General features: G+C 37.2%; 41 protein-coding genes across 41 annotated transcripts; 20 read left to right on the forward strand and 21 right to left on the reverse strand.

The window, feature by feature from the left end:
* Positions 1-2,449: 2,449 nt before the first annotated feature.
* Positions 2,450-3,188, reverse strand: EV154DRAFT_559855 (uncharacterized protein; the record flags this gene model as incomplete). Its single annotated transcript, XM_051605575.1, has 5 exons — positions 2,450-2,541; positions 2,597-2,669; positions 2,735-2,862; positions 2,913-2,996; positions 3,053-3,188. 5 exons carry the CDS (start codon positions 3,186-3,188, stop codon positions 2,450-2,452), a joined length of 513 nt encoding a protein of 170 aa, XP_051461192.1.
* Positions 3,037-5,755, reverse strand: EV154DRAFT_57292 (armadillo-type protein). The gene is made up of 9 exons (XM_051606372.1): positions 5,598-5,755; positions 5,403-5,521; positions 5,237-5,324; positions 5,084-5,181; positions 4,977-5,009; positions 4,550-4,915; positions 4,407-4,477; positions 3,819-4,334; positions 3,037-3,752 (listed from the first exon to the last, which is right to left on the reverse strand). The coding sequence occupies exons 2-9, from the start codon at positions 5,511-5,513 to the stop codon at positions 3,287-3,289; spliced, it is 1,749 nt and encodes a 582-aa protein (XP_051461193.1). The 5' UTR covers positions 5,514-5,521; positions 5,598-5,755; the 3' UTR covers positions 3,037-3,286.
* A 1,159-nt stretch (positions 5,756-6,914) lies between these two features.
* Positions 6,915-9,638, reverse strand: EV154DRAFT_414458 (SNF2 family N-terminal domain-containing protein; the record flags this gene model as incomplete). Its single annotated transcript, XM_051595614.1, has 6 exons — positions 6,915-7,249; positions 7,320-7,463; positions 7,569-7,908; positions 7,980-8,660; positions 8,733-8,828; positions 8,889-9,638. 6 exons carry the CDS (start codon positions 9,636-9,638, stop codon positions 6,915-6,917), a joined length of 2,346 nt encoding a protein of 781 aa, XP_051461194.1.
* Positions 9,639-10,584: 946 nt separating this feature from the next.
* EV154DRAFT_497007 (adenylate kinase-domain-containing protein) lies at positions 10,585-11,773 on the reverse strand. Its single transcript, XM_051600216.1, has 3 exons — positions 11,390-11,773; positions 11,078-11,263; positions 10,585-11,020 (listed from the first exon to the last, which is right to left on the reverse strand). The coding sequence occupies exons 1-3, from the start codon at positions 11,743-11,745 to the stop codon at positions 10,795-10,797; spliced, it is 768 nt and encodes a 255-aa protein (XP_051461195.1). The 5' UTR covers positions 11,746-11,773; the 3' UTR covers positions 10,585-10,794.
* A 1,811-nt stretch (positions 11,774-13,584) lies between these two features.
* EV154DRAFT_477881 (uncharacterized protein) lies at positions 13,585-14,340 on the forward strand (the record flags this gene model as incomplete). Its single annotated transcript, XM_051598141.1, has 2 exons — positions 13,585-13,891; positions 13,946-14,340. The coding sequence occupies 2 exons, from the start codon at positions 13,585-13,587 to the stop codon at positions 14,338-14,340; spliced, it is 702 nt and encodes a 233-aa protein (XP_051461196.1).
* Positions 14,341-14,342: 2 nt separating this feature from the next.
* On the reverse strand, positions 14,343-14,866 carry EV154DRAFT_57470 (uncharacterized protein). The gene has a single exon (XM_051606433.1). It carries the CDS (start codon positions 14,823-14,825, stop codon positions 14,427-14,429), a length of 399 nt encoding a protein of 132 aa, XP_051461197.1. The 5' UTR covers positions 14,826-14,866; the 3' UTR covers positions 14,343-14,426.
* Positions 14,867-15,125: 259 nt separating this feature from the next.
* On the forward strand, positions 15,126-18,815 carry EV154DRAFT_548670 (ATP-dependent protease La). Its single transcript, XM_051604819.1, has 5 exons — positions 15,126-16,155; positions 16,211-16,812; positions 16,877-17,996; positions 18,055-18,279; positions 18,334-18,815. The coding sequence occupies exons 1-5, from the start codon at positions 15,228-15,230 to the stop codon at positions 18,696-18,698; spliced, it is 3,240 nt and encodes a 1,079-aa protein (XP_051461198.1). The 5' UTR covers positions 15,126-15,227; the 3' UTR covers positions 18,699-18,815.
* A 123-nt stretch (positions 18,816-18,938) lies between these two features.
* EV154DRAFT_548671 (uncharacterized protein) lies at positions 18,939-20,200 on the forward strand (the record flags this gene model as incomplete). Its single annotated transcript, XM_051604820.1, has 6 exons — positions 18,939-19,194; positions 19,359-19,384; positions 19,436-19,481; positions 19,655-19,755; positions 19,835-19,919; positions 20,157-20,200. Exons 1-6 carry the CDS (start codon positions 19,131-19,133, stop codon positions 20,198-20,200), a joined length of 366 nt encoding a protein of 121 aa, XP_051461199.1. The 5' UTR covers positions 18,939-19,130.
* Positions 20,201-21,271: 1,071 nt separating this feature from the next.
* EV154DRAFT_497012 (amino acid permease-domain-containing protein) lies at positions 21,272-23,575 on the forward strand. Its single transcript, XM_051600217.1, has 5 exons — positions 21,272-21,511; positions 21,581-21,661; positions 21,719-21,937; positions 21,968-21,970; positions 22,082-23,575. The coding sequence occupies exons 1-5, from the start codon at positions 21,401-21,403 to the stop codon at positions 23,339-23,341; spliced, it is 1,674 nt and encodes a 557-aa protein (XP_051461200.1). The 5' UTR covers positions 21,272-21,400; the 3' UTR covers positions 23,342-23,575.
* Positions 23,502-24,577, reverse strand: EV154DRAFT_559861 (uncharacterized protein; the record flags this gene model as incomplete). The annotated part of the gene is made up of 5 exons (XM_051605576.1): positions 23,502-23,888; positions 23,952-24,008; positions 24,073-24,182; positions 24,241-24,301; positions 24,362-24,577. The coding sequence occupies 5 exons, from the start codon at positions 24,575-24,577 to the stop codon at positions 23,502-23,504; spliced, it is 831 nt and encodes a 276-aa protein (XP_051461201.1).
* Positions 24,578-26,313: 1,736 nt separating this feature from the next.
* EV154DRAFT_497015 (chitin synthase 1) lies at positions 26,314-29,566 on the forward strand (the record flags this gene model as incomplete). Its single annotated transcript, XM_051600218.1, has 4 exons — positions 26,314-26,713; positions 26,810-27,030; positions 27,094-27,342; positions 27,406-29,566. The coding sequence occupies 4 exons, from the start codon at positions 26,314-26,316 to the stop codon at positions 29,173-29,175; spliced, it is 2,640 nt and encodes an 879-aa protein (XP_051461202.1). The 3' UTR covers positions 29,176-29,566.
* Positions 29,567-30,240: 674 nt separating this feature from the next.
* On the forward strand, positions 30,241-32,399 carry EV154DRAFT_559863 (uncharacterized protein; the record flags this gene model as incomplete). The annotated part of the gene is made up of 9 exons (XM_051605577.1): positions 30,241-30,498; positions 30,558-30,695; positions 30,755-30,883; positions 30,978-31,045; positions 31,105-31,261; positions 31,324-31,445; positions 31,501-31,931; positions 31,990-32,135; positions 32,199-32,399. 9 exons carry the CDS (start codon positions 30,241-30,243, stop codon positions 32,397-32,399), a joined length of 1,650 nt encoding a protein of 549 aa, XP_051461203.1.
* A 4,904-nt stretch (positions 32,400-37,303) lies between these two features.
* Positions 37,304-38,367, forward strand: EV154DRAFT_414214 (thiamine diphosphate-binding protein; the record flags this gene model as incomplete). The annotated part of the gene is made up of 2 exons (XM_051595600.1): positions 37,304-37,429; positions 37,498-38,367. The coding sequence occupies 2 exons, from the start codon at positions 37,304-37,306 to the stop codon at positions 38,365-38,367; spliced, it is 996 nt and encodes a 331-aa protein (XP_051461204.1).
* Positions 38,368-39,610: 1,243 nt separating this feature from the next.
* EV154DRAFT_414354 (uncharacterized protein) lies at positions 39,611-41,469 on the forward strand (the record flags this gene model as incomplete). The annotated part of the gene is made up of 8 exons (XM_051595606.1): positions 39,611-39,631; positions 39,837-40,010; positions 40,070-40,182; positions 40,274-40,406; positions 40,479-40,644; positions 40,732-40,828; positions 40,893-40,980; positions 41,038-41,469. Coding segments are annotated over 8 exons (1,224 nt in total), but the record flags the coding sequence as incomplete, so codon positions are not given.
* A 141-nt stretch (positions 41,470-41,610) lies between these two features.
* Positions 41,611-41,982, reverse strand: EV154DRAFT_497032 (uncharacterized protein). Its single transcript, XM_051600219.1, has 2 exons — positions 41,727-41,982; positions 41,611-41,673 (listed from the first exon to the last, which is right to left on the reverse strand). Exons 1-2 carry the CDS (start codon positions 41,904-41,906, stop codon positions 41,644-41,646), a joined length of 210 nt encoding a protein of 69 aa, XP_051461206.1. The 5' UTR covers positions 41,907-41,982; the 3' UTR covers positions 41,611-41,643.
* Positions 41,983-43,221: 1,239 nt separating this feature from the next.
* EV154DRAFT_458635 (thiamine diphosphate-binding protein) lies at positions 43,222-45,066 on the forward strand (the record flags this gene model as incomplete). Its single annotated transcript, XM_051597452.1, has 2 exons — positions 43,222-43,419; positions 43,480-45,066. The coding sequence occupies exons 1-2, from the start codon at positions 43,327-43,329 to the stop codon at positions 45,064-45,066; spliced, it is 1,680 nt and encodes a 559-aa protein (XP_051461207.1). The 5' UTR covers positions 43,222-43,326.
* Positions 45,067-45,555: 489 nt separating this feature from the next.
* On the reverse strand, positions 45,556-46,500 carry EV154DRAFT_497036 (ADP-ribosylation factor-like protein). Its single transcript, XM_051600220.1, has 6 exons — positions 46,468-46,500; positions 46,300-46,409; positions 46,219-46,246; positions 46,077-46,158; positions 45,720-46,010; positions 45,556-45,648 (listed from the first exon to the last, which is right to left on the reverse strand). The coding sequence occupies exons 1-6, from the start codon at positions 46,469-46,471 to the stop codon at positions 45,615-45,617; spliced, it is 549 nt and encodes a 182-aa protein (XP_051461208.1). The 5' UTR covers positions 46,472-46,500; the 3' UTR covers positions 45,556-45,614.
* A 3,037-nt stretch (positions 46,501-49,537) lies between these two features.
* Positions 49,538-50,625, reverse strand: EV154DRAFT_576611 (4-dihydromethyltrisporate dehydrogenase). Its single transcript, XM_051606496.1, has 3 exons — positions 50,555-50,625; positions 50,341-50,499; positions 49,538-50,282 (listed from the first exon to the last, which is right to left on the reverse strand). Exons 1-3 carry the CDS (start codon positions 50,619-50,621, stop codon positions 49,546-49,548), a joined length of 963 nt encoding a protein of 320 aa, XP_051461209.1. The 5' UTR covers positions 50,622-50,625; the 3' UTR covers positions 49,538-49,545.
* Positions 50,626-53,333: 2,708 nt separating this feature from the next.
* EV154DRAFT_497039 (uncharacterized protein) lies at positions 53,334-53,986 on the forward strand. Its single transcript, XM_051600221.1, has one exon. The coding sequence runs from the start codon at positions 53,362-53,364 to the stop codon at positions 53,911-53,913; it is 552 nt and encodes a 183-aa protein (XP_051461210.1). The 5' UTR covers positions 53,334-53,361; the 3' UTR covers positions 53,914-53,986.
* A 510-nt stretch (positions 53,987-54,496) lies between these two features.
* EV154DRAFT_497043 (uncharacterized protein) lies at positions 54,497-55,990 on the forward strand. The gene is made up of 7 exons (XM_051600222.1): positions 54,497-54,957; positions 55,020-55,064; positions 55,131-55,310; positions 55,366-55,494; positions 55,554-55,643; positions 55,698-55,811; positions 55,868-55,990. Exons 1-7 carry the CDS (start codon positions 54,525-54,527, stop codon positions 55,924-55,926), a joined length of 1,050 nt encoding a protein of 349 aa, XP_051461211.1. The 5' UTR covers positions 54,497-54,524; the 3' UTR covers positions 55,927-55,990.
* A 28-nt stretch (positions 55,991-56,018) lies between these two features.
* EV154DRAFT_497048 (uncharacterized protein) lies at positions 56,019-57,117 on the forward strand. The gene is made up of 5 exons (XM_051600223.1): positions 56,019-56,056; positions 56,106-56,190; positions 56,253-56,544; positions 56,606-56,684; positions 56,743-57,117. Exons 1-5 carry the CDS (start codon positions 56,041-56,043, stop codon positions 57,093-57,095), a joined length of 825 nt encoding a protein of 274 aa, XP_051461212.1. The 5' UTR covers positions 56,019-56,040; the 3' UTR covers positions 57,096-57,117.
* A 195-nt stretch (positions 57,118-57,312) lies between these two features.
* Positions 57,313-60,177, reverse strand: EV154DRAFT_536384 (P-loop containing nucleoside triphosphate hydrolase protein; the record flags this gene model as incomplete). Its single annotated transcript, XM_051604128.1, has 10 exons — positions 57,313-57,383; positions 57,445-57,702; positions 57,758-57,927; positions 57,983-58,084; positions 58,147-58,426; positions 58,481-58,703; positions 58,762-59,057; positions 59,125-59,248; positions 59,313-59,349; positions 59,414-60,177. 10 exons carry the CDS (start codon positions 60,175-60,177, stop codon positions 57,313-57,315), a joined length of 2,325 nt encoding a protein of 774 aa, XP_051461213.1.
* A 3,843-nt stretch (positions 60,178-64,020) lies between these two features.
* Positions 64,021-65,378, forward strand: EV154DRAFT_57984 (uncharacterized protein). The gene is made up of 4 exons (XM_051606598.1): positions 64,021-64,036; positions 64,104-64,524; positions 64,584-64,707; positions 64,761-65,378. Exons 2-4 carry the CDS (start codon positions 64,210-64,212, stop codon positions 65,081-65,083), a joined length of 762 nt encoding a protein of 253 aa, XP_051461214.1. The 5' UTR covers positions 64,021-64,036; positions 64,104-64,209; the 3' UTR covers positions 65,084-65,378.
* Positions 65,021-66,948, reverse strand: EV154DRAFT_57869 (SBF-like CPA transporter family-domain-containing protein). The gene is made up of 5 exons (XM_051606567.1): positions 66,303-66,948; positions 66,213-66,233; positions 65,673-66,001; positions 65,495-65,616; positions 65,021-65,423 (listed from the first exon to the last, which is right to left on the reverse strand). The coding sequence occupies exons 1-5, from the start codon at positions 66,814-66,816 to the stop codon at positions 65,297-65,299; spliced, it is 1,113 nt and encodes a 370-aa protein (XP_051461215.1). The 5' UTR covers positions 66,817-66,948; the 3' UTR covers positions 65,021-65,296.
* A 75-nt stretch (positions 66,949-67,023) lies between these two features.
* EV154DRAFT_458652 (P-loop containing nucleoside triphosphate hydrolase protein) lies at positions 67,024-69,824 on the forward strand (the record flags this gene model as incomplete). Its single annotated transcript, XM_051597453.1, has 8 exons — positions 67,024-67,392; positions 67,451-67,747; positions 67,806-68,062; positions 68,122-68,623; positions 68,697-69,121; positions 69,176-69,331; positions 69,401-69,531; positions 69,601-69,824. Exons 1-8 carry the CDS (start codon positions 67,081-67,083, stop codon positions 69,822-69,824), a joined length of 2,304 nt encoding a protein of 767 aa, XP_051461216.1. The 5' UTR covers positions 67,024-67,080.
* On the reverse strand, positions 69,815-71,995 carry EV154DRAFT_497064 (uncharacterized protein). Its single transcript, XM_051600224.1, has 3 exons — positions 71,851-71,995; positions 70,788-71,761; positions 69,815-70,734 (listed from the first exon to the last, which is right to left on the reverse strand). Exons 1-3 carry the CDS (start codon positions 71,889-71,891, stop codon positions 69,875-69,877), a joined length of 1,875 nt encoding a protein of 624 aa, XP_051461217.1. The 5' UTR covers positions 71,892-71,995; the 3' UTR covers positions 69,815-69,874.
* Positions 71,996-72,398: 403 nt separating this feature from the next.
* EV154DRAFT_497066 (phenylalanyl-tRNA synthetase) lies at positions 72,399-74,073 on the reverse strand. Its single transcript, XM_051600225.1, has 4 exons — positions 73,928-74,073; positions 72,796-73,856; positions 72,669-72,742; positions 72,399-72,602 (listed from the first exon to the last, which is right to left on the reverse strand). The coding sequence occupies exons 1-4, from the start codon at positions 74,037-74,039 to the stop codon at positions 72,518-72,520; spliced, it is 1,332 nt and encodes a 443-aa protein (XP_051461218.1). The 5' UTR covers positions 74,040-74,073; the 3' UTR covers positions 72,399-72,517.
* A 319-nt stretch (positions 74,074-74,392) lies between these two features.
* On the reverse strand, positions 74,393-75,139 carry EV154DRAFT_576621 (uncharacterized protein; the record flags this gene model as incomplete). The annotated part of the gene is made up of 2 exons (XM_051606497.1): positions 74,393-75,048; positions 75,109-75,139. 2 exons carry the CDS (start codon positions 75,137-75,139, stop codon positions 74,393-74,395), a joined length of 687 nt encoding a protein of 228 aa, XP_051461219.1.
* Positions 75,140-75,885: 746 nt separating this feature from the next.
* Positions 75,886-80,798, reverse strand: EV154DRAFT_477907 (uncharacterized protein; the record flags this gene model as incomplete). Its single annotated transcript, XM_051598142.1, has 4 exons — positions 75,886-77,111; positions 77,165-77,236; positions 77,291-78,617; positions 78,837-80,798. 4 exons carry the CDS (start codon positions 80,796-80,798, stop codon positions 75,886-75,888), a joined length of 4,587 nt encoding a protein of 1,528 aa, XP_051461220.1.
* A 2,596-nt stretch (positions 80,799-83,394) lies between these two features.
* Positions 83,395-85,104, reverse strand: EV154DRAFT_559884 (glycyl-tRNA synthetase; the record flags this gene model as incomplete). The annotated part of the gene is made up of 1 exon (XM_051605578.1): positions 83,395-85,104. One exon carries the CDS (start codon positions 85,102-85,104, stop codon positions 83,395-83,397), a length of 1,710 nt encoding a protein of 569 aa, XP_051461221.1.
* A 121-nt stretch (positions 85,105-85,225) lies between these two features.
* On the forward strand, positions 85,226-85,577 carry EV154DRAFT_559885 (uncharacterized protein; the record flags this gene model as incomplete). The annotated part of the gene is made up of 3 exons (XM_051605579.1): positions 85,226-85,350; positions 85,402-85,467; positions 85,529-85,577. The coding sequence occupies 3 exons, from the start codon at positions 85,226-85,228 to the stop codon at positions 85,575-85,577; spliced, it is 240 nt and encodes a 79-aa protein (XP_051461222.1).
* On the forward strand, positions 85,421-87,296 carry EV154DRAFT_58009 (uncharacterized protein). Its single transcript, XM_051606605.1, has 3 exons — positions 85,421-85,467; positions 85,529-85,867; positions 85,924-87,296. The coding sequence occupies exons 2-3, from the start codon at positions 85,798-85,800 to the stop codon at positions 87,162-87,164; spliced, it is 1,311 nt and encodes a 436-aa protein (XP_051461223.1). The 5' UTR covers positions 85,421-85,467; positions 85,529-85,797; the 3' UTR covers positions 87,165-87,296.
* A 175-nt stretch (positions 87,297-87,471) lies between these two features.
* EV154DRAFT_536390 (uncharacterized protein) lies at positions 87,472-88,008 on the reverse strand (the record flags this gene model as incomplete). Its single annotated transcript, XM_051604129.1, has 3 exons — positions 87,472-87,623; positions 87,677-87,833; positions 87,910-88,008. 3 exons carry the CDS (start codon positions 88,006-88,008, stop codon positions 87,472-87,474), a joined length of 408 nt encoding a protein of 135 aa, XP_051461224.1.
* A 789-nt stretch (positions 88,009-88,797) lies between these two features.
* Positions 88,798-90,141, forward strand: EV154DRAFT_559888 (Gtr1/RagA G protein conserved region-domain-containing protein; the record flags this gene model as incomplete). The annotated part of the gene is made up of 8 exons (XM_051605580.1): positions 88,798-88,824; positions 88,882-88,981; positions 89,060-89,129; positions 89,187-89,409; positions 89,464-89,559; positions 89,613-89,827; positions 89,889-90,001; positions 90,065-90,141. The coding sequence occupies 8 exons, from the start codon at positions 88,798-88,800 to the stop codon at positions 90,139-90,141; spliced, it is 921 nt and encodes a 306-aa protein (XP_051461225.1).
* A 589-nt stretch (positions 90,142-90,730) lies between these two features.
* EV154DRAFT_497097 (uncharacterized protein) lies at positions 90,731-94,984 on the forward strand. Its single transcript, XM_051600226.1, has 6 exons — positions 90,731-90,888; positions 90,969-91,643; positions 91,736-91,859; positions 91,923-92,098; positions 92,159-92,819; positions 92,919-94,984. Exons 2-6 carry the CDS (start codon positions 91,198-91,200, stop codon positions 94,755-94,757), a joined length of 3,246 nt encoding a protein of 1,081 aa, XP_051461226.1. The 5' UTR covers positions 90,731-90,888; positions 90,969-91,197; the 3' UTR covers positions 94,758-94,984.
* Positions 94,985-98,533, reverse strand: EV154DRAFT_497102 (uncharacterized protein). Its single transcript, XM_051600227.1, has 9 exons — positions 98,030-98,533; positions 97,459-97,916; positions 96,730-97,392; positions 96,510-96,657; positions 96,344-96,449; positions 95,942-96,254; positions 95,804-95,883; positions 95,640-95,750; positions 94,985-95,587 (listed from the first exon to the last, which is right to left on the reverse strand). Exons 1-9 carry the CDS (start codon positions 98,496-98,498, stop codon positions 95,047-95,049), a joined length of 2,889 nt encoding a protein of 962 aa, XP_051461227.1. The 5' UTR covers positions 98,499-98,533; the 3' UTR covers positions 94,985-95,046.
* EV154DRAFT_497103 (uncharacterized protein) lies at positions 98,534-99,331 on the reverse strand. The gene has a single exon (XM_051600228.1). The coding sequence runs from the start codon at positions 99,261-99,263 to the stop codon at positions 98,625-98,627; it is 639 nt and encodes a 212-aa protein (XP_051461228.1). The 5' UTR covers positions 99,264-99,331; the 3' UTR covers positions 98,534-98,624.
* On the forward strand, positions 99,332-101,519 carry EV154DRAFT_437491 (WD40-repeat-containing domain protein). The gene is made up of 7 exons (XM_051596855.1): positions 99,332-99,545; positions 99,599-99,704; positions 99,760-99,935; positions 100,006-100,182; positions 100,257-100,440; positions 100,917-100,987; positions 101,044-101,519. Exons 1-7 carry the CDS (start codon positions 99,349-99,351, stop codon positions 101,447-101,449), a joined length of 1,317 nt encoding a protein of 438 aa, XP_051461229.1. The 5' UTR covers positions 99,332-99,348; the 3' UTR covers positions 101,450-101,519.
* Positions 101,520-107,697: 6,178 nt separating this feature from the next.
* EV154DRAFT_414448 (uncharacterized protein) lies at positions 107,698-109,060 on the forward strand (the record flags this gene model as incomplete). Its single annotated transcript, XM_051595613.1, has 2 exons — positions 107,698-107,993; positions 108,136-109,060. 2 exons carry the CDS (start codon positions 107,698-107,700, stop codon positions 109,058-109,060), a joined length of 1,221 nt encoding a protein of 406 aa, XP_051461230.1.
* Positions 109,061-109,141: 81 nt separating this feature from the next.
* EV154DRAFT_58324 (uncharacterized protein) lies at positions 109,142-110,474 on the reverse strand. The gene is made up of 5 exons (XM_051606701.1): positions 109,787-110,474; positions 109,638-109,717; positions 109,461-109,580; positions 109,304-109,395; positions 109,142-109,244 (listed from the first exon to the last, which is right to left on the reverse strand). Exons 1-5 carry the CDS (start codon positions 110,242-110,244, stop codon positions 109,191-109,193), a joined length of 804 nt encoding a protein of 267 aa, XP_051461231.1. The 5' UTR covers positions 110,245-110,474; the 3' UTR covers positions 109,142-109,190.
* Positions 110,475-112,760: 2,286 nt separating this feature from the next.
* EV154DRAFT_548701 (uncharacterized protein) lies at positions 112,761-115,633 on the reverse strand (the record flags this gene model as incomplete). Its single annotated transcript, XM_051604821.1, has 10 exons — positions 112,761-113,596; positions 113,705-113,864; positions 114,113-114,128; positions 114,403-114,543; positions 114,607-114,716; positions 114,774-114,945; positions 115,010-115,134; positions 115,190-115,333; positions 115,439-115,528; positions 115,592-115,633. The coding sequence occupies 10 exons, from the start codon at positions 115,631-115,633 to the stop codon at positions 113,004-113,006; spliced, it is 1,593 nt and encodes a 530-aa protein (XP_051461232.1). The 3' UTR covers positions 112,761-113,003.
* Between the last annotated feature and the right edge of the window lie 1,290 nt (positions 115,634-116,923).

Below are 116,923 nucleotides of genomic sequence, written 5' to 3' on the forward strand. Positions count from 1 at the left end.
AGAAGAGAGAGGATTCCCCGGCATGCTTGGATCAATTGACTGTATGCACTGGGAGTGGAAGAATTGCCCGACAGCTTTACATGGCCAGTATACCGGCAAGAGCAAGAGGCCCTCTGTAATTCTGGAGGCCGTAGCCTCACATGACCTCTGGATCTGGCATGCGTTCTTCGGACTCCCTGGGTCACTTAATGACATTAATGTCATCAATCGGTCTCCTGTGTTTGCAGACCTGGCAAAAGGTGTAACCCCCGATGTCAGGTTTGAGGTGAATGGCAATACCTACACGAAGGGGTATTACCTGGCGGATGGTATTTACCCAAAGTACGCAACTTTGGTAAAAACCATCCCTAACCCGCAAACAGCCAAATCGAAGGTACACATATATTATCTGAAGCTAAACTTGGTTATTTTGATATTAACACAAGACTTTAACGTAGTATTTTGCAACAGGGCAAGAGGCAACACGAAAAGATGTAGAGCGTGCGTTTGGTGTTCTCCAAGCAAGATTCGCCATGGTTCAAAGACCAGCTCGGATGTTTAAAAAGAGGGATATAGAAACTGTGATGAACTCTTGCATCATTCTGCACAACAAAATAGTGGAAAATGAACGCGGGCAAGGTCTTGAATTGATTTATACTCCTCATTCTGCCACACCTTCATCATCTCGGGAGGAGTTAACATTTGATGAATTCGTTGAACAGTACTTCTCGATTAGAGATCCCCATACCCACAGCCAATTACAAAAAGATTTAATTGAACATTTATGGCAAAGGAAAGGTAACATGTAGTTACATATGCCGTAAATTAATAAAAACTTAATACATACATACAAACATATATGAAAGAAAATAAACAAAGAACAAAGTTGAAACTTTTATCTAATTTTGAAAACACTGGTAAAAGTATTAAGTATTTATACCAATCAATAATCAGCGAAGCGATGGATGAACAATCATTCCTTCGATCTTGGACAATAGTTGTAGCTATTTCCAAAGTTCAATCGATTTTTTAATCCACTTCAAAATGTATTTTCTTTCTTTAAATATAAACTAATTTTTATTTTATAGATCTTATACCGAATTTTGTAACTCTTAATCTACCTCTTCGTCTACCTCTTCTTCTTCCCCAACTTCTTCTCCCCCTACTTCTACTTCTTCTCTTACTTCTTCGCTTACTTCTTCTGGTACCTCCACGTTACTCCCATCTTCGTCTTTTTCGGCTTCTCTCAGCAAAGATGATTCACTTTCCTTTTGAAGACGACGTTCTTCTTCCCACATCCGAGCCAAAATTCTCTTCTTCTGTACGATCAGTAATTCACGATAGTCAAGATCATCTACGCTGTATATGTCCTTTTTCATAATTTCGTCTTCTCTTGTCATCTGTAACAATCTTATCCTTTCCCTGTTGCATTCAAGCAAAAGCTCGATGTTCTTGGCACTTCTACTTTCACTTGCGGCTTTTGAGCCTTCGCCGCTTGCCAAACGTTTCTCTTTCTTGCGACCAATAGGTCGGACCTCGTCAACGTCATCTTCCACAGCTGAAGAATTTGTTGCCTTTCGCTTTCCTTTGGCTTTGATGGCAGAAACCTCAAGCATCGACTTGAACTTTGGTTCTGCCCGAAGAATTTTCCAGCAGTGCCGCAAATTAAATCGCTTACCAACGTCTTTTTCGAAGAGCACGTCTGCTCTGTCAATCTATTTTGATTGATTGGTTGGTAAGTAATCGATAAATTTACATTATAAACAATCATAATAAATATTACTTACCATTTCGTTGGGCCCAGAGCCACTGGGAGAAGGACCGTTTTGAACCTGGTCAAAGAAAGAAGTGTACTTTAAAACCAGTTTTTGGATGGTTTTCCATCTGGTATAAAAGCTATCGTCGTCACGATCTACCAATACAGCGGCTTGATTCGTTGCAAAGTTCTCACGAAAGTTGTTCCTGATACCAGCCCAAAGGGTGGCCATTTTTTGTCCATTTCCAACGATTCCATCTTTAGATATGGCAATCCATGATAGACACAGCTGCATATCTTCTTTGGTAGTCCAGTTTGGTGATGACTTGCGCTTGAGAGGATCAGTTGGCATTTTTACTTGTAAAATTTGAAAAATTTATGTGTGGAAAGAAAAATAATGATTTTTTTTTTTTGGATTATTTATTGTTCAGATTTAAGCAATATGTAATGAAAAGTAGAAAAATAATTAAATCTAATAAAAAATTAATGCACGGTTGGGAATGCTTTTAATTAAAAATTGTATTAGATCTGATATAATCCATTAATCTAATCCACGGTTGGGAATGCTCTAAGGGTTAAAGAGGGAAGAAATAGACTTTTTTTTTTGAACAGGTGGCCTTTTATAAGAAACAACTAATCAGTTCATGCAACACTTGCGATTATATATTTCTCACGATTTATTACACAATAAAGATATACACTTGTTGGGCTTTATCATCTCTTTGATCTACTGGGAGCCCATTCACCCGGTGTAAATGTTTCGCCGTGACCCTTAGGCTGTGTTGATTGAGCCTTTTGTTCCTCAGCTATGTATATAAATCAGTACACCAAAACTCACTCTTCTCTAACTTTATATCTTACCACTCTCGATAGAGGCCAATCGATTGACTTCCATTTGCTCTGCTTCTTGAGCCTCTTGTAATTCCAATTTACGCTGATGACAAAGCAAAATCAATTCCCAAAATTCTTTAAAATATGCGTGCTCTTCAATTTTATTACCTTTGCCCAATTTTCGTCTAATGCCTTGGCTCTACCTTGAACAATGGCAATTCTTCTTTCATCTTGCAGCAGATCTTGAATGGTTGGCGCCACGTTTCTATTATGTCGTAACCAAGCTTGCCATTGAACTGGTCTCCATGCGTAAGAGAGAGGACTTTTACGGGGGTTTAATTCTTACCTGGCACTGAGTCTTGTGAAAATCGAGTTAAATCGTTATTATCGTCTTTATCGTGCATTTGAACCCAACGCTTCATTCTTCCACCTATTCATTTTTAGTGTCAATGTACAAGTCGTAAAGATAAAGCGCGTTGTGTTTACCTAAAGGGTTGGGGCAGTCCCAATATTCGTTGCCGTTTAAATCGTAACCGATGAGAGCATGTTTCTTCCAAGGGAATCTTCTTGTTTTGTAGGTTGAAGACAGACGTTGCAATAGAGAAGAGACAGGTTTTGACATGCCAAATGAATGTAAGGGAAATAAGGGAGTAGAAGGGGGTGTAAAAAAAAAAGAAAACCTTCAATGAATGCTGTGGCTTAAAAAACTTAATTTATTTCTCAAATACACAAATTGCCGACTGCATTTTCGATTAGTCTAATATCACCATCTTCACGACCACGAATGACTCTTCTTTTGTTGCTTTTGGATTTAATTTCAACAATGGTAGGTAAACCAAAAGCACTAGCCATACCAGCAATATCGGATATGTTGACAGTTTTGATTACATCTTCTTCCGATGCAAGTAACAGTTTGTCTAATTTAAGACACATATCATGCAAATTCGTGTTTCTGGGATGCATTTCTTCGATATGGGGAAGTGCCTCATGAACATCCTGGTCAATGATGATTCGAACAAATGGGTTCTTTCCATTGGGAAAGCGTACATCGATCCACTTATTAGACCTTTGAATTAAACTGATAAGTGATTCAACTGTCTTTTCGCATATCTCCAGCGGCAGTTCCGGGTAAGCCAATACAGCTGATAATGTGCGTGGTAAACTTGAATTCTCATGGAGTAAATCCCTACATTTATAAAATTAAAATAAATCAATAGTTATATTACCATTGAGAGAAACATCTCGTTATTACCAGACCGCAGAATCGCTACCAAGAGAAATGATATTACAAATAATCCATAAGGCTTCTTTTGTAACTTTCCATTCATCTTCTCTATAATAATAGGCATTGCACAAATTGGGCGTCCATTCATTAGAATCTGAGTTGTAGGTATGTCCAGGCACAGTGATATGGGCCACAACATTTCCCATCACGACCTTATGATCCACAACATATTTAATCATCTCATCGTTTCCAGCTGCCAAATTAGACACAACCAAGTATGCATCTTTACGGATTTCATTAGGAGCAATGGGGTCTAAGAGTCGAGTAATACTTTCCAACAATTGTGTACGTAATAGTCCAGCAACACTGCTGTTGGGACCGGAAGTGATGTTCACAATAGATCGAATAGCTGGAACAACTACTTTGGGAGTACCGATACGTAAAAGTTCAGTTAGTCTCTCGCATAAATCATCGGTCAAAACCATGGCGTTATGGAATTCCAACACATCATGCATATTATACAAGATACGCGACAAACCCCAGCTAGAAAATAAATAAATAAACAAAGATCAATGAAGTCCCCTTTGGTAAAATCATTATCAAAAAATCACTTACCATACTTCAATTTCTATTTTGGGAAAGTTAAACACAATATATTTTGAGAACACATCGAACATTGGTAAATACTGCAAAAAGAAGCAAAGTTAAAAAGTCGGGCGTAATTAACGTTGGATATATATATATATAAAAAAACTTACGCTTGGGTAGAATTCAGCAACGCGGAAACCACCACGACACATATTGGACAAGGCCCATAACAGTGCTTCGATATTTGAATAAAATTCTTCACCAGAAAAGACCATTTTACCATTGTATTGTTGATTGTCAACTGCCTCATCATAAATCTCATCATAGACAGAGTTAAGCACATTGACTATGGAATGTGTGAACCCTTTAGACATCAGTTCTTCGCGATAAGAAGCAGATTCTCCAGCAACGTTTCCGAGAGCCCAAGCAGCTTGTGCCTTTAAATCTAACTTAGATTTCTTGTCGCTCATGCATTGAAGTAATAGATCGACAAAGCCTTCCTTAATTATAGCTTGTGTCTGTTCTGTAGTACCAGCCTATCCACAAGAGTTAATTTTTTTTTCTGGATCTTGTACCTTTTTTTTTTTATTTACTTACAGCAACATTGGTGACAATCCAAGCAGCTTCAAACTACAGCCGCATATATAAAAAGGTTAAATTAAAGGAGTCTTTTTTTTAATAGAATCAGGGGAAAAATAGTTCACCTTTATCACGTTCCCAAAATCAGCTTCCATCAGTTCCTTTATACGTGGTAGAATACCTAGCTCTAATAAATCACTGACGCTATTTTCATCACTATGTCCTTTTTCTTGCTTGTTTTAGTCTCTTGCTACTGATTAAATAAATTCAAATGTTACCTTGTGTCAAGTATCTACGCAACAATCGGATACTTTGCTTGATTTGATCTCTGTCTGAGGAAAAGAGCAGATACTTGATTGTAGGTAACTGATTTATATAAAAAAACATTATTCAAGCAGTCGGTTCTTGAACATCCCAAAAACTCCGTTATTTTAATACTCTTACCGCTTCTTTCTCAACACTGCCATTGGTAGGTAGCTTGTGAATGCTGACATTAGATAGTTTGCGACTAATATCCAGCAAAGCGTCTTCAGGGTCGAACGTATCAATTGTCATTCGTTTCTCTGCGAAAAAAGGAAAGAAAAGAGGAGTGCTTCTGAGTAAACATGTACTTTTTCTTTAAATGTATAAACTACTTACTGTTGTGTAGTAGTGGTAGTGGTAATCTAGCTGCTTGTATAAGTTGGACTAACGATCAGGATATTTGAAAAAAGTATTGAGAAAAAATAATAATAGACAAATAGGGTCTTTCACAAAAAAATAATTTTTATACTACGCGATAAAACAGGTATATTTTTCTTTTGATGGGAAAAGAGAGGAAATCTAAATAAATAAAACTCTGCAAATCAAAATAAGGCGTATCTGAGTGAAGTCACGATTATAAAATAAATAAAAAGTGCTCTTATTACAAAAGTCTACCTTTGAGAAAGCAAAAATAAATGGGACTAAGTGTGTATTCGGAAGTTTAAACGCATGGCATAAACTACAAAAGAAAAAGCCTTCTTCTGCAAGAATCCAAACTCCTTTATCGGATCTGAGACTTTTCAAATTATAGCTATGGCATGCAACAGTGTTACTGATTTCGAGTGAATCATATCTTTTGATGTGTTACGTCCGTTATGCATTAATAAGAGGTATTTTACTGTTACTATTGTACCTTCGTTAAATATATGATTTGCTTTATTTGATAGTACATCTGCTGTACCTTTTTAAAAAGATGTCATTAAAACGAGTTGCGAGCTCACAACTTTACTTGGCAACTGCCAGATGAAAGTTTTGTGGTACCTGGCAGCACATGAATTAAAGCTCAGCCAAATCGATTTGCAAATAAAAATAGATGGTTACCTACTTAATAGTGGCCACTTTAAAAGTAGAGTCGTATGTATAAGAACTGTCAACAGAGTTTCGATAGATGTATTTGATTATTTATAATCAATTATAAAGCCAAAGAATTTATTTAAAGTATACACATACATCATATCATACAAATATTCAGTTCCATAATATTGAAAATTAATACTGAGTTAGTTATTTAAACAAAAGGTACAGCATATTGGATGTATTACAGAAGATCTAATACACGGTCATTCTCTGTTTAATTTATTAAAAAAAAAATACCATATTTGTTTCACTTATCTATGACACTCTACCTTTCAGGAAGAAAAATAAAGGGGGGTATTTAGGAAAGCGTCAAAAACGCATGAAAAAGAAAAACTTAAAAGAAGTCTTCTTTAAGAATCCAGACCCCTTTACCGGTTTGGTCCTTTTCAAATTTAGCAATGGCTTGCAACATTTTCCGGAAAACCACCACTTGTTCCTGATTGATATTGAGTTGTAGATTATTCATGATTTCTTGTGATGTACCACGTCCATTGTGCGTCGATAAAAAGTCTCGTATCTTCACAATCATGCCCTCTTGAGACGTATCATCAAGCACTGTCAGTGATGGTATGTCTGTTATATGTCATAAATATAAGCTCTTATAGAATAAACGCATCGTGTTTTACCTGGTGCTGGACTGTTATCGTTTGCTTCCATGGCTCTGCGTGCTCTCATTTTTGCCAATAGACTGCCAGACGAGGGTTTGGCGGTAGCATCACGGCTTTTGAAACCTGATACACTACCAGAACCAAATTTAGGTACAGGAGATGCTTTATAGGTATTTTTACTTGGCCTTGGGGCTCCCACTGCTCCGGAACGTCCTGTCCAAGTAGGAACACCTATATCCTGCTGTCTTCTTTGGCGCCTTGATTCCTTCAGTGCAGCAGCCGCTCGTTCCGCAATGATAGTGGCTACATAATGTAAAAAGATGTATTTTTTTTCTAATGTCAAGTGATGTTTAATTTACATGATTTTTTCTACCTTCGCGTTCAACAAACATAGAATCGTGTGAGGCCGAATCCATGATTTGATCGTGCTGTAAAGCACTTTGTATCCCTGTCATTTCAAACAAACTTTTTAATACATGGTCTTCGTTATCCTGTTCTCTCTCTTTTCTTCTTTCGTCTGCTTCTAATTGATCTCCCGCGCTATATACGTAAATAAGTTACAGTGCTAACCATTCAACGCCACAATGAGATTCAACTTACTATTGCTCCAAGCAGTTTACACCTTCAATAGATGTCAACTGTTTCAGATCATCACCGTTCTTTGTCTTCTTTCTCTTGTTTTTGCTGTAATTGATTTCGGTGCCTTTAAAGAGTTCACCTGTTTCCGTACCTACCGCATCTTCTGACGCCAACGTAAATAACGACTGTAAGTTACTTGCATCAAAGAATCTACGTTGTTTCGGATCCTTTAAAATTTTGTTCGTCAAAAACTGCTTGTAGATTTGTCGATGATAGATTTTTTCTTCAATGGTGCCACTTGTCATCAGACGATATACAGTGACTTCTTTCTTTTGTCCAAGACGCCAAGCTCTTTCTCTTGCCTGCATGTCTGTAGAAGGATTCTATGTACATACACACAAAATGAATTAAAAAAAAAAAGTTATAATAATAATAAACGACTATTTTTTCTTACCCAGTCAGGATCATACAAGATCACTCGATCAGCACCTGTTAAATTCAGACCAAGACCCCCCACCTTTGTAGTTAAAAGAAATACAAAGATATCCGGACTAGCATTGAAATCGTTTACCAAGGCCATTCTTTGACTGACAGGTGTTGTACCATCCATTCGCAAATATTTATACGGTGCACGCCTCATCATGATTTCCAGAATATCCAACATCTGTTTTGTCTGACAGAACAACAGGACACGATGATGCTGCTGTTTCCACATCTTTAACAGGGCACGAACCACAACCATTTTCCCGCTTCTTTCGGGGTTACCATAGTCTGGATCCGTATGCGGCAAAGTCAAGTTGATGATATCAGGGTGATTACAAATCTTTCGCACAATGTCAATACCATAGAGCACTTGTCGACGATGTTCCAAGATAGCATCCATATCCTTGGAATGAATGAAACCCAGATATGCCTGACGCTGAAAGGGCGTGAGTTTACAAAACAGGACTTGTTCGTTTTTCTTGGGTAAGTCGGATGCAACATCGATTTTCATACGGCGAAGTAGATAGGGGTTGATGAGGTCACGTAACATACATGCACATTTATATGCAGTTTGAACTTGTACATTGGTCGCATTAGCGTATCCACCAATACCAATAGGTACCGAGAATTGGGTTTGAAACACGGGCAACGTCTACAGATAACGAAATATAAATATTAGCATTCAAATCCCAAGCTTAAGCTTATATACACAATTGTTACTTACGCCAAGTCGACCTGGAAAGACAAAATCAAACAAGGACCACAATTCTTTCAAATTGTTTTGGATAGGTGTACCGGACAGAATAATTCGATGTGGTGTCTATCAGCAAGCCCAATGATTAGATGTCATCCAAATAAATCAGATATACCAATTTACTACCTTAAATTGCTTGATAGCCAATGTTGTACCTGAATCAGGGTTTCTTATCTTGTGACCTTCATCTAGAACCACATATCCCCAGCGATGCTTGAGCAAAATTTCACGATAGGTTTGAACACCACTATAAGTTGTGATCAGAATACCACCTTTCTTTACGTACTCCTCTACCAACGCTTCAGCATTTCTTCCTGCCTTGGTGGTCAAAATGCTCTTGACAGAGGATCTCCCTTTACCCTTTTTAGCACTTTTTCCTCTACGATCCTGTTCATACGTATCATCGTCTGCATTGTAAGTATACTCTTCGTCACTATCCAGAACGGCGACCTTATTGTTTGTGATTGAAGTTTTGACACCTGTACCACTTGAATGCAAGATGGCTACCCTTAAAGGAGGCCACCATTTATGAAATTCTTGGACCCATTGCTTCATAACAGTTGCAGGACAGACAATGATGGAAGGCTGACCGGGACCTAGTATTTTGGAGTAGTATAAGCTGGATAGAAAGGCAATGATCTGGATGGTCTTTCCCAAACCCATTTCATCACCCAATATACCACCCACATGCTGACGATGTAGTTCCCATAACCATTGTACGCACGTCTTTTGATAATCAAACAAACAATCCCAGAGTTCACCCGGTACTCTTAAACCACCAGCATCCCCAGCATCGAATTGTATATCTTCAAAGTTTGGATGCGGTGTGAATTGTTCGTCAATATCATCCTCAGCCATTTCATCCCCGTATCGCATCAACTTTCGATTCTGAACCCATTCGCTAAGTCTTTTTTGGTAATGCACTTCGGATCCATCATCGTCGTATATTTCATCCAACTTTTTCGGTACATGTCTCTTATTCAGGACTTCATCGTCGGAATCCAGCACAAATTCATCCCCCGAATCCACTGCATAATCATCATCTTCGTCCTGTCCTAATTCGAAATCGTCATCCTCATCCGCTGATAATTTTCGTTTTAGTGAGGCGGTATGTACGGGAGCATGTAAGTTTTGATGTGACATGGATCCAGAAAAGACAGTATTTGCAGTAGCATCAGTGTCATACTGTTTGGACCTATGTGTTGCTTCTTCTGAGGGCACATTTGAAAAGGGAGTGATTTTACCTGTTCGAACCAAAAACTCGCGTTGTGTCTCATCTTCTTGTCGACTGTTTTTGTCTAGAGGTGTCACCACTTGTTGTCGTTCCTTGATACGGTTCAAAATATCCTGTTTATCCTGTGTTGCGTCCCTTAATTTCTTGACTTGCTGCGTGACTTTGGGTAATAGTTTTTCTTGGTCGGGTTCCTTTTTGAGTTTAAGCTTTAGACTGTCAAGTTGTTTTTGCGCAAGCGCGATTTCTTTTTGGGCTTTCTCTAGTCTTTTCTGGTCCAACTCGTTATCTCTTTCGGTCATTAATTGGTCGGCCTATGGAACAGGTATTCATGAATATAAAGAAAGGCAAAGTGCTTTTCTTTTTCTTTTTTTACCTTGGCCATGAGCGACTTTTCCAGGTCGTTTTGGTCTACCAAATCAACACCAAGTTGTTCCAGTTCATGGTTAATTTCTGTGCCGTCCACGTCACTTTCTGAAAGTGAGTCATGAACAGATAAAGGAGAACTTGAGTTACTCATTATTAAAAAAAAAAACCGCAGTAATACAAAAGGAAAGAGAGAGAGAGACAAGAAAAAAAAAAAAGATAATATATTTGTGACTTTTAAAGTGGACATGTTTTTATTTTGCATACAAAAAAAAATCATCATAGACAACCATCCCAAAGAAGGTTTTTCATTGGGATGGTCTTTGATGATATTTTTTTTTTTTTTAATAGGGGGAGTAAATTTTTATATAGAAACGAAAGTTGGTTGTGAGGGGAAGAGAAAAAAAAAAGAAAAGAAAACTAAATACAATTAATCTAAAGGGTCTTGTCAAAGATGGCAGAGAGAGAAGCCCAGACAGCCTTGGGAGATTGAGCAGCATCAACACCGTACCAGATGTTCTTCTTCTTATAATACTCAACAACAGGGACAGTTTGCTTGTGGAAAGCATCTAAACGCTTCTTTAAGGCTTCGGCGTTATCGTCGGAACGTTGGATAAGAGGTTCACCAGTAACATCATCCTTCATAGGGGCCTTGGGAGGGCTATAAGGTAGGGTTAGTATTGTTTCTCGGCTCAAGTATGGTAAATGTGTAACTTACTTGAATTCCTTGTGGTAACTTCTACCGGAAGCAGGGTGGACCAAACGACCAGTGATACGAGAGACAAGGAGGTTGTCATCAATAACTAATTCGATAACAGAGTTCAAGGGCTTGTGTCTAGACTCAAGCATCTCATCCAACTTTTCAGCTTGACCAACAGTACGAGGGAAACCATCGAGAATGAAACTATTGTATAATCACATGCAATATTAGATAACATATTCGTGTGTGACAACCCTCCCCTAATTTAACCCTTTTTTTTCCCCACACATGTGTCTAATAGACATAGAACCACACAACAAAATACTTTACCCATTCTTACAATCGGGGTTGGTGTCCAAGTTCTCTTGGATCATACCAACAACAATATCGTCAGAAACAAGTCCACCATCGTCCATAATCTTCTTGGCAGCAACACCGAGAGGAGACTTTGATGCAACGGCAGCTCTAAGCATATCACCAGTAGCTAAATGACAAGCACAGAACTTTTCCTTGATAGCAGGAGCTTGGGTTCCCTTACCAGCACCAGGAGGACCCATAATCACCATACGTAATTGTTGCTTGGGAACACCTCCTTGTACCTTCTTTTCAAGGGCGTCAAACTTCTCATGGAGAGATTGAATGTTCTTCTTGATTTCCTCAAGAACTGCTGAATGCTTTTCGGCCATCTTTAACTAATTTTTTTTTTGTTGTTTTGAAAGAGAGAGAAAAAAAAAGAGAAATTTATATTTTTTTGCAGGGGCTTTTTAATTTAATTTTTCCCAATCTTTGGCTCTTGTTCCATCTTTTTTTTTCCCCCGATGCAATGAGAGAGAGCATCTTGACTCTATTTAAAAAAGTCACGCGTGACGTAGCTACTGGCTGCCCTATTCATGCTGATGTAATCTGCATCTCCTTCATAATCACAATATCCTTGGCTTATGATAATTATACTACTTTTATTGATTACTTTTGTATTCGGGCCAATCAGCATTCATTTCCTTACCTACCCTTTTTACAATCTCTGGGAAATCAATTCATGTTACACAGTGCTTACTGCTTAAGATCATCGGATAAATGTGTAATCAACATATCTCCCTCCACCCCAAAAAAAAACAAACAACAATTTTTTTATTTTTTAATGGCTCTAATTTCCTGTTTACTGTTGTTATAAATAAAATACAGTGAGAACGGTAAATTTTTGTCACTTTGAGAAAATTAAATGTCCGTAACCAAATAATAAATGTCACTTTCTGCACTAACCCTAAAATTGATTGTCCCTTTATGTCTGACCTGAAAATGATTTGTATTTTTTGACTTCAAAATGATTAGAATGGAGTTTTATTACAACATTGAATGGTTTGTCGTTTAAAATGACTGGCAAAGTTGTATACAATTTCAACAGGTATGGCATTACATACCTCAGCAATTCTATCAGATAATTTATCTTCCGTTAACAGTTTGTGGCATTTCAGTTTCCCTTTTAAGATTGCCCAAAACTGTTAAATCGCAACCGGTCCATTTCACTGCTTAGAGAATCTTTTTTTCAGCTGGTCTATTTCATGGCAATGTCTAGAACTCCGTATTTTTTTCAAACGTATTTTTTAGAATCACGCGATGGTCTACACGTCGATTGACATGCCATATCATCTAAACTTTATAGGATGATCGATTTCTGTTTTCCATAAAATCTGCTTCACTACTGGAACGCAGATAGACAATTACCAAGCTCTGACTTGCTTGGGAGGTTTTTGCAAGTGTTTCTATTTTAAGTAAAGGCTCATACATTATGGATGATAAAATAGACAAATGAAATCATCCTGACATAAGCTTGTTTATCTATAAATAAAGCTGGTTCCCACACTTTATTCTTCTTTTCTTTTCTCTTAACATACTTCTTTTATCGTATGGAAGGAACCAACCAAGTAAAAAGGTTTGTTTAGTAGCGACTCTTGTTTCTTTGAAAAGAAGCTAAATTGAAAAAGATATATTGTGATATCCCGGCTGCGGCTAGTCTTTGCTATAGGAAGGCGACCTCCTTGGCAGGGTTCTTGAGTTTTTGGAACTCACAAACTGTAAATAGCAGGGATGCATTTTAAATAGGTGCAAACATACTGGCCTGCTGGTCTTCTGGCCAGAATTTCTGTAAGTAGTATAAAAAAAAATACGTTTGAAAAAAATACGGAGGTCTAGACATTTCCCTATTTCATTACTAAAAATGATTTCTAAAGAAGAAGCCAGTTGCATTTTTTACTGTAAACAATACAATGAGGAAAATGTTAAAGTTTGTCTTCTCAATGTGGAGACATCACCCGATGTTACTCTCTGCTACGTTAACAATCCATATGAACCCATGCTCGTTTGCAACCATCGTGTATTTGGCGCGCCAGCTTTTTACAAATTGTACAAAACTTAAGAAGAATTAACTGAAGTTATACCCAGCAAAAATACAAATAATAAGAAAGATATCATACTTGGTAAATGTGAGGCTAGAAAGCAATTTCAAAAATTCATTGACTTCTAATTAAATGTACAATGTAGAAAATGAAAGTCAAGTCGTTGATTTTATCAATTATATTTTTAGACCAAAAGAGGAATGCTTCTCTGACCCTCGCTACCAACTGCTTTCTGTATATGATAAGGATATCTTATCAATCATTTGGAAATATAGTCATATATTCGACAAAAAGACTCCTCTGGGGTTTAGCCAATGGTTGAATTCGCAGAAAGTTGATTTAATCTCAACTGAGCCTGAACGAAAAAGCATAAAGGTTAAAGAAAAAGAGATAAAACTTCGAAGCAGACAATTGTATGTCTTAGACAACAAATATTACGGTAAGTTTGAAGTTGGCGATTAAGAACACAGCAACTTACTGGCTGTTGTTATAGATTCTGTGATAAAAGATATTGTCGAAGTATTGCCAAAACACCAACAGATAATAAATGAAATGAAGAAAGAAGGATATCAAGTAATTGGTTATTGTAAAAAATCCTTTGGAAATACAGAAAACAGAGTCCTTTGCTTACAAAGGATGATAGATGTATTGTACAAAAGATCATTAGTGGATAAGGTCTTTGTTTCTCCCCTTAGTACAGCGAAGCAAATATTTTTAAAGCGCGATTTGAAAGATGTAAACCATATCTTGTCACAATTGAACAACACTCATGGAAGCACAGTAGATTTTTTGAAATTTTTAAACAACAATCCAAAAATATGCGTTATATCAATTGATTATGCTGGCTTCACCACTAACTGTACAGATCTCAAGCAATTATTAAGGTAACAAAGAGCGTAAATTCTAAAATAGTAATGAACTTACAAACATTTTGTATCCAGAAACAACTCAAGCCTACAAAAAGTATTTATTGATCAATTTTTACATGAAAATAAATTCAAGTATTTCGACAGTGCCCAGTTGCTAAACAATCCTGAAGATCTTAAGCTGTTTAATTGTCGCCCAGCTTTAAAACAAAGGGGTAAATAGATACGGATAAGTAGACGTATACTATTAATTAGGACAAAAGTCTTTTGAATTTCTGTCATTGCTGGCAAGATCTTGAGGCAATCCCAAGCTTGCTTCATACTACCCGCGTTCATATTGCCTGAAGTAGCATTATTAAAAAAATTACGTTCAGCATCCATCACTAATGTTTCGGCCTTTGTAATATCCATGATCTTTTGAGATACCAAAATCAAATCTTGAGCAAGTTTGAAACCTAATTCAAAAATAAAAGAGGACATTAGTAGGTGCCTGAAATCCGTTTGCATTTATCATATGCAGAAATTGAAGCAACTTTTTTCTGAGAGTGTGCGTATAGTTTATAAAAATAGTGTATTTTTTGCCTTAATCAGGTTGATTGTAGATTTTTGTAACATATAATCGATGGTTCTGAAATTTTTAAATGCTTTTTTTTGGCCGTATGATTGATTGAGTGTGTAAAGCGTCGAACATAGTGAGAGAAAGAAATAACATATTCAAGGCTGGGGAAATAGGTCTAAAAAAGTAGGGATTCCATTGGCTACATAAAAAGCATAGTAATTCATGAGAGTGGATTGGCTGGAGATCGAGCCTTGTTCAAAGTTTGTCTGGCTTTAAAGTGCGGATACTTTACGCAGTTGCTTCTTCAACCTTCTTTTTATTATTAATTTTTATTTCCTCTATTTTCAAAAATGAGTCATTCCTTCTTGATTCATGTTTCGAAAACCATACCTCGTTCCAAGGTGAATCAGGCAATATGGTCCCAACTGCAATCGCCCATGACAAACACCAAACCCTTAAATTTACGTTCATTCTCTTCCAGCCGTAGTCAAGCCAACGTATCAATTTGGGGAGGGGAGGGCATTGCTCGCACTATGCAAAACAGCCCAGTGTGCATTGGCTTACAACCTATTCGTAACGCTGCAGCTTTAAGACGCGCTGCTTCATCGTATAGTGCAGTTGAAATGAAGGAACGCGATCCCAAAGACAACCCTTCAGACCAAGCACCACCACCACCAGGAAATAATGGAAGTACTTCAGGAGGCGAAAGCGGAAACGGCAACAATGGAAACGGTGGCGATGGTAAATCTAACAAAAACCCCAATTGGGAGGCTGTTGAGAATCAATTGCAAAAACCCGTTGTCCCTGACGTATATCCACAAGTTTTGGCTTTGCCTATTGCTGGAAGACCTTTGTTCCCTGGTTTCTACAAGGCAGTGGTCATTAAAGAGCCCACAGTCACTGCAGCCATTAAAGAGTTAATGAAGCGTGGCCAACCTTATGTCGGTGCATTTTTATTAAAAGATGAAACTTTAGATGTTGACACGATTACGAATATCGATCAAGTCCACCAAGTCGGTGTTTTTGCACAGATCACTAGCGTGTTCCCTGCCTCTTCTGGAAAAGAGGAAACTGGATTAACTGCCGTACTCTATCCCCATCGACGTATTAAAATTAACGAATTGTTACCTATTAAGGATAAACATCATATGGCTGCTATTGAAGAGGTTACTTCTAAAGAAGCAGTATCTGAACATAGTGGAGAAAAGGTGATCGAAAAGGCCGAAAAGAGTATTGAATCTGAATTTCAACCTGAAAAGGCAGTTGTTCAAAAGTCTGGTAAGCATTATACTCAAATGAGCAATGATCTGAAGTATTTATATATCATTTTCAGATGAATTTATGGCAGATGAAGCAGCAGAGGCTAAACCCGAGTCACAATATGCAACATCGTTTTTGGCAGATGACTATGCTGTTTCGCTTGTAAATGTTGACAACTTTGTAGAACCCGAATTTTCCAAAAAGAGTCCATACATCAGAGCTGTTACGTCTGAAATTGTTTCTGTTTTTAAAGAGATTGCGTCTTTGAACCCTCTGTTTAGAGACCAAATTGCTAGTTTCAGTATGGCACAGTCTGCTGGTAATGTATTTGACGAACCCTCTAAGCTTGCCGATTTTGCTGCGGCTGTTTCTGCTGGTGAAGCATCGGAACTTCAAGAGGTGTTGGAAACATTGCCCGTCGAAGAAAGACTTCAGAAGTCTCTTGTTGTACTCAAAAAGGAACTCATGAATGCTCAATTACAAAACAAGATCTCCAAGGATGTCGAAAGCAAAATTGCGAAACGCCAACGTGAATACTATTTGATGGAACAATTAAAAGGTATCAAAAAGGAACTTGGTTTGGAAAGTGACGGAAAGGATAAGCTTGTAGAAGGGTTTAAGGAAAAGGCTGCTAAACTCGCAATGCCTGTTGCCGTTAAGAAAGTTTTCGATGAAGTAAAAATTAAGAGTATTGGTACTGGTATATGAAAGAAAAAAAGCTAAATAGTATCTTTTATAGGAAATCACCAAACTTGCCCACCTTGAACCTGCTGCTTCTGAATTCAATGTCACTCGTAATTATCTTGACTGGATTACTCAAATTCCCTGGGGTCAGCGCTCTCGCGAAAATTACAACATCCGCCATGCAACTACCGTTTTGGATGAAGATCACTACGGTCTTAAGGATGTAAAAGATAGAATTTTGGAATTCGTCGCTGTTGGTAAATTGAGAGGAACAGTGGAAGGAAAAATCCTCTGTCTTTCCGGCCCTCCCGGTGTAGGTAAAACTTCTATTGGTAAGAGTATCGCTCGTGCCCTGGATCGCGAGTTTTTCCGTTTCTCTGTTGGTGGTTTGACCGACGTAGCTGAAATTAAGGGCCATCGTCGTACGTATGTTGGTGCTATGCCAGGAAAGGTCATTCAAGCCTTGAAGAAAGTCCAGACTGAAAATCCCTTGATTTTGATTGATGAGATCGATAAGCTTGGTAGAGGTCATCAAGGTGACCCTTCATCTGCCCTTTTGGAGTTATTAGATCCCGAGCAAAACAGTAGTTTCTTGGATCATTATATGGATGTTCCTGTTGATTTATCTAAAGTTTTGTTTGTTTGTACCGCCAATGTTTTGGATACGATACCTGGTCCTCTCTTGGATCGTATGGAAGTCATTCAACTGTCTGGTTATATTGCCGAGGAAAAGGCAGCTATTGCTGAAAAATACTTGGCCCCTACCGCAAAGAAGGCTGCTGGTCTTGAAAATGTCAATGTTAACTTAACTCCCGAAGCTATTGATTCATTGATCAAGAGTTATTGTCGCGAAAGTGGTGTTCGTAATTTGAAAAAACATATCGACAAGGTTTTTAGAAAGGCAGCTTATAAGGTAGTACAGGAAATCGGACAAGATGATAAGGAATCAGAAGAAGTCAAGGAGGTTAAGGAAGAAAAAGATGACAAAGCTCTTACTGAAGACTCTAAGCTCCAAGACGCTGATCAAAAGCCCTTGTCTGTTTCTGGTGATGTTTCCATTAATATTGATAGCTCCAACTTGAAGGATTATGTTGGTCCTCAAGTATATCAAACTGAGCGTCTTTATGAACAAACACCTCCTGGTGTCGTAATGGGTTTGGCTTGGACAAGCATGGGTAGGTTTATTAACAACAAAAATTTATGAAACGTACATTGATCCTTAAAATTTGTTAGGTGGAACATCCCTTTATATTGAATCTGTTCTTGAATCCTCTCTTGGACCTAAATCCACACCTCATCTTTCAAAGACTGGTCAACTTGGAGATGTCATGAAGGAATCTACTAGTATTGCTTATACATTTGCTAAATCTTTAATGGCAACCCATTTCCCTAAAAACAAGTTTTTCGATAAGGCTAAGGTTCATTTGCATTGTCCTGCAGGTGCCGTTCCTAAAGATGGTAAAGTATAAAAACAATGCGTGACTGTAACTATGGCTAATGACTGTCCTATAGGCCCATCTGCCGGTGTCACTATGACCACTGCTTTAGTTTCATTAGCTCTCAATAGACCAGTCAGTGCAAGCATTGCCATGACAGGTGAGTTGACTGTTACCGGTAAGGTTTTGAAGATTGGTGGTTTGAAGGAAAAGACAATTGCTGCCAAGCGATCTAAGGTTGACACCATCTTATTCCCCAAGGATAACCAAGCGGATTGGGATGATTTGCCTGAATACATCAAGGAAGGTTTAACAGGTGTTCCCTGTGACACCTATAAGGACGTCTATGATGTTGTTTTCGGAGATGTCAAGAAGGATGAAGCTGAGAACGTGTGGGGTGACCTTTTGACTGAAAAAGAAGAAGCCGCAAAGACCGCTTGAAGAAAGAAAGGATTTCTCACAGATTCAAAAAACCGTTTCAATACATGTATAAATAAATAAAAATATATATTTTACTAATAGCCACAAAGCAACGGTACATGCAGTATTGTGGATATTAATTATCTAGCAGATCTATCAAAAAATGGCGACACAACTAACGCCATCAGAGTGAAACGTCACACAATGTTTGTCTTGAGTATAGACAAACAAATTTAAGTTTTTCTGTCAAATGCTCTTCATGCTTGGAGGATCACACAAAAAACTAGATGCTCGTAGTTTTTGAGAAAGTCCGGAACTGATATAAAAAGGGTCATAGCTTAACTTTTAGACCGCGGGTCAAGTAGGAGGTCAGTGTATGCAAGATACTTAATGGGTAATTGATTTTCCCAAATTAGTATATGCGTAGGATTGGTCTAACATGGTCAATACGAAATGCTACTTCAGATAATCTTAGTTCTTTTAATAGGTTATACGGGTGGTGTTACTTCAACTAGAAGTAAGTTTAAATCGCCTTGAATAAGCTTATAAAGCTGTTTTAATCAGATTACAAATAAACAGAGACCAGATTTTTCAGAAATTATCGACTTCACGAAGTCAGCATAAACAAAAAAATAATTTGTTGAATTTTGATCCAATGTTTATCCTGGGACTGTACTATAGCTACAACTGATGTACACAGATACAGGGTACATTTCTAACATGAAATATCATTGATAGTACAAGAAATTGTTATATAGTTTTTTATTGTTAATAAATTACATTTCTTTGTGTTCATTGTGAGAGGTAAACAGATAAGATAGTCTGCAACTGATGTACTTGTACAAACGTTAATTGGGTCCACATATTTGCAACCCCGATTATCAGATATTGCGTCTTATCTGGTGCCTCAGTATTGTTGCTTTATTTCACACAATATCTTTACGAGTAGATACATTTGCGTATTTGGTGGTCATTAGAACCACGCGTGGAAAATGTGACAGTTTGGCAGGTTCTACCAATTATGTCCAAAACAAATATAAAAAAAAAAGTATGGTTAAATGACGGCAATTATGATTTTGTAAGCCATTCTATTTGGACGTAATCGTTCTCAGATATCCTATTCGGATTGACTAACTCTTAAAATGCCAATGAATTAGCCGTTAAGTTTTTCGTGTGCGCAGAATATCGAAATTATCGAAATTAGATACACTGCTATAACGTATCATCGATTTAGTGCTCGTTGTATAACCTTTCATGTTGTTACACACTTAAAAAATAGAGGCACTATTTAGATGAAGAATGCGATCAAACGTATATCACAAAGATGTAGGACAATTGATTTTTTTTTGTGATAAGTAACACTTCATTTCAATGTATATCGTTGTAACAATCGGGACATGATGATATGATATTTTACTCAAAGAAACCAATGATTCTATTTTTTTTATTTCTTTTTTTTTTTTTGTACTCCACAACTAGGTGGGAAAAAAATAGCCAAGACTTCAAAGTATCAATTGGATTAGTTTATAGAAATTTAATACGTGTTGTCATCTATTAGATCAAGGTTGAATACATACATTCTTTAGTTTCTTATGTTTTTTATTTCTTGCGAAGAACTAACCAAAAAAACACACTTAATAATAAATACTTAAGTGATTCCCACGAAATGATTAGATATCCAAATGCAGACCATACGGAATAGTTAAACTACCGGTATAATTTGTAAGATGAACGGATTTAAGCTTAAAAAAGCATATGCATTCATACGTACAACTAAAGGACTTAATTATAACAATGCATGCATAATGATACAACATGTATATATATATATAAAGAGAAGGGAAACCGAGCTCAAGGATATGATGAAACTCGGGAACCTATCAATTTAAATGTTGCATGACTCGCTTGTAATTCTAAACAAGGACATGCAGACCGTGTTTACGCATCATATACAATGGGAGGGATTTATGAATCTGGGACCACTTTGCGCCGCTTTTTAATTTTTGGACCTTGATAGGGACCAGCAAGTTATATTAATGACGGAACATAATAGGGCGAAAAACAGGCGAAAAGACCTGTCTATTAGTCATGTATGATCTCTTTTTGGAAGCTGCGTGAGAGATTATAACTGTGATTGGACACTGAATAAAGGAAGAAAAGGCTGCAGGAAAATGAATTTTGTGGGGGTAAAGGCCGTTCCTGATCAACTGATTGCTTTACATGGATTTAGTGCGACAACATATTTGTCAGCGGTCAAATATTATAGGGCCACATGTTGATAAGATAGCTTTCAAGACCTAAAATGAAGGACGTCAGGGTCCCTTTTTTGGCTCACCCATCAAGTCACGATGGTATTTCTTACCGTTTTCGTCCATCGCTTCGTTACTTGAAATTAGTGGATTACAAAAAGGCAAATCTTAAAATAGCGGAGTAGATGAAAGATGATGAACAAATGAATAAAGGTCTAAAATAAGAGATTAAAATAGCGACTTGGCTCTATAATTCACCCCCTCAATGATCTCTCTTGTATAAAAGGAGGGAGGGAGATTTATTTCATAACAATTCAGATTTTCTTTTTTTCTTTAACTTTCCGCTTTTTTTTTTTTATATCTTTTTCTTACAAACTTTGTAAACCCAAAAAAACTAATACTAGTTTTTTTTATACCAAATACACTTTTCCCCAGTTACTCGAGAATATCGCTACTCATCACTCTAATTAATATATGGTTGGCATGGACCGTACCCTGAGCATCAATGAAGTCAACGAAACCGGCGTAAAAGAATCTCAATTCCAAACTGAGGAAGAACTCATGCATTCTATGGGTTACAAACAAGTAAAGAAAACAGGGCGATCTGTCGATTTTGATTAGTTAGGAAAAAACTGACCCATTTTGCCCTTTTAGGAAATGGACAAAACCATGTCTACCATTTCAAACTTTGCGATTGCGTTTGGCTGTTGTTCTATTCTTTCAGGTCTTACACCTGTAAGTTTTTTTCTTATTTCTTTACGATATTCGCTGATATATTAACATCCTATGTAGTTATGGGGTGATGCCATGCAAGCCGGAGGATCAATTGCTGTTGTATGGGGCTGGGTCCTCGTATCTGTATTTACCTTTGGTGTTGGTCTTTCCTTAGCTGAAATTTGTTCCGCTTACCCTATTACAGGTGGTCTGTACATCTGGGTGTCCAAGCTCGCCCCTCCCGAGTGGGTTCCAATTATGTGTTGGTTAACTGGTTGGTGTAACTGGCTGGGTTTGGTAAGTCCATTTTTTTTCTTTAACGCCAAAACTTTCTAACTTTTTTTTTTTATATTTTAGACTGGTAAATGATGATTTATAAAATTTACATTGTTTTAACCGTTATCAGATTTAATTAACACATTTTTCTTTTTCTGTGCAATAGTGGCTATTACATCAGCTGATCTTGGTCTTGCACAATTCATTGCTTCTATCATCAATATCAGTGACGAAACCAACAGCCCATCTATTTACTGGCAATATGGCATTTTTGTTGTTATTGCAGTTGTTCATGGTATCATCAACTCTGTCAGTGTAAAGTACAATGGCTTTTTCAACCAGACCTCTCTTTACTGGCATTTAATTGGCACGCTTCTTTTGATTATTGTTGCTCTTGTGTTGACACCCAACAAGGCTAGTGCCAAATGGGTCTTTACCAACTTTGAAAACGAAACTGGCTTTTCCTCCAGTGGTTACGGCTTCTTGATTGGTCTTTTGCAATGTCAATATACGCTCTCTGGTTTTGACAGTGCAGCCCACATGTCTGATGAAACGCGTGATGCAGGTCGTAGTGCTCCCCGTGGTATTCTCTATGCCATTGGTGCCGCTTCCATTGTTGGTCTTGCCTTCTTGGTTGCCGTCAATTTCTGTGTTCAAGACTTCCAAACACAAATTGTCAATACTAGCATCAGTCCTGCGATGACCCAAGTATTTTTGGACGGTGTTGGGTACAAATGGACTGTTGTCTTTACGACAATCATTATGGGTGCTATGTTCTTCTCAGGTTCAGCCTTGACATTGGGTAGCTCCCGCATGGTCTATGCTTTTGCTCGTGATGGTGCTATGCCCTTTTCCAAACAATTAGCAACCATCAATCAAAAAACCATGACACCCGTCTGGGCTGTCTGGTTCAATATTATTTTTGCCATTGTGGTTGGTTTACTTTACATTATCAATGAAACTGCTTTTAATGCCATTGTGTCTGTCAATACGATTGCTTCTTCTATGGCTTACTTTATTCCTATTGCGCTTCGTGTAACTGTGGCTCGAAAGATTTTCAAGCGTGGACCTTTCCATTTGGGTCCCTTTTCAGATATCATTAACGTCACGAGTCTTTTTTGGATTTTGTTTACCTCCATCTTGTTTGTTTGCCCTACTGAATACCCAGTGACACCTCAAAACATGAACTATGCTATTGTTGTGTTTGGTGGTGTTATGGCATTATCTGTTGCCTATTATCACTTCCGTGCCCGTCAATGGTTCTCAGGTCCAGGTAAAAGTATGGAACCTGACCCACAATTGGAAGGCTTTGGCGATAATGCCATGACGGATTATAAGACTCAAGTACAGTCTGATAGCTCTGATAATGATAGTCAAGTTGATGTTGCAAAGAAATATCATGTGGACCAAGTTGAGCGAGTCTAATTACACCATATAAAAATACCCTCCTAATCCTTCATTGTGATTTCAATGCCACCCTCTTTTTGACCACTAATTACTATTACATTATATCTCTTATTATTTAATAAACTCTTGTACTTTGTATATATATATATAAAAAAAAATATAAAATATCAATATTATATTATTGTTTCTTGGAAGGACGAGAAGGAGATGAAGATCGTGAATGACGACCGATTTTATCAAACACAGACAGACGCTGTACTTTTTTCTCGACACCAGCAACCTCGTCATCATCAGAGCTGCTGTCTGACGAATCGGAGCCCTTGGAATTTAAGCTGGAGATACTGGAATGGCTACTGATACGAAACATGCCACTGAGACGTTTCGACTTTTTACTGCTCGACTTTTTGTCCTTTTGCTTTTTGACCTTGTTTTCGGGTCGGACCACGACCACAGGCACAGGTGAATGTTGTAAGCAGTATTTAGACACACTATTGATAAACATACCCTTTAACTCTGACATGCCTCTTGTACCGACAATCAGCATAGAAGGTTGATACACCGAAATCTATGGAGAATCGTCAATACTCCTTAAACTCTGAAATAACCATTTTTTCTCCCCATGACTTACCATGCTCTGGATCGTCTCTTGAACCTTGCCAATCACAAATTCAATCACGGCACTAATCTGGATCAAGAGAATCATCAGCTTACTCTAGTAGTTATGATCTATGCTTATATATTTTTTTTACCTTGATATCCGGACCACCAGAAGCCATAATCTTATTCATGACCACAGTGGCAGTTTCCTTGGATTGTAATTCCTCGTGTCTTAGCATGGCTGGCAAATTAGGTCTATTTTCTATATATATAAATCAGTAAACATTTGTATGTGTTTCCTTAATATTTATATAACAAACCACTCATATCGATCGTGAGAACTCTTAAAACAATGATTTCGTCACCGTTATCTACAATATTCTATTTAACGAGATGAATACCCACTTTCTTTTTGAAATACACTTGAATAAAAGAACTGACCTCAATGGCCCAATCCAGAGCATAATCGCTGTAATTAGCCAAGTCAGTAGCTACCATGAATGTTCGGCTACGTCTTGTGCGTTGATAACCTTGGTTCTTTCCTCTTAAAGTAAACGAGAGATCAGGTTGGTCATGGTCTGTCATGGTGTCGAAGGAAACACCACGTACGTAATCATCTGGCTGTTGAATGACAGGGATTGAAGTAGGAATACTCATTTACCGAGAAATAATAAGTAAGAATAAATGGGGTAAAAATAAAAAAAAAAGGAAGCTAAAATAAAATGATGATTTCATAATCAGGGTCGAAACACCACTTGCATTTTTTCATGTGTGCGGGGTGGGCAGGAAAGCTGGGTTATGCAGTGTGTAACTGAGTATGGATGGTGATTGGACGGGGTGCGTACAGGGATTCAAAGGAAAACAACCCGTAAAGCCGTGTAACGAATAGGTGAAAACTGAATGAAAAAAATAAATTAGCAATTAATGTGACAATGCCATTGGAATATAAACGATCACCTTGCCTCTTACAAGGTAAATTGGGCGCAAATGGATCACCCAATTTTGTTACGTTAGTTTTAATAAACAGTAAATTATGTATTCTCTGAGTGGCCCTCATCTGTGGTCTAACATACAGACGAAAAAAAAAGATCAGACATAAATGTCAAGAGACATTGTGTTGAACGAAGAAAAAAGAATCAACCGATAGAACGTTTCATCAAGCTATTGTTCCTTTTTTGAGCCTTTTTTTTTAAAAGAAAAGAAGAAAGGAAAAAAAGATGGACACAAATAGCGCGTGTGCACAACGATGAATCTATAATTAAAAATGCATCAGCCATACAGCAGAGAAGGTTGATTTCTTGGTGCGTGGGTCTTTACCTGTAATTAAAGTCTGAGTAACTATCAAGTTACACACGAGGTCTAATATTAGGGATCACGGTAAAACAAATAATAATGCTTTTTTTTTAGATGTAGGAATACATAATCATCGTATAATCAAACCCATTTACAAAATGATACAGGTTTAGCTCAATTTGCACAATCAAGTGCCCATCAAGTGATCAGAATTTCACATTGACGAAACACCGAGAAAAAAAAAATCTAAAGAAATCAAATGGCTAGACCATTATCTGTAAATGAAATCCATTTTCCAAAAACGATTATGATTTCCCTCGAGATTTTTGAGGTTGCAAGAATAACAATAAGTTAAAGTTAAATATAAAAAACGGACATAGACAGCAGTATCTATTATGTGATATTAAAGAACAATTGCAAAAATAAAGGATCCTGTATTTGGAGAAAATTAATATAAGAGCTATTTGGATGGCTTGACAACCACCTCGAGTTGCTGTATAGGAAAAAAAAAAAAACGTTATCATTCGAACGGCGTTACACGTGGGAAGCATGAGCATTGAACACATTTTGACATCTAAATTGCTTAGCTTACCCATACCTTTGTTTACGGCAAACAGAAACAAGCCTTTCCTTCAATTGCTTAATTAAAGCCAAATGGGTCTCGGCTATCAGGTAAAAAAAGTAAATATGGTTCTAAACGGCGATTATCCTAGAGTGATCTCCCACTTTACTTCTTGTTTACCAACACAGAGATTTATAGGTCGATCAAAAGTAACTCCCCAATATAGGCAAAGAAAAATAAAATAGAATAAAATGATGGGCCGAAACAAAAAGTAATAGGATGCTTGTTCGTAGTAATTTAGTTTTTGATTCCCGCAACTTGGTATACAGGAAGCAACTGTACACAAGCCCTGGCTTTTTATGATTTGTGTTACCAATTATTAATTGATGCAAGTAATAGTTTATTTAAAACCAATTCCCCACTAATTTTATTCAGCATCTACCTTCTTTTCTCTTTCTCTTTTTTTTTCTTTTTCACCTCCCTTCATTTAAAAAACAAACTATCCCATTCCCTTCATTTCTATTGTACAATCATTGCAATGTATCAATATAACAACCCCAGCAATGATAGCAACAACCCTCCTTTACCATCCGCAAGATTACCTGCAAGACCTAGGTTCAATGGACCAGGCGAGGAGTATTCAATGCAACAAACCTCATACAATAGTAAACCCGCAAATGTCGGATTCCAACAACCTGCACGTAATGATAATGATTTAGGATACTATGAGTCATCTATACCTGGTTCCAACAACATGCAAAGACCTTTAATGGCTGCCAATAATTCATCTATCTCTACTGCAACTACTTTAGGCGGCAATGGCGGCAATGGCGGCGGTGGTGGCACGCGATTTGGATCTCCTCCATCAAACATGATTGGTGGCGGACCTGGCGATTTCGGTATTGCTCCAAGAAGACAAACGAGAAGATACAAAACAGGTAAGGAAATCAAGGAGAAAAAACGTGCGTTTTTTATTTATTTGTTTACTTACTCTTTTTTGTGTGTGTGTGTGTATGTGTGTGTGTGTGTTTTAGTTCGAAGAGTTAAGTTGACAGGTGGCAATTTGGTTTTGGATAATCCTGTACCGAACAAATATCTTTCTCAAGTGCAACGTCGAGATGATAATGAATTCACTCATATGCGATACACTGCTGCTACTTGTGATCCTGCTGATTTCCTTCGAGAGAATTATCAATTAAGACAAAACTTGTTGAGAAGAGAGACCGAGCTTTTCATTGTCCTGACCATGTACAATGTAAACTTTAAATATTAACAAAAATATGGCGTTTTTTTATTTATATTTGTTTATATTTAATAGGAAGATGAGGTTTTATTTTGTAGAACCATGAATGGTGTTATGAAAAACATCGCACATCTTTGTGGTCGAGAACGATCCAAGACATGGGGACAACAAGGTTGGAAGAAGGTCGTAGTCTGCATCGTCTCTGATGGTCGAACCAAGATTCATCCTCGTACTTTGTCTGTGCTGGCTGCAATGGGTGTTTATCAAGACGGTTTAGCTAAAAATGTGGTTGAAGGAAAACCTGTAACAGCTCATATCTACGAGGTTTGCTTGTTTTAATTTATATATGTAACGTTACACTAAACTTTTTTTTATTCATTCAATTAGCATACAACTCAACTCTCTGTGGATGCTGACATGAATTTCAGAGGCTCAGAGAAGGGTGTTGTGCCTGTTCAAATCTTGTTCTGTCTCAAGGAAAAGAATCAAAAGAAGATTAACTCTCATCGTTGGTTTTTCCAAGCATTCGGTCCTCTCATTCGTCCCAATGTCTGTGTATTATTGGATGTCGGTACCAAACCAGGATCTCGTTCCATTTACAATCTCTGGAAATCCTTTGATATTAACCGTAATGTTGCTGGTGCGTGTGGTGAGATTAAAGCCATGGTGGGTAGAGGTGGTGTGCACCTTTTGAATCCTTTAGTCGCCTCTCAGAATTTTGAGTATAAAATGTCGAATATTCTGGATAAACCCCTTGAATCGGTATTTGGTCATATTTCTGTCTTACCTGGTGCTTTCTCTGCGTATCGTTATACTGCCCTTCAGAACGATATTCACGGCGTCGGGCCTCTTGAAAAGTACTTTTTAGGTGAAAAGATGCACGGTGCAGATGCAGATATCTTTACCGCTAACATGTATCTTGCCGAGGATCGTATCTTGTGTTACGAGCTGGTAGCCAAGAAAGACGCCGCTTGGGTCTTACATTATTGCTCTAACGCGTCAGGCGAAACTGATGTACCCGATAAGGTGGATGAATTCATTTCTCAGCGTCGTCGTTGGTTGAACGGTTCGTTCTTTGCTGGTCTTTATTCGATGGTACATTGGCGTAAAGTGTGGAGTTCGGATCATTTCATTTTGAGAAAGATTCTATTCATGTTTAACGATCTCTACCAACTGTACAATCTTTTCTTTTCCTGGTTCGCCATTGGTAACTTTTATCTTGTATTTTATATCATGACTACTTCTATTATCGACACACCCAATCCTCCTTACAGCGGTCACGTTGGTCAAATCATTCATACGGTTCTTAACTACATTTACGTCATGCTTCTTATTCTTCAATTTATCATTGCGCTCGGTAATCGCCCTCAAGGTCTCAAATGGGCTTACACGGGTATTATTGTGTTTTTCGCTATTCTGATGCTCTACGTCATGTTCTGTACTATTTGGATCACTGTGCGAGGTGTGCAATCCGCTTATGCTACAGCGGAGCTTGCAAAGGCATCGGAAGATGCTAGTACTATCTTTATGGCCTTGATCCAGGAGGACACTTTCCGTAACGTTGTCATCTCAGTCTGCTCTACTTATGTCATGTATCTTGTTGCTAGTTTGCTCTTCCTGGACCCATGGCATATGCTCACCAGTATGATTCCTTACATCTTTATGTCACCTAGTTATATCAATGTGCTTAATATTTATGCGTTCTGTAACACACATGATGTTTCTTGGGGTACCAAGGGTGACAACGGTGTGTCTACTGATTTAGGTGTTGTAAAGAGTTCAAAGGGTAAAGATGGTGAAAGTGAAGTTGAAGTAGCAGCGCCCACAGAACAAAAGGATTTGAACGAACAATACGATGAGGCTTGTATGGATTTGAAGGCTGTCGTGATACCTGAAGTCAGTCACCGAGATGCCAAGACGAAACAAGAGGATTATTATAAATCCTTTAGAACGAAGTTGGTTACATGTTGGGTGACTTCCAATATGATTTTAGTGACGCTGATCACAAACGGACAAGAGGTCTTTAAATGGGCTGGTACATATGAGGAAAGAGCTACTGCTTACCTTGGCTTTATTCTTTGGTCTGTCGCTGGTTTATCAGCTGTACGTTTTATTGGTGCTTGTTTATACTTGGTTTCCAAGATCTTTACTGGATAAAAAAATACATATATATTTATATCCCCCTTTCACATTATTCATTATCCCCCCACACACACAAAACCCTCCATTGTACTCACATAATATCAATCCCACACAACCCTTTTTTATTACTTTACTCAGTATTCATGAAATAAAAAACTACATACTGTATTTCACCTAACTTTTGGAAAATTGAGCTACCGTTTTTGGGTATTTTTGAGAAAAATTCAATGCACTAGGTGCTCTCAAGATCGGAAACCGAAAATAAAGAGCCCATTTTTTTTACAAAAATAGTAAAAAAAGTGTTTGAAATGTCAATCTAAATTTGGTCAAAATAATACATATACATATGTAGGTAAAAAATGAAATGTTGCTCATGTTTACAAAATTATTCACTTGAAAAGAAAATGATAAAATAACAAGCGTCTTTTGTTTTAATGAAATCGCGTTGGTCCTTTAGTAAATTCTATGGTGGAGAGCCGTCACGGCATCACTTGATCATTAATTTTTTTTTTTTTTTTTGCTCAATTTAAGAAATGTTGTTTACTCTTTGAGGGCACCTCTATTTTTGGTAAAAACATTTTATTAAATGAGAAAGTTAAAAGGCTAAAGTTTTTCTTTCAGGACCAAACAACAATCAAAAAGTGAGACAGAGTGTCTAATTTAACCTTGGCAGTCTTTGAGGGTTACTTCCGAACATGACTTTACGATTCTTGGAGTTAATGTGTCTACATTGTCGAAAGCTTCCCTCTTTACACCAGAATATGGTGGAAGGTATATACAAACACCGTAGCTTACTGCACCAAAATTACAGTTACTAAAAGCGATAACGCCATGTGTAGATGCAACAACATCTATAGGCTTTATTTAGTCTAGCCCGCTTACCTAAGATCTATTGGCGTTTGTTGTTGATCAATAAAAACAGTGACTTCAATTTCCCGTACCACAATCAGTGACGAATCAGAGTCAGCGAGGATTATCGTAGGCACGAGAGTCACAGAAAACACAGTTTCCACAATTTAACGCGAAACTGAGTTGTTTCAGTGTCAATTGGCGTTTTTTTTTCTATGTTTAGCAACAAAGATGAATCTACCAGATCGTTACAAAGATTACAAAGTTACGAATATACAGGAAGGTTCTCGTCATTTCTTTGCGTTGAACAGCGCTTATAGCTGGGATTTTCAACATTATTTTGAGGAAACGCATCAAGACTTGAATAAATCTAAAAAAATCCAAGAAATATCAAGGGACTACGACAGTGATCTGAACTGGATTACACAATTACAGGAGACCCCAATTTGTATTAAAGAATATGCTACTTCATTGCTTAAACAAAAAAAGGTATACAATTTACCTTATATCCAAAAAAATTAATAGAAAACTTACTCTTTTAAATTTAGCCAACAAAAGCTGAATTGATGTCTACAATAGCGCGAAACGCCGCCAAAAAAAGGAAAATAGCTGTGACAATCAACGGAACAATAACTGGAGGCACCTTTAACAATATTATTGGAGATAAGGTTCATTATATTAACACGGTAAGGGCCACTAACCACATACCAAATTTTATGGAATTTTAATGTAGTCTTTTTAAAAGGAGAACTCCTCTAAGCGAAAATTTGAAGCAGAGGAAAAAAAGGATGAAGCCGAAGAAAAGAAGGATGAAGCAGAAGAAAAGAAGGATGAAGCAGAAGAAAAGAAGGATGAAGACGATAATGAAAATAAAGTAGGTTGCTGTAACAATAGCCTTTTACCTGGACTAACCATCTAGTTTTTTTTTTTTTTTTTTTTTTTTTTTTTTTTTTTTTTATTTGAATCAGGAACCAAGTATTTGGAATGACTGGCTCAATTTCTTGGAGCACCACAAGTCTGCTTTCCATCCATACAGGTAATTAGGATATAGTGCAAACTTTTTTAAACCAAGAAATATTCATGTCTTTCTTTTAGCCCAGAGGCTAATAATATTATTAGAGCTGGAAATGGTATTTCTTCGAAACCTTATTTGGATCGAAGCCTCTACGATAGACACTTGGAAGGTCACAGTGTTCAGCTGTTTACAATACCAACTGTATATCAACAACACATCGATTCCGTTGTTGATTGTGTAAGTAATTATAATTATCAATTAAGATTATATTTGTAATAAACTCTTATTTCTTGATGTAGAATGCCTTGAGCCAATTCAAGAAGAAAATTAGAGAATTCTCTGTGTTCATAGGAGCATTAGTTCAAGAGAAAGAAGAAGAGATGAAGCTGTTAGAGTTTTTAGAAGGAATATTTATTGAGCTGTAAGTTACATATTTGCGGTTTAATTATCAAACACCATCTTACAGTGTTTTATAGTCATGAAACATACACTTCACCTATTGACAAGGACGAAAGTGAGGATACTTTCAACCAATTATTCATTTGGCCGTACTTAGCAGTAGTTGCAAAAAATATTACCATCCATAACTGTAAGGCTGGATTTCACTCTGCCCAACCACGCTTGGAAAGTATGACCAAGCAACTCAAAGCCAACGGAATCTTTGTCGATGAAAAAAGCTGTTATAAGACGGATGGTCTGATTAAACTATATGGTCTTAAAAAGATCGATATACTGATTGTGGAAACATCCGGTCACTTTGGCAACACTGACCGGGTGAAGCTCAAATTTGACCACCATAAGGGTATGTTTGGTATGCTGGCCATGTTAAAGTGCATAGCCGATGAATTCTACTTGGCGTCTGTTGAGAAGTTTTCCAAAGTAAAGGTTTTTTTCTTAAATGGTGCAGGTAATACAGCATCTTGATTTAATAGAATTTAAGTAAGTTTTTTAAAATTTGTAAATAGATGAACAGCTACATCTATGGAGCATCAGCTATAAAGAGGAAGGGATTTTCGACCTTTGGAGGGAGGCAACCTTAAATCTTAAGCCCGAATATGATGATGTAGATGAATACCTACCCCAGCTAGTTCAATTCTTTTGGACCATTAAGGTAACAAAAACTATTGCCTAACGTATATCAACAAAAAAATATATTGATATTTTATTCTATTAGTGCTTCATAGAACAGTCGGTGACAAGTATAACTTCCTTAAAGGAAGAACATCACTATGTTCTGAAGCAAAACAGGTACAATTTGGATAAGGTCACAAGATTGGATAACATTGTCAATCCCATCATTTTGAAGTTAACCAAAAACGAAGACAGCAATGGTATGAGTTCTCTTGGACCGATGTATTCCCCCCCACACCATTAGTTTTTTTATTTTATTTTTAATTTCTATAAATATATTGACCAGTGATATAATGAAGTCACGAATTGGTGAGTTCTGGGTGATTCTTGTCTGATTAATTAAATAGTTAGAAACTGCGGATATTACTAAAAGAGGTCTGAGGGATGCTGATGTTGTTATTATTGTGATTGAGATAAAACTGTGCTTTATTAAAAAAATATAATTCATGTAATTAAAATTGATTGAAGATTTCACAAGTCGTCACACCAGTAAGAATGAATGGCGAATTAATTTAAAAAGATTCGCGTTTCGACAAAAATAATCACTTGGTTATGCATTATACCAGTAGTAAAAATAAATATGTAGGCTTGACGGATAAAGCTACTTTTATTCCTTACAAAGTCCTACACCATGTTTTTGGAGAGTCTAACAGAGGTTTCCTTAAATTGCTACGTTAAAAAAGCGCATTAGTTTATCTAAGCTATTTTAGTTGTAACTTATATTACCTTTATGTATGGTTTATGTTGTATTTCTTCTTTTAATTGGTAAGAAGCGTGATACGGTAGAATGACTATATACATGTATAATAGTACTAATAATAAGAGTTAGAACACATTCTGTAAGCATCGAAAAAGAATGACATTAAGGCAAAACGTTCTCGATAGACGCCTTGTCTGTTTCAAACAGGCAAGTCAACTCTTTTTTCCATTTAGTTGCGTCTCAGCTAAGGATATCTGGCAAGCCTACGGAGACCGTTCACAGCGAAAGCCACTCCTATGCCTTACAAAGTCCTACAGCATAGTCTTGGCGGGAACATGAGCTATGATAGCTATGCGTCGCTGTGTCCTTAATATCATTCGATTTCTACGATTTTTCTTCATAACGGCCTCGATAGACGCCTTGTCTGTTTCAAACAGACAAGTCAACTCTGTGCTAATAGTTGCGTCTCAGCTAAGGATATCTGGCAAGCCTACGGAGACCGTTCACAGCGAAAGCCACTCCTATGCCTTACAAAGTCCTACAGCATAGTCTTGGCGGGAACATGAGCTATGATAGCTATGCGTCGCTGTGTTTGTTCATGAAGAAAAAAAGGGATGATAAAAGCCAAAAATGTTGATGATTTAAAACTAATACTTTCCTAAGCTCGTAAAGTTTCTTGAAATGCGAAGAAAAACAATTAATATAGCATGTCTAGATTTTTTAAGTTGAACCAGAATGAATTAATTATGTATGAAAGAGACTACGTCTTCAACAATGTTGACTATAAAAAAAATTCTTTCTACAAAAGTTTTTTAGTGACGTAGCCGTAGTGTGTGTTACAGCGCCCGAATTTTTGAGCGGGTTTTAAAAGTAGAGGGCTGCTTTGCTTTTGATTTTTAGGCAGAGGGAAGGGGCGCGTTTATTATTAATAGTAAAATTAGAATTGGAAGGAATGTTTGTGGAATCTATACGAGAGAGAAAACAGTGGTTGAATCTGGTCAATTCTTCGAGCTCAGTTTCGTTCAAAGTATATGAATGTTAGAAAGCAGAGTGTCAATATCTGTTGAAGAATTGCTTGGAGCGGTAAGAGGAGCTTGTTCAGTTGGAGTAAGAAGAGCTGAGGTATCAGGCGAGTTCTGGGGAATGGTTGAGAAAGTGGGATCCAAAGAAACTATTCAATTTAAGGTTGGTAAAGAAATGAAGCCGTAAAGAATTCAATAGTATTTATGTTTACCTTCAAATACAGACAACCAAGACATATCACACTTCTACAAATACATGTGTGCATGCGATATTATTAAAACAGAAGTCAGGGCAGCTGCAAGAGATTATTTAGAAATCGTCCACCACAACGTTATAATTTACACCTGAAGTCGAGAAAGAAGAGACAACATAGACACTTCTACCATCAGAATCAGTTCTCGCAGTTTCGATCATTTGTTCCAAAGCATCAGCACTGATGGCCTCTGCTTGCATTTCTCTTTTGCGATGTCTTCTTTTTTTTGGACACATTCTTCCAACTTTTAAAAAGATGCGATTGATGTTATTGTTGTGCTCAGGCAGAACATCCTTTACCAAAAAAAAAACACCAGTCGATCAACTCTGCGGTTTCTTTTTCTACCAAGATATGCTGTCTTGAACTGATTATGCCAACTCTTCACGTAGTTGTTCGTCTCCATGTCGGTGTACATGGCTGGTTGGTATGCGGCGGACCATCGTGTAAACGCATCGTTTTCCAGGTACCGACTTTAAAGTACTGCAAAAAAAAATCGCGATACACAGAGTATTCGGTGATGAATGCCGTCAGTTTTCTTGTGAAGACAGATCTGTCACGTTTCCACATCATTGCCTTTAGATCCACGATGATTTTGTTTTGGACGGTGTTGTTGTGTTGGATATCTCCAGGCTTGACCAATTGCCGGATTTTCCCTGTCCAAGCTCTTGCTACATGAAACAAACACCATTGCACACTTGCCAAAGGGTATACTTCTTGGATTGCACCCAACTCGGTAGTACTGGCATCGATGGTGATCTTCTAGATGTTCAAGATCCCAACATTATTTCTCAACAGCCCCAAGAAGCTGACCAATGGACCCATTGATTGATCGATTAAGAAGAAAAAAAAAAAACTATAGGACAACCAGTGACTGTCAAAGGATGGCGCATGACAATCGTATAGAGGATTCCGTTGGGAAAAACTGGCAGTGCTGTGGGTAGCGTCAAGACATACACTGCAAGTTTGCAGTAACCATTGATGGACTACCTGGCAAACAGACGACCTTCAGAGTGGCTGGGCATTTGATCTTCTTGCTTCTCTTCTGCCAACCGCGTACCTGGCCCGAAGCACCGCCTCGGACAACACCAGCATGTTCTTTTTTGGAGCTTGAATGATGGCATGCATAGTACTCTCTGAAGACATAGGTTGGCTGTCTTTGTCTACCATTTAAGTTTCTAGTAGGAGCATCTTGTCGTTTGTTGAAATTCCAATTTACACCATGTTTGGAAACAGATTCTTGAATCACAGTTTTGTAGGTCTCGATAGGAACTGTTACAGTAACAGGAATAGGACAATAAGGTTGGATGTCCATTGACATTTTTTTCAAATAATAAGAAAGGTAAGTTCAAAAAGGAGACTTGCAGGAAAAAGGAATTTTTTTTAAATTCTGTTATTGGGCCCGATTGGGTTTTAAATCATATACAATGCAATAAAAAATATAAATTTCAAATATCCATTATATTAATCAAAACTTTGCTTTTAAAAGTAAATAACATCAAAGGCTTATATCGTGCCAAGTTGAATTATCGATGCCATACAGTGTTCTTTACTATATTTCAAGAGTACTTACTTTGGCTTAAGATATCGGGGTTCTTTTTTTTAAAATTAATATAGAATACCTCTTTATGTATCCATAAAAATATGACATTTAAAAGAACATGGAGTTTCTGAACCGGTTTTTGAAGCTAATGGCTACATTTATTCTCGCGTTAGATCAAATGTCATCTAATTTTTAAGTCTTTTGGATGAGCCTTTGGTCCCTAATTAAACTTAAATACCCAATAAAAACTTTACATATGCCACTTAATCCTTGTAAGAGTTTTTGATTTTCAGTCAGATCCACGGTCTCATGTTTACTTTATTCTACAATTATATGATACCATTGGTAAGAACCTGGAAGCTTAAGACAGATAGTTTTCTTCTTCTTCTACAAAAAAAGCCTGAATATAGGTCTTAAAACCTGAAATCAATCCTAATAGTAATAGATCCACAAATACCTCTTTTAGAGCCGTGTAAATAACATACACATCAAAAATCTAACTTCTCTCAACACACGTATGTAAATATTTACTAATTTGTAATTGATATGGAGCTACAATCTCTCAATTCTCAATCTACTTTTACTCGTAATAAGCTTCATAAACAAATTCAAATTATCACAGGAGCTACATAAAAAAAAAAAGTGATAAATTGTAACTTGTAAAAAATCAACACTTGACTTGATATATTGCTATTTTTAAAATTATAAAAAAACCTTTTTCGAATTTTTCTTTCTACATTCCTTTGTTCACCAGAAAGAAAGAGAGAAAAAAAAGGACGGGGGTATTGTTAAAATAAATAAGTGTAAATGATAGAGTTTAGGGGACTCAGATTTTCACCAAGTGTTACACTACAGCATTCACAGTGACTTTAAAATATGTAATATTGACAGAAGCGATTGGCTTATTTTAAGTTCCGATTAGTGAAAGCGTTTACACTTACAGTGTAAAATAAAAGAATGGCGAAAAAACACATTAAAATGATTTCCAAACAGTATAATTTAGTTTTTAGTACAGTGTAAATGAATCCCCTAAAGCCTTTAATAACCAGTAAAAATACAATAGAAAAATAATCTATGATTTCATTGTAACAATTAAGCAAGTCATAAAATAAGCCATCCACAACTTATTTTTCCCACGAAAAACGTCCAGATATGGAAACAAGTTCCGATTTTCACACGCTTCAAAGGGCAAAGCATAAATAAAAACAGAAAAAAGTCTTTTTTTGTCTTTTATCTCCCTTTTTTTTCTTTTAGAAAAAAAAAATTAAAATGTTCCAACTAAGAAGAACAGCAGTACGATGTCTTGTCCAGCAAAAGCGAGCTTTTACTTCATTTCCCAAGGTTTGTCTCTACTCTATGTCACGTAGACTTATTTATTGATCTTTTTTTTTTTCATTTCAGTTGTCTAGTATTGCCATGTCTTCTGTGGCCGAAAATGACAGTAAACCCGTAACAGGATGGACATGCACTGATAAATTCGTAAATGAGATGAAGTTTATCCAAAAGCAAGAAACCGTACAAGCTTATCGTGTCATGGATCATACTGGCACAGTTTTAAACCCAGAGCATGATCCAAATCTCTCTAAAGAACAAGTTTTAAAATGCTATGAAAGTATGATTTTATTACATACAATGGATGGTATCTTGTACGATGCACAACGTCAGGGACGCATCAGTTTCTACATGACTCATTATGGAGAAGAAGCCATGATTGGTAGTGCTGCTGCATTAACGCCCCAAGATGTTATCTTTGGTCAAGTAAGTGCTCCGAAAGAATTAAAAAGAAATCAGGAATTACCTTTGCTAACTTAAACTGTCTCTCTTAGTACAGAGAAGCTTTTATGCTGGTGTATCGTGGTTTTAGTATAGATGAATTTGTGAACCAATGTTTCTCTAATGAATTGGATTATGGTAAAGGACGACAAATGCCAGTCCATTATGGGTCCAAAAAGCTCAACTTCCAAACAATTTCCTCTCCATTGGGTACTCAAATTCCTCAGGCGTCTGGAGCAGCATATGCACTTAAACTCTCGGGAGCAGATGCTTGTAGTCTTTGTTTCTTTGGTGAAGGAGCTGCATCGGAAGGAGATTTCCATGCAGGATTAAATATGGCTGCTACGTTAAAGAGTCCAGTGATCTTCTTTTGTAGAAACAATGGGTTTGCAATTTCTACACCCTCTTCAGAGCAATATAAAGGAGATGGTATTGCCAGTCGTGGTATTGGTTATGGTATTGATACAATCCGAGTAGATGGTAATGATATTTGGGCCATCTACAATGCCACAAAAGCAGCCAGAGAGATGGCCATCAAGGAACAAAAGCCTGTGTTGATTGAAGCTATGACGTATCGTATTGGACATCATAGTACATCGGATGATTCGACTAAATACCGCGACCGAAAGGAAGTGGAAGAACGAGCCCAATTTGACAATCCTGTGACTCGACTCCGACGTTACTTGGAGAACAAGAATTGGTGGAGTCAAGAACAAGAAGATGCCTATCGAAAGAAGGTTAAGAAGGAGATCCTGACTAGTTTTACAGCTGCTGAGAAGCGCAAGAAGCCAGCAATTAAACATTTATTTACAGATGTCTATGATGAATTAACACCTAATTTGATTAGACAACAGAATGAATTGCTTGAACTTGTAAAGAAATACCCAGAATATTATAACACGGATGAGTTTGCCTCTTCTTAATATAATAAAAAATATCTTCCCTTTTTTTTTTGTGACTTTAATTCAATGTAGTACCAACTTTTTTTTGGTTTTTATGGTTTGGGTTTGTTCCTCTTTCTTTTCTGCTTCTTTCATCCTTTCTTTTCATTCAATGCCAGCCTTAGACATTAGGGGCTGTTTAGATGACTCACCTACCTTTCGAAAACGTATTCAGTCACATGAAGAATCCATAAACAATTTTGAACATTCACTGAAAACCCTGATAAAATTGACTCGTTCTCAAGTGGACCTATCCTCAAGTAACAAAAAGAGCATACAACATCTAAATATAAAAACTCATCTTTTTTTTTTAAATTGGGTCATTAGCGTACAGTCAACAACAATGTGAACTTGCTCGTGAATTCATGTCGTTTGCACACGCACAAGATGACCCTATTGTTGGTAAACTTTTTGTACACCTTTCTCTTTTAACAGCAACTCACATTTTTACAAAATTATAGCACAAGCTTTAGAAAAGTTTGGGAAATCAATTACAGAAGTTGAAAAGAGTCGAAATATGCTTGTAAGATCACAGTGTATGAGGATAATGCAGATTAATTGATGTAAACCTTGATAGAATACACACGTTGTCGATACGTTTATTACACCATTGGATTTATTCGTTAAGAATACCGTAGCACCGATCAAAGTCAGTATATTTTATTGAAGGTCAACTAAATGTTTGAGTTACTGAAAAAATAGAGTTAGGAATTACGAAAGAAATTTGAAAAATCTAGTGATGAAGTGGATTCTGCATTATCACGTTACATGAGTAAAAAACCTAGAGATCCAACACTACAAGAAGTAAAAAAAAAAAAAAAAAAAAAAAAAAAAAAAAAAAAAAAAAAAAAAAAAAAAATCGTGTGTAATGCCTAATGCATTAACTTGCTATTTATAGTCTGCCAAAGAATTAGCTGATGCCCGAAAATTATTTTATAAATCTTATATGGAATATGTTTCAAAATTAAACGACATTGAGGCAAAAAAAAAGGTGGATTACATGGAAAATGTATGTTCCTAACCTTCACTCTGTATTCAAAAAAGTATGATTTATCTGACCTCCTTTTTTAAATCTATACTAGGTGCTTGCATACATGTACACAGAATCCGCTTTTCATCATCAAGGTTACGAAATTCTTAAAGACCTTGAACCTTACATGCGTGACTTGACAGGTTAACTTGAATACACATTTTTTCTTATTCATGCTAATCTCACCATTATTTTTTATTAGGCCTTTTACATGATGTATTTAAAAAACTTTACTAGTGTGACGATATATAATCTTAACACCTATATTTTTTTTTGTGTATGTATATAGTCAAGACAACGATACGAAGAGGAAGAACAAGAAGGACTTTTATACCAAAAAATTGTGGAAGAGGTAATACCTACGAAAATAATAATAATAATAATAAAAAAAAAAAATAGCAAACACTAAAAGATTGCAAAGAACGCTGCCGAAGAATACAATCCAATGCAAACCGTTAAATCAGAAAGTACAGCCAATCCTCATAAATCAGGCTACCTCTTTGAACGTAAGCATGGACGTGTGTATCAAAGCTGGTCTCGGAAATACTATAGTATCTTTGATGGCGAATTAATATGTACCACGCGTAATCCCAAGGTATAAAAATAAATATACACGATATATATTTAATTCGGAAACTTATGTACATCATGTAGACTTCATCCAAAGATGAAGATGGATCAAATACGTATAATTTAAGGGTATGCAGTGTGAAATTGACTGATGCATATGATCGTCGTTTTTGTTTTGAGTTGATCTCACCCAACAGGTAAACTATACGCTTCTCTAGCAAAAGAAAAAAAAAACTGCATATATGAATGCTTGTCATTGACATTTATTTGGAATTTTATATAAAATAGAATTTTGGTGTTACAAGCAGAAAATGAACAGGACATGAATGAATGGGTTTCTAGTATCCGTACAGCCAGTCAACAAGCCTTAAATTCAGACAACACACCACGCTATACACAACAATCACCAAACCTTCGCAAGGTAATATAAACCATCCGAAAAAAAAAATCTCCTAGTAAAATACTAAATTTTTTGTTTTTTTTTTTTTTGAAGGCAGCGATTGAAGCGTCATCCAACGCAAAGAATGAAGTGGGTGATGATAATAGAGAATCTTTAAAGAAACTTCGAATGATACCTGGTAATGATACATGTGCGGATTGTGGTGTGAGAGACCCTGAATGGGCATGTACGAATTTAGGCATCATTGTCTGCATTGAATGTTCAGGTATTCATCGTAGTCTGGGTGTGCATGTCAGTAAAGTTAGATCGGTTATATTGGATAAGTGGGAATCTGATACGGTTCAAGTGATGTTATGCTTGGGAAACAACATTGGCAATAGTATTTATGAAGAATCAGTTCCCATTGATATGGAATCCTTCCGAATCAATCCTGATTCTACCAGGTACCCGCACTATATACACAACACCTCCTTTTTATATACATATTTACTTATTTCATGCAAATAGAGGTGATCGGGATTTATGGATTATTGAAAAGTATGTAAAAAGATCATTTGTTAAGCCCAGCGAGTTGGATCAAGAGAATTTAGACAAGGTAAGCTCAAGCTGTGTATTAAATATGCCTTCGTTCCTTAAATATTTACAACTCTAGGCTTTTTGGAACGCTGTTGTGGCTCAAGATTTCGAGACATCGTTGCGTAGACTAGCACAGGGAGCACATGTAGATTACAAGAACCCAGACGACGGGTTAAAGACTGCACTTCATAAGGTAGTGCAGGAAAATCATCAAGTAGTTGTTGAATTTCTCTTGCAGAGGTTAAGTGATATCAATCAGCAGGATGAAAATGGCTGGACCGCACTTCATTATGCCGCCTCAAATAACAATGTACGACTTGTCTTGGCCTTATTAAAGCGACATGCTAAACCAGACATTCAGGACGCATCTAATCGGGTAAAGGAGAACAAAAGGGAATCCATTGGTATGTTCTATCACACTAATATGTTTCACTTAGACGGCGCTAGATATTGCTGTGGATTGTCAAAGCGTGCAGGCAGTAACAGCACTAAGACTATTTGCATTTGACAAGCAACATAATTCATCTCCGTCCAGCTCACTGGATTTTGGATTCCGGGAAGCCATGTCTTCCTTCAAACATCTTCATAGTGAGCGACCTTCATTGGGTACATCACACTCAGCGGTTGATCTAAGTCAAACCGAGTTGATGGTAGAAAAATCTGACGGTATACTTCACGACGATCAAAATTCCAAGTTATTAAGTGCAGAAAAGTAATCATAATAAAAAAAAGTTTTTATTTATTTATTTATAATCTCTTTTGAAGACGAGGTCTGCCTCTTGGTTTATGCTTTACATCTTGACAGCCTATTTTACCAGTGGCTACACAACGACGACAAGGTCGTACGTTATCACACCGTAAATGAGAACGTTTACAATGGTTACATGCTTTATCGACATTCCTCCCTTTTTTACAGATTAAGCCTGTAGAAGCGGATGTAGTCATTGTAAAGTCTTCCTCGTCGTCTGTGTCTGATAACTGCCGCTGTTTGCTGTAGTAACTATCCGATGAGGGTAATGATAATTTCTTTTTCTTGTTGCGTTTTATACTGCTACGCTCGGGTAGAAAACTCATTGAGGCGGATTTTTTCGTGGTTGGGGTGGTAGTTGTGGTGGGCATGGTTGGTTTGGGATCACACGAGGAGGAGGATGCGGATGAAAAGGAAGAGAAGGAAAAGGATGCTGAAAGCATAGGCGTTGAATTATTCCGATAGATATCATTGGACATGGCCATGGATGCTGCTGTGTCATGAATGGGTGAAGGGTATGTAGGCATAAAGGTATTGAGGGAGTCCTGTTGTTTTTTTAGAGTTAGAGAAAGAAATCTTTATGATGGGACATAATTACTCACAAATGCATTGCAGTTTAAACCTGCCAACATATCATGATCGTCAAGATAATAATCACATTCTGGTAGATTATCCAGCGGATGGCAAAATGATGATGTGTCGGTATAAAAAGGAGGATTGGATTGCATGAGCTGTAAATAGGTCATGTCTGATTCCAAAGTGGTGACAGACGAATAAAGCTCGTCAAAGCCCAATAGTGACTCATCTTCAGTTACGGCACTGTTTAGGAATTCTTGCACACGGTGTTGATTTTTTAAATCTGTTTGGACTTGTAATGTTTGTTGTAAATGATTGTACACTAATCCATCCGGTGTGTTGAATTTTTCCTCGGGAATCGTGTCAAATATTTGGCTTTGGTAATATGAGCTGTCCATCACTTGGGTTAAAAGGGAAAAAAGGGAGTAAGAAAGAAAAACAAAAAAGAAATTATTTAGCTGTTAAATATGGTTGTTTTATTAGCATTCTTGAAGGCAGACAAAAGATCAATTTTGATTTCATCTCTCTCTCTCTCTTTCTTTCTCTTTCTATTTCTCTTTCTCTCTCTCTTATTTGTCATTCACACATCATGACACTTAGTAACCAAACAAATCATCCTCATTCGCTATCATGGAAGTTTTTTTTTTATTATAACTATTAAATAGTTTTTTTTTTTTTTTTTTTTTTTTTTTTTTTTTGGTGAAATATCCCAAACATCATATCTCGTTGGATAACAAATGCATCCACACGTATTAAAATTTCTTCATTTTACAATTTCTTTAGATCAACTTACTGTCTGTAAACGATGTGATGTCCCTTTATTTTCACATTTCAAGAGACAAACAAAAATTTAAAAATCAACCACGACTTTTTTTTGACAAGACATTTTTTTTTCTAAAAGAAACCTAAGTGAAACTATCCCGAGGGATTTTTGGTATAGAAACTAGGGTTTTATTTTCTATCGCATTGTATATAAAGAGACAGAAAGTAAGTGGTAATGACAGTTTCTATCATTTTTTTTCTCAAAAACACTCACACAAGATGGTTGCTATCACGATTGGAGATTACCTTTTAAACCGTATCAAGGAAGTTGGCATAGATACCGTATTTGGTGTTCCTGGTGATTACAACATGGTAAGGCTTTATTCAGGGTGAAAGCATTAGCATTAGAATAACATCTGTACTTTTATAAAGCCCTTTTTGGATTTGATTGAAGATGACGCTGATCTCACTTGGGGTAACAATGCCAACGAATTAAACGCTTCTTATGCCGCCGACGGATATGCTCGTATCCGTGGCGTTGGTGCTCTCGTCACAACATTTGGTGTGGGTGAACTTTCTGCTGCAGCAGGTATTGCTGGTTCTTATTCCGAGATGCTTCCAGTCATCCATATTGTAGGTACTCCCAATACCAAGTCTCAAGCAGAGGGGGCTATTCTTCATCATTCACTGGGTAACGGTAATTTCCAAGTGTTTGTTGAAATGTTCTCCAAGATTACATGTGCCTCTACCCATTTAAACCACGATAACGCAATCAAGGAGATCGACCGTGTATTTGAGCAATCCATCTTACGTAAACGCCCTGGCTATATTGGTATCCCTATTGATTTGATTAATTATGAGGTACAGGTGGATATGCAAGCATTAAACTTATCGATTCCCAAGAACCCAGCTCGTACACAAGAAGTTGCTCTCAAGGTAGTTATGGAGGCTATTACAAACGCACAACATCCTATTATTATGGTGGATGCCTGTGTTCAACGTCATGCGCTTCAAGAAGAGGCTATTGCCTTTGTCAAGCGATCTGGCTTCCCCACATATGTAGCACCTATGGGTAAAGGTATTATCCCTGAAGATCTGAACAATTACCGTGGTTGCTATGCAGGTTCCATTACGATTGAAGGGATTGCCAAGGAAGTGCAACGTGCTGATTTGATTATTGAGTTGGGTTCGATCAAGTCTGATTTCAACACAGGTGGTTTTACCTACAGTTTAGATCAAGGCAAGACTATTTCACTTCATTCGTTTGCTACCAAGGTATTCTATGCTAATTATGACAAGGTTTCTATGGTGGAGTTTTTACCACTTTTGACCAAGTCACTTCCTCGAGCAGCGCGTGCATTTGAACTGGGACCTCGACATGAGCCAGCACCCATTGAAGCAGGAACTGAGATTACACACAATTACTTATGGAACAAGGTGCCTGAATATATGGACCCTAACTGTATTATTGTTTCTGAGACCGGTACTTCTGAATTTGCGTCATTTAATTTAAGAGCACCCAAGGATGCATTTTTCATTTCCCAAGTGCTCTGGGGATCTATTGGTTTCTCGGTGGGATGTGCCGTGGGAGCAGCTATCGCAGCACGTGATCGACGTTTGTATTTGTTCTGTGGTGATGGTTCTTTCCAGTTGACATGTCAAGAAGTTTCCGTATTCCTTCATCAAGGATTAACACCGGTAATTTTTATTTTAAATAACGATGGTTATCTGATTGAGAAGTTGATCCACGGTCCTCACCGGGCCTACAACAATTTCCAAATGTGGCAATACAGCAAAACTCTGGATTACTTTGGTGGTCATCTTTTGCGAAACGCACAAGATGTGACACCTGCGCCTGTTGGTGTTGAATCTCTGGTACGTACGCGTGGTGAATTCGAAGCTGCCATGAAGATTGTTCAGTCTGAGCCCAAAAAGATCCATTTTATCGAGGTCGTCATGCCTCGTTTTGATGCGCCTCGTGAACTGATTTTGCAAGTCGAGACTTCTGAAAACCGTTAATTTTAAGTCGGCGTGTCAAATAATAATAAAAAAGTTCTTTTTCCCTTTTAAAAGCAATCTTTTCTTCTTCTTTTTTTATTCCCCAGTTATTTTTTTTTCCTTTTTTTTTTTTTTTTTTTTTCTTTTTTTTTTTTTTTTCCTCCGTTTAAACATGAAGAAGAAAAGTCAATACCAAATCCCCCCTAAAGTGATGATAAGAGGTTCATATTCTACTGCCTGTGATGAGGCTGCTTATACGCTGGTGATGAAGAAAAAATCTGTTTCTAGGAGGCGGCGAGTGCCGAATCATAACTGGCCCCACAGAAGGTTACCTTGTTAAGTTGCCTTTTTAACCCAGTCCAATCAAGCGTGAAGGACATCCAGAAAATCGGGCACACATTGGGACACCAGACAAAGAAAATTATCCGGGCGATTCTTCGTTTCTAGGAAACAGAGGGAGGGGGGTTTACTAGGAACAATGTGAAACCCAACTCTTTCTTCAGGCGTGTAATTTAAAATAGTATATATATATTTCTCTTTTTTTTTTTATTCAATAAAGAAAAAAAAAGTTATTTCTTGTGCTCTTGAATAATGTTTACTAACCTATTATTAATAAGAGGAATGACCTCACCATCAGTCAAAGATGCAATATGTACTTTATTTTGTTGCCTTACCAATCTAAGCCTTCTGTCAACCCTTCACCCTTCAATGCACTTGTTCGGTAGATGGAATACTGTCTGTTTTTTAAGGTGGATAAACCAAGGGCATCAGCCACTTGTGCAGCTGATAAAGCTCCCTCCATATCTTGCTTATTAGCAAACACCAAAAGTGCTGCATCCTTTAATTCCTCTTCTTCTAACATTGCGTGTAATTCTTCCCTCGATGTCTGCATACGGTCCTTATCCACACTGTCAACCACATAAATAACCGCATCTGTATTTGAATAATAACATCTCCAATAAGGTCTAATTTTCCACCGCATCAATATCAAAGAATAACACGCGTCATACATTCTAGCCCCCCATCCTTACCTTATACTCGTTTGTCCTCCTAAATCCCAGACTTGGAACTTGATATTCTTGTAAGTGACCGTTTCCACATTAAACCCAATAGCTGGTGAAAATATGATGAGTGCTTTTGTTATTGTAATCTAGCAGCCTTTTGTTTACTTACTAGGAATGGTAGACACAACCTCTCCAATCTATACAATGTCAGCATAAAAGAAAGAAAAAACTACCTTATATTTTATTTTACCTGAAGTCTGTAAAGAATGGTGGTCTTACCAGCTCCATCGAGACCAAGAATTAATATACGCACTTCCTTTTCTCCCCAAAGTTTACTGAAAAGACTACTAAAAAGTGCACCTAACACAATACTCTCTTATAAGTCATCTCTTGCCTGTACATTTATTTCATTATTTACCCATAATGTTTACGTTTGCTTATAAAAAAAAAAGATGTATTAATTAGAAAAAAAAAAAAATCCCAACTCTTTTTTTTTAACTCACGTGTGTTGCCCCGCTCAAGCATTCAGAGCGCAGCTGAGAACCATTTTTTTTATGATTGGGTCCGTGCCATAAACCACCCATTAAAGCTCTGTAGTTTCTACTAGTTCCCATGTACCTTATATAACTACATAGAAACTGTCAAATAACATGCTAGGTAAACTGCTGCGTTCTTCCCTCAAATATGATCCGTAGATGCTTATACAAAGGCAATATATTACTTCATGAAGTCCTTACCGTAACAATGCATGTCCTAGAGAATTGACGGTTCAAGTAATAGTTTCTTACCGCCAGCGTTGTAATGTGTCTTGTAAGATATTTCACAAACAAATGCTGGCTACATGCCATTTGCTATTATGATGTTTTGGTGTTACTTAAAATGCATTGTCTCACTGATAAAGTCATTATCCAAATTTAAGCTTTTAAACAATATAAGCTTGCCATTGCTATCGATTGTATCATATAAAAAAGTTTCTTTATCCTTCTATGAAAAGAAGACCCTTTTATCAAGACATTCTTTGCATAGAAGAATGTTTGGCCATTTGTTACTCGTACAAAATGCAATCATTTATATCTGGATACGTTGAGGTTCTTCGAACTTTCATTCTCAGCGGTGAGCACATAGCGCCAAATGTTTGGGATTTAGATGTCTTTGTTTTCACCCTGTCCTAATGACGTTACATATCTGTTTTGTTTGTTGGGGTTATGTTGATCATCATATGGAACTCAGCAGAGTGTCACAGCAAGAGTAATTCGGGATGCGCTTGTTTGGTGGGTTAGAGCTTAATTCACAACATGCTAACCTTGGGTAGGTCAACTTGTAGGCATACACGTGAAGGCTTGGTACTTGATGTCAAAACTTGTCTTGTGCAAACATTTGGCTCTCACTTTTGTGTTCTCGCAACACATTTGAAAGTCATTAATCAGGGAACAACCCCAGCCATGCTCACTGATGTTCAGCTCGACATGGAAAATCACCGCAAAATCCCAGAGACGGCCAATTTTTCGCAAATAGTTACCTGTCACGGATACGGCCAATTTTTCCAATTTTTCACCGTAACCGTGACGGACGCGGATTTTAAATTCACCATATCCGTGACGGTCGCGGCCAATTTTTCTCATTTTTCACCGTGGCCGTGACGGATACGGCCAATTTTTCCCATTTTTCACCGTGGCCGTGACGGATACTGCCATTATTTCATTATTTTCACCATATCCGTGACGGATACTGCCTTTATTTTATTATTTTCACCATATCCGTGACGGATACTGCCATTATTTTATTATTTTCACCGTATTCGTGACTGAAAGGGTCAATTTATTTCCGTTATTGACCGTGCATTTGACGGATTTTATATAATTGTTCAGGATTATATCCTATATTTTCCGGAATCTTTAAACACTCATTGCTATTGCGAAAGTTAATACATACACCGTTGTACTGTTGGACAGTTATATTTAATAGTTATGTTTATAAAAAAAAGTAATTTATTTATTTGTGTGAAGACAATTTGTATTGATAATAAAAGATATTACGATGTATTTTATTAAAAGAATATATTATGAGAGCTATTAGAAAGAAATAAAGACCAAATTCTAATACGGTGTAGCCCATTGTTTGGTAGTGGAGTATCATAATAAATAGAACAGTGATAATCCTATAATCAAAATTATTAATAGGCGATTAACATATTTCATATGTATCATTTTATATACCTTATCCTATAGCCAACTTCATTGCCATTTTATCTATAACAATACTATCAGAATATATCAACACAAACAAAGAGATCAAGTTACTCACATTTCAATAAACACGAGCAGAACACTAAAAAAATAGCAATGACTCATCCTATCAGATGCCGAAATACCACACACAATAGTTTACATCGGGAAAGCTTTAGATAGTAACAGAGTATGCCACATTTTATTATTTACAGAATATTTATATGAAAAAGATTTGGGGAAAGAAGAGTAGTTTTTAAAAAAAAACTCTTTTAAATAAGAGTGGGAAACTTATGTAACGTCAAACACACAGAATGGTCAAAAAATTGACCGTATCCGTGACGGTGACGGTATGGTCAAAAATTGGCCGTGGCCGTGACGGAGACGGAATCATCAAAAATTGACCATATCCGTGACGGTGACGGTCAATCTATAAACTTGCCCCGTCCAGGATACAGAATGACAAAAAATTGACCAGATCCGTCACGGATACGGTCAATTTATAAACTTGCCCCGTCCAGGATACAGAATGATCGAAAATTGACCAGATCCGTCACGGATACGGTCATTTTTCAAAAATTCCCGTCCAGGATACAGAATAGTCAAAAATTGACCAGATCCGTCACGGATACGGCCAAAATCGTTGTTAACCTTCACCGTAATTTTGCGGTGAATAGCCAAAAGGCTCTCTGCAACTCGTGTGTCTGATAGACTTTGGGATTTTAAGTCATTGTTCGCATCTGTAACACTTTTGTAGGGCCTGCTATACTTTCCAACTCATGTTCTTGTGATTCTTTCATGAGTATAATTTTGCTTAATCTGGGTTATATAAACCCATCGAGAGTCGCTGTTGTAGTTGGACCTAGCTGTTCTTTGTTATTTTCTTTTAGTGGGTGCTTAGATCGAGGATGCTACATTGGGTGTTAGGATATTAAGAGTCCCCTACGCCGCCAAATTAGGTTTTTATCCTGTAGGGGATGAAACAAAGAGACTTTATTTTAGTGAATGAAGAATTCGGCAAATTTTTTATTTGAACTATATGATGATCAATGCTGTATTATTATTAGTGCGTACACGTTTCCTTTACTTTTATTCATGGTTACAATAAAAAGTACTATAGTTTCTAGCTTTATTACATGGCCATCCTCCTCGTAATTAATTATAAAAAAACTGCTCTAATTTACCCTTTCGAAACATTAAAGATTTTTGTAAATGGTGACGTATATTTAAGAAGAGATCACAAGAAAAAAATGATATTTATTCAATGATATTTATTCAAAGATAGGTAAATCAAAACCATAAGTGTTGGGTACAGGATCGCTAAAGCGAGCATGTACATTCAATGCTTTCAACTGCTTAATATCGTCTGCATCCAATTTAAAAGAGAACAAATCCAAGTTGGTCTTCATGCGGGATTCTTGGGCACTCTTTGGAATAACAATAATGTTTTGCTGAGCCGCAAATGATAAAAGTATCTGTCCATTGTTTCGGTTATGCTTCTGAGCAATTTCTTTTACCGTGGGTTGGGTCATGAGAATAGGCAAATGAGCAGTAGCAGGGGGAACCTCGTCAAATACCGTGTTGCCGAAGGAGGCATACGCAATAATATCTATACCCTGAGATTTTACCCAAGTAATGAGACGTTCTTGCCAAAGATAAGGATGAAGCTCAATCTCCAAGATGGCGGGCTTGATTCTTGCATAAGTCAATAAATCAAGAATGCTTTGTACATTAAAATTAGAAAGTCCAATATTACGAACAAGGCCTGCATCCACCAAATTTTCCATAGCCCCCCAAGTCTCATGAATAGGAGTACGTTGGAGAACAAACTTGTTGTCCTTGTTAAGGAAGCCGGTAATTGGCAGACTTAGGTCAACAGATTCCGTAGCAAAAGGAAAGTGAATAAGATAAAGATCGATATAATTCAAACCGAGATTTCCCAACGTAACATTAAATGAACGTCTTACGTCGTCCTTACTATGGAAGGAAGCCCAAAGCTTGCTGATTACTAAATAATAGAGTTAGAGTACTTATACATTAATAAATGCTATTATATAACGCCTTACCAAACAATTCTTCTCTTTTGACAATGCCTTCATCAATAGCTCTTTTTATGCCTTGGCCTACTTGAGTTTCGTTTCCGTATAATAATGCACCGTCAATTAAACGATACCCGGATTTGATAGCAGTGTAAACAACATCAGGAGTAGCCTCCTGTGTAATACCTATGTAATAATTATCAGTAAAAGCTATTAAGACTTGCGAACTTCATATACTTACGAGCAGTGCCAAAACCAATTAAAGGAATTTTGTCGCCTGTACGATTCAAGTTGAGAAAGTTAGTCATATTTAAATTAATATTGAAGATAATACTTTCAAAAGTTGTCCATAAACATTATATTTATATGTGCTGTCAATTGTTTGAAGCTGTCACTCAATTTGTAATCAAGTGTGTCACTGTTTTCTGTAATTTCATTATTTTGATAACTCACTGTCATGATAATGGGACGTCAAGCTTGTATTAATCAGCTATTTCGTGGGCAGCAATAGAGCATGCAATCGGTGGGGGCTTTATCCGAAGCGAGAATTTGTTTTTGGCGACGGGGATACGTAACCAAAAGTGTATATGGTAATGGTAACACGTAATTTTAAGTGATTTTGGTAATGCCAGTAATTGATCATACGTGTGTCACTATCGTATTCTCAGAATAATTTATGGATAAACAACCCCCATGCAGAAATAATTAAAAAGACATCATTGTATGTTTACAGTTTTACTCTGAAAAATATTAATACAGAAAATTGCTTTGTGGGAACATTTAATCAAAATTTCTGCTGTCTTAATAACAACAACAGTTTGATGAATGTCCAATTTTTAATGAATTGGCAATTCAAAAACGGTAGTGACCGTTACTGCGCTAGCCTGTACAACAATACTTTGGTAGATAAGGTTTAGTAGCTGGCTGGGCATTGATTAGATGAGTGACAGGATCAAATGAAGCAGTATTAATTGTCGTAAATTTGCAAAAATAGGAAATTTTGGACTCACGGGTATATTACCTCCGTAGTCAAATATACAAGTAAAATATTAGTCAATGACGTGATCAGGAGAGCGGCAGAACTGTAATTTTATTTTTCAAGTGCAAACGTATTGATAAAACTATAGGTCAATTTAAAAGTGGATAAAATAGTAATTATGTAAGCATAACTTATATGCTGTATTAATGCTAGACATTATTAAGACACGAATAATCGGCATAACTATACATGTCCAACATCGTAATTACCTAAGATATGTGATGTAATTATTTTAGACATAAAAAAGTCATCAAAAATATTGTCTTTTTACGCACGACATCTTTGAAACGGCAGAAAAATCCGGAACAAATGTGTGCGGCATGATGAAGACAGGAAAAATGCGGTATTACTATGTTGGGCGTAAATGTGCGTAAAAATTATGATTATGATGATTGTTCACACAGATATACTGTTACCTAAACATATGGATTAACATGATTTGAGACATGAAAATTATCATGGAAAAATTTAAGGACTTGGAAACATCCACAAAGGTAAATTTTACAAAAGTGTACATATGTATATTTTATTGCATAATTGAGCTAACAATAATACTTAAAAGCTAATTACCAGGTGCAATGGTAAATATGTTGTTGGTATTTCAGAAGTCTGGTATAAAGATCGCACTTAATAGTACATCATCCTCATCGATAATACAATAATATAAAGCGAGTATTATAGTTATTGAGTGATATTTACTTAAGACAAAGAAAAAATATATATCAGATGTTGAGCAGTTATCTTGCTTTCTTTTGGAGTTATGTATACCTTTAAATTTCCAAAATACATCTCACTCACCTACCGTTGATTTTTACTATAAGATAATGTCATATAAGAAAAGGAACCTTATTAAATCCATAGATTTTCTTTGAATTAACGAATACATGTGGAATAATGTGGAAAATCAAAGACTGCTGAATGTGGAACATATTCCCAGATATGCAGGTCTATGAAAATCAACTTCGGCAACGTACTTCTTTTTTTCCTTACTACAAATAATAATGTTATTAGGTATATCTATCTGAAATATTCAACTTGGAAATTGTCAAACGGAATGCCATGTCATATTGGGGGTTATTTTTTAAGAGTGTACAATTGTACAAGGCATTTAGTTAGTTTTTAGCCGCATAAATTTAAATTATCAGAAGTTGGGCACTCACTAAACTTTCGGTTCAAATAACCAGTGTATTTGATTGTTTTTTCTATGTTTTGGGATATCACCGACCCCCTTTAAACTTTTTTGTTTACTCATGCAAGGTCCAGTATTGATTATCTTGGCGTATGTAAAGGCAAAATTTGTGCAATACAAAGATCAGATTTTTGTATGGATTAATATTACATCTCATTTTCGTGTTACCTGAAAAAAAGCGACACAAGTGAATGTAGCTAACGCATACAATTATAAATTCTTTGAAAATTTTATAGAAACTGGACTTTAATGTGTTGATCAATAAAAGGGGCGGGGGTGAGCAGATGGTTGTTCTAGAAACAGAAAAACAAAGCAGTTATAAATAACTGTGTGAAAATGATCAGCATACTATGCATTCCAACAAGACGCTCCTACTTATGTTTGAAACTCATGGGATTCATGTCCCTGTATCTGATGTAAATAAGTATTGAAAATCAAGGGAATAATGTTTACTCTTCAGTTTGTATGCACGCATATCTATATTTATGTAATAACAGTATTGTATCAACAGTTATATATCGAGGAATTGTGATACACAATTGTTTATTATGTAATCCTAATAAAAGCAATATCAAACTGACTGTTATGGCTACAAACGTAAGTTGAGTTGGAGTCCTGTAAAGAAAAAACATTGTACATGTAACAAACTTCAATTCTATCCCGTTGGTTATTTATGTCTAAACCCCCTACTATTTCGATGGATAACTACTTCAACATGCATTAGGATTTTCGAATTTCAATTCTCTATAAGTACCTTTGCTTTTTCTTCAACAAAAAATAAAGTATACCTATCCTATTTTTGTCTCTTTAACAAGTTAAAATGAAGTCTTTCTTATCCATGGCTCTTATCTGCTCCCTTTTTATTGGATCTAGCTTAGCAATTGGATGCGATCACCCCCGATATATGTCTGTCGGCAATACATGTCAAGAAATTACTTGTAGCAAGAACACCGAATGCGCCCCATACAAATCTCAATGCGATGCCAAAGGTAAAGGCGCCACCATTTGTAGAACTGTGGCTCGTATCTGTGGCTGTTCTAAAGAAACCGTCAGTGGGTTTAACGAAGACGTCAACAATTGTAACAAATATAAGCAAAAGAATGGCAAAACCAATTGTAAAGCGGGTGACGTGTGTACTAGAGCAGGTTTCTGTATCAAAAATCCTCTTTGCAGCGAGCGAGCTGAAAAATGTGGTGTCAATAAAAGATGCTGTGCTGGATTATTTTGCCATTCGCGTTTGGCCACCCCCAAAACAACTGAATGTTATCGAGCAGCTTATCCTGGTGAAAAATGTGCTGTTGCACATGGCATCCCATGTGTTGCAGGATCCGAATGCCTTGCTACCACAAAGGTCTGCTCAAAGCGAAAGTAAACTTGTGCCAACCTCTCATAAGAAGAGTGTGAATTTATCCCGTTTCTATCGATCCGTCTTTGATACCAAAAATATAGCATTATAATTATAATAATAAAAAAAATAAGCAAAACGTATAATTCTGTTCTACACTGTCTTAAGTTTGGGATGTGATCCAGAGATCCTTTTATGAGATTTCCGAATATCCTCTAGAAAAAACCAAAGCTTTATTCGGTAACTAAAATATTTACAAGAATCACTTAACGTTGGCAATGATCCAGGGGTGCAGATCAATAAATTGCTTGTTTTTACAGAATGGGCAGCAATCGAATGGACCAGTTAAACTAGCGGTAAACCAGTTCAAAATGTTGCAAATTGGTATGGAGCATAGGCACGGCACAAAAACCAAGTGACATCTGTGTCTATTTGAGAGGTTACTATTAAGAGAAAGGTGTATGGAAAATTAAAAGGTGACACCAGATGGTATACAATGACGCGCATTATATTCATGACGTGCATTGCATTGTGTGTCCACAAGCCTATTTTTCGAGTTTAATTCCCGCACACACTATATGTGTGAATGTTTTTAAACAATGCTTGGCTCTCTTTATCTATTATAATTTATTAAAAATATGTCTGAACATCAAATCAAACCTCTTGTAGGAATCAAAGCAACTTCTCCTAGAGCTGAGGAAATTATGAGAGGAGGACAACAACCTCATGAAGAAGCCGAACGTGTGTCTCAAACAGCAACAACAACACCAGCACCAGTACCACCACCAAAGGAGTTATCGGGCGATATTAAGACGTTGAAGGATGCATTTCCAGACTTGGACTTGGATGTGATTGAAACCATTCTTGACAGTCAAGGAGGAAATTTAGACGGTGCTTTTGAGATTTTGCTTGGCATGTCCGATCCTACTTATAAACCTACACCAGAAGAAGCAGAAGGGCTATCTCAGTTAAGACAAGATGAGGAGTATGCAAGACGTTTAGCTCGTGAGGGGGATGCTCATTATCCTCAAAATAATCAAGAGCCTCAACAACCTCTTTTCAATTTCCAAGGTAAAGAAATAAAGGCAGCATGCAAGCTGAAAAAAATAACAATAATTCTCTTCCGTTCATAGAGGAATTACCCATTATTAAGGAAAAGGTCATTGAAGCAGGCACAGGTAATAAGGATTTTTGGAAAGTGTCAGAAGGAAATGTTTATTAAACCCCTTATCATCCCCCTTTAGCTGCCAAGAATAAGATTATGAACCTGTACAATCAGTTTATGGCTGCTGACCAACCTTCAACTTCTACCCAGAGCGGCGTTTTGGAATCCCGCATGGGTAATTTAAGTCTCTCACAGAATCAACGACCTGTCGCAACTCCCCAAAGCGTTTCCGTGGATTTATATGAATGGGATGGCAAAGGTATATGCGGCAATTATTTTAAGCGCTCTTATACTTGCTAACATTTTTTTAATAGATCAAGTGGGCCGTAATCCATTGTTATCTCCCAAGAAGGATTCAAATACGTCCACACCTAACGACCAGTTATTGTCAGATGAGGAATTTGCTAGACAATTGGCTAGACAAGATGAAGAAGCGATTAATGGTAGGTAGATTGATTCAATTGATATTGGGAGATATCCTAACTAAGTTTTTTTTTCGTAGCTGCTCGCTCACCCCCTCCTGCCAAAGCATCTACCATCACACCGCCTCCTAAGCACACAGAGGAACAGTCAGATTCAGATAACGGAGGAGGTAAAAAGACTGAAACTTGAAAGAGAAAACAAAGTACTGACATTATGTATGTAGTGACCTTTTCAGCTTTAAGTGACGATTCATCCACGGCAAAAGAAGCCAAGGTCTCGGGTTACACCGTGCATGACGACGAGGATGATTTGGACGACCTTTTTGACAAACAAGAAGGTAACATTTCTGGTGTAACTTTTAAAAATGTAACATTGTATTAATGCATTTACTAGATTCTACAGGCGACTTGAAGTTAAAGGAGGAAGAATTGAAAGCAAAAGACCTGAAATAACTTTAACCGGTTGCTTTTTTTTTTTTTTTTTTTTTTTTTTTTTGTAATAAATAATTTAACAACTCAGTTTCTCTACGTTCTTTCTTTCTGTTATAACATTTTTCTAATCCTATCATGACAACCCCCAAAAGTAAACAAACTGGTACATTTCTATTGATTACGTATTAATCCAACTTTAGGATACGATGTCAATTCTTTGTTGAAATTAAGATACGCGACAGACCCTGAAGCCAATACCCTCTTTCAATGGGAGGGTTCCATTTTGTAAGTTTTAAAATAACGATGTAAAAGACACGCAGTGTATTAAATTTGTTTTTATGAATAAGCGTGTTTATTCCGGGAGAAGCCCCCAAAAAGCTTTTCCAATGTGTTGGCATGAACGTATCCAAAGCCAAAATCGAGGAAAATAAATTAAAGGTATCTGGTAAAGAGTTGACTTACTACCTTGACCCAACCACAGGCCAAAAATTATCCACTTGGGATAACCCCTGGACAGGTGAAAAGGGTTTGCCCGTGGTGCATATTGCCAACGACCCTGTACAGATGGCTCTTCCTTCTTTTGTTCCCTTAACCGCTCGTCATAACAAGTATAGCAACACCACAAATGTCGTTGTAGAGGTAAATAGTAAAATACATTAACAATGTTTAATTCATGCTGAAAAATTGGGACTATAAATAGCTTCCCCTGTTTTACCCAAACCCTCTTGCTACAGAAGACCACAAGTTCGATGCGTATGATGCAAATGCAATGTATGAAGGTATGCCACACTTGTATATGTATATTTTTAATTTGTTTCCCAACGTATTCGAAACTAGCCGGTGAGTTCTTTACGTTCAAGTGTAATACTGCTGAATTCGATGATTCTAAAACCATTGATCATGTTGAGGTTAACTGGACCCGTATTTCTAAATTCCCACCTTTCATGAAGATGGGCAATAAAGAAGGCTATGTCCTTTTCCATTGCACAGGGTACAAACTCCCTCAAGGATCTACTGCAGATGATCTCGAGCCTCTTCTTGCAAAAGAAATCAGCGAAAGATTACCATCTTATGCTGTAGCTGATGATTATAACCCAGACAAGGAAAATGTCACCAGTTTAACTTATTTTAGAGATCATTTTGAAACCTACAAAAATGATCCTTCCACAACATGGCCTCCCGCAGAATAAGCATAATAAAAGAAATGTAGCATTTATTTTCGATAACCCATAAATCATTATTACTTCATGTGTGAAGTGTATTGGAATACATAAGATACGATATCCTTTTGTGCCTCTGTTGCGAGAATCGGGTCAGAAAGTCGAATGAGATCGTGATCGTAATGATTCCATCTAAGGAAGTCGATAAGGTTAAAGTTTGCATTTAACATAAATATAAAAAAAGGACTTACGTGCTTGTGTCACCATAGTTCATTACGTCTGCTGGTGAATGCTGTTTACCTTTGATGCAACGTTTACCTAAAGAGTAAATGTTAGTATGTTAGATGTTTAAAGAAAATTCATGATTATAGAGCTTTACATTTGAAAGTATCATGAGTTTCACATTCAGATTTAGTATGGAGCAAGAATAGTTGTCGCATATCTGCCACTGAGAAATGTCTTTCAGCTTCTGCCTCATCCACCACGCAATTTGAAAGTGATTGTTTGTGAGATTGTCTTTGGAAGATCTTTTCTTCGATCGTGCCCGATGAAATAAACCGATAAATAAAACAATCCTTCTTTTGACCATCCCGCCATACACGTGCTAGAGCTTGTTGATCTGCTGCAGGATTCCAGTCTAATTTCATCGAAAAATGAGCAAAACTTTGTAAGTTTAAATAGAAAACACATACCAGGATCGAACAAGACAAGTCGGTTGGCACCAATTAAATTGAGACCACAACCACCTGCTTTACTACTTAATAAAAACACAAATTCCTCGCGTTCAGGATCATTAAATTCATCTACTAGTTTTTGTCTCTTGTTTGTGTTCATGGTACCATCCAATCGAAGTACACCGTACCTATTCACCAATATGAATACTCTTCAAAAAAAAAAAAAAATCTGCCTGAACTTACTGGTTTTGTTTACAGAATTTCTCAAATACATCCAATGTTTGTGTATAGTTACTAATCAGAACAATCTTATCCTTGGTCTCCTTTTTAATTTTGGATAACATTCTGTAGGAATGAAAGTTGAGTGAGTTCATATCATAGAAGTTCTCTACTTTTTATTTATTTACCGTGCAAGCACCATAAACTTTCCCGAAAAAGAGGCATCCACTTTTTGATTTGTCGAGTAACCCTCAGGCAAGACCTTTTCACAGCCTTCCAAATCCGCAGGTAAATTCAACAAGTTGGGATGATTACACAGTTTTTTGAGGATCGTGATCGCTTTCAAGGGTTGACTGCCCTGACCTCGTAAAATCTTTTGGATTTCCGGTGAAGTCAGAAAGACATCGTATAAAGAGCGTTGCAAGGGTGCTAATTTACAAAACACAACATGCTCAAACTTCACAGGTACTAACGAAAAACTATTATTAATCTCTATAAGTATATATCTCATAAGTGACTTACAGTATTTAGTAAGGATATCATTAGTTCTTCGAATGGTAAATTTGGATACAATTTTCCAGAATTCCGCTACTTTTTCATCACTGATTTTTCTTTCGTTGTCCGTGGCATCGGCATCACGACCCCGTGCAATTGGCCTTTCATAATGCTTTCTAAATTCATGGATGGTGCCTAGTAAACCAGGATTTGCAAAGTCAAGTAAAGAATAGTATTCAATTAAATCGTTCTAAGAAAATGAGTATACAGGTTTTTCACTTCTCTCTTTTTTTTTTTGGGACTTTTACCTGGATGGGTGTACCGGAAAGAATAACTCGACGCGTTACGGTTAGACTATTTAGCTTTTCAAATAATAATGAGCCAGAGTTTTTTAATCGATGTCCTTCATCACATAATAAGAGACCAATGGGCGAATTCTTTAGGTAAGGGGTATATACTCTCAAGCTCTCGTATGAAATGATAAGAATTGGGTTAATCATGCGACCTTGAGCAGCTCCCCATCTTTTCACTGCACTGACTTTATCCTTGGCTTTAGCATCGCTAATCACAAGTGGTCTTACTCGGTTATCCCCCAGCCATTTCACTAAATCATTGGTCGTCATTAATTCTTTCTCTTTCTTTCTTTCTTCCTCTCCCAATTGCTCTCTTACCAATTTCATTGGCCCAATTATTTACAAGACTGGAGGGGCACGTAATGATTGCTTTATTGATAGTTGGTTTACCAAGGTGGTTTGATTGTTGTAATAAGGTCCATAAAAGAGTAAGACATTGAAGCTAATTTCCATATATTCTGTTAAAATTGCTATCCATTTGGTATTAAAAGTAGATTTTTACTTACCGTTTTTCCTAAACCCATTTCATCAGCCATGATGCAACTGGTACATACAAAAAGATAAATTAGAACTCAAACCAATATCGCATATTTCCCATATAACTTACCCCATTGCTTCAGGATGTACTTGACCTGTGGTACATTGATACAAGAACTTGACACCTTCAACCTGATGAGGTCGAAGCACTCTTGTCAAGACCGGATCCACCACCACATGTACCAACTTCTTCTCTTCCTTTTTCAAACCCAGAATTTCGGCTAAAGACTTTCCTTTGGGTTTGGGTTTATCAGTTGAAATTTTAATTTCTTCAGGTTCGACATGATCACGATCGGGATCCCAAAGTACAATGGCATCTTCTGCTGTATGGTCATATAGTGCTCGCATTGAACCTGGTCGTCTTCGAATTCCCAGAGTCTTTCTTTCTCCAAAGTTACTATCTGCTTCAGCTGCTTCCTTGATCGCATTGGCTGCAGCCTTCAAAGAAGCAGTCTTCTTCTTGCTCATGCCTTCTGTGTTCACTACTGTTGTCGGGATAGTCATGGTTGGCACCTTGAACTTTTTACTGAGGGCAGACTTGGCATCGTAGGTTGATTTTGGTCTATTTAAGGGTATGAATTTACCAATTTGAAAACTCTTGTTGGGAATTGTTTTTAAAGCTGGCCTTTTAACAGTTGTCACTATCTTCTCGTCGCTAAAATCAGAATCGTCGTCGTCGTCGTCGTCGTCGTGGTCGTCAACAACAATTTGTCGTTTCTTTGTTTTTGGTTTTGCCGGTTGAAAATCTTCTTCATCGGATTCAGACTCGGAATACACTATACGTGTTTTCTTGGGTCGTGTGGGTTTATGTGCAATCGGTCGCTTCAATGGCATTTTATGATAAAAAAAAAAAGCGCAGTTTTATCCCAAAAAATAAAATAATTCGCTTTTCGGGAATGTTTTGTCCTCGCCCGCGTTATTTTGCCCGAACCGCGTGTGTATGCGCGCGTCGCGACGATAAATATGTCGGTGAATCAATTTTATTTTGCTCAACTTGCATCATTTACTAAAACATTTGTTAGTATGGATTTTCTTAAAGTTTTCATGTAGACCGCATAAAAATGAACAGTAGACGCTACCGATTTAATGTAATAAATCAAGCTACACTTTGAGCACACACAATAATTTTATTCGCGATGGTTGTGAGGTAGATAACACACTTTATTAAAAAGATGTCAAAGCTTCTGAAAACATGTCATCGATAGATCATTTGGGAGATGGATTACCGAATGACTACAATAAAGTTATCTAAAAGGAGCCCATATCATGTCACCATTTTTCCTCCGAGATTGAGATAATATATGTATACGTACAACTTGCCCTTTCTGGATTGCCGAAATAGGTAGTCAACTCTGGGACCAATGGTAACCTAAATGGTGCAATAAAGATTGTCGGAAGAAATCTTATCGATTACGTAGGGTTCCTGACTTGGCCCATGTTGCAAGGGCTAATTGCAATCCAGGCCTTTGATTTTCTTATAAAAAAAGGATCCCCAATTTCAAGTCAATAAAACTAAAAAAACACTAATTTGGTTTCAGATACTATTTTTAATCTATTATTGTAACAGAAAAAAAACAAGTATTTTATCTGCTGATAGAAATTTAAATAAGCTTATCTGGACAAGAGGTCTTCGAATGAGAGAAGGCCACATTTATTGGATGGGCCCTGTTTTTTTTTTACTTTTTTTTTTGCCTCACGTTGGTGTCACTATAATCTGTCTGTCTGTTGTTGCCTTTGGCGTATGTTTCCATGAACCACTTGTGTTGCAATTGTTTCATGATATGTCGTTACAAGCGAATCATCGAACCACTCCATAGTGTTATTGAGAGGGATAAAAAAAAGAAAAAAAAAACAGGGCAGTGAAGAGCGGTATGATGCTGTCATTCTTCATCTGGGCGATGGGTGTCTACCCCTGATTCCTTGACGAAGATGTTTCTCCACGCGCCATCTTGATAGACCTATTTAAACTGGTCAGCGTTCGTATTATTTGCATCCGATACTTGGTCTGTTTTGCATGGAGAACAAAATTAAAATAAAACCAAAGTGATACTGTTAGAACTAGGATGCTACTTTAGTTTATACGAAAAAAACACACTTAAAAAACCTTCTCTTGGTCTATGAGAAGAAACTACAGATACTTATATGAAGAATCAAACAGTTCTAGGGATAATGCTCAGCGCATTATTGGATCATGATGTAATAACCTTGTGATTGTAAATAATAAACATGTCTTTAATTTTAGCCCTTTGTACAGACCTCAACGATAGGATGAGAACAAGCGGGGTAATGCGTGATTTATGATTAAGTTGTATACTACTATCCATCCTTAATGTCATGTGATAATTATCTTTATTATTATATCTATGATATCCTCAACATGGTCATCCTCCACAGCTTTCTCCATCAGCAGCCACATCACGAGGAGGGGAGTAATACGTTGGGCGCATCCAAACATCACGTCTCTTACCCTGCAAAAGGGTGCGTTTGCGACTAAAAGCAATACTCATTGAACTTCGCTTGTTCTCCAGCTCTTCCGCAGCAGACGTAGTATTCATGGCACACTATTCAAGCTTTGCCTAAAATAAAAATTTGGCACAAAAATTGAATGCGACACATGTGACAAATGATCTTTATTTCTAGATAGGCATCCCTTTCAAGCAATCATTGAATCTATCACAGGAGTATTTGCAAAATCCTTTAAGATCACTAATAAGCACTTAATTGAATGTATCTCTGATTCTAGATGTGAGTGTCTCTTCCATCGACAGCTTCTCTCATTTGAGCTTACTCTTACAAATAGACCAGAATTGCTCAATAGGGTTAAACTCTGGCGAGTGAGGAGGAAGATAAACGCATCTGTGGCCACGAGTTTTAATAAGAAGCCTGATATCATCATTTGTGTGGGTTAGAGCATTATCCAAGATCAAGTAGTTGTCCTTGAAAATCTCTGGGTGCTTGTCTATTTCGTCCATGGTGTCGCTTATAAAGTTAAAGTAATGACCTGTAAAAGTGCCTTTGCTCTGTGTCTGAGCTTTTCCACTCGATCCAGCGGTTTCTTTTCTTGGAAGTAGGCATTACTCGAGGACATCTTACTTTTATGTTGACAACACCAAAAGCACAGGTTGGAACCAAGGTTGTTATTGTTTTTCCCCTAGTCTTTGGTATTTTAACAATGGCGCGAGCTCCCACTTTTGACCATGTAATAGATCGCTTCATGTTGATATGAAATGTTGCTTCGTCGATGAATACGCAGTTGCTCATGTAGTCCATGTCGATGGCCATCCATTTTTCTACCCATTCCTTTCTTGCTGTGATCTTTTCCAGGCAGTCGCGCTCAACCGAATGGAAGTTAGCTCTCTTCAGACTGATTGTGCAATGCTGTGCTTGGAATGATATGAAGTTTCAGGGCTGCTTCTCTAACACCCATGCCTTTTTCATAGACCAAAGCAAACAGTTACTCCCTCTTTACTTCCTTGTAACTTTTGTAGACACAGGTTGTTGTGTCGTTCTCTAACTTGACATCTCCTCTGTCTTTTTTCTTTTCATTGTTTTTCTCGGGCTTTTCAGGTGGTTTGAGCTCCTGGTACATCACCGTTTCAATGGGATACATTTCTTCGTCTACTTCAATTTCCACGACTGCAACTTCCATGCATTTGTTGTTATAAAAGATTTCCCTGGACGTTTTCATATACAGAATCATTCATATTCAAAATTAATGTAAAAGTAAAGAAGCCCTCAAATACGACAATATTAAACCTTTTTATGTGCCAAATTTTGATTTTTTTCGATGCGCCAAGCTTTTTTCAACTAGTGCGCCAAATTTTTTCTCAAATGTGCCATTTTATTTTTCCAAATTGTGCGCCGATAATTTGTGAAAATAGTGTAAATATGACATCAAAATATAAAAAAAGCCTATAATGAATGGATCTACATACATGTTTTTTTAATTAAAATGGTGACACAACCTAAAGCGAAAAAGTAAATAATAAGGAACCATCGCGTGTCACCATTATCCGAACATTTATTTTATGCTTCCTGGACCAACGTCATTTGTTTTACGTCACTCCGTTTAAATCAAACAAAACCCACTTTCATAAGATACACTGTAACCAAACCATAGCAACGCTTTTTTTTTTTTTTTGAATATTGTATGTTTTCCTTATCTCTTTCTTCGAATTCCTTGCCCTTGTCTGGAATTCAAACCTATTTTTTTTTTCGGATAAAAAATTAATAAAAAAAAAAAGTTGCATTCATCCTGATTTTAGGCTGACAAACAAGCTCACATTATAAGGATATTTCGTCATGTGTCGTACGATACTCATATGCCAAAAAGACCATGGCCAAACACTGGATGCTGATATGGGAAAGATACCGGGGGACTAAATTAACAACAACAACAAAATGGAGAAAGGTAGAAAAGGAAAGTCACTTTAAAATGCCTCCAATCATCAGCTTCCGTGTTCTTCTCTCTTTTTTCTCTTTCTTTATTTTATTTTTCAAAAAAATGAATTTACACCAATTCCAAACTGAAATGACTGTCAAGGATGATGGCATGAGTAGTCTATTGACACAACAGTCTATTCCTTCTCCTCCTTGTTCGATACCTGACCAACAAGCTGCTTATAACCCGCAAATGATGATTGGTATTCCTAGTCCAAACAATGGTTATAATAATGCATTATTGATAGACACTGTATGTTTTTGTTTATACACGGAAAAAATGCTTATGTTGAATACTAAAATAACCAAAAAAAATAGAGACTAGAAGAACAGCAGCGTATTTTAAACAATAACATCCACACTTGTTCTGGTGTCGAATTTAACGGATATGATGCAGCTGCCGCTGTTGCTGCTGCTGAACACCACATGATGGCGAATATGATCCAACAAGAAGATAACTATATGTATAATCCTACCGTAGATCCTAAGCAATTTGAAGGCATGTCGAGAGAACAATTAATTGCAAGATTGGTTGCATTAGAAAAAGAAAACCATTGTATCACCACCACGGCTACTACCAGCACTGATGAGATGGCGGACGATTCGGTAGATGAAACCGCAACCGAGGAAGATGAACAAGAACAGATTCGGACCTGTTTGTGGTCGGATTGTGGTCAAAAGTTTGATATATTGCAGAAATTAATATCTCATATTACCGAAGTACACGTGGGAGGTGGAAAAGTATGATTATAAAAACTTGTTTTTTATTAGTATTAACCTTATTTTTTTATGATTTGCAGGCAACTTATCGATGCGAGTGGCAAAAATGCGCTAGAAGTAATAAACCTTTTACAAAAAGACATAAAATGTACAACCATCTACGTACACACACAGGCGAAAGACCCTTCGCATGTCCTAAACCAGGCAAGTTGATTTTAGATGTAAATCAAAATAGATATTAATTCTTGTTCCTGTAGATTGCGAAAAGAAGTTTTCTCGCCCAGATTCACTTACAACGCATATTAAGACGCATTCAAATGTGAGACCTTTTGTGTGCCTGTTTGCAGGTTGTGGAAAAGCATACTATCATTCCCGATCTCTAAAAAAGCATGAAAAGAGCCATGAACCATCACCACCACCACCTTCTTACGAACAAGTCATGTCTACGGGGCAGGTACCCGTCAATAATTCATTTATCGAACCATATTATTCACCTCAATTTGCCTTTCATTATCCTCCCCCTCCACCTCCATTCAACCCATCACATTATCCCACATCATTTATGAACTCCAACATGTAAAACTTTCTGGCGATAAAAAACAGGGCTGGTTTCCCTTCTTTTATAAATGTCTTATGTACCATTCTTTTTTTATATCAGTACACATCTTTATATACATACAATAAAATAAAAAAACATATATAAATAGGTCATCACCCTTTCTCTTCTTCCATCTCCCTAAATGGTTCTGGTTTAAACATTATAAATAACTTGCAGCAAACTTCAAAACTCCGTTTAATTTCCTCTTTTTCTAATCGTCGATAAAGGGATCACGTCTTGTGTGGCCTCACTGCAAGAATCTTCTTCATCAGCCTCAATCCATCTTTTTAATAATGGTACCTGAAAATTTCCAATAAAAAGCCTGAAATAATAATAATACCATATCAAGATTAAAAAATCGAGGTTATTTATACCATCTTTTTTTTTACTTACTGACAAATGTGATACATAAGTAATGGGAGTGAGAGAACTCCAACTACTCCATAACTGCTGCTGGAATATAACACATTGATCAAGGGAATACCCATTGATACTGTCTTGGTTGCTCCACAATACTACATGTCATATTTTAATTATGTTTGTTGATAGTCTTTACCCAAACATAACATACCATGATGGCTACAGAATCTTTTTTCGAGAACCTCCATCGAGTCACCCACTGTGGCTCTTCCTTCAATGGCCATGGAAGCCTTGCTACAAACAAACAGGCGGCACAACCAAACAGATACATGAAAATGTCTACAAAGATAATAGCTACAATATCTACGGCCGTCATTTTAGTAAAGGCATCACTGGCTACACCATCACAAAAGACGGACCAGACCAGACACAAGAGAGCTAAACTGTTGATGATGGGAAACTTGAATTTGGCAGCTAAATACTTTACCCGGACCGGAAAAAGGTACCGGATCAATTGACCCAATACTAATGGAGCCAATACTGTGGACCCCAGAGTTTTTAGAACACTGAGATAATCTGGGTTGCCTCGATCGGTGCCAGGCTCAAAGACAATAGGGTCATTTTGGAAGGCTTTTTTTTTTTTAAAAAAAAAAAAAAAAAAAATTAAAAAAATGAATGGATAATCGGGAGAGATGCAAGCTAATTTTACCTGTCATGAGAGCAGGGGAAACAAATATACCTAAAACGTTACCTAATGCTGCATTAAACAATGCTATATGTAAAAAAGAAAGAAACTTTAAAATAAGCTTTTATATATATATATGTGTGATCTTTTGTTTACCCGCTCCATCATTTCCATTTGCATTACGAGTCATGATAGCATTTGATGAAACAGTTGTGCTGGTAGATAAGGCAATCATCCAGCCTTTATACACCGTCATATCCAGATCAGCATGCACCGTAATAAAGAACCTTACAATACCATACATCAAAAACGGAAGCAAAATAAAATTAATGAATTGAACAACTACATGTAAGCGCCAACGCAAAATCGTTTTTAACATCACACTGACTTCTAATCCAAGCCCTGAAAGTAAAAAGATGATAATGACGGCTCCCCATTTGACTGTATATTGCGCTTGGATATCACCATTGGCTTTACCTACTTGTGGAAAAGCCCATGCTAATCCAATGACAATGGCAAGACCCAGTAAAAACCAGTAGCGGAGGAACAATGCATAGGCCTTCTTTTGTATCGCCTGTCTTCGGCTGGGTTCGGGCTGCTTATAAGGTTCCTGATTCGATAGATCGATTTCTTCCTGTTTCAAATCTGTCTCTGTCACTGTAGAAGACATTTTGATGAGAGATCAAAAAGATAGAAAAAACGTAAAATATCAAAAAACGAGATCGAGTAATATATTTATATTCTGAGTCATTTGCACAAGTTTCACAAAGTGTGCGTGCTTGCTTATACAACAAGGCGGGGGATCAATTGAACAAAAACATGCAAAATATAAAAAATGTTACGTCACTTTTTTTTTTTTAGAAAAAAGCTGCGGTTTTTTATTTTGTAGGATACACGCAGACGAAAATTTTAAACAGTTGCTCTTCTTTCAACCATGTCTAGTTACGATCGCTCACCTACACGAAACTCTGATAAATACAGTCGCAACGACCGAGGCAATGATAGAGGTTACGACCGTAGAGATTACCGCCGTTCCGATGATTACAACAGAGATAGCCGATCCAGAAGAGATCGCGATGATCGAGACGATCTGCGTCGCCGCGAGTACAGCCGACCCGAAGTTAGAGAAGAAGACACACCCATGGCACCACCACCACCACCAGCACCAGCACCTAAAAAAAGAGTTCCTATTTCCATTGAAGAACTGATTCAAAAAAAGGAACAGGAGAAAAAAGCAACAGAAAAGGTTAGAAAGTTGTACTCAATCATGATAGCTACGTTACTCATTTCATTTTTATGTATAGCCTGTATTTTTAACAAAGGAACAACGTGCAAAATTAGCCTTAGAAAAACGTCAATTAGAGGTCGAGGAACAGAGACAACGACAGCTGGAAGAACGAAAAGCTCGAGAGAATTTTGATCATGCAGCTGAGGACGAGTATAGAAAAACACAAGATACTCGTTCTTCGCGTTACGATAGTCGTGATAATAATAGACGTGATTACAATAAGCGAGACCGCCGTAGCAGAGATATTGATGAAGCAGCTATGGCTGAAGAAGAAGACGCTGCCCTGACTGAGAAAGAAAAGCAAGCAATCCGAGTAAGTATTGTCTTTTCTGTTTTTGCTGAATAAGAAACTCATTTATATGTTGATTTAGGAACGGTATTTCGGTGGAGAGCGTAAGAAGAGAAAGATTCGTAGAATGAATGAACGTAAATTTGTGTTTGATTGGGATGCAGGAGAAGACACATCGTACGATTTCAATCCGTTATACGCAAACAAGCACAATGCCCAAATGTTTGGTCGTGGACATATGGCTGGTATCGATAGTAAAGAGCAAAAGAAACACCAATCTGAATTTTACGATCGACTTTTGAAGGAACGTAGAACTACCACCGAAGTCGACAGAGCCAGGTACAGCCCAACCCCCCAATTTATGTGATTTATTGTCTCTAATCTCTTTGTTTTTATAGTGAATTAAATCAAATGTCAATCAACAAGGAAGCAAAGACCAAATTCGATGAACGTCATTGGTCAGAGAAGCCTTTGAATCAAATGAAGGAAAGAGATTGGCGTATCTTTAAAGAAGATTTCAATATCTCTACCAAAGGTGGACAAATCCCACATCCTATTCGTTCTTGGGCCGAATCTGGATTACCCGAGAAAATGCTTAAGGTCATTGATCAAGTCGGATACAAGGAGCCCACACCTATTCAACGTCAAGCCATTCCCATTGGTATTCAAAACAGAGATATTATTGGTATTGCTGAAACAGGTTCTGGTAAAACTGCTTCATTTGTCATTCCTTTGCTCACTTATATCTCGGACTTGCCTAAAATCACCCAAGAGAATATGGCAGAAGGTCCTTATGCTTTGATCATGGCTCCTACTCGTGAATTAGCACAACAAATTGAGGAAGAAACCATCAAATTTGCTACGCCCATGGGGTTCACTTGTGTTTCCATTGTCGGTGGTGTAAGTATACTCTCTTTATATGTAAAAAAAAAATTGTGTTACTTATGTCTAACCCCCCATTATTTTTTTTTAGCACGCTATTGAAGAACAAGCCTATAATTTACGTAACGGTGCCGAGATCATTATTGCCACACCCGGTCGTTTGAAGGATTGTTTGGATCGTCGTATTCTTGTTTTAAACCAATGTACCTACGTCGTTATGGATGAAGCCGATCGTATGATTGATATGGGTATGGAAGCCGATGTGAATTTCATTTTGGATGCTTTACCAGCTTCCAACATGAAACCCGAAGATGAAAACAGTATGCCTATTGAACCTCCTGCTGGCTACAAGTACAGACAAACCACCATGTTTTCCGCTACAATGCCTACCGCCGTTGAGCGTTTGGCTAAAAAGTACTTGCGTAGAGAAGCTGTGGTCACAATTGGTATGGCTGGTCAAGCTGTTGAGTCTGTTGAGCAACGTGTAGAAATGATTAACGATGAGGCTAAAAAGACGTATGTATTATGTGTTTTTGTATCTTATTTTATGTATTAACACCTTTTATGTAGTAACCGTCTTATTGAGATTCTCAATTCTGGCAAGTTCGCTCCTCCTATGATTATTTTTGTCAACCAAAGACGTGGTGTGGATACTTTGTCCAAGACCTTGAACAGATTGGGTCATAACACTGTGACGCTCCATGGTGGTAAATCTCAGGAACAAAGGTTTGTTTTAATCGCCAAGCTGTTAAATTTCGCCGATATACTCATTTTTCTTAAAAATTCTTTTAATAGAGAATTGGCCCTTGCACAATTAAAGAATGGTACTGCTGGTGTGTTAGTGGCTACCGATGTAGCTGGTCGTGGTATTGATGTCAAGAACGTATCCTTGGTTATCAATTATGACATGGCCAAGAACATTGAAGGTAAAGTATACATATATGTGAATATTAAAATAGGACAATCCAACTCATTTTTTTTTCTTGTATATAAAGATTACACCCATCGTATTGGTCGTACTGGTCGTGCAGGTAATTCTGGTGTGGCCATCACTTTCTTATCAAACAAGGATGCCGATGTAATGTATGATCTTCGTCAAATGCTTGCAAAGTCCTCGCTTTCCAAGGTACCCCATGAATTAGCTAGTCATCCTGACGCTCAAGGAAAACCAGGTGCTGTCAAAACTAAAAAGAAGCATGAAGAAACCCTATTCCAATAAAAATAATAAACTGTTTTATTTTTTCTTCTTTAGAAAAAAAAAAAGGACAACTATGTCTCGCATTGGTAATCGTCGTCAAAGTTAGCAAATTGAAACCAGAGTCCATCTGCTGTATGCAAAGGTGCTGGAGTGGTAGCTTCACGTGTATCTGTTACAGAAGTGGGAGTAGCGACAGGCACAGGTGTAGTTTCAGTGACGGGTAAAGGAGTAGCTAAATCACTCAAGAGGGGTGTAGTGGTTTCCTCTTCCAATGCACTACTCATGTCCGAAAATAAAAGAGAAGGGGGTTGATTAAAGAGGCCAATTTCATTCATTGTCCAAGATGAACTAGGTACGTCATTTTCATAATCCTCTTCCAACACATTCCATGCTTCATTATTGGATTTTTCCAAGGTGGAAGAGAAACTGAAGTCGTCCCAAACATGTAACTGAGTTGAACTAGGCACGCCAGCTTCAGAACAGTCATCTTGATACTCTAAGGGAGCATGCATCAAATCATCTTCTTCATCCTCTTTGGGTGTCCGGAAAAGTTCTTGTAAATGATGGCTGATTTGATCTTGGGATGAGATGCTTTGTTCTTCACGATCACTTGTTGTTTGAGTATCAATCAATGTCTGCAGTAGATCTTTCTCGATTCGCTCTTTACAGTTAGTACAATGGAAAGAATCATCAAGCGCTTCTTCTGTAAGCCCTACACATTCTGAATGAAGCCATATCCGACATTTATCACATTGTACCATTGTGCCGTGTTCATCCGTGTTTTGTGAACATATGCAATTGATGATGCTTTCGGATTTATCCTCCTCATCCTTGTTACTGCTGCTGTTCTTACAGCGTTGTAAATGATAAGCTAATCCGTTTCGATTCTTGTATTTCTTGTGGCATGGTTCACATACATAAACGGATGTACCTATTCTAGATTTTAATATATGCAATATATACAAATAAGAATGTTAAAATTACCATCCGATAATGTTACGGGCACGATATCAGAAGTTGCCGATTTCTTTTTGGATCGTTTTGCCTTGACATTAGTTGTAATTGGGCGGCCCACCTTTCTCTTCTTGGGCTTTTCTCCTCCACCTGCTCCTCCTGTTGCTTCTGAGGTTGCTGGTGGAATTATTGCTGCTTTTGATGTCTTTGCTGCGCCGCTTCCTGTTCCTGTTGGTGTAGTAGCTGTTGCTTCTTCTGTGGAAGGTGCCAAAACATCCAATGGATTGCAATTGTTATTTCTTCTAAACAAATTCTTTCCGTTACCAACCACTACAGCCATGGACTTGTTCTGTTTCTTTCCAGAGAACTGAATGGAGGGGGTCGATTGATGCTTAGGTGTAGCATATTCCTCTGCTAAAAACGTAAACAATTCATTATCACCATCTAATTTAGCCATCATCTTGAACTTTGCTTGACAGAGTCTAACTTTGAGTAAATTACTGAGTGCCTTGATATGATCGTACCCAAGATCCCCTAAAGAATGTTGTTCTTTGGGCCAAAGACCCACACAGGTTTTATAAAGTGTGGGTGAGATTAGATCTCCAAGACTGGATTTACGGGCTTTATTAGCGGTGGTGGTGTGCTGGCGTGAGCGTTTACGATCAGTTGACTTTGTAAGGTCCTGGCGTTTACGACCACGCATGGTGGTGGTGGTAGTAGTGGTGGTAGCAGTAGAAATAGACTTCTTTTTCGGTAAGGGTTCTGTATTTTCCGGACTGCTGACTATTGTAGTCATTGGCACGGCTGTAGTAGGATTGGGGGAATGAATGTGATGAATCGCATAAAAGCTATCCTTGTAATTTTGTGGGATGGAGTATCGTTTCGTCCCATGCACATCCATGGAAATAGGTCGGATATTATTAACTTGAGACTTTAAATCTTCACTATTCAATCTTTGTTCTTCAAACATTTCACTCCTATTTTCTATCGATGATAAGACTCTTCTATATGATTTTTTTTTTTTTTTTTTTTTTTGTAAAGAAGTGAATAATTATTGATAGAGTGCTTAATAATAATGAAAAAAGGTTTTTACTTTGGTTGTGTCTTTTCAATAAGATCAAGCTGTGTATCCATTCGTTTTTATAAGTAAGTACGCTGCCTTTTTTTTTATTGTATAAAAAATTATAGGCAAAGGAAAGAAGGGGGGGGGGTTGACTAAGAAATGAGAAATATTCAGGTGAACAACCAGAGCGACATTAAATCGCCAAAAAGGCGAGACAGTCACTAATAAAAAAAGTAGAAAGTTTGATTCCGCTTCTTCGTGCTCGATCTTACAAGATGAAGGTGGGTGGGTGGGTGTATTCTTTATAGTTTGGAATGCCTTAAATAGCAAGTCCTTAATTAATCTACACACCAAGTGAGAACTGAAACATATGAAGAGCTTGTGCCTTAGATCTTCCTCATAAAACGTTTATCGTTTTTTATTTTATTTTTCCGCGAGTGGGTGATTCAATCGGTTAAATCACGAAATACAACTTAGACTAGGAGGTCATGGATTTCATTTCTAAGGCAACCATTTACAACCTCAGAGTGTAGGGTTTCCTTCCATCCCTCTTTATATCGTTGGAAAGCTTTAATCCAAGACGCAGTAATGATAAGAGAGCCACAATGATGATGAGGTCCAAACCCCGTCACCTGTCACGTATCAACTGACCATTTACACGCGTTTATTATTATTATTATTATTTCATTATGCATGCCTATCGCAACTCAACTTTGAATTGATCTTGTACAACTTGACGCACTTTTTCTTGGATCTCATTAATCTCTTCATTAGTCACATTTCTAATGATTAAAGAGTAAGTTACGTATCTATTCAAATATACACATATGTAGAATATAAGATGTTACCTGTCCATGGATCTATAATTAATACGGTAGCACAAACTACGCTTATTGGTTTTAGGATGCTTGAAATCATCAATCTATAGACATGATTTAGATAACTATATATGTACATTACATAGTACAATCATACCAATTGCACATTCTCCACAAGATCACCTGCTTCACCACGAATCAATTCACAGAAATCATTTTCATGCCATTCACCTTCAGGAAGCCAGAAAGAAATATCCTTAATACAAGGAGGAAACTTTGAAAAGGGCACAAACTTGTTAATCTTGCCAGGTGTGAATTGGTCAATGAAACGTTGGTCTTGAGACCAGAATAAACGGATATCAGGAATACCAAACAAGACCATGGCTAATCTTTCTAATCCCATACCAAAGGCCCATCCAATCTTATTATCTAATCCAGCTCCGTTCATAATCTTTTGATTCACTACACCACATCCCAAGACTTCTAACCATTCTCCCTTGTAAAGGATCTCGACTTCCCAACTGGGGCTGGTGAAGGGGAAATAAGCATCAATCCAACGCACCTTTAAATCTTTCTCGTCTGCAAACAAATTGCGAATCATGGTATTAATACTATGCTTTAAATGGGCAGCAATCAAATCAGAGGCTTCGGCAGAATGGCATGCTTGCACTGGATTCTCCGGCTTAATCACTGTATCATCCACAAGTTCAATATTGGGTGTCTCAATATCCTGAATACGTTTTAATTCGGTTGACAGCTTGCTCAAATCGTTATCGAGGTAAAAGAAACCCTCAATTTGATGAAAAACAGGATAATGAGACGCATCAATCTCATCACGACGATAAACATCACCACTAATCAAAAATTTATTCTCACCAGATGCTAAGCCTTGCAATTGATGAGCTGAAGTATGCGCACGAAGGACTGTCTCCTTGTTAAAATAATAATTGTCGGATTTCGTACGACTGGGATGGTCGACAGGAATATGCAAGTCGTCGAAATTTTGGCGTGTACTGACCACAGGACTAAACTCGTTGAACGTTTTAAAGTCGGTAAAGTTGGATTCAATCAATTGTCGAATGATGGAAATGGGATTCTTGGGTTGTAAATGCAGTTGACGATTCACTTTGGAAAGAATGGCTGGTGTTACATTCGTCCATTCATCCTTGTCAAACTTATTTCCATTAATTGTCGTATCTTTCTCTCCCAGTTCAAAAGCTACTTACCCGAAGAAAAAAAAGGTTAAAACAAGTTCGCATAATTTTTAGTTTTTTTTTTTTTTTTTTTACCTGGTTTGGTGGAATACCAAGTCTTTTTACACACACTAAATACACCGCAACTTCCTGCAGTCGTATATCGGCCCAGAGTTACTCTTTGCAAGCTGTGAATATTTCTAAGCATAATTTGACAGTTTTTTGGGGAATAAAAAAAAAAAGAGAAAAGCCAGGGCAGGCATGGGTTAGCGGAGAGTTGAAATTCAAGAAAAAGGAGAGGAGGAATATTCGCAGGAAACAGTCACGATGCGTACAATCCACACATGCAGGAACAGGCACAGACAGTAACAGAATCAACGATTAGTGACAAAGGGCTCGTAAAAATAGTCGCTAACACCAAGTACAAAAAAAAACAATAGACAGTAATTTATAAAAAAAAAGCTTCTGAGATTAATCGTGATCTGTCGGAAAAAATAGAATTTTTACAAGATGTGAAACCAAAGCTATTTATTTTAATATGAATAGGGGGAAGTGCATTGTTTAACATGATACCATTTGCTTCGCTCGTTTTAACTTGTACCATAAATGACGTATACGTTGAACAAAGCTCTTGTTTGCTTTAGGATGTGCTGAACGTATAGGTTTTCCCTTCACCTTAATATAATAATCATCTTCGAATCGTCTAATCATTGTAAACAATAACTCCATATGCTGATCAAACTCATAAACACTCTCGTCATCATCATTGGAAGCATTTGTCATGGCGTTATACCAAAACATGGTATCATCTAACTCACTTGAAGGCTCCACTAAGTGATAAATATTCTGGATGTGCTGTGCTGAGCATCCAAGTCTGGCTGACAGGATAAACCACTCAATGGATTTTTTATAGTCACCTTCCACACCATCTCCATACCTACACATGAGCCCAAGTACATACTGAGCTATAGCGCTATCAAAGAGCAAAGCTCTATCAAAAAGCGTGTATGCTCTCACCGCATCTCTTTGTACCTCTAATCCAATGTACAAAATTGTTGCCGCAAATAAAAGGGCAGCCTCGCTATCTCCACACTTATCTAAAGACTTTTCAAAGCATTCCAATGCGTTTTGGAACTGACTCTTTTTAAATTGAGAAACACCCACAATAAAGTCCAAATCTTCAATAAGGGATCCAGTGTTGCTCGTATCATCGATATCTTTACATATATATGAAAAATAAGAACTACATATTTAATATACGTGTCTTTATTGTTTACCTGCAAGATTTTTACAGTTTTGCCGCACCATGATGGATCGAAAAATAATGATAATGATAGAAAAAATTAAATAGTGATAAAAGACAACCTTATAACAACAGAAAATAAGAGACTTGAGATGAAATAGAAACAGAGAATAAAGATTTAAGGGTTCATATCAATGTAGAGCGTTATTGTTGGGTTTTTTGGACAAAGGAACAAACATTTATTAGATGGAACCGAGGGATAAAAAATTAGTTAACCTTAATTTTTTTTTAAAAAAAAATCTGTCAATGCTTCTGATTTCTCTTGTAGCTGCCAGGTAGTCAAATAAGACTCAAATTATAACATAACATCTTTGATTGTAAACAGGTGTAATATTTTGTTATCAAGACGAATACATTATGAAAAATGACAGTCAACCCATAATTATCTCGTAAATCTTCCTGATCGATAACGGGGGTAGTTGCTGTAAGTTTACTGGTATCGCCGATCATTATCTAAAAATGGTTCGGTAAATAAATGAAAGTTTTTGTTTTCGATTAGGCAATTTCCATTATCGATAGTAACTGACGCCAAGATACAAGTGGATAAATAGTTTATCTATGACAATGAGGCTGTCTTTTAGCGACCCATGTATGCACTATGTAATAGCTATTTATCCCGTAATTTATCATATTAGTCTCTATAAAAGGAACCTTTAATTGTATTTGAGCTTCCTAAAAAAGTACAAAAAAGTACAAAAATATAATAAAAATTGAACACTTTATTCTAAATATAAAGGTAATGAGTATTTCTCTAGTTGATTATTAAATTGCGACGACGTTGAATATCAGACAAAAAATCGTATCGATCACCATGTATACTAACATATTCTAAAAGAGCACCAACAGATTCTCTAAACTCTCTGCGTCTTTGAGGGTCTGTGAGATGAACAGAGGAGTAGATGTATTGCTGTACTATTGCTCTCAAATTTTTGACCATACGAGTGTTTTCAGCAACTTCTTTTTTGACTCTGCGCATAACAGTCCCGTGAATACGTCTCTCTCCATCGAGCATCTCAAAAGTACGTTCTAATTCTTCTATAAAATCCGTTGCAAACTCTACAGCACGGTAAAAAGCATACCCCATTCCGAAGTCTTCGATATAACCTTCATAGTACTGGAAATGATCCGCTGTGCTTTTAAAATTTTGTCTTAACTTTTGAAGGATCTCAGTTGTCTCGGCTAATGTTTCTCCCTTGACACTTGACGCATGCAAGGTGTTTAAAAACTGAGCACTTTCACCAGACATCAGTCTTCTCATAATTCTTGTAATAGTGGACATCTTTTTGCGTAAATCTTGAACATCATTATAAACTGCAGTAGAAAGACTGGCAAAGTGTTGTTCGAATTCAGCACGATCCCTTTGGGTAAAGAATACTTCAGCAAAGGAACTACCAGATCCTGCGTCGTCATTGTTATTGTTAATACCACCGACATTGCTACCACCAGAACCATCAAAAGTACTGCCTAGTGAACTGCCTAGTGAACCGTGTAATGAACTAACTCCAGAACCGCTATTATTACTACCAGAGGATCCAGATCCAGGTCCAGGAGCATCACGAGCACCCTGTGATATATCTTGACCAGCAGCATTGTTTTGTATATCTTCAGCTTCAATTGCTCTAAGTTCTTCAAATGTGGGTGGAGCATCCGAATTACTGTCTTGATTATCATCAGTAGGATCCAAAAGATCTATAATGTCACCACCATCCCGGAATGGTTCTGGTTGAAAAGCTGTTGGAAGATCAGATTCAGGTGGATTGGTGATAAGTCTAATTTCCTCCAATTCTTCAGATGTAACAGGACGAAGTTGACCAGAGCCAAGCCTATTTCTACCAAGTCCTCGGGGCATGTCAGCTATAGTGATGGTTGGGTTTCGGTTTCTATCGGCTGGAGTTGAAAAAAAATCATCAATCACTTCATGGCCAGGTTCTCCATTATCTAAATCTAATAAGCTACCAAGAGCTTCTTGAACAGCATCTGCAGTAAAGCCGTTAATATTAATCTCTTTGTAATTATATCAGTATATCTACCTTCGATACCAGTATTAACAGGAACGATATTGCTATCAACTAATCCGCTACCAGGGGCATCTTGAACAGTATCTATAATAAACTCGTTAATATTAAGTTTTTTCGTAATTATATTAGTATTTTTACCTTCGACACTAGTATTAAGATTTTCAGGTGCTACAGTCAGCTCAACTGCTTGAGATTGATCGGTATTATTACTATCCACCAAATTGTTCAAAACATTCTGGGGAACACCACAAATTAATTCACTTGGTTCCGGAACTTGAGGGATGTTACCATCATCATGGGAAAGAGGCAAAAATAAACTTTCATTATTTTCAACTAAGAGATCATCAAAAACATTTTGGCCGCCAGGAACAAGAGTTTGCGTTGGTGGGGTTAAGGCAATATCTTGAGTTTGTTCGGGGGGAGTAACAATAGTACTTTGGGCTAGCTCTTCATCAACATTGTCATCAGATAAATCATCCAAAATATTTTGAACACCAAGAACAGGTGGGGTCAGGGCAATATCTTGAGTTTGTTCAGGGGGATTAACAATAGTACTTTGGACTAGCTCTTCATCAACATTATCATCAGTTAAATCATCCAAAATATTTTGAACACCAAGAACAGGTGGGGTCAGGGCAATATCTTGAGTTTGTTCGAGGGGAGTAACGATAGTACTTTGGGCTAGCTCTTCATCAACATTGTCATCAGATAAATCATCCAAAATATTTTGAACACCAGGATTAAGATTCTGTGATGTTGGACCTGATAAATTACCTTCAGTCAGAGAGGGAAAATCGAAAGTGATATCTTGAATTCGCTCTATATTTTCAGTACCCAATAAACCATCCATGCTACTGTGGTCATTACTATTAGACCCAGGATCTAATGCATTATTGTTGTCATTCTCTGAGTTGTCATTGGTAATTAATTCAGTAAGATTTTCCTGTTCTTGCTCAGAAAGTTGCTCACCACCTTCCTGGGTAATTTGATCGTCGTCAGCCTCTGTAATTGTAGCAAGATTATTATAGCGCTCAGAGATGTAATCATCCAGCTTTTCTCTGAAAATGCCGTCTTTGTCAATAGGAAATCCGTTGTTATCAAAATACTCTGAGCCAGCGCTGGAACATGACCTATGAAAATCTGCTTCGAACGAACCATAAATGATGCTTTGGGCATAAGTAGAAACATAAGAATTACGGTGATACATGCTTGCAATTAAATCAGAGGTAATTGGATTATTAGGGTCATTTACATACTCGTCATCGTCATCACGAAGAATAGCCATCAGAATTGCATCATCGCTCATACCAGGCACGATATCTTCCGAAGGTTGACGATTGGTTCTTGGCAGAATTTGAGACCCACTAGAGACCATAGGCCAAGAGAAACTACGTAAACGAATAGTTCTTGCTGGTATGTCTGTCTCTTCAGCTTCAATCATAGCTAAATTTCCTTGAGAATTGTTCTGGGAGCCATCTTGAGAACCACCTTGAGAACCACCCTGAGGACCACCTTGAGGATCACCTTGAGAACCACCTTGAGAACCACCCTGAGAACCACCTTGGGAACCACCCTGAGAACCACCTTGAGATTCATAGAAAATATTTGGAGGAATGGCAGCAGCGATACGTCCAGAATATGGATTTATAGCATATGTAGAAATGTGTTCTTCTTCCTCAATTACTTCCTTATCGGAACCAGATTCATTTTTTTCACTACCAGATCTACGCTCATTGTCTTCGCCATCAGAGCCACGCTCACCTTCTTCGCTACCATGATTACTACCATATAGAGCAATTTCACTTTCCCACTCCCAAGTACATCCAGCTGCTGGTTCAATTAAGCGAGCGGGATATTGCTGGTATTGAATAGGGGGCCTTTCATTATTGATTTCAGGTGTATAAGTACCTGACAGATTGATATTTCGCAATGAGGAAAATGGACTTCCTATAACTTCACCTTTGACAGTCATGTCATTTGAATCATATTTTGGATGTGTCAATCGTTGTCCTGCACGAAGCAGGCGTTGGGCATAATAACTACGATCAAGTCTTCTAATATCAACGTCAGGACCAGCGTCTATAAGGTCCCTTAGTTCATTATGATTTACTTGTCTCTCGGGAGGAATATCAGGAATTTCTGTCGGCGTAGACGGTACATCCTCCAAAATTTCATGAACGAGATTATAATGTTCAACCTCATAGTCTTCTGTGTCCATACTACTAGCACGTAAAGAAGAAGAAGGCGTAGCGATAAGACGAGGATGTTGACCAGGCTGAAACCAAAAGAGTTCTTGAAGTTCATGAAGATCTTTGAGAGTCTTATCGGCATATAAGCGAAGGAATTTAAGTTCGGCATCTTGCGCAAGTCCGGCTTTGGTAAATGTACGCTTGAACCAAAATAGTGCACGTTTTAAAAAACGAAATTTGGAAGGCTTGGGATCAGACACAATAAAGGGTTGCTCAATAAATTCAGTGATAAAAGCAGGCACAGGTTTTTTCTTGTTACTAGTGGAATTTTTGTCGGTCCATTGCTTGTTCACAATCTCCGCTGCAATAGTACTATCAGTGAGGTTCGCCAACATGAAATCACACATGAGTGTGCTTCGGGATGACTGAAGAGTATCTGCCATATTCTCGACAAATCTCTCGAACGGTCTACGTGGTACGTTAGGTACCTGATGTCCAACAATTAATCTAACAGGCAATGGCATTTTAATATCAAAAGAAATCAATAAAAGAGTAGCAATAGCAATAGCAAGATCTCTAGACTCAGTATCTGTTGCAAAAAATTCAAGCATTTTCTCCAAACGAGTATCACGGTGTACCGAAAACAGTTCTGTCAAAACACCTCTGCAAAGAAGTTCAGGAGATTGAAATTGAAACCAGTGACTGATTGCATCGCCATCACGATCGGCTAAGTTTTCTAGTCTAGGTAATTTTTGTTGTTCTATCCAAGTTAGTAGTGTCATAATCGTATTTTGTACAAATTCAGTATCTTCGCCTAAGTTTGGTGCAAGATAGAGGGGTCTAACAGGGTTAGTTTCAGAAGGGTTAGTTTCAACAGTATTTGCATGGGATTCTTCTGAGCCAGCTTGCATATCACCACCTTGGACTAAAGAACGAACCCAAGTGTACACTCTATCAAAATAAGAAGTAGAACCAGCAGGTGCTACGTCAGTAAAACGTCTAGTGAAAGAGCGAGGAATTAAAGAGACCTGAGTATCAGCAGTGGCAATGATAGGCATCCCAATAGTATATTCAATTGTTTTGATAATCAGACGAGCAAAAGGAGAAAGGACAACCAAAAAGACTATCTTCAGAATCCAAAGAGGGAAAAAGGCGAACTTCAAGACTTTGATCACCACAACGTTTACAGTAAGAATTTTGGATACACTAACTTCGACCCATCTCATTGCACACATGAGCAACCAGAGAGAAGGTATACACTTGATAGCCAAATCTTTAAGACTAGATTTAATCCAGGAGATGAATTCTTGGTAAAAAAAAGTGACGATTTCTTTAACCAGAAATGGATGAGCAATAAATGATTTGGCAACAGGATAGGCCCATTCGTAAAGTTTAAAAAAAACCCCACAGTAAAGAAGTAGGTTCAACAACACATAGATGATTGAAAAGGTTATCATTTGTCTTTTTGTTACAAGAGTTTGATAAAAAAAGTAAAAGGGGATATAACAAAAAAAGTGATTTCTCAGTGGTACTTATACTTTTATTGACAATGAAGCACCTATATAACAGCACTTAAAAATAATGAAAAAACTTTCATGTATCTTTATTAATTTATCTAAATAAAATGATAAAGAGACAATTAACTATGAAGTGCCCACAATTTTGTAATAAATTTACAGCATGATTTGCAGATAATGTATGCTGTTTTAAGTGATTGTATAATTTGATAATGCGTGTACACAGAATTTAGTTAATAAAACAGACGTAATTTTCCTTAAGGATAAATAAGCTTTATCAACTATGAAAAAATGGTAGTGAATTGTTTCTTAGATAGAATGATTGTGATTACTTTGGGTAAAGGCTGACAAAGAAAGCTAAATAAATCATCATTAATTTTATTTTGCGGCATAATTTAAAAAAAATAAAATAAAGTAGATAGTTTTCATTGGTTCAATATTGGACGTAAATTAACGGATGTAAATTATTGTTTTAGCAGACAATAGAAGCATTGTAATCTTGCTAAACAAAAATAAAACTGATGGTCATTGTCCATTAACTTTGGAAATAGTCACAGCATTGGACAAAGCATTAAGCTCTATAACTTTTTATGGTTAGCAAAACAAAGGCTGCAATTAACTAATACATTATATCGTGATTGATGTGAAATTGACAGATGCATATACGAGCTCTTTATTTGTTTAGTATCTTATTATAATACCAGTCAATGAAGTAATTATGACACATATTCTTATTCAATATCACTTATTTCGATTGATAAAATGGCCCTCACCCTTGATTGTGATGACAATTCGGTAAACACATCATATTTAATAGCTTCAATCATGTCTCGAAGTTTATCCAAAGAAAGTATTCCTCCGGAATTTGTATATCTGACAATGGGTAACATGCCATAACAGTTACCCAAATCGAGTGATGCTGATCTGTCATTTGTGTACAATGTACAAACCTGTTTTTATTATGAAGTCGTTGTATATATATTTTTTCGATTATTGAAAGAATACTCGTTAAAAATAGATACCGATTCTTTTTATCACAGAAATGTCATTCCTATCATTATTGTGTATCACTTTTTATTATCACTTAAGTCATTGATTGATTCATGTACGTCATCTTATTTATTTAAAAATGTTACCTCAAATATTCATGCTGGAGTCATTATAAGTATATTCAATATATAAGATAAAGGTAGCTTATTATTATTTGTGAGTATCCGATAGTTGTGTAATTGAAACATGTTGTTTATAATATGTAGGACCAAATAATCCAGTCTCTCTTGAAAGTGGGAAAACATCTGGAAAGCCCATTTTAATATGTTTAGGTCATAAAAACGAGGATGAGGATTGCCAAAATATCTGGGACCGATACAAACCTCATATTCGCTCGACTGTGTCTTATTTTGAGCCCATATACCATGACTAGTCATTCCGTACTCTGCTAGTTCTTACTTTTGGTTTCTTATTTTTCTCAATCGATTTTACATTGCTATCGAATATTACATGATTTTTTCTTCCATTAAATTTTCAACATACATCGCATACATACATTTTACAAATAAATATCCGTACACAAAACCTAAGTCTTGGAATTGTTGCTCAATTGCTAAAGCAGGCAGTATGCCTTTAAAATATTAGTCAAACACCAACCCTTTCTCCCGGTATAATGTATAAGTAAAGAACTTACTCATTCATCGTGTAGAACATGATGATCTTGCTATACTCGAGAACTAATTATATGCCGTCAGTTTCAGTTCCAAAATAATATCCATCGAAATCTGTCAACGATTAATGCATTTTATTTTTTCTTGTAATCAAATAAACTTAAAAAGACTGCCCTTTATTAACAGAGCGTTTGCTGAATAAGAAGCCGTATCTGATTCGGCCTGAGGAGAAACCGAATTCAATTGTAAATCGTGACAGCCAATAGGGAGTAGGAACCTTGATACTTGAATTGCAGCGACTGTACAATGTTTTTTACGCCTTTTTTTTTTGTACAAACGCATATAAAAAATGAGTACTGTCAAATGGGAAACAAATAGTGAAGGTAGTAAGCACAGATGGCTTGCTTCAGTAAATAAACATTAATACGCTATAAACAGAAATGGACGATGAAGATCAAGTGATGGAAGAAGGTGACGAGGAGGAAGAGGAAGAGGAAAGATTCGGTTCTCCTTATGGAAAAAGTGTGAGCCCTGAAGATTTAGTAGCAATCAATAACAGTAACATGTCACCAAGGTTTGCAAGACATCAGGGAGATTTTGCGCGTTTCGATATGCTTGGAGGTGCTTCACCAGGTAGTTGGAACGATCCGATGGATGAGAAAGGAGAATCCGTAGCGCTCATGATGCATCTAGAAAAGACGGCTATTCATCAAAATTTCTTTGACAGTAAGTTTCTAAAGATGAGGAAGTTTATGTTTGCTGATAATAATGTTTAGGTTTTGATGATGATTTTGATGAAGAAGACCTGGCTTAAGGAAGAAACAATGAAATAAAAAAGATATTTACAAGAATTTTGTTTTTTGTTTTATTAAGTATTAATCTAAATCCTCAGGTTCCATCAACTTTTCACCGATAATAGTCTGAACATCTTTCCAGTTGACTCTTTCTTGAAGGCCAGTATCACGATCACGGATAGTGACTGTATCATCCTCCAGACTTTGATAATCAACAGTGACACACCAAGGAGTACCGATTTCATCATGACGATAGTAACGTTTACCAATCTTTAACTTTTGAGATTCAATGACAGTGTACCAGCCCTTTCGTCTTAAGGATTTGGCAACCTTTTTAGTAAGAGGCAAGAACTCATCTTTACCAGTAAGTGGCATGACAGCACACTTGATGGGTGATAAACGTGGATGCAACTTTAAGACGTTTCTTGGTGGTTTGCCCTTGCCGTCTTCAATTTGATGGAATGCGTCACAGAGATAAGCCAACATTGCACGATTTAATCCACATGAACTTTCAACAACATGAGGTATATAACGAGCAGGTGTTTCTGTTGGTATTAATTCAGCTTCACCTTCACCTGATTCCTTCACCTCTTGAGATAATGCAGGTTTTTCTTCAGATATTTCAAAGTTGGCACCGGTATTCTTAATATGTTGCGTTAAATCGTAGTTTCCTCTATGAGCCACGCCTTCTACTTCTCCCCAGCCCCAAGGATAGAGATATTCAACATCTGTACAGCCTGTAGCATAATGAGCCATCTCATCGGATTCATGGTCTCTCTGTCTGAATTTTTCTGGGTTGGTAGCGTGCTCTAACCACCAATTGTAACGTTCTTTACGCCAATATTTAAAATAATGTTTGGCTTCCCAAGGCGCCACAAAGAACTCGAGTTCCAATTGTTCGAATTCGGGAGTTCTAAAGATACCGTGTTCTAATCTGATTTCGTTTCTAAAGGATTTACCAACTTGGGCAATACCAAAGGGTGGTTTTGTCTTCATGGTACGTACTACTTGCTCAAAATTGACAAAGACACCTTGGGCAGTTTCGGGACGAAGAAAGACGGTGGAAGGTTTTAAGACTTGATCCACAGCCTCACGTACACTTGTTTTAGAGTCATTGGGTTTATTCATGGTGGTTTGGATAACACGATCAATAGGATCAATAGGGTCCAAGAAGGTCTTAAACATCAAATTAAATGGTCGACTGTCGGTCAAGAAAGGTGAGTTGGTATCGGGTTCGACATAGCCATGATAGTTTAATTCTAAAGGTGAACTCTCATCCAACATTTGGAAAACGATTTTACCTCCCTGACCTCGTTGATCTGGTTGAACGATGTGATCCACAAACAATAAGATGCGGTTGCCTTCCACTGTGACTTTGGTATTGGGTGCAAATTGATCTTCAATGGCTTTCTTCCAAGCAAGCGCTGTTTCCTTGCTGGGTGCAGTAATGGGAATATGTCCATTTTTATCTAGACTCAAAGGAGGTGCTTTATCGGGTCGGAAACGTTCCTTGGTCAAGGCACAATCGACAAGAAGATCAGTGAATTCATCGACATGACCTGAAGCCTTTAATACAGGATGAGGTGTCAAAATACTGGTGTCAAGACCAACGACGTCGTCGCGGTTATAAACGTGTCTTTGCCACCAAGAGTTTAAAATATTCTTCTTCATTTCTACACCCAGTGGTCCATAATCGTAAGCTCCTCTTAAACCGCCATAAATTTCGGCCGATTGGTATAAAAAGCCTCGACGCCGACACAAGTCAAGCAATGTACGAAACGGTTGTGTCATGTTGGAAGAAGGACAAAAAAATAATAAATCCAACCCCCGGTATGTCAAAATAACACTCTAAAAAAGGTCACAGCGCATTTTTATTTTTATTTTTTTCCACTCTCTTTATCCTTGTACCTCAATGACAGAACACACCGAAATGAAGAGAATACCAGAGCATTGTAAACTGTTTGAAATGGTACAATACCAATGTGAAGCCAATATAAATAACATAGAATGTACACCTTTTGTCCGTTTATTTCTAAAGTAATTGATCCTCTCTTCAAAACGAATGCTTTCTTAATCCTGTTTGAATAGATGCACAGGGTTACCCACTGTCGAAGTGACGCCTGAATATGATCAATATGGTGATCCCGTTGCTAGGTATGAAAAAAAAATCTAATTAAAGTCCGTAATAAACAAAAATTAACCTTTTCTGATCTAGTCCAGTATCGACACTGCCTTGCACAAAAGGAGAACAGCATAACGCATAAACCATAAAAGTTCACCTGGAACAGTATACCTCCTTTTTAATTTGTACAGTGTGATATATTAAAATATATAAATAACAACCCATATACTTTTTTTTTTTTGCGGGATAAACACTATTTAATCAAGCATTTTTACTATTGATAAATTGGATTCACATTGTAATATATAAACCCGTAATCCCCGTTCAATATTTTCTTCTTTCCTTCATTCTTATATCGAAAGATGACCCGAAATACTCTCCCTCTTTTACTTGTAGCTATCGTCTGCTTGACGACAATTCAAGCTCAACAAGGTAAAAATCATTGCTTACTTACAGGCATAAATTGCTCATTAACCCTGTTTTTCTAGAACAAGCTATTGATCATGCAAAAGACATGCAAGACAACTCTAAGCAAGCAAAGCAGCAAAAGAACGCTGATAATAAGGCAGCAAAAGCCGCTGAAAAGGCTTCATCAGCAAAGACTCCTTCCGATAGTCCCATTGCTTTGGCCGCCGGTGTCCCTGCTTCCGTAGCAGCAGCTGCTGCCATTCCTCATCCCTACACTCCCGGATCTGATGCAAAGTCTGTGGCCAAGAAGGCTGAAATCGATGTCAAGCTTGCTGATGACGCTGAGGAGAACACCAAGTCTGCTGCTAAAACGGATAATATCAAATCGAAATCCGAAACGGATATCAAGTCTGCTGCTGCTATTGCAGAACAGGATACCAAGTTTGACGCAAAGGCCACCGACTCTTCTGTTATTGAAGCTAATGTAGTTTTGGAACCTTCTACTAAAGCCATTGACGCTGAACCCGCTGCTATCGCTCCTGCAATTGACACTGCTTCAGATACTGCCCCTGTCACTGCCAAGGTAGACACTGCTCATCCTGTAGCTGACAAGGAGACTGTCCCTACTACCAATGCTAAACCTGCAGATATTGCTTCTAAGCCTGTAGTTGTAGTACCCGCTGCCAATGTAGCCGATCTCAATCATCCCATCGCTAAGCCTGCGGTTCAACCTGTACTTGAAGCCACATTGAACCAACCTATTGCTCACGAAGAGGAAAGTAGTAAGCCAAAAAGTGTTCCAGCTGTTGATCACTCTCGTAATGTTGTTTCTCAAGTACCTGTTGCTGTGGTTGATTCTAATTCCGTATCTCCAGTTAATATTGCTGCTGAAGTTCCTGTAGCCTCTGTAGGTGATAAACAAGATACTACTGCTGCTGTTACTGCACCCGGCGCTAAAGATAAAGTACAAGCGACAAATGTGGTTGCAGCTCCTTTGATCCCCGTTACTACAATCACACCATCCAGTGAACCTACTTCAACAGTTAGTATCCCCAACACCGAGGTTAGTAGTAGCCCTGTTGCAACCTCTACAGTAGTGTCTACAACTGCACCTGTTACAAGATCAAACGGTTCATCGAGCATGCCATCCAGTATGACTTCTGCTTCCAGTACACATAGTATGAACAGAACCACCACCGCAACTGCGTCTAGTACAACGACGATTCCTCCTATGTCATCGGGTGTATCCATGTACGATTGTAATACACACCTTTTAGGTTTTGCATTGATCGCATTCCTGTTCATGATTTATCAGGCATAAAAGGACAGATAAGAATGATTTCGGTGTTCTTTTTAGCAATTTATCATATAGTATAGTTATCCACACACACACACATATTATATCAAAAAAAAAAAAAAAAAAATTAAATAAAAAAGTAATGCTATCGGTAGTTCAATGCAATTATGCAAAATAAAAAATAGTATTAGTAATGCAAGAGATAGTTTAATTTATTTTCTAAGCATGGGTTGAGATGGGGTGAAGGGAGACTTGAAATTGGGGCAAAAAAGGGGGATGAAAGGTTAAATTAGGTATGTACAATTGTCTAGAGTTTGAGGAATTAGGTATTTTATACTGTGGTAAAAGATTCACCACAGCCGCAGGTGCCTTTCGCATTGGGGTTATTGAACACAAAGTGTTCTGATAGTTTATCTTGAACAAAATCCATCTCGGAGCCTAACACTGTAATTAAAGCCTTTGAATCAACCAACACAGTAACACCTACATGGAATGCTTTTAGTATATCTTCTTCATAATAATAAACATTCACTTACCATCTTGGTTCACAATTTCATCGAATTTTCCTTTGGATTCAGTAAATTGTAAATCATAGGAATTGCCTGAACAACCCTTTTGTTTAACACCTACTCTCAAGTACTGTGGTGTGGGTCCTTCTGTCAAGTCCTTTAACCGAGAAACTGCAGCTGGTGTCTAATTAAACAGGGGGGTGGGAGAGGTTAGATTCATGTTCAATGGCTTCCATTTTTATTAATATTCCTCAATTTACCAAAGTCAAGGCGGCTTTTCTTAAACGTAATCGTGGATTTCCACTGCCCGATTTAATAGTACTTGTTGCAGCTTGCTTGAGAATGGCACTGAATAGCATTTTTTAATAATAAATAAATAAAGAAAAAAAAAGTTATGGTTACAAGACAGAATTGAGAGTGTGGGGTTGAAAGTAAAATTCAACCCCCCCTTCTCAGCGTGACCACTCGCCTAATGTGTCTGATTGGTGCATTCCTCCTTCTGAGCTTTGTTTTGCTGACAAACTCCTATGTGCTAAACACACCACATCTAGAGATTACTGTGTGCGTGCATTGAATGTGCCCTTGTGGCCTTTCATTTTCAATTTTAAGCATGAATCCAATACTTCGTATACTTGGATGGATAGGTTATGTTATTGGTGCCAATTTTTTTTAGCTCACATGGATTTCTTTTTTGGTGAATAGACACCTTCAAGAGATAGTTCTTTAGAATTTATTACTTACGAATACATGATGAATGACTATAAAACCCAACCCCTCATGTCACTCAACGCTCAGTCAAGAAACATACTCCTATTTACATTAGATCCTTACTCAAGCTTTGAGGTTTAATGGAAGGTTGATTTGCACTGTTACTCATTGATCGAACGAGAAAAGAATATTTTGGGATGAGGCGGGATTGCTTCAACTGTATGAGGATTCGATGAGTCTAAAAAAAAAAAGTGGGGTATGACAAAATGTGGTTGCAGACCTCTTCAGCTGACAAGAGAAGGTTGGGTGGTAAGGTTTTCTCACGGACTCCGACAAAGATATCACGAGTGGTGTCAGCCTATGTCAATTCATTCATAGTTTATCTCTCTCTCTTTTTCTCTTTTGTTTATCTATTTTATTTCATTTTACAAAATAAAAAAATGGTGTTTTACAAAAAGACAAAAAAGGTAAAAGAGCAAGGAAAAAATCATAAAAAGAGAATGAACACTAAGAAAGTCAGATAGGTTTTATTAATGGGAAGATGTGCGGCTGGCAAAACTTCTATGCGATCAATTATTTTTCATAACAATGTGGCTACCAAAACACGAAATCTAGAACCTACAAGTATGTTTTAGGTATACCCCACTACAAAAGTAACAACTCTCTTAATTTATAGTTCTAACTCTAAAAAAAAAAAAAAAGTATTATGGGATAATAAAACAGATGTTCAATTTCTCGGTAATTTACAGTTAAATTTATGGGATTGTGGAGGGTAAGAGATTAAAAAGTTTGGTATCGTAAACAACCTTCATTCTGACCAATAGGACAGACAAGACGATTCATTCAAAGATTACTTGACAACGTATCGATCTGTGATATTTAAAGACGTGCATGTCTTGATTTATGTCTTTGATGCCGTCAGTGCCGAATTGGATAAAGATATCCATTATTACCAGTCTTGCTTAGAATCTATCTTGACACACTCGCCCAATGCCATTGTATTTTGCTTAATGCATAAGATGGATCTGATACAAGAAGACCGACGAGATAAGGTATGACTCGATTTATTGTGTTTAAAATTATAATTTAATCAGTTCTATGTCTAGATGTTTGAAAAGCAAAAGCTTGAACTTCAAGTACGATCTGAACCTATACAAATCCAGGCGTTCCAAACATCGATATGGGACGAAACACTTTATGCTGTAAGCACAAAAGAATACCATGTGAAAAAAAAAAACTAATACTTTCAATCCAGGCGTGGGCAAAGATTATTCATTGCTTAATTCCAAATATCAATGCATTGCAAGCTAGTCTGGATACATTTTGCAAGATCTGTGGAGCGGATGAAATTGTCTTGTTTGAAAAAACAACGTTTTTAGTGATTGCTAATTCAGCCACGATTCATCATCCTGATGTGCATCGATTTGAAAAGATCAGCAGTATTATCAAACAATTCAATCTGTGCACACGGTAAGGGTTACACATACACACACATACACTCACCTGATCAATCATTAATCTCTGATTATAGTAAGGAGAGCTATTCCAAGCAAATGGAAATTAAAGGAAGTAATTTCACAGCATTTTTTGATACGCTGACAAAGAATACAAGTGTATTACTCATCATATCAGATACCGGTATAAGTAAGCATTATTTTCTATTTATTTTTCTATAATCCCACATGCCTTGTATTAATTTTTTTATAGCTTCTGCAGCTACACAGGTCAATATTGCTGCTGCAAGAAAATATTTCGAGAAATTGGAACATGTTGATACACGATAAAAAAAAAAACTAAATGTAATAAACATTAAATCCGTTATTTCAAACTCCATTCATCACGCTTCAGCAGTAGCCATGGCAACAACAACTAAAATTATGCTAAATTTCCGAATCGCTCAATGCATGTTGCATCAACTACGTACATGTGTATTGTGGCACAAATACCACCTATTTTAAAAAAAGACGATTGTAGACCTTGAGCTTTTTCGGATTACACGCCATTACGTAATGACTCAGTTGTCAGAGAGAATTTGCGAATCATGATGATACAATGATGACAGTGTGTAATATATCACTTGTTAATTGTATATATTCTTTAAATATGTGTGTATGTGTGTTTGAGTGTGTGTGTGTGAGGAGAGGGGATGTTGCTTTACTGCGCATTGATTGCTATAATAGCGTAGTAGACTATGAATTTGGTTTTCATTGTTTGCAGAGAACATAAAAAAAGCACCAATGATTGGTGGCTTAGACAACTTTTTTTGGGAGACACAGCTGTAGCTTTTTTAATTTGAGGTAATATTGGAGAGGGAAAAAATCGCATTTTTTTTTATTATTATTCTTACACTTTTTTCTCTGTAACTGTACGTATTTTTTTTTTTTTTTTTTTTTGTTCTTGACAAAAAAAAAAAAGAAAACCCATTGTACAGCATTTACTATTTTAAATACAAGGAATAGAGAAATATCACGCCCAGAGAACTTTGAAAAAACGGGAATACCCAGCATGCAAAGTGCTGACATTAGGCTAGTGTAAATATTCTTCGAGAAGCATAAGGGTATAACCCCTACGTCAACAACATTTTATTAATAAACGACTTTTTTGTGAACAGACCTTCGAGAACATTATCAATTGGATTCGACGATAGACAATCGAGTTATAATCAAGGTAATAAAGTCTCACATTTTTTTTTCTCCTAAAACAGTCCATGGTGATCTAAAACTGATCTACTTTTTTCGAAACCAGACACAAGCACTAGTTATGATGGCCATGTTGGTTCATTAACGAATTCTAGTAACGATTTAAACTCTTTTCAGGACTTGTCACTCAGTCATGTAGAAATGGATTTTCTACATCAAGATGAATATGATGGAGACGAAAGGGAAACAACAGACCCATCTGACGATGAGGAAACAGCACCAGAGAAAAAAGAAGAGGAGGAGGAGGAGGAAGCACAATTACCTTCCGCTACAGCCGATGCAATGGAGACGTATACCAATATTGTAGAAAACATTTACTGTGGATCAGCTACGGGAAAATCTATTGCAGAAGAATCCATGCCTTGTGAATGTAAATACCGTCCTGATATCGATAATCCCGATGCCGCTTGTGGCGACGACAATTATTGTATCAACAGAATGATGTTTATGGAATGTATGGTGGATGATTGTCCTTGCGAAAGATACTGTCGTAATAGAAGATTCCAATTACGGGAATATGCACGCGTTGATGTCATCAGAACTGATAAAAAAGGCTTTGGTCTAAGAGCATTGACGGATTTGCCCACGTAAGAGCTCGCCTCTTTTTTTGTTTTGTTTTTGTTTTGCACTTTATTTTTCTTCCGCTTTTACTTACACCTTCTTTTTTTTTTTTGCGTAGTAATGCTTTCATTATGGAGTATATCGGCGAAGTCATACCAAATCATGAATTCATCCGAAGAACAAAAGAATATGAAGCAGCTGGATTAGAGCATTATTATTTCATGACCCTGAAAACAGACGAGGTACGCATCAAATCACAGAATGTCACCCCTTTCTCTCAATTAACCCATTAAATCATCTTCTAGATTATTGATGCTACCAAAAAAGGCTGCTTGGCTCGATTTATCAACCATTCTTGCAATCCTAATAGTGTTACACAGAAATGGGTGGTAGGTAAGAACATGCGTATTGGTATCTTTACTCGTCGTCCCATCAAGGCAGGTCAAGAATTGACATTTGATTATAAGTTTGAACGATATGGGTAAGGAAAATTAAAAGGAAAATGAATTGGGTTCATTTACACTAACATTACCATTATTAGTGCGGTTGCTCAGAAATGTTATTGTGGTGAAGCTTCTTGTAAAGGTTATATTGGTGGCTCCTTAAAGGGAGATGCAGCCAAGACCTCTGCCGCAGTAACAGCAGCCAGGGATGAAAATCTGGTAGATGAAGAAGACGATGATGATGACGATGAGGATGACGATGAGGATGTGAGTGAAGAGGATTCCGATACAGCCGAAGCCGTGACATTGACACAAAAGAAAATGTTACGAAAAATGCACCGTCGACGTGCCTCTGAACCATTACAGGATCCACGAGAAGTGCAATCGTTTGTGAAGCGTATGTTGGATTCGGTTGGAAAATCACATCTGGTGCTGAAACTATTGCTTCGACTGGAATTGACAGATAAGAACTCGACACAGGGTAGAGATATTTTACGGAAGTTTGTTCGTTTGCATGGTCTTAAAATGCTCAAATTTTGGTTGAGTGAGTGGAAGAATGATCCAGAAATTTTGATCAAGGTCTTGCATGTCTTGTCACAATTGCCTTTGGCCAACAAGAATGGACTTGAGGATTGCAAAATGTTTGATATCGTCGGAAGGCTGACCAACCATGAGAATAGCGAAATTCGAGATTTGGCAAACAATTTATTGGAAGATTGGGATAAATTGAAGAGCGTGTATCGAATCCCCAAAAGAACCGTACGTATTTATTATTCTTATTTCCACACCCTTTCCTTTTTATCTCACACACGCACTCTCTCTCTCTCTCATACACATACACACACCGAATTTTATTAGCCTGCAGAACCTTCTCATAAAACAGAACATGACGCACAAAATGAAGACGACCACTTATCCGAAGTTTCGGCAGACATCATTACACCACCACGTTACGATTCCAGCCGAGAATTCTTTGACCCTGATGACGATTATTTCGAATATCTTTCACTGGACGCAGATGCTAACGAGATACAATGGAAAACAGAATACCCACCACGCTCTACCATCCCTACCGCACCTCGCGCTATGATCGATGCATGTGTGAAAAATGGTTATTATGGTTTTGGAAGACCTTCACGCGTATCTACTCCTTCTTACCCTACATACCCCGTTTCTAGTGAGGGATCACACCACGACTATAATTCAGAAGCAGATGTCTATGACCGAGGTCATTCTTCTTATTCGTCTCCGTATAAAAGTGATTACAAGAGTAGTAAATTGAACGAATATTACAGCAATAATGTACAATCCTCGTCTTACTTTGATTCCCCTGGCCATGCGGATTCCCCCTCTGCATCCATCACTGCCGCACCAAAGTTACCGAATAATTGGAAATCTGCATACGCCGAAGATGGCACCATTTACTATTATCACCGCATCACAGGAAAAACTCAATGGAATTTCCCAGAAGAAAGGGTGAGTTCTATTGAAGGTGTAAATCAATCTGATTTAGAGGATCTTGTGGAAAAGACGATTCAGGATGCTGAAAAGAAACGATTAGAATCTGCTCGTAGCGAAAGCCCTGCTGTTTCCATTGTCAGTCGTACAAACAAGTTATCACCTCGGATTATTACACCTTCTACCAGTAGAAGAGGGTCAGGAGATGCTGGTATTGTCAGTAGTAATAGTCTGGATGAGACCGAGCTGAAAAAGGAAGTGGGTAAAATTGTGACCAAGTATTTGTCATCCAAGCAGAAAGCCTTGTGGAAAGGAGACAAATATCTTTTTAAGGAATTGGCACGAAAAATCACGCATCATATTGTAGACCGAGAGATCCAATCCTCGAGAAAAATACACGCGATGAATAGTAGTGTACGGTCCAAGATCGAGAAATTCATTGACACTCATGGTTCTGATTTGGTTTTGAAAATCAGTCGAAAGCGAAAACATCAAACTATTGTCAAGGATAAAACAGATAGTCCTTCCAGTGTGATATCAGAAGACATCAATAACAAATATTCGAAATCCTTGACTTCTCCTGTACAACAGCAACAGCAGCAACAACAACAGCAGCAACAGCAGCAACAGGCTCAGGTACCACCCATGTTATCCACTCCGGAATCACAACCGCAACCACCACCAGAAGATCATATTAATGGTGCCTGGGACTATGCTGAAGATATTCCAACATCTCCTCTTAAAAAGAGACGCGCTTTGTCTAATGAAGATGATTTGATTCCGACTACCACCACACCTACCAATACTACTCCTGCCACTCCTATCAATAACGATAAACCACCAAGCCGAAATGAGCATGTGAATGGTGCTCCTAATACCGATAAACCACTATCACATGCACCCAAAGACGATGGATATTATTACTCGCGTCGTAGTCGAGCGGAATCGCCCTACAGTAGTAGTCACCGAGACAAATTATATGGAGAATCATCACGGTATTCTAGTAATGGAGAGTATGTGCGACCAGGGTATTCTCGACCTCCACATTACAGTTCATACAGCCCGTCGTCTTATTATCGCTATCCACCGCCTTCTGCTGGACCTTATTATAGAAGCCCAAGGTACTACTCTGGGAGTAGGAGACCATCTCCCCCACCTTACTATCATCGACCTTCTGCTAGTTCATCACGTAGAGGGTCTTTATCGGATGATGAAATGGATAGAAGAAGATGGGATTAGATCTTATTTCCCTCCCTCTTTTATCACACACACACACACACACACACAAAAATATCATTTACACATCAAACTAATTGTATATCATGCCCCACACACACCATCACCCTCACGCACCTTTTTCACCGCCAACACCCTCTCAAGTACTAATTTTACCTTTTTTATATGTAATCAATTGTAAATATCCTTTTTTTTTCTTCTTCTTTTTTTTGCATCCTTTTTCTCTCTTGTATATTAAAAAGAAACTGAATATGTTTTTTTTATAAAAAAAAGCTCTATTATACTTTATTTTCTAGAATTTGGATTTACTTCTCTTCTTCTTCTTTTTGTTCTTTTTTGAGTTATTGTTATTGGATGAAGAATTACTACTGGCAGTGTTTTGCTTATTATTGCCATCATCCGATGTAGTTGTGGTTTCTTCCGCTGCGGGAGTTGTGGTCTCCTCTTCTTCCACAACTGGTGGTATGCTCTCCTCTTCTTCCATTGTGGGTGATATGCTCTGTTCTTCCTCCACTGCGGGTGGTGTACTTTCTTCTTCCAAATCAATCGTCTCTACTTGTATAGGGGATGAAACCACATTATCTTTATTTGATCCCTCATCCTCTACTTCGTCAAGTACAAGTGTCTCAATTGGTGTAGGTTTTTTCTTTTTTAAATCGTCCAAGGTGCAAGTGCTACCTGTTTCCTCTTCCATAGCTGTCTCGCTTTGTGTCTCACTTTCATCAAACAGCTGCTTTTGCCACATTTCGTAATAGACACCTTCATCTGTGGCACTGCCCTTCTTGATTAATTCCTCATGACTACCTGATTCTACTACTTTGCCATCCTTAATTCTATAAAGCTTTATGAGTTGATATATTTGAGAGCGATCATTTCTTATCTTACACTAAAATTAAGTCGGCATTGACAATAGTAGACAAACGATGCGCAACGACAAGTGTAGTACGATCCTTGGTCATATCAGCCAAAGCTTGTTGAATATGTCTCTCGGTAGTACTATTAGAGATAGATATGAGTAACTCTATTGATTATAATAATAAAATCCTTACGTGTCTAGTGCACTAGTGGCTTCGTCCAGTAAGATAATGGGTGGGTTTTTCAAAATAGTTCTTGCGATGGCTACACGTTGCTGATGGATAACACGTTAATACTGTATTTTACCGCTCATGATAACGTTATAAAATTACCTTTTCACCGCCACTTAAACGAAGACCACGCTCACCCACTTTGGTTTCATAACCGTCGGGGAAAGACTCGATTTTATCATGAATCATGGCTGCTTTGGCAGCACGATAAATGTCGCCTTCATCAGCCAAAACATCACCATACTGGATATTGTAAAAGATGGAGTCGTTGAAAAGAACCGTGTCTTGGGGAACAACGCCAATATTTTTTCGGAGCGAGAGCTGAGTCACTTGACGAATATTCTGGTCATCGATACTGATAGAACCCGAGCTTGGGTCATAAAAACGGAACAACAAACGCAAGATAGTGGATTTTCTAAAGTTTAAAGTTGAGCCTTAATAAATGCATCTCTCTCTTTTTTTTTTTTTTTTTTTTTTTTTTTTTTTTTTTTGTCAAAAAATTACCCGCCGCCGGAAGGTCCCACAAGAGCTACAGTGGCTCCCTTGGGAATGGTAAAGGATATACCATCGAGAGCAGTTTGGCGACCGTCATACGAGAACGTAACATTATCTATTCCCGAAAAGAAAAAAAAATTAATAAATTGTAGTTATGATGATAATTAGACATTACCAAATACAACATGTCCTTTAGAAACAACCATTTCAGTAGCATCAGGAGCGTCTTGAACAGTTTCAACCTCATCCAATAAAGCAAACATTTTTTCCATATCAATGAAATTAGATTGAATCATTCTGTAATACGTACCGAACCAGTGTAACTATTAAAGAAAGAAAAAAAAAATTAATGCTAAGAGAACATTACACAAAACGTAAAACCTTAAAAAACTTACGGGAGTATAAAGTTGCATCATGTACATATTAAATGCAACAAAGTTACCTGCGGTTAATTCACCCTTGGATACTTCATATGCAAATAACAAGCAACCAGAGAGCAAACCACCAGTGATGATTGCGTTTTGAGCCAAATTCAAGATATTCAAGGAAACGGAACTCTTCCAATCAGCTTCCTGATAATCCAGAATGGCATCCTTGTAACGATTGATTTCGAAATTTTCAGCATTATAGTATTTGACGGTCTCGAAATTTAAGAGCGAGTCAACGGCCTTTGTACGAGCATAATTGTCTAGTTCGATCATTCTTCTTCTGTATTTGGTACGCCATTCTGTAACAGCAATGGTGACGTACATGTACATGACCATGGTCATAAACACAATCAAACCAAAGGAAGGCGCATAGATATAGGTGGCATAGACAGAGATCAAGGCAATGTTGACCCAGACAGGAAAGATTTGGAACAAGATTTGATTCAACAGGTTCACGACGGAGCTTGTACCACGGTCCATAATACGTAACACTTCACCTGTTTTTCGATTGATGTGGAATCCCAATGATAGGCTGTGGAGATGACTAAATGTTTTTAAAGAAATTTCTCGCGTGGTATATTGACCTATTGGGATCCAAAGCCAGTTTTGCAAAGATTGCAAAAGTCCCGACTGTCACAAAAATAGAAAAGTATCAGTAAATTACCAGAAAAAAAAAAAAACTTTTTTTTTCCTTACCCCTCCTTGAAGGAACTTGAGTCCAACATAAATCATAATTGGCATCCAAGCAAATTCACCTGCTTTTAAATTATCAACAATATAACCGATTTGCTGAGGTGCTAATAAATTAACAGCGAAACCCAATGACATCAATACAAAACAAAGCACCACATACAATTGAAGTTTGTAATCATGATGAGGCCAAATAAACGGCAAGAGCTTCTTCATCTTGTAAAAGAAACCTTCAAAAGGACTGGGTTCGGAGGTAGGTGTTTTAGTACTAGCAGTAGGCTGAGTTTCTCTGGTACCATATTGCTGTGCAGTCGAACTTAAAAGAGCTGATCTTTCTCCGTCGTTGGCGGATGGAGGATTGTTGAATAAGTGACCAATTGACAACATAAGAACGAGTACTTCAACGATATATCGTGTAATAAAGATGCCCAGTAAAACATGATCCCAAGCCGAGAAAATGGTACCTGCGTGTAAAGATTAGCCAAAAAGAGTCGTTCTATACCCCTTCCTTCCCGGTCCGCCCCTTTTTCAGTGGACATAAACAAACTACTCCTTATAACAAAAAAAAAAAACTTACCAGGTACAGGTTTAAGCACGCCCATCATCCATAACCAACCGACAAAGGTATCATTCAGGACAGCAATGATCCAAAATAGATATTGAACCCAGAACCATTGCGAGAATTTCTGAGTTTCATCGGCCAATGCGGCCAAGCTGAGAGTCCAAGCGAGCCAAGATACAATGATGTAGTAAGCCAAGACGGAAGAAGTCCAATGGTCATCCACAATTACTCTAGCGACAATTACCAGAGCATCGACCAGAAAAGAACTGGTTATGATCACAGCTAAAAGGACAATAAATTTTGAAAAGGTAGAAAGTGGTCTAGTGGTTGTGGCACTAGTTTGGTGAAACCTGTTGTGAAGGTAACGAGGTAAACCAACTAAAGCAAGTGTGCCTAATAATATACTAGGTCCAATAACAAACGGTGTGGTCCAAACAAATTCATCACTTGAATAATACGGTGGAAATACGTCCGCTTTATTCATTTCAATTAATTGTACACACACTAATAAAAAAAAAAGGTAGAAAAGAGAAAAAGAGTCATTAAAAGAAAAAGCGGGTATAAATAACAAAAGTCGGGGATTTGAAATCAATTTTTTTTTTTCTTCTAGTTACATCTTCAAGGGAAGCACAGGCCAAAGCACTGGTGCATCACCATTCATACATGATTGTAAATAGGCCGAATTTAATAAATCTTCTTGAATCTTAATCTTGGTCGATCGATCTTGTTTTTGATTGGTCAAAACAAGACTTGTTGCAGGTGCCTCTAACCCTCCGCTCACTAGTACGTTTGATTCATCATACTGCCAATCATTCATGCCTTCTTCGTCATTATTCGCTTCCTCCTTTTGTCTTTCTAGTGCTCGTTCTAATCGATACGCTTCGGAAAATCGAAATATCTCTATCGCTTCTTTTGACAATTCTTCTTCTTCTTCTTCATAATGGTCGTACTCCCTTACTTGTCCAAATGGTTCATTACTGTCCAATGGTGGTTGCTCTTCTTGTTGCTCAGTCCCATAATACTCCTGCTGATAGCTGTCATATTGGTACTGTTGGTAGCTGTCGTAGCCTTCTTGTTGGCTTGTTTCGTAAGTTTGCTGCTGATTCTCATCGTAGCCTTGCTGTTGATAGCCGTCATATTGCTGATGCTGGCTCCCGTACTCTTGTTGCTTTAAAATTGACTGCCAATGAGCCCTCTGGGCAGCTCCGAAATGCCTTGCGTGAAAATCTGCAAAACCTAATCGATTCATATATATTAATGAAAATAAAAAACACGAAAAAAAAAAGAATGTCAAAAAAATAACTCAGCCTTTTTTTCATTCTCTTTTGTAAACAATGCCACCATACCCAACTAAAATCGAATCTACATTAAAAGGTCATAAAGGACCTATCAATGCAGTTAAATATAACAAGTCGGGACAGTATTGCGTGTCTGCTGGTCGCGACAGATCCATTCGTTTGTGGAATCCAACCACAGGACTTTTACTTCAATCATATAATGGTCATGGCAGAGATGTGCTAACTGTAGCAGTGTAACTAAATGAGAGACATTGTTTTACTATATATACTAATCCACTCGATACAGTTCATCGGATAATGGAAAGATTGCGAGTGGAGGTGTGGACCGTACTGTCTTATTATGGGATGTTAGTTCAGGCGAAATTACAAGACGATATACGGCCCATTGGGAGGTAATACAAAGCCAGCAAGTGCAACAGAACGAGACGTAAAAACTAATGGAAATAGAGAGTAAACTCGGTGGCATTTAACGAGGAATCTACAGTGTTACTTAGTGGATCATTTGATGCGACTATCCGCCTTTGGGACTTGCGATCGTCCAACTTTCAACCAATTCAGGTGATTGAAGATTGTAAGGATAGTGTCATGTCGCTTGATGTCAAGGGCGTTGAAATTGCAGCAGGGTAAATTGAATAATTGAAAAAGGGTTAAAGATAACAATATATTAAAAAAGGAAGGGGTTTATTGTTGTAGTTGTGCTGATGGAAAACTGCGTACGTACGACTTAAGAATGGGCGAATTAAAAGAAGATTATATCGGACCTGCCATTACATCTGCCAAATTGTCCAAAGATGGAAATTGTATCTTGGTGAGCAGCCTAGATAGCACAATGCGACTGATGGATAAGAGCAACGGACGATTACTAAATGAGTAAAGAGAAAAGGGGGCGAACAAAGAGAATATTGTAAGAGTTATTATTAACTCTGTGAATGTCTTAAAAATAGATTTAAAGGCCATAAACACAATGAATACAAAATTGAATCTATTCTTTCAAATACGGATGCTTATGCGCTTACAGGATCGGAAGACGGCAAGATCTACATTTACGACATATTAGAAGGAAATATCGTATCGACACTGGATGCGCATGAAGGCGTTGCAACTGCATTAGATTATCATCCAGAAAATGTAAATATGTTGTCAGCTGGATCTGATGGATTAATTCACATTTGGTGTTAACTGTCAATCTTATTTATAATAATACATGTATCATACGCGTGGTTCACACGTGTGAATCTTCTTATTTTAAAAAAGGGAAACAAAACAATAACAAAGTTTTCGATTTATACGTTTTATGGGTACCGAAACACATAATAAATATTTTAAAAGAAGGATCGAAGTTTTAGGTAGCCCCATTTGGCGTAAAAAAAAAATGTTTATTTATATTCAGCTTTTTCACAACTTTTTTTAATCATTTACCAACTACTCTTTCTCTCTTTTTTTGTTTCTTCTTTTTACCCTCTCATATGTATAACAGCTCTAATATCATGCATAGCAACCCTAGTAGCTGGGTGATTCAACAGCATTTGTATGTGCCACAACAACAATTCAATCAACATCAACAAATCATATCACCACATCAAATCACCGAATCTCCCAACAAGTTGAAGCATAAAGATGTCGTATTGTACAAGACCGAATCATGTAGAAATTGGACAGAATTAGGACACTGCAGGTAAACATTATTCTTAATTTTATAATGGACACAAATCTGACAACCTATTATTAAAGATACGGTAAAAAATGTCGATACGCTCATGGTTCTGAAGAGCTACGTAAAGTTCCAAGACATACTAGATACAAGACACAGATTTGTCGCTCATATCATATGGATGGATCATGTCCGTATGGAATTCGATGTACATTTGTTCATGATTCTGACATTCAACCACGAGAAAAAATGACAGGATCAGCCGATCGTTTGATTGTCAGAAGAAACAGCCTAGGCTCTCATGATGATGAAGCATCACAAAGTGGAAGCAGTAGTGGAGATGAAAGCTTAGCTGGTGAATTCATCGCTCAGACTTCTTACCGACATCATCAATTTCAAAAAACCATGATGAAACATCAACAACAATCTATTGAAACGATGTACAATAATGTCTTTTTAAACAGCAAATCTACCATGTGGATGTAACACAATAGGGCGCATGTATTTTAAAACCCTTTCCTTAATGTCTTTATATATATAAATTGCAAATCATATCATGTATCATTTATCATTCTATTTTTCTTTTCTTTTTATATATATATATATATATAAACATACACACACACATACACACACATATACACATACACGCACACATATACACACACGCGCGCACACAGTGATAACTATAATCTTATGCATCGAAAAAGGAAAAGAAAAAGAAACTTTTTTTTTTTATTATTATTACGAGATCGCGGCCCCAGCCCACTTCGGTAATTTTTTGACCTTCGCTTCGCTACGGTAAAAATAACCTACGTTCCTGCTGGGGGCGATCTCGCGCCTGCAGCGGGCCACCGACGCCACTCAATGTTTATAAATGGGACAAAAATAGATTTTATTGATAATGAATATTTTATGTTTAATTTTGTGTTCGAGTTAGTACTTCAGTAAATACAACGTTGTCTGTGAGTGTTGAAAATGACTGCTCTTTCAGTAAGATTACTTTGAGATTAGCAGGGTTACGGACCCGTGATAAAGCAACATAAAGTTGACCGTGCGTGAAAACGGGTATGATCAGACAATTGGTGCAAAAGAAAGAGTTTGGGCTTGGTCGGGACTTACAGCCCCTCCCAACTCACTCAATGCTAATCATTATTTTTTCACTCAATGTTTTATGTACTGTGTAGGTTGGGACTTACAGCCCCTCCCTGCTCACTCAATGCTAATTATTATTTTTTTCACTCAATGTTTTATGTATTGTGTAGGTTGGGACTTACAGCCCCTCCCAGCTAACTGAATGCTAATCATTATTTTTTTCACTCAATGTTTTATGTACTGTGTAGGTTGGGACTTACAGCCCCTCCCAGCTAACTCAATGCTAATCATTATTTTTTTCACTCAATGTTTTATGTACTGTGTAGGTCGGGACTTACAGCCCCTCCCAGATCACTCAATGCTAATCATTATTTTTTTCACACAATGTTTTATGTACTGTGTAGGTTGGGACTTACAGCCCCTCCCTGCTCACTCAATGCTAATTATTATTTTTTTCACTCAATGTTTTATGTATTGTGTAGGTTGGGACTTACAGCCCCTCCCAGCTAACTGAATGCTAATCATTATTTTTTTCACTCAATGTTTTATGTACTGTGTAGGTTGGGACTTACAGCCCCTCCCAGCTAACTCAATGCTAATCATTATTTTTTTCACTCAATGTTTTATGTACTGTGTAGGTCAGGACTTACAGCCCCTCCCAGCTCACTCAATGTTAATCATTATTTTTTTCACTCAATGTTTTATGTACTGTGTAGGTCGGGACTTACAGCCCCTCCCAGATGACTCAATGCTAATCATTATTTTTTCACTCCATGCTTTATGTACTGTGTAGGTCAGGACTTACAGCCCCTCCCAGCTCACTCAATGTTAATCATTATTTTTTTCACTCAATGTTTTATGTACTGTGTAGGTCGGGACTTACAGCCCCTCCCAGCTCACTCAATGTTAATCATTATTTTTTCACTCAATGTTTTATGTACTGTGTAGGTTGGGACTTACAGCCCCTCCCAGATCACTCAATGCTAATCATTATTTTTTTCACACAATGTTTTATGTACTGTGTAGGTTGGGACTTACAGCCCCTCCAAGCTCGCTCAATGCTAATCATTATTTTTTCACTCAATGTTTTATGTACTGTGTAGGTCAGGACTTACAGCCCCTCCCAGCTCACTCAATGTTAATCATTATTTTTTTCACTCAATGTTTTATGTACTGTGTAGGTCGGGACTTACAGCCCCTCCCAGATGACTCAATGCTAATCATTATTTTTTCACTCAATGCTTTATGTACTGTGTAGGTCAGGACTTACAGCCCCTCCCAGCTCACTCAATGTTAATCATTATTTTTTTCACTCAATGTTTTATGTACTGTGTAGGTCGGGACTTACAGCCCCTCCCAGCTAACTCAATGCTAATCATTATTTTTTTCACACAATGTTTTATGTACTGTGTAGGTTGGGACTTACAGCCCCTCCCAGATCACTCAATGCTAATCATTATTTTTTTCACACAATGTTTTATGTACTGTGTAGGTCGGGACTTACAGCCCCTCCCAGCTAACTCAATGCTAATCATTATTTTTTTCACACAATGTTTTATGTACTGTGTAGGTTGGGACTTACAGCCCCTCCCAGATCACTCAATGCTAATCATTATATTTTTCACACAATGTTTTATGTACTGTGTAGGTTGGGACTTACAGCCCCTCCAAGCTCGCTCAATGCTAATCATTATTTTTTTCACTCAATGTTTTATGTACTGTGTAGGTCGGGACTTACAGCCCCTCCAAGCTCGCTCAATGCTAATCATTATTTTTTTCACTCAATGTTTTATGTACTGTGTAGGTTGGGACTAACAGCCCCTCCCAGATCACTCAATGCTAATCATTATTTTTTTCACTCAATGTTTTATGTACTGTGTTGGTCGGGACTTACAGCCCCTCCCAGCTCACTCAATGTTAGTACACATTTTTTCACTCAGTGGTTTTTGTACTGTGTTGGTCGGGACTTACAGCCCCTCCCAATTCACTCAATGTTAATACACATTTTTTCACTCTGTGTTTTTTGTACTGTGTAGGTCGGGACTTACAGCCCCTCCCAGCTCACTCAATGGTAATCATTATTTTTTTCACTCAATGTTTTATGTACTGTGTTGGTCGGGACTTACAGCCCCTCCCAGCTCACTCAATGTTAATACACATTTTTTCACTCAGTGGTTTTTGTACTGTCTAGGTCGGGACTTACAGCCCCTCTCAATTCACTCAATGTTTATTATTCCCATACATGTCGGTTGCTTCGACCTGCGCTTCGCTTGGCCGCGCAAAAAAAAAAAAAAAAAAGAACAGTCCGAATTACTAAATAAGGTATATACTGCAAAGTCAAAACAATCATTATAATATTGATGACTTTTCCCACCCTACCTACTACTTTGAAAGTGTTCCCTTTCTTCTATTTATAATTATTCATATAATGTATTACCACAAAAATAAAAATAAAAACTCGTTTGATTATTCCATTGTATAATAAACTCTCCCAGAAAACAATCAGTTTAGCATTGTTTTGTTTTTATTTGTATACGTCGTACATGGTGAAATATCTTAAGTGTCTCATCTGTCATTTAAGAAAAAAGAGAGTAATAAACTAGTCAAATTAAAATTGAAACCAGCCTTCCATTGTTCCATCATTTAACGTTTTGTTATTCAACCCCGTTTTATCCCAGCTAATGACATGAAAGAAGAGAACGAAGGAAAAGAGATTTTCCGCTTTGATCAGCAAAATGATGCTAAATGACCCTTTTCCCGACCCTGCTGAACGTTTCAACGCGATTACATAATACCAAGAGGATCTCTTTCTCTCTCTATAAATTGAAACGAGTGTACTTTGTTTCATCCATCTGGTTGGTGAATAAAAATTGTTCACGGTATACAAAAATAAAAGGTAGCCTTAAATGTGTCTTGTTCGAAACATGACTTGTTTATGAGTGACATATTTACATAGTTACGCTTACTTGCTCAAGGGCTGATGCCACATTTGCAAAAATCACGATTTTGACCAACCTATATACGAAACATTTAACTCGCGTCTTATAACATAAAAAAAAAAATGGCATTTTATTCTTAATAGAAGAACCATGTTTTATGAGTAATTACAAGATTTCTCTGAAAGGAAAGTTCCGAAATCCGCTCATTTACTGTCCACCAAATCAGGTCATAACTTTACTTTTGCTCAGCCCCCATCCCCCCCTCTTTTCTACAAATGAATGTGGTTGGTGAGAGCAAAAACTCAAAAAAACTAATTTACACAGTTTCAAGATCTTCCACCGGACGCGAATTATAATATTCATTATGCCTTATATCTTACAACTGTAAAAGTTCCATACTCCATCCTTTATCACTTATATTTTTCTCGGTGCCTATATACTTTCTTTATCCATACCCTATTTAATATCATGTGAATTGCAGCTAGCACTAAGTAAGGTTGGTTGACTACTAAATGACTGTAGCTAAGCAAAAAGCGTAAATATGATCATGTGACGCACCGAAAATTGCCTTAACTGTGAAATCATTCAAAAGTAAATTACAAGGGACCAAAAGAGCATGCACTAAAATCATGTGTTGAAAAATATTCATCATGATTAGTCATTAACTTGACTGGAGAGAAAAAAGCTGCAGTTCGGTGCCTAGAAGCTCACCTGCGATCTATGTAAAGGCACGGGTCGATGTTGTAAAAGTTTAAAACAAAAAAAGAATAGCATGGTGGGTTTTTCAACACATATGATGAATACAATAAAGTTTACTCGGATGATTTACCACGAACTTTTGAAACAGAGTTACTTGCATCGAGAGTTTTCTTTGCTAAATATAAATTGGGATGTCTAGATTAACTAAAGAACTCATAAAACGATCGCCGCCGTACACACATGTAAAACACGCACAACTGATGATGTTAATTTATTATAAAAACAAAAAACACAAAACAAAAAAACAAAAAAAAATAACTATACGATAGATACATCGAGCACGTATGTGATAAAGCAACATATTGGTTTTTTTACAATAGAGGTGCTAGCTATAGAAATTTTCGAGTATCAGGAAATAATAAGAGCTTAACTTCCAGGTTGAAACATCTACCTGAATTGATTTTATAATATCTATTATTTACAATCATAACATTGGGAATGTTTACCAGAAACGCCTTGACTCTTGTGATCATTAAATTCAAACTTCTGGATGCCTCACACATTGAGATACTGCTATCAACATCATTAAACCTCTTTTGGGGAAGATTCACTTTCTCTTTCTGCATTGTTATATATAAATACATCGAACTATTTATAAAACAAACAAAAATTGTGTGATTCGTTTGTTCTTCGTTTATTTTTTTCTATTTTTCATTATTATAATTAAAGCCTTTCACTTGGCAGGGGAAAACTCTTATCTTTTAAGGAAGCGTATCAAGAATTGTTTGTTGACAGCTTTCTTTATTTTTTTAACTAGTAATAAGCCATACACGTTTCTGCATCATCGATCGTAAATAACGTGTCAGTATGACAAGATCTGAATTTCCCCTATCTATTGTTTCTGGATTCGGCAAAAACATAATATTGGTCGTGCCTAATTCGGGTTTGATAAAAAAAAGGTGGCTTCTTTTCACTTATGTCGCCCAGAAACAGGTTTTTTTTATTAGCAGACGCACAGGCCATGAATTAAAAACATAGAAGTTCGGCCAAACAGAATTTAAACTGTACTGGATTGTTTATCCAAGGGAAAAAATACAGAAGCGAGGTTTTACTTTACAATTTAAACATATTTAGTATTTCTCCAGCTGATCCTTTCGAAGGACCTAACGTAAATCCTTCCTTCTGGAGCTTGGAAACTCAGATGATCTCGCGCTGGGTTAACAAATCCCATAAAGCACCGCTAAATTATGATGGAATCCGATTTCTCTTATTTATAAACACTAAATTTATTAGATACAAATACTCTACCAACCAGAAGAGACCTTGACCGTTATTTTACTGGTGATGAGCACTATAAAAGGCTTCCTTTGTCTTAGTTGTCAGCTTATTTACCACGCAGTTTTATTATACCAGAAACATTCATTTCAATGGACAGGGTTCCAATCTTAGTCTGAAGTGAGCTTTGTTAAAATCACTACTTTAATGTAATAATGGCTTCCTTCCTTGTTATATCTTTTGTTACAAGTAATGACAACAGAGTCCCGGAAATTTTTTTTTTTTTTTTTTTTTTTTTTGGAGAATATCAAATAATTTCAATTTATTTTCTTGGTCTCCCGAAGCTTATTTAACATTACACATGTATCTAGGGTCTTTTGCATCATCCAATCTAAAGGTTGCCTGATTTTTTTTATTAACCATTATTCCTTTTGCAGTTACTGTGAGCCGATGAGTTCATGGCTTCTATGCAATTCAATAAGGTATATATTTCAACAGGCTTATACTAATAAGGCTCAATCTCAACGCAAAACCAACGCTCAAAGTGACATATTTTATTGTTTTTGCGATTCTCGTTTTTTTTTTTTTTTCAACTACATCAATATGATGAAATTCCTTTTTTTTTTTTTAAAGTGCGCATGTTGCACTTGGGAACCACAAACATTAGCCCAATTATTACCTCCTCGTGCTTCTTCCTTTCCCTTTTTATCTTTTTTTATAATCGTCATGTCTTCAGAAGGAAAAATTACAAAAATCATCAACGGTCGTCTTTTACTTCATCACGAAATTGTAGAGAATTCATATCTTTGGCTTCAAGACGGTAAGATTATCAGTGCCTTTCATTCATTCTTTGAGGAAAAGAGAGAGCCTGATATAGTGATCGATGCCAAGGGAGCCATTATTTCACCAGGCTATATCGACCTTCAAATCAATGGTGGGTTTGGATTCGATTTTTCCGACATCAAAGGATCCGATGAAAAGTTGCAACAGGATATTACGGCTGTAGCAAAAGGTTTGTTGCAGTTTGGATGCACAGCATTTTGTCCAACCGTCGTTACCTGTGCGCCAGAAGTGTATACCAGAGTAATAAAAAGACATACTTGTTTTTTTAAGAAAGGATCTAATGCATGTTTTGTTATTATTGAAGGTCTTGCCCTTATTAAGACGTCGTAGCGGAGATGCAGAAACGGGGGCCGAGATTCTTGGTGCTCATTGTGAAGGACCATTTATTTCATTCGAAAAGAAGGGTGCTCATAATGAGACCATGATTCAGGACGCAGAAAATGGAATAGCTGCACTAGATGAAGCATATGGCCCCGAATTAATTAAAAGTGATACTATACGGATTATGACAGTTGCTCCCGAAACTGATGGCATGCTTAATGTGATACCGGAACTTGTCAAACGTAATATAACTGTTTCCCTTGGGCATTCGGCTGCAAACATTCATCAGGCAGAAGCTGGTGTCAAGGCAGGTGCCACCTTTATTACCCATCTCTTTAATGCGATGAAATCCTTTCATCAACGTGATCCCGGTATGGTAGGTATTTTGGGTGCTAGTGACCTACCTCAACCAAGTCATGCAAACAGACATCCGTCACCTTCTTCTACTTCTCCCGATTCCAGTAAGCCTGACCCGCGTCCTTTTTACGGCATCATTTGTGATGGTGTTCATGTTCATCCCAACTCTGTCCGTATCGCCTATTATTCACATCCAAGAGGTTGCGTTTTAGTGACGGATGCACTTGCAGGCGCGTACTTGAAGCCAGGCGTTTATCCGTTAGCAGGTCGGGAAGTAGAAGTCCGTGGTGCAAGTGGTGCTTATTTGAAGGATACAGACACATTAGCCGGAAGTACAGTTTCCATTGATCAGTGCGTACGTAATTTCCGTCGATTCACACGTTGTTCCATTGTTGAAGCTATCGAGGCTGCTACTTTACATCCTGCACAAACGGTGGGTATTCAAGACACGAAGGGAACTCTAAATGCTGGTAGTGATGCTGATATTTTATTCTTGAATGATGATCTCGAGATCCAAAGAGTATTTGTTCGTGGTGTCGAAGTTGAACTATCACCCTCTAGCTCATAGACTGTATACAAAATATAAAAAAAATAAAAAGTCTAGAAATAAACTTATACCTTATTCACACTATAAAAAAAAAGAGAGATCAAAAGAAGTATGATGAATGATTTAATGAATTTGGGTAAATAATACATTCTTAATGGCTATCAGGCTTTGTTAATGCTAAAAGTCGACGATCGGTATAACCAGACTAAATAAAATATAAGAGGTTAATGGTATTGCGTTTAAACGTTACGATACTCTCCTTACACTTAATAAATCTTGTTCACGAGGAACCCGCATTTGAAGCATTGTGTTTCCTTTCATGCTTTGTTTTAAAATACGTCTTAAAGAATCGTCACCTATAAAACCATCATCAATACTTGAGCTATCCTACGCATGTCACTATCCTCCCCTTCAAACTTACGATTTAACAAGCACTTCCATAATCCATCAAAGCCTTTATATTGAAGAACCATTCCGGAAATGGCTGAATCTACAAAAGAAAGACGTAACCAGGCAATCATGGGCTCGATGGTAGCATCCTCTGTTTTTTTTTATTGTTAGTAATGTCTTGAGGAAAATAGCTTGGCAGAAGACTTACGTGTTAACTGAAAGTATAAAGTACGATTGTAGGTCAAATGGGTCACTTCAATGATAACGCCAGCTTGTGGAGCAGGATTGCTATTGCACCATAAGAAACACTTTAGTAATCAGCCGTATGCATCCCTCTCTCTCTCGACCCGAACCTACCTGTACACTTGGGTTTCTGCTTGTTGTGTGGAACTGGCGTCAGTTTCCGCTGTTGCAATAGGTGTCTTAACTTCTTCTGTCGCTGCTGCTGAGGTAGTCGGTGGCGGTGTGTTCTCTGTTGTATCTGTATTATTAGTGGTTGCTGGTGTCAAGGAAGTAGGTCGAGGAGATTGTTCTGGAGGCATGGTATTATTATTATTGGTAGTAGTTGATGTTAGAGCGGACTGTTGAGCATTATGGTTATTTTGTTGAGCCACTGCAGCGATAGTAGCCATTAAAGCAGCTGCATCTTGTTGTTGCTGCATGGCGTTTGGGTATTCACAATGTTGCAACTGGTGTTGTTGTTGTTGCTGCATTTGGCTGTTCACAAGTGCATTCATGCCTTCGATGAGTTTACGAACTTCAGCCAAGTCATTAGCGGCTGCTTCAGAAGCTCTGTCCATGACAAGATAATTCATCAATCCAAATAAGAGAAACAAAGAAAGAAAATTTTAAAAGAAGTGTTCAGCCCCTTTTTACTCAACAATCAACAACAATAATAATTTTTTTTTTTTTTGATATCCCCACTTGGGCTTAAATTTTCGTGAAATCACACACACGCACATACTCTGCATGCATTTCAGTTTTTTTTCAATAGTGTGCACTGGCAGCTGCGACAGAAAGATAGATTAATTGATCTTAATCCAGTGATTTATCTGATCACATTGGCATACAAAGGGTGATTTGATTTCTTATAAAAATCATGTTTCATGTTTTCTAACTGGTGTGATAAAACTGCCTTCTGCGAACCAACCACATTTCTGTACTACATCTAATGCCGTGCATTGCTGTATCGGCGTAAATCAAGTAATTTCATGTAGAGCCTTCTTTCTTTAATATCAGACAGATCGAAATGAGAATTCTAGTTTCGAAACACGTATAACTACCATAAAAAATGAAAATGTCTTCATTGCTCTCATCACTGGTACAGCTTTCAAGTGGATCTTTTTATTCTGCGAAATTCAGGAACTTAACATATTGATTGGTTGATCCGGAATGGAAAGACTGCTATTCGTTGGTTAGTCTGTGGCTTAATTATACTATAATCCTGAGCTGGGCCTGATTTTACGGATTTTGCATTACTGGCTGTGTAAACAGGCACATAGAAAGCAAATTGTGGCCAATCGATTTTCTTGGATGATAGATAGTCTTCTCACAAATCTTAAAAATTTAAGAGATTTTAAAACTAGCAGGATCAATAAGAGAGAAAGGAGAGTAACCTTACTTTCGAAATAGTGCATAGTAAATCTAAATGAATAAATAACTCAAGTAGGAGAACTTTTGTCTTCTCTATAATCCTTTATAAAACAAAAATGTCTTCTTTTTAACTGATTCCAGGTTTCAGCGCTGTAACCTTGATCTGGAAATATGTCTGTAAACGGGCCCAGCTTTAAACTATGTTCACTCGCACACATCCCGCTATGGATCGACAGACTGTTGCAGTGTCGACACTCGAAATGTTTTAAACGGCGACTTGTCAAATTTGTTCAGCGAAATTAACAAAAATGCATTTATTATCTTACTGTGCTTCCACTCTCAATTTTCCAACTTTTTGAAATCACCCATCACTTTTTTGAGAGAAATTGTGCCATTGTACGAGGCTAAATTGCCATGAAAAAGGAGTCAGATATTTGAAGCTAATTTGTACAGCTTCTTGAAAATAAATTGACCACCTTTTTCAAATATGTCGACCAACTTTTTGATTTTTTATAATTATAACTATCCCTTATAGAAAACACAAAAATGCATAAGAGTGGAGAGGATTGGGTTGTTTTCTTTCATTTCACATTCGGAATTAATAAAAACGACGTATACCTTTACGATTTTTACTTTATTGGGTTTTCCCGAACAATTCGCGGATTAAATATCTTTACTTTGCGTATGGAAAAACTCAACAAAAGTTTATTTATAACATAACGTACTAAAGCATTGGTTCAAGGGCCAAACACCTATGAAAAAATAAAACAAAATGCTTAGCCCAGTGCACAATTGCCCGTTCTACTGACTCAATAACTCTAGCGCTCAAATTATCTGTTACAGTGAGACAGTCTCCTCTCTTTACGCTAGCTTTGACTTTCGACCAAAAAAGTTTAATTCGATTTATGAAAGATGAGTAAACAGCTTTTTGTCCGCAAATTTTAATGAGTTCTTCGACAACAGTGACCTTGTATATAACGGCGTTACCTAAAACAAGATAGCAACCAAACATTCCATCCTTGTTAAGTGTGTCCATAATATTACTGATAAATTGCATGAAGTGCTCGCTTTGCGTACCAATTCTTTCATTTACCTCCGGTACTTCAGCTGCTCCACCATGATCTATCTTTCTATTTTTATAAGAAGCTCTTTATTTCTGAACAGCCTCTGGTTTGCGAAAGTTTAAAATCAATCGCTCCTTTCTCACATATCGCCCCAATTTGAGCAGGTAATGCCTTTTTGGTACCTGTCAAACACTTCTCTTCATCATCCATATAATTACTGCTTTATTTATGTATGCAATCATTCAAATGTCTGTTTTTAATTTTTACTGATTTTATTCGAAGTCTCTGAGCTGGTGCTGGTTTCAGGTACAAGAACCTTTGTAAATTATACGTGTAAAAAAGGTATGAAAAAAGGGTTTATTGTGAGCTATGTAATGGTGTTTAAAATATAAATTTGTAAATTATTATCGAAACAAAGGGATCTTATAAGAGTCCAAAGTAACATTTAGATTAATAATTGACAAGTTATTAAAAGTGATAAAATACTCCATTTAACTCTACTCATCAAGTACCAACTGTCTCCAATATTTGATGAGATATTTAAGGGATTCCACTAAAAAACTTTCCAGCGGTAGCGGTAGAGCTTAGACCGCCAAAAAGTTAACCGGCCGGTATCAGTTTAAGCTTACACCGTTACCGGCGGTAGCAGTTTAAGGTGCGAATAAACCGCTGGAAAATTTCGCGGTGGATGCCATCTTCGAATCAATTTGCTTAATGGTTTAATGTTCGCCAGAAGGAGTTAGCCATAGATTTTTGGCAGTGTACTATCAGTACTTTCTTCGGATAGATTTCCAATGTTACTAACGGCCTGGAAAAGATAGAGTTCTACCCAATCGATACATGATTCAGTATAACCAGTTTCTTTATAGGAATTTGACTCCGTTTGACGCCAAAAGAGTCCAAAGTCGTTCTTGTCATTAAACACCACCTTGATACGTTTGAGCGCGAGAGACAGAAGTAGGAGATGAAACCATGCGATCGCCATGAGTAGCCGTATCAGGATTTTGGTTGTTTGTACCAGAATTTTGAATTGCGGCATCGGAATTACCTGTGGCGGCATCAAATTCCTGGGCGATGGTATCAGAATCTTGAACCATTACGGTATCGAATTCACTGGCGGCGGTATCAGAATCAGGGATGGGGTTATCATCGGATGAGGTAAAACCCTCTTCGTCATCACTGGCTTTATATGACGAGGAAGTTGATCGCTCGTTGATAATCGTGTTGAAACAATGATCCCCAGAAAAGGTCCAACCGTTTTCATCAAACACACAGTCTTTGTATATATGATTCAGATCTTGTTTTTTCTCGTGCGATAAACTTAACAATTTATCCATAATTGATGATGGAGGGGCACAGTCAAACAGGTATGTAGTTAAACCAGGTTTTGTGTTTGAAGGAGGGGTATAGTAAAGATCCCGAATCCAATAGATACGTGGATCAAGGTTTGCTTCATCATTATTGGCTTTACCAAAAGCTGCTTGCCCAGAGTGCTTGGAAGCCAGAAACTCTTTAATGGTATCGAAAATGCAGTCATAGACTTTCTGATTTTTAGCAGCTTCAACCGCAACACAACCCACCACCCGTGTAATACCTCACTTTTACACCGCCTGCTTACTCAAGAAATCAGTATAGTCACCAAAATCAGCAATCGTAGAGGGAAGAGAAAACTGAAACTTGGGAACCTTTAAGTATAGACCATCCGCATCCAAGTGAACAGCACAAAAGAAACAAGAGGAGCCACCATTTTGAACGGACCAGCCCATACTAACATTTGGCTTGTTTCGAAGAATTATTGAAATAAGGTTGTTCAAAATATCCTTTGACCTTGGTTGGAAGGTCTGGTTAAACTTTTGAAATTTCACCGTGCTGGGGATAAAGCATTGTAATTGATTCTCTGTTTAGTTTTCCTTCATCATCTATGATGTTATTGTCTCCATCGTGGCTTCCAAGTTCACCAGCGCATATATCAATGTCGCGATTGTTATGTCTGAATAGCAGCTGCTGTACTACAAGACTGTCTCACCATAGTAACAACAACTCTAATGTAAATACGGAACATATAAGAATCACCGACACAACAAACACGAATCTTTGACATAACAAACAAGAACACATTTGATCCAAATTATTGTCTTACAGACATTGGATATTATAGCAGCCCAAGATCAATTTTGAAGCCTATTATTTTAGATGTATTGGGCAAATGTGCATAAAGTTGAGATTTTTTTCAGCAGATTTATAATACGTAGTTTCACCACTAATAACAAACCAGTGTTAGTCATTTATGTCTACAAATCATCTATTATTACTCACGTTTTAATCTTGATGTTTCCAGAGGCGGGGAAGAGATACTCAAAGAAATCAGACCATACTACACGTAAATGATCATTTTCGGAGAAGGCAGGAGGATCAACTTTAATTAACATGGTGGGATGCATTTGTATGAGATTTAACCTAACACCAATTAAATGAATATACTAATTAAACAATTAAAGTATCCTATTATCAGAGACTTACATGTGTTCACATAATTTTAAGCAAAAGAAATAGTGTTTTTTGAGGTGTTTTGGGAAAATTTGGTAAATATACTTCAATTTGAAACTAATGTCTCTTGTATTTGTAATGCTCTAAAAAAGGAACGAGTTATTTTGGATTCTATTTAGCTGCTACTACTGTTTACTTACATTAACCACAATTTTCCAAGTAGAGAGGATCAGATCATTAACGGGAATCAAGGTAATATCGTATTTGTCAGTATACGTTTTGACTAAAAATTCCCAGTCACTGTCGTTAAATAGGGATTTTTGTGAGCTTTCCGTGATATCACAGATGTCTAAAATAGAAGATAAACCGTTCCTACAAATTTTAAGAGAGTCAATAACAAGGTACATGAAACATGTACAAGCTTTCGTATACTAACGTCATAATTTTATATTCTCTTGAATTGACAGCAGGCCCGTCATTGAATAATTCAACAGCTTTTCTTTTTATAACTGTACCGACAGACAGATTATTATCGCTGAGTAGCACGTTATCAATTGCAGACTAAAATAAATACAATCCTTTAATATTGCGTAAATGTTGCAGGGAAATTACTTACTAGTGTACTCGCATTTACTTCGCGACCAGACTTTTGCTTCTTTAACTTATTTTTATCATTGCTCCTCAAGCTTGCTTTTCCTTTATTAAAAGTTTCATCTAAAGATGCTAACCAAGTAGCCAAGCCTCGAGGGAGCTTTTTAAGCTTGACACTCAAATTAAAAAACATCCCTTGCGGAGTATTATTAAATCTTTATTTCGCAGGAATTGTTAAACAAACGTTTTCCTTTCCTCGTGCTTTGTTAATTACCTCAATTTCTATTCTCTTCATTTGCTCATCCCATAATTTCACAGCAGTTGTCTTCCGGAAATTCCCATTAACTCCATCTCCTGAAATGCTCTGATATGCGGCATTTCAGGAGATAGAGTTAACGTAGTTGTCAATTCTATTCAAGAATTTTACCAAATCTTTGTTTTCTAGAAATGCGTTTTTCAAGGTTTGCATGTCTGGCAAGAGTGCTTTATGTGCACATTATTTTGTCATAGGTGTGGTTTGACACAACTTCAAATCATAGAATGTAATGTCATATTGATTAGGATTGGTTACATTCCAGTAATCTATAAAAAACAGTTAGATGGTGTCATTAAACTCTTGACTTAATTTTTATCGAAGTTTTTTTTTTCTTTCAAAATAAAAAAAAAAAAAAAAAAAAGGAAATGTCTAGACCTCCGTATTTTTTATGTCACTTACAGCAATCCCGGTCGAGACCAGTCAGCCTATCTAATCACACCTATTTACAGTGCAATCTCTGCTATTTACAATCTGTTCATACAGTGAGTGCCCAAAACCCAAGAGCACTGCCTGGGAGTACACCATCATATGGCAAAGCTAATTGTAACAAGGATTGCAATGTATCTTTTTCATTTTAAAAAGAAAGAGGTAATACTTTAGTGTTTCTGGAAGAAGAAAAAGTCATTATAAACTAACCTTTTTACAATATTGATTACTTTCATTCAAAAAAAAAAAAAAAAAAAAAAAAAGGGAAAGAAGAGAAAAATGAGTCTGATTTTATAAGATTACAAAAGTGTGTGAACGAGATTTATTTGTAGATTGATAAACAAGAGCTTATGTCAGGATGATTTGATTGATTGTTTCATCATTTATGATGTTTGGGCTTTACTTGAAATAGAAACATTTGCAAATACCTCAATTAGAGAGTAATAGGGGTTTGCATATGTTTCTATTTTAGGTAAAGGCCCAAACATTATAAATGATAAAACAATCAATCAAATCATCCTGACATAAGCTCTTGTTTATCAATCTACAAATAAATCTCATTCACACACTTTATTCTTCCCCCTTTTCTTTTCCTTTAACATATTTCTTCTCTCTTATGAAAGTAACGGATAATGTAAAAAGGTTTGTTTAGTAGTGACTCTTGTTTCTTTCAAAAGACGCTAAAATGAAAAAAAGATATTATTGCGGTATTGCAGCTGCAGCTAGTCTTTGCTATAGGAGAGCGACCTCCTAAGCAGGGCTCTTGATTTTTTTTTTTTTGGAACTCACAGGCCGTGAATAACAGTGCTTTACACTGTGAATGGTTGTGTTCATACTGGCCTGCTGGTCTTGGCCAGAATTTCTGTAAGTGGTATAAAAAATACGTTTGAAAAAAATACGGAGGTCTAGACATTTCCGGTTTTCACAGCGGATTGTACAGCTCTTTCAGTAGCTCCATTAGATCTTGGATGATACTGCATGGTCAAACCCAATATTGCTTTTTATGCATGACATACA

This window comes from Mucor mucedo (genome assembly GCF_025094135.1).
Source record: "Mucor mucedo strain NRRL 3635 chromosome Unknown EV154scaffold_14, whole genome shotgun sequence".
In the NCBI taxonomy this organism is placed as follows: Eukaryota; Fungi; Mucoromycota; class Mucoromycetes; order Mucorales; family Mucoraceae; genus Mucor; species Mucor mucedo.

Bases quoted from the DNA above. Each gene is read 5' to 3' on its own strand.
- EV154DRAFT_57292 (XM_051606372.1), bottom strand. From the start codon at position 5,513: ATGACAATTGATACGTTCGACCCTGAAGACGCTTTGCTGGATATTAGT. The intron at 5,010-5,083 runs GTGAACTATTTT...ATGCGGCTGTAG, and splicing joins ATTTTGGGAACGTGATAAAG to TTTGAAGCTGCTTGGATTGT. The intron at 3,753-3,818 runs GTAATAACGAGA...TTATAAATGTAG, and splicing joins GGTAGCGATTCTGCGGTCTG to GGATTTACTCCATGAGAATT.
- EV154DRAFT_497007 (XM_051600216.1), bottom strand. From the start codon at position 11,745: ATGGCCGAAAAGCATTCAGCAGTTCTTGAGGAAATCAAGAAGAACATT. The intron at 11,264-11,389 runs GTAAAGTATTTT...ATTATACAATAG, and splicing joins AACCCCGATTGTAAGAATGG to TTTCATTCTCGATGGTTTCC. The intron at 11,021-11,077 runs GTAAGTTACACA...CCTACCTTATAG, and splicing joins AGTTACCACAAGGAATTCAA to CCCTCCCAAGGCCCCTATGA.
- EV154DRAFT_57470 (XM_051606433.1), bottom strand. From the start codon at position 14,825: ATGCAAACGGATTTCAGGCACCTACTAATGTCCTCTTTTATTTTTGAA.
- EV154DRAFT_548670 (XM_051604819.1), top strand. From the start codon at position 15,228: ATGAGTCATTCCTTCTTGATTCATGTTTCGAAAACCATACCTCGTTCC. The intron at 16,156-16,210 runs GTAAGCATTATA...TATCATTTTCAG, and splicing joins GGCAGTTGTTCAAAAGTCTG to ATGAATTTATGGCAGATGAA. The intron at 16,813-16,876 runs GTAAAAATTAAG...TATCTTTTATAG, and splicing joins TTAAGAAAGTTTTCGATGAA to GAAATCACCAAACTTGCCCA.
- EV154DRAFT_497012 (XM_051600217.1), top strand. From the start codon at position 21,401: ATGGTTGGCATGGACCGTACCCTGAGCATCAATGAAGTCAACGAAACC. The intron at 21,512-21,580 runs GTAAAGAAAACA...TTGCCCTTTTAG, and splicing joins ATTCTATGGGTTACAAACAA to GAAATGGACAAAACCATGTC. The intron at 21,662-21,718 runs GTAAGTTTTTTT...CATCCTATGTAG, and splicing joins TTCTTTCAGGTCTTACACCT to TTATGGGGTGATGCCATGCA.
- EV154DRAFT_497032 (XM_051600219.1), bottom strand. From the start codon at position 41,906: ATGACTACATCCGCTTCTACAGGCTTAATCTGTAAAAAAGGGAGGAAT. The intron at 41,674-41,726 runs CTTCAAAAGAGA...TATTATGATTAC, and splicing joins AACCAAGAGGCAGACCTCGT to TTTTCTGCACTTAATAACTT.
- EV154DRAFT_497036 (XM_051600220.1), bottom strand. The intron at 46,247-46,299 runs GTAAAATAAAAT...GACATTGTATAG, and splicing joins CCATTCTTTACAGACTTCAG to ATTGGAGAGGTTGTGTCTAC. The intron at 45,649-45,719 runs GTAAGGCAACAA...TATTAATAATAG, and splicing joins TTGACAGAAGGCTTAGATTG to GTTAGTAAACATTATTCAAG.
- EV154DRAFT_576611 (XM_051606496.1), bottom strand. From the start codon at position 50,621: ATGACTAACTTTCTCAACTTGAATCGTACAGGCGACAAAATTCCTTTA. The intron at 50,500-50,554 runs GTAAGTATATGA...ATTATTACATAG, and splicing joins AATTGGTTTTGGCACTGCTC to GTATTACACAGGAGGCTACT. The intron at 50,283-50,340 runs GTAAGGCGTTAT...TCTATTATTTAG, and splicing joins CAAAAGAGAAGAATTGTTTG to TAATCAGCAAGCTTTGGGCT.
- EV154DRAFT_497039 (XM_051600221.1), top strand. From the start codon at position 53,362: ATGAAGTCTTTCTTATCCATGGCTCTTATCTGCTCCCTTTTTATTGGA.
- EV154DRAFT_497043 (XM_051600222.1), top strand. From the start codon at position 54,525: ATGTCTGAACATCAAATCAAACCTCTTGTAGGAATCAAAGCAACTTCT. The intron at 55,065-55,130 runs GTAATAAGGATT...ATCCCCCTTTAG, and splicing joins GGTCATTGAAGCAGGCACAG to CTGCCAAGAATAAGATTATG. The intron at 55,495-55,553 runs GTAGGTAGATTG...TTTTTTTCGTAG, and splicing joins AGATGAAGAAGCGATTAATG to CTGCTCGCTCACCCCCTCCT.
- EV154DRAFT_497048 (XM_051600223.1), top strand. The intron at 56,191-56,252 runs GTAAGTTTTAAA...TTTATGAATAAG, and splicing joins CAATGGGAGGGTTCCATTTT to CGTGTTTATTCCGGGAGAAG. The intron at 56,685-56,742 runs GTATGCCACACT...ATTCGAAACTAG, and splicing joins TGCAAATGCAATGTATGAAG to CCGGTGAGTTCTTTACGTTC.
- EV154DRAFT_57984 (XM_051606598.1), top strand. From the start codon at position 64,210: ATGATGGCGAATATGATCCAACAAGAAGATAACTATATGTATAATCCT. The intron at 64,525-64,583 runs GTATGATTATAA...TATGATTTGCAG, and splicing joins TACACGTGGGAGGTGGAAAA to GCAACTTATCGATGCGAGTG. The intron at 64,708-64,760 runs GCAAGTTGATTT...TTGTTCCTGTAG, and splicing joins CTTCGCATGTCCTAAACCAG to ATTGCGAAAAGAAGTTTTCT.
- EV154DRAFT_57869 (XM_051606567.1), bottom strand. From the start codon at position 66,816: ATGTCTTCTACAGTGACAGAGACAGATTTGAAACAGGAAGAAATCGAT. The intron at 65,617-65,672 runs GTATGTTATGTT...TATGACATGTAG, and splicing joins AAGATTCTGTAGCCATCATG to TATTGTGGAGCAACCAAGAC. The intron at 65,424-65,494 runs GTAAGTAAAAAA...TTATTATTTCAG, and splicing joins CTTATGTATCACATTTGTCA to GCTTTTTATTGGAAATTTTC.
- EV154DRAFT_497064 (XM_051600224.1), bottom strand. From the start codon at position 71,891: ATGGATACACAGCTTGATCTTATTGAAAAGACACAACCAAA. The intron at 71,762-71,850 runs GTAAAAACCTTT...AAAATCATATAG, and splicing joins ATTGAAAAGACACAACCAAA to AAGAGTCTTATCATCGATAG. The intron at 70,735-70,787 runs GTAATTTTAACA...AATCTAGAATAG, and splicing joins GCCCGTAACATTATCGGATG to GTACATCCGTTTATGTATGT.
- EV154DRAFT_497066 (XM_051600225.1), bottom strand. From the start codon at position 74,039: ATGCTTAGAAATATTCACAGCTTGCAAAGAGTAACTCTGGGCCGATAT. The intron at 73,857-73,927 runs GTAAAAAAAAAA...TCGGGTAAGTAG, and splicing joins TTGGTATTCCACCAAACCAG to CTTTTGAACTGGGAGAGAAA. The intron at 72,603-72,668 runs GTAACATCTTAT...TTTAATCATTAG, and splicing joins AATTATAGATCCATGGACAG to AAATGTGACTAATGAAGAGA.
- EV154DRAFT_58009 (XM_051606605.1), top strand. From the start codon at position 85,798: ATGACCCGAAATACTCTCCCTCTTTTACTTGTAGCTATCGTCTGCTTG. The intron at 85,868-85,923 runs GTAAAAATCATT...CTGTTTTTCTAG, and splicing joins GACAATTCAAGCTCAACAAG to AACAAGCTATTGATCATGCA.
- EV154DRAFT_497097 (XM_051600226.1), top strand. From the start codon at position 91,198: ATGGATTTTCTACATCAAGATGAATATGATGGAGACGAAAGGGAAACA. The intron at 91,860-91,922 runs GTACGCATCAAA...ATCATCTTCTAG, and splicing joins TGACCCTGAAAACAGACGAG to ATTATTGATGCTACCAAAAA. The intron at 92,099-92,158 runs GTAAGGAAAATT...TACCATTATTAG, and splicing joins TATAAGTTTGAACGATATGG to TGCGGTTGCTCAGAAATGTT.
- EV154DRAFT_497102 (XM_051600227.1), bottom strand. From the start codon at position 98,498: ATGAATAAAGCGGACGTATTTCCACCGTATTATTCAAGTGATGAATTT. The intron at 96,255-96,343 runs GTAATTTTTTGA...TTTAAACTTTAG, and splicing joins GTGGGACCTTCCGGCGGCGG to AAAATCCACTATCTTGCGTT. The intron at 95,884-95,941 runs GTAATTTTATAA...GTTATCCATCAG, and splicing joins GTTTAAGTGGCGGTGAAAAG to CAACGTGTAGCCATCGCAAG.
- EV154DRAFT_497103 (XM_051600228.1), bottom strand. From the start codon at position 99,263: ATGAATCGATTAGGTTTTGCAGATTTTCACGCAAGGCATTTCGGAGCT.
- EV154DRAFT_437491 (XM_051596855.1), top strand. From the start codon at position 99,349: ATGCCACCATACCCAACTAAAATCGAATCTACATTAAAAGGTCATAAA. The intron at 99,546-99,598 runs GTAACTAAATGA...CACTCGATACAG, and splicing joins GATGTGCTAACTGTAGCAGT to TTCATCGGATAATGGAAAGA. The intron at 99,936-100,005 runs GTAAATTGAATA...TTATTGTTGTAG, and splicing joins GGCGTTGAAATTGCAGCAGG to TTGTGCTGATGGAAAACTGC.
- EV154DRAFT_58324 (XM_051606701.1), bottom strand. From the start codon at position 110,244: ATGAATTATCTTGTCATGGACAGAGCTTCTGAAGCAGCCGCTAATGAC. The intron at 109,396-109,460 runs GTAAGTTTGAAG...ATGGTTTTATAG, and splicing joins ATGGAAGTGCTTGTTAAATC to GTGACGATTCTTTAAGACGT. The intron at 109,245-109,303 runs GTAAGGAGAGTA...TATTTTATTTAG, and splicing joins GTGAACAAGATTTATTAAGT to TCTGGTTATACCGATCGTCG.